The 141,530-nt window shown below is 41.5% G+C and overlaps 8 protein-coding genes and 2 long non-coding RNA genes across 14 annotated transcripts in view; 6 read left to right on the top strand and 4 right to left on the bottom strand.

Moving 5' to 3' along the window:
* Positions 1-9,222: 9,222 nt before the first annotated feature.
* LOC146440416 (cysteine-rich venom protein kaouthin-2-like) lies at positions 9,223-18,129 on the top strand. The gene is made up of 8 exons (XM_085057082.1): positions 9,223-9,322; positions 12,207-12,268; positions 13,614-13,733; positions 14,215-14,302; positions 15,363-15,508; positions 16,232-16,326; positions 16,885-16,973; positions 17,636-18,129. Exons 2-8 carry the CDS (start codon positions 12,209-12,211, stop codon positions 17,644-17,646), a joined length of 609 nt encoding a protein of 202 aa, XP_084913208.1. The 5' UTR covers positions 9,223-9,322; positions 12,207-12,208; the 3' UTR covers positions 17,647-18,129.
* A 26,160-nt stretch (positions 18,130-44,289) lies between these two features.
* LOC146440415 (cysteine-rich venom protein-like) lies at positions 44,290-49,200 on the top strand. The gene is made up of 7 exons (XM_085057080.1): positions 44,290-44,375; positions 45,186-45,317; positions 46,219-46,309; positions 46,760-46,905; positions 47,484-47,578; positions 48,343-48,431; positions 48,618-49,200. Exons 1-7 carry the CDS (start codon positions 44,316-44,318, stop codon positions 48,743-48,745), a joined length of 741 nt encoding a protein of 246 aa, XP_084913206.1. The 5' UTR covers positions 44,290-44,315; the 3' UTR covers positions 48,746-49,200.
* An 11,192-nt stretch (positions 49,201-60,392) lies between these two features.
* RHAG (Rh associated glycoprotein) lies at positions 60,393-74,862 on the top strand. The gene is made up of 10 exons (XM_085057079.1): positions 60,393-60,635; positions 65,066-65,249; positions 67,976-68,126; positions 68,322-68,469; positions 69,189-69,361; positions 70,467-70,604; positions 70,824-70,945; positions 71,638-71,723; positions 72,566-72,639; positions 73,309-74,862. Exons 1-10 carry the CDS (start codon positions 60,500-60,502, stop codon positions 73,384-73,386), a joined length of 1,290 nt encoding a protein of 429 aa, XP_084913205.1. The 5' UTR covers positions 60,393-60,499; the 3' UTR covers positions 73,387-74,862.
* Positions 64,693-66,488, bottom strand: LOC146440414 (uncharacterized). The gene is made up of 3 exons (XR_014851143.1): positions 66,369-66,488; positions 65,339-65,416; positions 64,693-65,233 (listed from the first exon to the last, which is right to left on the bottom strand). It is a non-coding gene; the product is annotated as an uncharacterized LOC146440414 (long non-coding RNA).
* A 4,185-nt stretch (positions 74,863-79,047) lies between the features above and the next one.
* Positions 79,048-87,744, top strand: LOC146440412 (cytochrome P450 2K1-like). Of its 2 annotated transcripts, XM_085057075.1 has the most exons (9): positions 79,053-79,774; positions 81,300-81,462; positions 82,632-82,781; positions 83,262-83,422; positions 84,081-84,254; positions 84,847-84,988; positions 85,671-85,855; positions 85,941-86,082; positions 87,431-87,744. In XM_085057075.1, the coding sequence occupies exons 1-9, from the start codon at positions 79,520-79,522 to the stop codon at positions 87,616-87,618; spliced, it is 1,560 nt and encodes a 519-aa protein (XP_084913201.1). In that variant the 5' UTR covers positions 79,053-79,519; the 3' UTR covers positions 87,619-87,744. The 2 variants fall into 2 exon arrangements, with proteins under 2 accessions (XP_084913202.1, XP_084913201.1); XM_085057076.1 differs by lacking the exon at positions 85,941-86,082 and having other exon boundaries at positions 79,048-79,774.
* Positions 87,745-89,697: 1,953 nt separating this feature from the next.
* CENPQ (centromere protein Q) lies at positions 89,698-94,100 on the bottom strand. Of its 2 annotated transcripts, none has more exons than XM_085057077.1 (9): positions 94,009-94,100; positions 92,869-93,024; positions 92,506-92,563; positions 92,257-92,371; positions 92,033-92,101; positions 91,359-91,488; positions 91,029-91,148; positions 90,689-90,766; positions 89,698-90,116 (listed from the first exon to the last, which is right to left on the bottom strand). In XM_085057077.1, exons 2-9 carry the CDS (start codon positions 93,019-93,021, stop codon positions 89,988-89,990), a joined length of 852 nt encoding a protein of 283 aa, XP_084913203.1. In that variant the 5' UTR covers positions 93,022-93,024; positions 94,009-94,100; the 3' UTR covers positions 89,698-89,987. The 2 variants fall into 2 exon arrangements, with proteins under 2 accessions (XP_084913203.1, XP_084913204.1); XM_085057078.1 differs by having other exon boundaries at positions 92,506-92,560.
* On the top strand, positions 94,057-110,811 carry MMUT (methylmalonyl-CoA mutase). 3 transcript variants are annotated; one of them, XM_085057074.1, is made up of 13 exons: positions 94,057-94,171; positions 95,915-96,294; positions 97,216-97,583; positions 98,299-98,456; positions 98,676-98,847; positions 100,225-100,473; positions 100,813-100,924; positions 102,156-102,271; positions 102,812-102,927; positions 105,727-105,858; positions 107,935-108,082; positions 108,193-108,360; positions 109,634-110,811. In XM_085057074.1, exons 2-13 carry the CDS (start codon positions 95,940-95,942, stop codon positions 109,760-109,762), a joined length of 2,223 nt encoding a protein of 740 aa, XP_084913200.1. In that variant the 5' UTR covers positions 94,057-94,171; positions 95,915-95,939; the 3' UTR covers positions 109,763-110,811. The 3 variants fall into 3 exon arrangements, with proteins under 3 accessions (XP_084913200.1, XP_084913197.1, XP_084913198.1); XM_085057071.1 differs by lacking the exon at positions 94,057-94,171 and adding an exon at positions 94,286-94,418; XM_085057072.1 differs by lacking the exon at positions 94,057-94,171 and adding an exon at positions 95,329-95,566.
* Positions 110,812-113,201: 2,390 nt separating this feature from the next.
* LOC146440409 (opsin-5-like) lies at positions 113,202-119,394 on the bottom strand. Its single transcript, XM_085057444.1, has 4 exons — positions 119,144-119,394; positions 115,488-115,781; positions 114,563-114,894; positions 113,202-113,712 (listed from the first exon to the last, which is right to left on the bottom strand). Exons 1-4 carry the CDS (start codon positions 119,214-119,216, stop codon positions 113,365-113,367), a joined length of 1,047 nt encoding a protein of 348 aa, XP_084913570.1. The 5' UTR covers positions 119,217-119,394; the 3' UTR covers positions 113,202-113,364.
* A 12,668-nt stretch (positions 119,395-132,062) lies between these two features.
* On the bottom strand, positions 132,063-138,655 carry LOC146440408 (uncharacterized). Its single transcript, XR_014851142.1, has 3 exons — positions 138,552-138,655; positions 136,687-136,840; positions 132,063-135,073 (listed from the first exon to the last, which is right to left on the bottom strand). It is a non-coding gene; the product is annotated as an uncharacterized LOC146440408 (long non-coding RNA).
* The window catches only part of LOC146440407 (uncharacterized), a 6,212-nt gene continuing 2,876 nt past the window's right edge, over positions 138,195-141,530 (top strand). The window contains exons 1-3 of the mRNA XM_085057069.1: positions 138,195-138,352; positions 138,557-139,168; positions 139,824-141,530. The exon at positions 139,824-141,530 is cut by the window's right edge and continues 2,876 nt beyond it. Of these exons, the coding sequence (XP_084913195.1) occupies positions 138,262-138,352; positions 138,557-139,168; positions 139,824-141,530 (2,410 nt within the window). The 5' untranslated portion in view covers positions 138,195-138,261. The remainder of the gene's footprint in view (positions 138,353-138,556; positions 139,169-139,823) is intronic.

Raw genomic sequence — 141,530 nt, 5'->3', positions numbered from 1 at the left:
TTTGGTGCAACTGTAACTTATTTCGAGTAAAGTAATTTTGGGCTGCCTGTGCAGATCTGGTGAGTACAAAGAACCTATTGAATGGTGAAACAATGGCAAGTGCTTGGGATTACTAATAGCAAAACAGCACACCTTTGTCTGTAATTTAATTCCCAAATATACTGCTATGTAGCAACATTAGGGCATAATGAATGTGCTCTGTTATTTGCTTCACGGTGGGCTTTGAGCCAGGGAGTCATTCTGCCCGAGAGACAAAAGACACTCTGTCTGCGCAGAGATCCTGCATCTTCCCGACACGTTTCCTCATGCATTTTGTGAACTGTCTTTCCCCTCCCCTCTCCCTCTGTTCTGTGAGCTGTGAACTGCAGTGAAAATCTGTCTGTGACAGACACTTTCAGTACTTGGTCAGCTGTCAGACAAGCATGAGGTGAAAGACTTCAAATATGGCATTGGGCTCACAAACACACACACACACAGGGAGAGAGAGAAACAGCCATCATTGGCTACTGCTCATGTCCAAGCTTAAAAAAACAACAAAACACACCAAAAAAAACCCCAAAAAAACCCAAGGGAGAGAGTGCTTCTATATAAGTCTGAGATCTTGCAAACAAAGAAAGCATATTTTATGTTTTCACAGAATCACAGACAAAATGTGTCAGGTTGGGAAGGATGACAGTGGGTCACCTGCTCCAACCTCCCAGGGTCATCCCATATCATATTTTATTTTGTGCTCCAAGTGAAACATCCTCCCTGGGCCCTGTACCATAACAAAAGAATGTTGTCTTCTCCTACAGCACCAGCTGAATCCTGCCACACACCATGCAGTGCTCAGGGAAAGGAAACATCCCAGCTGCATCCAGACTGAGATCAGGTCCTGAAAAGCTTTCTTTGTTCAAGGTCTCACCAAATAGAGCATCTGGGCTGGAGTACACAAATGGCATAAACTCCTTGATTTCTTTTTGACTTTGAAAGAGATCTTTTAAATCCACTGGGCTGCAGGACTCTTTCAGTGCAATCTATAAATCTAAACAAAAAACACTGGCCATGTGAGTATATCTAATATTCAAAGGTATTCCTAATGTCTCTGGATGTCCATAGAGAACTGAATTTTACTGCCAGGCATTGCAAGAGTCAGGACATGTTCCTCAGGTGTAGACATCTGCAATTAGGGGTGTGAATTTGAATCCTGCCATAGGCTCACTCCGTGTCACTGGAGAGATAGAGGCACCTGTAGTGGGTGGTTTGCTCTCTTCTAAAACTGAGAAAAGATATGTCTAATGTAAATTTGATAGAAGTTTCTGAATTTTATCTTCATTGAGGCCTAAGGTGGACTAAACAGCTACCATTTAGACAGCTGAGTGTCCATTCTTCTCCCTGAGAGCTGTTCTTGCCTGTCTAAGATGCCCTGACACATCTGAGACAACCAACCAGGGCTGTCAGATATTCAAAAACATCAAAGGGAAGCTCAGACTTTCTGAACCAGTAGCTAATGTTGAGGCAGAATATTTTACAGCATCTCAAGACAGTGCCAAGCACTGAAGTTGAGACAAATGAAATCAGATTTGAAGGAAAATGACTGAATCAGACAGTGGACTATATTCAGCTGCACAAACTTTGGTGTTTAGTATCATATACCCCCAAAAAAGAGGAAGGCAGGCAAAAACACCAGAACAACTCAAACAGAAAAAGGAAGCAATTGACAGACAAAGTCTGGTAAATCCCCAGAGCTGGAAGCATAGCTGAGGCCAGGCGATATGACTTATTATGCATGAAATAATGGGGATGTGATTCGTTTGCCTTCATGTAGACATTTAGGGTTATTTTAAGTACTGCAGGATGTCCTACCTTGCCTCCATCTGACACTCCAGAAGGGGAGTCTCCCATAAGGGCTGTGTGATACCTGTTAGTACCATGCATATGTCTCAAATATGCTACAGCAAAATTGGCAACAGACGTCCATGTTTCAGCAACAAAATCCTCTCTTAGGCGCCTGCACTTCCAACTTCCCTGAGCATTTGGAGATCCCACCTTGCAAGTTGTCACCCAAATAGCACAGAGCAGCAAGTGTCAGCCAGTGATGGCACAGAGCAGTGCAGTCTGGTGTGTAATCCAAGATATCCCTCATTCCCAGGCACTGGGAGCATGTGGCTCTGTGAATGGAGACATTTGTTCCTTCCTTTCCAGTCGTGGGGGGGTTGGTTTCTTCTCCCAAGTAACCAGCAACAGGACAAGAGCAAAAGGCTTCAAGTTGTGCCAGGAGAGGTAAAGACTGGATATTAGGGAAAACTTCTTCATTGAAAGGGTGGTGAGGCATTGGAAGAGGCTGCCCAGGGAAGCTGGGGAGTCTCCATCCCTGGAGGTATTTAAAAGATGTGATGGGGTGGCACTGAGGGACATGGTTTAGAGGTAGCCTTGCCAGTGGTGGTTGATGATCTGAGAGGTGTTTTCCAACTTAAATCACATCAGTTCTCTTGATTCTATGATTCCTGAAAATAATCCAAGCTTGTCCAACTTCCTCTACACTTAATGTTGGGGAAATATCCAGAGAGGATGCTCAGACCCTTCTGGCAGATGTACAGCAAGTGAGTTGAAGTCTGCATCATGCAGATCCCCATAATGAAATTGTTTTTAAGAGAAGGTGAAAGGAAATCCTGGTTTTGTGTGTAGAAGTTGAGTTCCATCTGTGACTGAGCCACAACCTTCCTGCATTTGACAGGGAACACTTTTCCTCATCCTGTAATTAACAATATTTCCCCTTTTCTGAAATTACTTGAGTGGACAAATTTATTGGCACTTGTCAAATATGTCCAGAAATATCTTTAATGCTGAAATTTTTAGAATCCTTGAGGGTTCTTGACAAAGAGATAATAATCAGCGTTTACTCCTGACAGTGCTGAGCTTTTTCACTTCTCTTCCATCCCTCTATTCCTTCTTATTTTTCTTTCTGATGAACAACAAAAAGCCTCTGTTCATCCCCACAAATTCAGCCTTCATCTAATGACAGTTTGCTTTCTCTACCACAACTTAGCACTTGGCATTGTCTTCTGCTTTCTCTGATTCTGACTGACTTCTACCTTTTCTCAGTCTGTCTTTAGGAGTGTGTCTTTCCCCAGCATGAGAAACCACACAAAGCAGAGAGGAGCTACAGAATTTCTCTGTGAAGAGAAGAACAAAAAATATTAATTCTCCAGGGATGTTCATGAGATAGTCCCTTTCTTCACCAAAATTTCCTCAGCTTATGCTACACATTTAGCCCAACAGGGTGAGCTTTTGGAATCTTTTTCATTAATAACTTAAATACAAATGATTAAAATAAAAATTTAGAACTAAAAATAGATGAAACTTTGATATGGTCATTCAGTAATCGTAAGATTATGACCACAGGTACTTCTAGGACAACATATAATTTTGTTTAGATGTAACTTTGGGATCAAATCTAATGTGTCCCAAGGACACCTGTTAATTTCCAAAGTCTGTGAAAGGAGTCTTCATCAAATGTAGAATGCCTGTGGTTATTTAAATTAATTCCATTTCAGGTACATAAATGACTTGTAGAAAGTGGTCTGAATGGCCTTTGCAATATTCTTTTCTTCAGAATGTTCTCTCTTCTTTCCTGGTCAAACTTGCTTTTCAGTGGATTCAAAGGGGATGTGACTATATAAGCTATTAATGCAGGAGATGGTCACAGATATAATGTGTACACTGCAAATACTTACCTTTTAAAAAAAATCAAAATGCACAATTTGGTAGAATTATCTATATTTCTTCCTTACACTGTAATCACAACTTAATTTTGGTACAGAAGTCCTTTAGATGTGCAGGTTGATAGACAAAATTTCTTGTATTTTGTGTGCCTATTAACAAAGAATACCTGACAGGAAAAGGTTTATCTTTTATTAGCTTTATATGCATAGGATTTAGAGTGATGATGGAGACAATATTACTTCAGAAGCCGTTTGGAATTATGCCTAGGCACTTGATAGCAGGATATGACTTTATTCTGCTATCAAGTCACAGATAGAAGGAAGAAGAAGAAATGGAAATTACTCCTAAATATTTTGGGGCTTCTCAACAAAACTGGAAGCATATTATTTATAGAAATAATTGTTAAGCATACTGACCATAGAAAATTTGTTACTGAACACTTCCTGTGCATGGTGTTAAGGCCTTTTTGTGGGAGGCAGTTCAAAAAGATTTTGGGGGTTTCTCTTCCTGTGACAGGTCACAAGGTGTAATTCTGCACTGCCATTAAGGAGGACCAAAACATGTTCAGTGCTTGGGGAACTACAAGTACTGGGCAAAACAGATTTGCACTGTGAACAAAACTCTCCTTGCCCAGTGCATTTTGTTCTCTAAGTCATGGGGATTTAAATAAACACATGCAGGGATACAGAAAAACAGAAATACAGCTTGGCAACAAAATTTTCCATCACTTAGATTCCTTAATAGAGTACATTTTTGAAATCTGTTTTCTTTATAAAGTACATTACTAGTCAGACACAAGACACTGCTGTTTCTGTAATGGACTCTTGCTTTAGAACACCTGAGGGTTTGGTCTGGCTAAAGACAGGACTGGACATGAAAAATCACATTAGGAAGAAGAGAAATGAGTGCTCCACTATTCCAGTGCAGCAGTCAATGTTGAAACTAAATTTTGGAACTTCACCATGGACATACTTCTTCCTTCAGTGATCCATGTTCAAAAAAGGGTATGAAATATACATCAGACATTTATAAAAATCCACAGAATGCTTCTGTTCAATCTCTTTTTTTTTCCCAGGCACAAAATGCTTGTCATGACCTTGCCTTCCATGACATCTAACATTTTCTTCTTGACATTTTAAAATCAGAATTGATAACAGCAGGCATGTTGGGAATTCACTGTACCAAAGACCTAAACAAGACATTATGGAAAAGCGTGGTATGGTATAAGGATATTGTTACACAGCCTTGCTATACTGCTAAGATAGTGGCAAACAACATCTCACCCTAAACACAGAGACACTTCTTTCAGATAAATTATGCAAATTTAATTTCATTTTTAGCTGCATTTCCCTTGTGATTGCCTGGTCAAGTAGATCCTTGAAACAGAATCCTTCTAAATAAATGCACTGTTGCTAAATGCATTTGCTATGGCAGAAGTCTGAAATTACTAAAAAATTAATCTTCTTCAGAGTCCTGCTGGCTTATAGTTACTGGCTCTGGGAAGAGCTGCAGAAAAGCCTGAGGTTTGAGCCCTCAATTGAAGTTTGGGATAATGAAGAGTGAAGAAATGGCCATTGACTCTTGAGAGAAGCAGAATCATTTTTAGGATGGAAGTACCAAACATCAGGGATTGACTTTGACATCTGTCTATTCCTAGATATGCATGCTGGAGCCTTCAGGCTGCTGTTTTCCAAAGGTTGTGCTGATGTCACAATGTTTCCATGAGTTTCCTTGTAGAATCAAAGCCCTGGGAAACACAAAACTGAAGTAGAAATAAAAGCCGAGGCATTAAGTTTCTCTAAGGATTATTAATGTAGTTTGAAATCTCCGTAATGGAATCAAAATATTTATCAAGTCATGTAATCTGAGCCTGCACTGTTCACAAAGGGATTACCTCCCTGAGATAAATGCAGATGATACGCAGAAAAGAGAACATTTTTGTTCAGGCTAATAAAAAAATTATACCCCTAAATAATGGAGAAATTTTTTATCATGTGGAACATGAGAAAAGAATGCAACCAATTGCATCTCAAATCCCAGTATGAAAACTGCCAAGAAGGTCTTTAAGAACAATACATTTATTGACCATTCCATTTGTGTAACAGGAATGAAACTCCAGACAAGCATCTGGGCTTTCAGTTTGTGGCAGACAGAAAATGAGACAACTCCACCCATTTCTAATGCAGGACTGAGAAACAGAAAGGGATTGTGGGGTTGTGAAGGTGAAATACCTCAAATGTTTTCACATTTCTAATTCAGCTCTCTGCTTTATCAGTGAACAGGGATGTCACTCAGGGTTGGTCTCTAAGTAAGATGAACCTGTAGATTACCCACCACTTTAAAGACTTAAAACTAATTTTAGATTGATAAATTTAGTTTAGCTTAATTCTAATCTATGATAACAATTGGTTTTTCTTTCACTGGAAAAAAGCTAATTTTTTTACCTCTAATTCTCTCTCTTCAACCATGAGCTAGAAAAAAATCAGGAGCATGTAGATATCTGGGGACTGCCTCCAACATACAAAAATAATTTGGCAGAGTGGAGCTTTGGAAGCTTTTGTGACATTTATTCTGAGTCAGAATCACTGTGTGGCCAACAAGAACAGAACACTTTCAGAAGGTAATATACTAAGATGGAGATCTAAGAGGAAAACAGAAAGTTGTCTCTTTCTCACTGTTGACTACTGAGATTCTAGACACCTATATTGTGTAAGATATGTATCATCTGGACATCTAAAGATAGCTGAGAGGAACCTAAATTCTTTACACAGTTTATTAATGTCTTCTGTTCTTGCTGTGATAGGCTCTTACCCTGCTCTGTGCTAAGAAACCATTTAAAAAGGTGCTGTAGGAATAAGAACAAGCAGATGCTTTTCCTCCTAGATATTATATACCTAGATAGAAAATAAAAAGGGAAAATAAATAGGGATAGTGAATGGAGAAAATAAGGACAAAATACAAGATGTTTTCCTATTGATAAGATAATATCCACAGACTAGATGTAGCTGACTGCACTGGAATATTTTGTAGGCATAAAAACTAAGAAGATCCAGAAATATCTCTGCAAATGTTCACTGACCACTTTTCCATCACAATACTAAAGATGTTGAAATGTTTCAATTAATAGGTGAAAGTCATCACCACGTGCTGAGGGAGGCATGGTCAGAATCTGAAGAGTGGGTGAAAGATGAATGTCAGGAGACAAAAAGGAGTTCTGCACACCTGAAAAATGGAAACTATTAGCTTGTGACTGAGGAGATGGCAGGAAAATTTTAAGAAAGACAAGGAATTGTATTCATATTATCAATACCATAAAGAGTCATTATAAATGCCTGAGATTTAATGGGATTTTCTGGAGAAGTGGGGTTTACATAATCAGCCAGTTTGCAGCTGATAAAAAACTGAAAGGAAGAACTCATACCAGGTGGTTGTGCTACTGCTCAGAGGGACCTCAACAGGGTGGAGAAATGATCTTTCCAGGTCCCTTCCAACCTGAGACATTCTGTGTTCCATGAAAATAAGATACAGGAACAATTTATGGAGTGTCATGACAGAATATTCACAGAAATGCTGTTGGGGGATAGGCTGTTGTTCTGAATCATTCTCTCGGGTTTATTTACACTTGAGTGGGGAGGTGACTCATGAGGTCTGAGTGTATTTTAGGCAGAGAGATGACTGACAAACATTATAGGGTATAATCTTTACCTTATGATCCATTGCTCACTGATGGCCTGCACACAACCTTTTCATTAGTAATGGTTATAATAATTAAGCTAATAACACTTGTTTTCTCATACAGCAATTAGAGGTTGCCACTGTAATTTGTTAAACTGTCATATCTGTCAACAAGTAAAATAAGACAAGTCTCACTCTGTCCCTCTCCAGTGTAAACAATGTAAAAATCATGCAACCTTAGGACAGTTTTGGTTGCTCAGGATCTCTGAAGTTCATCTGGTCCAACACCATGTTCAACATCCAGTCTGTTGTGAAAGAGTCAATCTCTGCCTTCTCCTTCAAACACAGTAGCTCTTTGCTGGGCTTACTCCACTTTGTTAATGTTTTTCTTGTACTGGGGACTCTAAACCTGGAAACAGCAGTTCCAACACTGTTTCAGAATTGTTGAAAAGTGAGTTTAATCACTATTTGCATTACCTGTACTATGCAGTGGTTAATGCAGTGCATTTCATGGTCAGCCCTGACTCTTGCAAGGGAGCACTGATGACTCGCATGCAACTTCCCATAGAATCATTTACATTGGAAAATACTTCTCAGATCATCTCTGCCCATGGTGGGAGGTTTGGATGTAAATGATCTCTAAGGTCCCTTCCAACCCAAACCATTCTATGATCATCCATGATCATCATGTCCAACCCCTAATGTATTTCTGAGGTATGAGCTGCTCAGCTCTTCCTAGAAAATTGGTGAGCTGCTTTATGAGCTGCTTCCTAGACAATTGGTGTCTCCCAATTGTTGGCTTTCAGGTCTTTTCTGTCAAGTCACATCTTGAGCTTTTTGAGATTAATCTGAACCATCCAGCATATAGATTTTCTCTGCAGTTTGGTGTCAACCCCAAACTTGCTGACAGTGTGTTCCTCCCCACAAAATTACAAACCATCAAACCATCCCACTGTCATTTCATCTGGCAGAGCCAACATTCTGCTTTCCCAGGTGTTGGAAAGCAAAGACCACTTCTGAAGGCACAACATGGGGACTCAGGAAGGAGCTGAGTGGCTATGAGGAGGGAGATTTGAATTTAAGTAGAAAAGCAGCAACATTTGATACAAAAGCAGAAAATGGCAGCTGCTCTGGTCAGCAGTTACTGGAGATTGAATGTGGAGAGAAGCAGTCAGTGTGCTCACAAATGACCTTCTGATCTGGCAGTGCTTCCATCCACTCCGTCTCATCCCATGTACTCAGAAATGCCAAAACAAATATGTGTTTTAATGTTAGTGCACGCAGTAATCTTTTAATCTTTATCCAATATTCACAAAAAATATAAATTACAGAAAGATCCTTGTCTCCTTCTTCGGCTTTTACACTATAGGACTGAAGTAAAGAAGCCACAGCACAAACAGGAATTTGGCCCAAGACTTTTTAAAGCCCCGTGGAAAAATCAATGGGCAAGATCCCATCTTGATTACAACAATGTCAATCTGGAGGCATCGTTAAATAACAACGATAATAAACTCAGTAGCCAGCTGAGTTTATTTGCATTGCTGGAGATTAGGATCAAATGTTAACTACAACTGGATGTGTCAATCATTAGCAGAGAGATTTGTACCTGGTGTTCCCAATGACTGCAAATTTCACATATAAAGTGTAATACATCCAAAAATCATTTCAGAGCATTCCATCTCTTACATTACAAAAGGGAAGAGGAAATTAAAATGGAACACAAGCAAACAACCTCCTTTTTGGATGAGTTTGCATTTGAAAAATGTGCATATGGAACATATCTGATCACTACCTGAATTTTGTAATACCTGTGATGCTGAATCACCTTATCCTATCAGGAAACAGAAGAGCTATAAATCACCCTCCAGTGAAGAATTCCAGCCATTTCCACAACTACCTGAAGAAGGACAGAAGAAACTTCTGATCTTCCTGGAAACAGAAGGTAGGATTTGCCTTGATTCGTTTTCTTAAAATATTATGATTTTGTTTCATGTATTAAAATATACTCTATCATCAGAAGACTTCTTTAAAAAATTAGGATTGTCACAGAAGAAGATTTTATTGAGTGAAAAATAAGGATTATGCAGCCGAAGATGCAAAACAAGCTGAAACAATAAGGGAGAGAAAATTGACAAACAATCAAAAATAGATGAAAAGCCACCTGTATCAAGAAAGCAGCACCTTGGTAAATTATATGTACAGAGAAAAAAGGACAGAGAGACAGAAGAAGTTATTGAATAGGATATCTATTCAGCTCAGTAAATTCTATTGGTACATGCTACTATCCCCACCTATTTTCAGTGGGGAAATTACTTGTTTAATTGACTCCTCTTGTGCAAAGTGGCTAAGTAGGACTTTGTGCAATAATGCTGTACAAATGCAATGACAGGCATTATTCTCTATCAGGTATTTTTCAAAGATATTAAAAAATAATGGAGATGTTCTTTTGTAATGGATATTCAATTAAATGAATAATATAGGCTACACCTTTTTATTTTTTGTTTTTCTTTAAGAAGGAGAGATGGGAAAAACATATTCACATGAGTTTGCCAAACTCATACAAACTAGGGATGCTAAAGCACCATCTTTCAGTGGCAGATCCTGGTATACAGATGGATTTGCAGGAAAGTCAGTAAGACTTGGCACATGTCCTGATTTATGTTTGATTGAGGGGGAACAGGGGAGGGAGAGAGAGAGACTGATTTTAGGACCAGTGCCTAGAAATTAATGCAGAGCAATTAAATTTACATCTCATAAACTGTAAGCATTTGGTTGAAATCAGTGGGATTGCCAAAAGTATGTTAATATGTTGGAGCAGGAAACCCACTGGGTCTTAAAAAGCATTCCAATGGCATTTTGAAACTTGTATCATGCATGAAATTACCAATTATATTTAATTGTAAGTTAATTCATAGAAAATATAACAGTGAATGAATACTTTACCCATATCTCTAAGTTAGATTCTTCAGCTTGGTTTGCAAAATAGAAAGCTTCACAATTTCATTGAAGAGGTATTTTTCCTTTAAAATGTGTTTTACATGCAAAATGGTTTGTTTTCTATTTGCATCTTATCATATTTTGCACTCAAAAGACATATTTTTTCTCATAACTTGAGTACAGCTAAAAATAACCCCCTCTTATATTTACTTTCTAGTTATAAATTAAGTGAAAAACATAATTTTTTCATTATATGGGGAGTATAACATTTTGTTGCTAAACACCTAGGTCAGATAAAGTGCAAAGTTTTGGAATGGCTCTGAGAAATAAGCATTAGAAAATTTAATAAGACAAAAAATTCTGTGATCCCAAAGCACTTCAAGGAGGCACAGGTGACGTCAAAATTAAAAGCAAGGGACCTAAAGCAATAAATAATGGGACATCAGTGACTTATTCTGTTAAGTATCAGTATAGTTTCCCCCAGATCAACCAGATCTTCCTTCAACTACAAATGCTTGGAATAAGCCACCCTGCTTTGAAAGCTGTGAGAGTTTAATTGGACAGATGTGACCAGTCCTTCCAGTTTTTTGGCCTCTGAGCAACAGCTGCCCATAGCCACAGTCCATGGGCTTTGTTGTTCAGCAGATCTGGAGCAGCATCCCTGCCCCAGGCTGGGCACTGTGGGTCACCTCCAGTGCAAGGTGAGAAAGCTGGTGAAGGACTGGAGCCTTGCTGTACCACCTGGAAAAGGGGAGTTTTTCCTACCCACATGTTCTCCATGAGTATCAGTGCTCTCCAGAGCACTCTGTGTTTTATATAAACTGGTTGCCTCGAGGTAAAGGGGCTTTGCTGGATATGAAAGGATCAGCAAGCCCTATTGGCCTCTCCCCAAGAATAATTTAAAACTGAAACCAGCAGCCTCTCAAAACCAAACAACTTAAGCTAATAATATACATCTGCAGTAACATGCCCATAAATTCCCTCAGAGTGGGAGGCTGGGAAAATTGCCAAAAGAAGTAATTCCACTCTAGTCACCTGCTGGCCTGCCCAAGGTAGCTGAGCAGGAAAAAAGCTGAGTGTAACTTGTGTGGCTGATCTCAGGTACCTGAACTTTGCAGTGACCTCCAGGGTCACTGGAGTGGTGCTTTGAGCTTCCCAGGCAAGTGCAGTCTTGGATCTGGTGGAAGTTTCTTCAATTAGAATCAGATATGTGTAGAATAACCTGAGTTGGATGGGACCCACAAGGACCATCAAAGTCATACTCCTGGCCCCACATAGGAAACACCAAAAATCACAGTGCTAGAGAAGACTCTAATTTCTGTTGTCATTCCTCATGACCTGTAATATAATCAAGAGTTGTCTTAAAACAGATTAAAAAAAAAAAGCTTCCTGAAACAGATCTTTTCCAGTTCTGCCCCAGCTCATATTCAAGGTTTCTCAGTGCTGTCATCAAATTTTGAATGGGTTTTGAATCCTGACTCCTACACTTGAGGGTAGAGGTCACATGGACTTGATGTCTTTTGACCAAAGCAGGCAGAGGGGAGCAGGAGAATTTTCAGACCAACCTAGACACAGAAACAAGCTAAGAGCACCATCCCATCCCATCATGATAAGCAGTCAGCTTCTTAAAAGAAGGGCAGAACAAATGCCTGAAAATTCAGGCGGAAAAAAGTTGATTCACAGAAATCTGGAAATGAAGAGGGGGAATAAATTTTATTTTAGTTCTGAAAATGGAGAGATGGAGGGAGGAAGGAGGGAGGGAGGGAAGGAGGGGAGGAGGGAAGGACAACTTGAGCAAAAGCCAGCAAACACACAGGAGATGTATTATGTATTCAGAGAAATGAAAGCTCTGTAAGAAATAAATTAATTCCTCCTTCTCACCTTTTTAGAGATGATTCTGCCAGTGGTGTTCCTGTGTCTCACAGCTGTGCTGCCTCTATCCACTGCACAGGTAGGACCCACAATCTGTAGTCAGAAAATTTGGGTGGGCCCTGGGGCACTTGTGTACTGACTGAATATGGCTTTTCTTATGCACACCAAACATATGCAGAAAGATTCTGATGAGGTATTTAGGATCTGGAAAGCATTTATCCTTGAAGTATCAGATATCCAGGGTCTGGAAAGCATTAATCCTTGAAATCTGCTTCATTTCAAAGCAGTTGACTGGTTCCACACTTGCACAAAAAAACCCATCTAAAGATTCAGCATTACTTATGATTTGGGTCAGAGATAACTGGATTTTCCAGAAGTTTCCATACACAAATCCAGTAATCTGGACCTCCCAAAGATCCAGAACTCTTCCTGTTGATTCCACACAGGTATACTGAAATCATTTACCTACCTCTCTCCCTGCTTCATCCCACAGGTCCTGAGCCTGTGCCTCTCCCTTTCCTCACAGTCCCATCCACTCAGTCTGTATCCCTGATTTCTGTCAAACAGCTAGATTAACATCCTGAATGTACACACTGAGTGGTTCCTCCCAACCCATACTTAGTCTGAAATTTGTAGTTTGCTACTTCTGTTTAAGAAACACTGGATGTGACCAAAGGCTTGAATGTACTTCCCCCTAATTCTTCAATTTCTGCTCTCCATGCTGCAGTCTAGACTAGTTGAGAATGGATATAAAGAGGAGGTTGAGTTCTCCACATTTCTGTTTTTTAATTAGACAACCCATGAAAAGCATGAGAAATTTTATCAGTTATGACAGAAATGGAAGAAAATCTATGGCATGCAAGGTATAGACATTTTGTGTTCAGTGGGATGCCCTGATGAAATATCACAAGAGTCCTGTGATGATCCTGTGATTAAACAACAGATTTCTTCAATAGAAAAACATTGATAGGGATGTTTAAAACATGGCAGAAGAGAAACACATCATAAACACATTTATGCATTTTGCTGATTTTTAGATCCTCTTTCCTCAAAACCTCGGGTAAGAAATTATAGCATTAGTAACTAAGTCTGATTCTGTTGCCTCAGTTTAGGAGTCTACAGGCACATAAGGCATTCCAGAACATCTCAGTCCTCCACAGAGGGTTGGAAGATACAATACAGAAACCAGTGTTATTATTGCTAAGCTCTACACTGTGGAATCATTGAAATGCTGCTCCACATGGAAGCATCCCTAGAGACACTTGGGAGACAAAGCAGATCACAGTCCTTCCTCCCCCACAGGGATTATCTCCTTGGTTGATATCAGAATTTTGATATTTTAATTTTTTAATATTTCCTACACAGAATTCAGGATTTAATTGCATTCAAACAAAACAGAAATGCAACATTTTCTTTTGATTTAGGAATCTGAAGCTCTTGATGCTCTGTCAAGTAGCAGAGCAGAGCAGCAGAAGCTGATTGTTGACAGACATAATGCCCTCAGGAGAGGAGTAAAACCAACTGCCAGCAACATGATGAAGATGGTAAGTTTGTGCTGTAAATCAATTTTTAATGAGTAGTGGACTCTGAGAGACACAGGATTGGATACAGTATGAAGGGTCACATTATTTTGTTTAGCCACAAATTCCTTCTCTAGACCTTTCCTAAGGCTTGAGCACAGCCAGCACACAGAGAAACATAAGGCTGGGCAGGTGGAAGAAAAAATCTGATTTTTTTTGTGTATGAACAGTAATGTCTCTTTCTTTTGAACAAAAATTAAAATGAGAAAGATCCATAGCATTATTAATTTCTTTCAGATACATTCTTCATCAGCCTTCACAGTTTCTATTCCCTGGATGCACAGGAACTTTGGTCCTACCCACCTCTCCCCTCAAAAAATGGGATGAAAAGGATTTTGCATTTGACTTTTTTCTTATTTTAAATGTAATTTCGAAATGTTGTTCCTTTATGAGAGGTTATTCACTGGTATGTTCCTGAATGACAGATATTTCCTTTTTTCATTAGGAATGGAGTCCTCCAGCTGCAGAGAATGCCCAAAATTGGGCCAATCAATGCACTTTAAGACACAGTCCTCCTAATCTGAGGAGAACCAGTAAGTGAAACATGAGTGGAACTGAATAATGTCACACATGTTATTGATGTGACTAGTTTGGGGTTTTGCTTGCTGGGGGAAAATGAGATGCAATTTATATTCCATTTTGATTTTGTTGGTCACAGGACAAAGGGAAATTTCTAGGCAGAGATCTGTCCAGTGAGTTAGAAAAGTTCAAACCCATTCTCATCCAAATTCCATCAGTTTTACATAGATATGTCCCATTTTCCACTGCAGGTGAAAACATAAATCATAGTGATAAAGCATATCCTCCTGAAATAACCATCAGAAAGAAGAGAATTTAGGTGCAGTTTATGGCAAAGACCATTTTGCATGTGCTGGATCAGAATGTCTGGGAAGGGGCAAAGGGCAAAGGTCTAAAACTGGATGGTGGTGCTAAGCACAGTTTCTCAGACCAGGCTTAGAATTTTTGAATCCCCTTGAAATTAGCAACCTAGAACTGTCTTTGAGGTTCAGATTAACACTTCAGTCAGTCAATGGACATTGAATTACAGCTGTACAATATTAACAGCCCAGTGCTGGCTGACTTCTGCCCTTACCATACTGAAGATGCAGACAGCCCTGTCCATACTTTTTGCCTAAATCCCAAATCCTTTTTTTTTGTCAGGGTGAATCCCAGTTGAGAACTTATGCATACACAGTAAGATTACACCTTCATACAAACAGTAGGTGAAGGCAGTGTAGACACCTCCTTGTGTAGCAGGAGTAGAACTTGGATTATTGGAATTTTCCCAAGGTTACTGGTCTGTGACCTGAGTAATGACTATGTTGGCAACTTCCACAGACCAGAATTACAGTCCTGAGCCCGTGGTGCACCTGTGCAGGTGTTCCTGCAGTCACGCAGAAGGTCTGCCAACAACCACCCGCCAGCCAAATTTGCAAAGGGTGATGTCACTCACCTGGAAAAAAAACAAAACATATTGCTGCCCCATTGGGATGAGAATTTCTATGGAAATCATCCCACTTTTTCTGGTTTGTTTGTTTTTTTCTTCTCACATGTGTATTCTTTATGTATTTCTCAGCACAGTTCTCTTTTCAGATGTATATTGTGGTGAAAATATCTTCATGTCCTCTGCCCCATTCTCATGGTCACATGTTCTTCAGGCCTGGTACAATGAGGAGAAAAATTTCAAATATGGAACTGGAGCAAAAACAAAAGGTGCTGTGTTTGGCCATTACACTCAGGTACATGTATTTTATTTGTATATTTTTTTTTTCCAGGCTGAAAAAATAGAGTTAGCTAAGCAGGTTTTACTCTCTCATCTTTAAAGGAAATAAGTACAATGGAGACATGAGAGTTATTCTAACAAAACAAGATGAAAACTTTCAAAGTAACAGAATTAGAATGAAAACAATAGACAAAGTAATAAAATTAAAATGAAAATAATAGGCTAAGTGGCTTTATGGTGTAAAGATACTGGTATTATAAGACTTCAGGAAGAAACAACTTATTTATTTGTTTAACATATGAAAATTGCCCAGATGCTGGAAAAACATGGTGATTAAAGTATTAGCAAGGAAATATAAATAGGTTTGTTACAGTCTACAAAGTTCCTTTGACTCAGAGGAGTTGGACAACAGCTTATCCTGAACTTCCATGTTACCTGCAGAAAACACAGGATACACAATTTTACATCATGATTCCTACATCAACAGTTTTCATTGAATGAAGACATAAATAACAAATCCAAGGGTTTATATACATGTGTCTTAAATTATTATTTTATATCCCCAGTATTCTTTGGTTGAATAGGGGTGAAAGCAGGTGTTCAGTAAAATGTGATTCATATATTACTATAAAGGATAAATAAAGTGATTTGACATAATTTCTGTAATGAATGTTGTATTTAAAGGATTTTCAAATGTATATTTTACATACTTCCATGATTTTTATTTTTATACCAACAGATGGTTTGGCACAATTCTTATAAAATTGGATGTGGTTTGGCTTTCTGCAGCAACACTACATACAGTTACTTTTATGTCTGCCAGTACTGCCCTGCGTACGTATTGATTCTGATTTTGGTACTTCTTATTGCATTATCAGAATTAGCCAGGATATGGTGAGGTTTGTAGCAGGGCACATCACCAATAGCCAAGGAACAGGTTTCAAGAGTGCATTAGGAATTTGCAAAGACAAACACACTCATCAAAAGTGTTGTCAAACAAGCAAAGCATAAAATACATAAAAGCAACACTGATTTTTCAGATGAAATGTCATTTGCCTACAAATCCTAATTTTCATAATAGTTAATCAGAAATAAATATCTTCTGCCTGGAGCTGGCCAGCACTGGCCCTGTCTGGAATAGAGGCAGCCTCTAGTGTCTTCTCACAAAGGCTACCCCTGCCAGCTCCTCCCACTCTCTGCCCACTGCCAAAACATTTTCCAAATAAACCCAAAACATATGTAAAAATTGTCTGACGTATAACCAAAGACCAAGTGTTAATATAAGTTGCATAAGTAACTGAGTGTAAATGTAAACATCTTTATCATTAAGTTTTAACTCTCAGATATGGTGCAGTGACTCCATAGCTGATGTTGGGGACATTGATGTTTCAGGGGAAACCTAATAAGTTCAATGAAGACACCCTACAAGGAAGGAGAGCCCTGTGGGGATTGCCCTAATGCTTGTGAAGATGGATTATGCAGTAAGTTGTGCATTTCAACTGTGACTTGGGTAAAGCTGATGCTTAAAGAAACCCTAAACAACAATTAATTTTTGCAAATTTATTAAAAAAAATTTTTTGCTGAAATACTAGACTCAAAGCACTATCGGAGAATCACATTTCACCATGCTGGGTGCTTTACCTAGGTGAGATGATGCTTTTCCTAGCCTAGGAGAGATTAATTATCATCTTTGAATCTAGGAAGTTCAGGGGAAGGAGGGGACCTTACCTTTTTTTTCTTCATCCTTTGAACAACAGTGGCATATCAAGTAGCAGTAGCAACACACTTGATAAGAGCAAGTGGCAAACCTGAGTTTTTAGAATTCTAATAGGAAATAAAAACATATGGGCTGAGTCTCATAATGGAAGATTTATTTTCAATCTTCTGTTATGGAATTAACCCAATTCTTACCACAAGCTCTAGCATAAAGAAAGTTTAAAACACCTTTATGGGTAAGTGAGAAATGTCCTTGAGAGACCCACTATGTGTGGTCACAATATTTGGATACTGCTGGGGAGTAAATGGCAACAGAGAGGAAAAAAATAGAGAGAAAATAATGTTGATGAAAAATTATTCTGAAACGACACACTGTAGGTGTTCACTTCCCACTCATAATTAATTTTGTGTTTCAAATAAATTTCAGCCAACCCTTGAAAGTTTGAAGAGGCTTTTTTCCAACACTCTTGGCAAAGTGTCCAGGATGTATTCAGAGCTTCATTGAGTCCACTGCCCTGCTCCTGCCAATGCAAAACTGAAATAAAATAATAAACTCAGCTTTTGCCTCCCTGGACATCCATCCACTTAATGACTTCTTTGACAAAAACTGATTCCATCCTGCCTCTCCCATGTATGCAGAAGTACTAACTTCAGTCCAGTGACTCACCCAAGAAAAAGCTGCAGTGGGACATACATATTCTATTTATATAATGGTATAGAATATGGTAGAGACCTTCATTTAAATTTGTCATTTGGTTGACAGATATATTTAATTATTAGCTTTTCTCATCTTCATTTTTTCCCCAAAATGTTATCTTATAAATATTTTTTTGAGTTCTGTGGTTCCATATGTTTATTATGTTCTTGGCATAGATGGATAATGCTTGGTCATGTAACTTGATTAAACTACTTTTAACTTGATTGAAATTTTAAATTATTTTACTGTTAGCGGGACCAGAAGATAAACAGGATGGTTTGAAATATGTAATTCTTAAAAGAAATTAGGAGAGCAGAACAGTTTCCTCTAGAACTATTCTGGTTTAGAATCTGTTGCTGACATATGCTCTACTTTAAAATGTTCAGTCGTGAAAAAAACACCAAAAAATACCCCAAAACCAAACCCAATATAGTTCGTTTAAACTAACAATGCTGTTTATAGTGTAAGATTGCACTTAAATACAGGAAACCAAACCTGCCTTGTAATGAAAAAGGACTGTCTGAGAAAAGAGCTTAATTCACAATAACAAATAATCAAAAGGGGGAAGGTCCCTGCTTTTGGGAACTTTGTTTTAAATAACAAGTAAAGATTTCTTCTTATTTTTTTTTTTTTAATATCTTTTTTTGCTGCATCAGTCATTAAATTACTCATTCTTCACTGACCAATTCATCACAATTTTCATTCTTTCTTACCTTGAAATAAAATTCACCAAGTCACTTTGTGACTTTATTGGCTCTGGGTTTTGCAGGGAGCCTAAATCTTTAGCAGCATAAGCAGACAGAGTTCATGTGAGAAGATTTCCTAGGCAAAAACAGAAGTCAGGCAAGCAACCTTTCGTCAGACTCCCTTTCAGAAAGAAGTAATAATAACATAAATAACCTGCAATCCCCACTCTGTGGCCTTTGGGAAGCAGGTGTTCTTCTGTGCAGTCAACAACAGGGCTAAATATTGTTTCAGTCTCACCTTACAAAGGTTTCACATTCCAGTCCTCTTTTAGTAAGGAAGTTGCTGTCATAATTAAGTTTTGAAGTCCCAGAGTCCTTGGCACAGAAAAATTTCATCACACAATGCTGACTCATTCATTTCAATGGCATTTCTGCTTGTGTGGAAGATGAGTGTTAAGTTAAAAGTTCAATTTCACAACTCAAAGTGCTCATTTTTCAGGTTGGTAATTTTCCTCATTCATCTCCGATACTTTTCCTCTCCATGGCACACTGCCCTCTCTGCTGGAGAAAAGTCTAAAAGTAAGTTAAGTAGTGCCAGGGCATAGCTGTGAGTGCTGGAACATGACTTACTGCACTCTGAAATAATTAGCAATGGTCCAAGTAAGATTATATTGCAATAGGTAATCCAGTGTTGTTACCAACAAGGAAGTGGACAGAACCATTACCCTCACTCCTCAAAGAGTGCTTTACCATGAATAATAGGTTAAGAAATCACAGAATCATTAAGGCTGGAAAAGAACTCCAAGACTGAGTCCAAAAATGTACATATCACTGCCAGGTTCACCATTGACCATGTCCCTAAGCACCAGAGCTGCATATTTCTTGAACACTTCCAGGGATGGTGATTCCACCACTTCCCTAGGCAGCCTGTTGCAATGCTTGACAACCCCTTCTGTCAGGAAATTTTTTGCCAATATCCAATCTAAACCTCCCCTGGCACAACTTGAAGCCATTTCCTCTGGTCCAATTGTTTGTTACCTGGGAGAAGAGACTGAGCCCCACCTGGCTACAACCTCTTTATAGGTTGTTGTAAAGAGTGAGAAGATCCATCCTGAGCCTCCTTTTCTCCAGGCTGAGCCTCACAGCTCCCCCAGCTGCTCCTCATCAGACCTGTGCTCCAGACCCTTCCCCAGCTCCATTGTCCTTCTCTGGATATGCCCCAGACCCTCAATGTTTTTCTTGTCATGATTTCTCTTCCTTCCCACTGCAACCCAAACCACAAGAATTCATTTCTCAGTCACTTATAAAAGGAAAGAAGTAGTACAGTGAGATAAAAATCAATCCTCATACATTTCACCTGTGAGGACACAGGAACTAAGGGTCAATGAGCCTAATTTAGATCTCCAGGAAGATAATGGAACAAATTTTTTACCTGACATTTTATAAACAGTAGAGTATTAAATATCAGCATGGATCTTTCATGAACTGATATTACCAAAACAAACTCTCTTCAGTGAGTCACTCAGATAAGAGGATGTTGTGATGGCTCAAATAAAAAACTCAGGAGATGTGGTTCGAATAAAAGTAGTAAGACACAGCACATCCATGCTGTTGAACACACATATCCATGGTGCTCCTGTGCTAAGGGCAGAGACAGAGACCTCTGGCACCTCAGGGTCCTGGTGGATGATGAGATGTCCATGAGCCAAGAGTGTGCCCTGGCGGCCAAGAAGACCTGATGAGGCACATTTGGAGTGCTGTGTGCAGTTCTGGGCTCCTCAGGATGAGAGAGACGTGGAGCTCCTGGAGCAGGTCCAGCGGAGGGTGACAAAGATGATGAAGGGCCTGGAGCATCTCTCTGGTGAGGAAAGGCTGAGGGAGCTGGGGCTGTTCAGCCTCAAGAGGAGACAACTGAGAGGAGATCTCATCCCTGTCTGTCCCTGTCTGCAGGGCGGGCTCAGAGCAGGGCCCAGACTCTGCTCTGTGAGGCCCAGCAATGGCACCAGAGGAACAGGCAGGAACTGATGCCCAGGAAGTTCCATGTGAACATGAGGAAAAACTTCTTTCCTGTGCAGTGACCAAGCACTGAACAGATTGTCCAGAGAGGGTGTGGAGTCTCCCTCACTGGACATATTCCAGAACTGTCTGGAAACACAATCCTGTGCCATGTGCTCTGAAACCACTTCTTTATGTGAGGCCCAGTATCAATGTTTCTAGGGCCTAAGGAATGTTTCTGACTGACCATGACACCAAAGGGCTATACTGCTGTCCTAGGTTGCAATATTGATGTAGTTAAGTATTCTATTACCACCAGCTGTGGGCCATTAGCTGCTATCACCCACTCCGGATGACAGGCAATGGGCCATCCGTTAGCTATTATCACTTGCTAATGACCCACCCCGCATGACAGGCAATGGGCCATCAGGGACCCACCGTGTGACTCATGGACTTATCCCATTGTGAGATGCTCTGCCCAGGAGGGAGGAACCAGGTGTTCCCACGTGGATATAACCTGGCCTTGGAACTGCCTGAGTTAGCCCTGTCTACTGGGTTCCCAGAGGACCAGAGCTACCACTGGATCTTCAGCTGGAGACTAGACCTTCACAGGATCACCACTTCAACTAGACTACTTCAGTTGGACTGCCACTACCACCCTAACAGGGTGTTAGGTTGTATCTGATTTTGTCAGTGCTTTTCCTTATATTATTTCACTTATTTTTAATTTCAATCTTGACTTGTAATCTCCTACTGGTTTGTTTTCAAACCAATACATATTTTGGCGCCCAACGTGGGGCACGACCTGGGGAAACTCAGAAATCCTATCACCACGATGCTCAGCTTATCTATATAGGTGCTTTATCTCGCTCTCTATATCTTTCCTCAAATGGGAAACTATCTGCCCGTCGTATTGCTCTTGTTACGATCAGGGCATGGAATGAAAATTGCTCTATTAGTTTATTATGCCTATTGCATAGTTACCTGTGAGGCGATGAACACCATTCGTTATATATACTCGACTTTGTCTGCCTGGCCTAACCTGAGCTGCTCCATCTGGGACCTCCTCAGCAATCGCACCCACCCTCTGGGGCTAGGAGGAGAGAGCGGTTTCTTCCAGCATTTCAGGCCAGGCACAGCCATCTTTGACAATATTGAGCTCTCTCTGGATGCTAAGGATTGCATAATCTTCCTGTTAGTTCTGTTTTCTTTCTTCTCTGCGACCAGCACAGTGTACCTCATGCTGAGAAACAGAACAATACTTGGTGTTGTACAGCGTCTTCTCGAAGAGGAGGAGAAAAAAAACAAGTCAGCAGGCAAGAGGAAAAGAACCAAAGGAGCAGTCAATGTCTCAACACAGACCATTGCCAAATCAGCACAGTTGAAGCCGGTAGCAGTTGCCCCCGTCCAGAAAAAGAAATCCAAGAGCAAGTCAGTCCGCACAGCGACTGATGAAGATGCGGCAAGACCATCTCACCAAGCAAAAGAGACGGAGCCGGAGATCATCACTCGCTCTCTATCCCTGGGGGAGCTGCGGGACCTACGGAGAGAATTCACCCGGCAAGCAAACGAGTCCATCCTGACCTGGCTGCTCCGTATCTAAGACGCCGCAGCTAATGACACGATTCTAGATGGAAGTGAGGCCAAACAACTAGGATCCCTGTCTCAGGATGTGGTCATTGACCAAGGGATTGGGAAAACCCAGGAAACTCTCAGCCTCTGGCGGCGATTGCTGCTGAGTGTACGGGACAGATACCTGTGCAAAGAAGACCTCCAGATGCACCAAAAAAAATGAAACACCATAAAACAAGGTATCCAATGCCTAAAGAAATTGGCCGTGCTAGAGATCATTTTCTCAGACAACGAGAGATTCCCCAAGAGCCCAGATAATGTCCGGTGCACTTCACAAATGTGGCTAAGATTCGCGCGGCTCAGACCAGAGATATACTCTCGTTACCTGGCAACATTGCAGTGGAGGGAAGGCGAAGACCAGGTGGGCGTGTTAACAAACAAACTGAGAATTTATGAGGACACTGTCACCGCTCCACTACGCACTCAAGTCTCATCAGTAGAAACAAACCTAGCCGAGCAAGTCCGGAGATTGATTGAAGAGAGCCATCAGAAACTAAGGAAAGAGCTCACAGAAAGATTTTTCCATGCCACACCAAAACCAACCCGAGTCTCTGCCATCAGGAGCAGACGTACTCCAGTCAAGAAAAGAAAACAAACTCCACGACGTGACCTCTGGTTTTTCCTTCAAGAGCATGGGGAAGACATGAGGAAGTGAGATAGGAAACCCACCTCCACCTTAGCAGCCCGGGTACGTGAATTGAAAACAGAAACATCCACTTCAGGAGGCTCATCTAGGTACAACACTGCCCCAGTCTCTTGTGGACAGAACCCCCGACAGAATGGAAAGGATAATATGACTGATCCTCTTGAAGAAACCTCAGGAACACATTTACGGGAGAAGAACATCGTGCACCAAAAACAGGATTAGAGGAGCCCTGCCTCTAGCCAGGTAGAGGAAAGGGATAATCAGATCTATTAGACTGTGTAGATCCGATGGCCTGGCACGTCTGACCCACAAAGATACACGGCTTTGGTTGACACCGGCGCTCAGTACACCCTGATGCCATCCAGGTATGTGGGGACCGAATCCATTTCTATTTCTGGGGTGACGGGAGGATCCCAGCAGCTGACTGTACTGGAAGCTGAAGTGAGTTTAACTGGGAATGAGTGGCAGAAACACCCCATTGTGACTGGTCCAGACGCCCCATGCATCCTCGGCATAGATTATCTCAGGAGTAGATATTTCAAAGACCCGAAAAAACATCGCTAGACTTTTAAAATAGCAGCCGTAGAGGCGGAAGACATAAGACAACTAATTACCCTGCCTGGTCTCTCAGACAACCCATCTGCTGTAGGACTACTGAAAATTGAAGAACAGCGGGTACCAATTACTACAGCAACAGTGCACCGCCGGCAATACCGCACTGACAGAGACTCTGTGGCCCCCATCCATAAGATGATTCGGAAACTGAAGAGCCAAGGGGTGGTCAGCAAGGCTCACTCACCCTTTAACAGCCCCATATGGCCGGTGCGTAAGTCCAGTGAAAAATAGAAACTGACGGTAGATTACCGTGGCCTGAATGAAGTCACACCACCACTGAGTGCTGCTGTACCGGACATGTTAGAACTTCAGTATGAGCTGGAATCCAAGGCAGCAAAGTAGTATGCGACCATTGATATTGCCAATGCCTTTTTCTCCATTCCTCTGGCAGCAGAGTGCAGGCCTCAGTTTGCTTTCACCTGGAGAGGTGTGCAGTACACGTGGAACCGACTGCCCCAGGGGTGGAAGCACAGTCCCACCATCTGCCATGGACTGATCCAGGCTGCACTGGAAAAGGGTGAGGCTCCAGAACATCTGCAGTACATTGATGACATCATTGTGTGGGGAGACACAGCCACAGAAGTATTTGAGAAAGGAGAGAAAATCATCAAAATTCTCCTGGAAGCCGGTTTCGCCATCAAAAAGAATAAAGTCAAGAGACCTGCCCGAGAGATCCAGTTCCTGGGAGTAAAGTGGCAAGATGAACGGCGTCAGATTCCTTCTAAGGTCATCAATAAGATCATCGCGATGTCCCCACCAACCAACAAGAAGGAGACACAAGCCTTCCTAGGCGCCATAGGTTTCTGAAAGATGCACATCCCCGAGTACAGCCAAATTGTGAGTCCTCTCTACCTAGTAACACGCAAAAAGAACGATTTCCACTGGGGCCCTAAACAGCAGCAAGCCTTCACCCAGATCAAACAGGAGATTGCTCATGCAGTAGCCCTTGACCCAGTCAGGACAAGACCAGAAATGAAGAATGTGCTCTACTCTGCAGCCAGGGGAAATGGTCTGTCCTGGAGCCTGTGGCAAAAAGTGCCTGGTGAGACTCGAGGACGACCACTAAGATTCTGGAGCCGAAGTTACAGAGAGTCTGAAGGCAACTACACTCCCACCGAGAAGGAAATCCTAGCAGCCTATGAAGGAGTCCAAGCCGCCTCAGAGGTGATTGGCACGGAAGCCCAACTTCTCCTTGCACCCTGACTGCCAGTGCTGGGGTGGATGTTCAAGAGAAAGGTTCCCTCTACCCACCATGCCACTGATGCCACGTAGAGCAAATAGATTGCCCTCATCACACAGCGCGCCTGTATTGGAAACCCGAATCGCCCTGAGATTCTAGAAATCATAACAAACTGGCCTGAAGGTGCAGATCGGAAATGGAAAGCTGCAGTATGGAGCCCCACACGACAAGCTGTACAGGCTACCGAAAGACAAGGTAGATCGAGTCAAGTCGCAAAGCTTAAAGCCATCCAACTAGCTTTAAATATTACCGAACGAGAGAAATAGCCAAAGCTCTATCTCTACACTGACTCCTGGATGGTAGCCAACGCGCTATGAGGATGGTTAGATCGCTAGAAAAAAGCTAACTGGCAGCGCAGAAGAAAACCCATCTGAGCCGCTGAAATTTGGCAAGACATCGCCGCCCGGGCAGAAAAGCTGACTGTAAAAGTTCGACACGTGAATGCACATGTACCTAAGAGTCGGGCTAATGAAAAGCATCATAACAACGAGCAGGTGGACCAAGCTGCCAAAGTAGAAGTGTCACAGGTAGATCTAGACTAGCAGCACAAAAGAAAATTATTTCTAGCTCGTTAAGCCCATGATGCCTCTGGTCATCAAGGGAGAGATGCGACATACAAGTGGGCTCGTGACCGAGAAGTAGACTTAACCATAGACAACATCTCACAGGTCATCCACAGCTGTGAGACTTGCGCTGCAATCAAACAGGCCAAGCGAATGAAGCCTCTGTGGTATGGTGGACGATGGTCAAAGTACAGGTATGGAGAAGTATGGCAAGTTGACTACATCACACTTCCCCAAACCCGCCAAGGAAAGCACTACGTGTTGACCATGGTAAAAGCAACCACGAGATGGTTAGAGACCTACCCTGTGCCTCATGCTACTGCCCGAAACACCATCTTGAGTCTAGAAAAACAAGTCCTGTAGAGACATAGTACCCCTGAGAAAATCGAGTCTGACAATGAAACCCATTTCAAGAACGGCCTCATAAGCACCTGGGCTAGAGAACACGAAATTAAATAGATATACCACATCCCCTATCATGCACCAGCTGCCGGGAAAGTTAAACGGTGCAACAAACTACTGAAGACAACTTTAAAAGCACTTGGCGGGAAAACCTTCAAAAATTAAAAACTAAACTTAACAAAAGCCACCTGGATGGTTAACACAAAGAGTTCTATCAATCAAACCAGTCCTGCCGAGTCCGAACCTTTGCACACAGTAAATGAAAATAAAGTCCCTGTAGTACACGTAAAAAGTTTTTTAAAAAAGACTGTTTGAATTAGTCCCACCTCAGGGAAAGGCAAACCCATCCGTAGAGTAGTTTTTGCCCAAGGACCTAGTTATACTTGGTGGGTGATGCAGGCAAATAAAGAAACCCGTTGTGTCCCACAAAGAGACCTTATCTTAAGTGAAAACTGTGTAGATGGTAATAGAATAAAGAGTGGATAATATCCTAAGTTGCAATATTGATATAGTTAAGTATTCTATTACCACCAGCTGTGGGCCATTAGCTGCTATCACCCACTCCGGATGACAGGCAATGGGCCATCCGTTAGCTATTATCACTTGCTAATGACCCACCCCGCATGACAGGCAATGGGCCATCAGAGACCCACCGTGTGACTCATGGACTTATCTCATCCCATTGTAAGATGCTCTGCCCAAGAAGGAGGAACCAGGTGTTCCCACGTAGATATAACCTGGCCTTAGAACTGCCTGAGTTAGCCCTGTCTACTGGGTTCCCAGAGGACCAGAGCTACCACTGGATCTTCAGCTGGAGACTAGACCTTCACAGGATCACCACTTCAACTAGACTACTTCAGTTGGACTGCCACTACCACCCTAACAGGGTGTTAGGTTGTATCTGATTTTGTCAGTGCTTTTCCTTATATTATTTCACTTATTTTTAATTTCAATCTTGACTTGTAATCTCCTACTGGTTTGTTTTCAAACCAATACAACTGCAATCAGGCAGTGCTGGTAAAATACTTAAAAGCCATTATAATATACATTACAATATACACTTCCTAACAAATTGCAAGGCAGTTTGCCTTGTTCCTGATAGCTCCTGTGGTCACTGGGATCCCCACAGCAGAGCAGGCTTTCCTCCTAGCACATCCTGTTCCTGCTTCCTTTCACCTTTCAAAGGGAGACAACTGATGCCCTGCCTGCCTTTACAGGGATCCAGAGCAAACCAGGAGATGCCATGGGAGAGACTGTGGAAAGGGATTATTTTCCATTTCTCCTTCTCAGCTACTCCTGATGGAGCTCCTTTCTCCTTGGCTGCTGTAGGATGGGGCCTGAACTCTGTCCCATATGATGAACCCCTGGTTCATTGTGGAAAAGTACACAATTTAGGACAGGACAGAACAGGACAGGACAGGATAGGATACAATAGGATAAATTCAGTTATGAAGCTTGGTTATGAAGCTTGTGGATATTCCTATTCCAGTTGCAGCCCTCTGAGAGCTGTAAAATGGGTGGATGGATTTGACACATCTCCCATATTGTAACCCTTGATTAACTTATTTTTCAGAGTTTAAAGAAATGTTATTGAAACCTGGGAAAAAAACCCAAACATGCTGTACACTCTTAACATGTGCCTAGAGCCTGGATCAATTTGGTGCTTTAAAGTGCCACAATGATGTTTCAACAGAAAGGTTGGAAACGTTTTGAAGAATCCCTCCTGAAACCATGGATTGCCTCTCACTTAAACTCTCCTGGCTGCATGAGGCAACAGAACTTTCCAAAATTAAAAAAAAAAAAAGAAAGAAAAAGATATTGTGCATGCTTTAAAGTCATATTTGTTCTCTGGGAAAGGAAGTTGAAAGGAGCAAAGTGTGTGTTCTGCTGAATAAAATAAGCAAATTTTAAGTAAATGACAATGCATTCCAAAGATGGCAAAACCTATATTAACTTCCTAACCGTTTATGATGGGTTTTTTTATTATCTACTACCTGTTATGTTGTATGTGGCTCCAGACTGTCCATAGGCTGCATCAGCCAGGTTTTGATGCTTTTCTGCAAAAGTAAAGACATTGTAAAAATACAATGTACTTCATAATGACCTTAAAAAAAATTGGGACTGCTGTGCTGGAAATATTAATCATCTCAGGAGAAAGGTGTTGCCTTTACTACTTGTATGGAGATAATCCTGATTGATTTTCTCTGCAACAGTTAGCCACAGATAAGCTTTTTAGATAGTGTTATAGAACAAAGAAATGAACATTGCTCTGTTTCTAGGCCATGTTCAGATGGATTTCCTGACTTTATGTCCGTGTCCACCTTCTGTGCTGCATCAGATTGCTGAACAGGTAAAAAAGACAAAATATAAAGAAAACAGAAATAATCTTCAGATACTTTTACATATTTGTATATTATCATTTTACCATTTTGAATCCAGAAAAGGAAACAGCAGGTCTATACTCAGGAGATGCATGTTGAGATCATTTAGGGGCCAGAGAACATCTGTGCCTCAGCTGATCCAAGAAAAGCTCCAGATCATTACGTTTTGCACCCTGAGATTCAGCTGTGGAACCCACAATCCTCTGTTTGGCACTCAGGCTCCCCACACAGTGGCTTCCACAAGAGAGAAGTTTCTCCAAATTAGATGTTAATTGCAACAAACAACTGAGCAAGAAGTGATCTATTTCAATTTAATAGGAATCAAGATTTTAATCCTCCCACTCCCTCCATGCTGGGGTATACACAAGAGTTAAAGATTTCCCTTGGCATGGCAGAGTTCTATCAGAGGCAGTTAGGACCACACATTTGGATTTAAGCAGCTGCCTTTCTCCCTGAGCTGTCTACAGGATCCTTTAATCTCAGTCTCAGCCTGTCCACAAACCAGAACTTGCTGTAATATGTTAATAAACCCCTCTTACTTTCTTAGCTTAAAGTGTCAGGGACTGCCCATTTATTACTCTGCCTATGATACATTTGCCCATAATTTGCTGGGATTATCAATTAGTAGCAGTGTTGTGTCAAAAAATTGCTGTTAATGCTATTCTGGCCTCATTGTAGAAGTGAAGTTACCTGAGGTTGGTTACACAGGTTGGAGGAAGATCGTCCCCAGTGCCACCACTACATTTCCTCCATACTGAATTGATTTAATTTCCCAATCTGACAGAACACCATCCACAGCCTGGCTGGTACTGACACAGTCACAGTAAGGAATAATTCAGGACAATTCAAGATAGGAGGAAGTGTTGTCAAGTTCTGCCAGGGTAGGTTTAGATTTGATATTGGGAAAAAATTATTTACTGAAAGGGTGGCCAGGCATTGGAACGCACTGCCCAGGGAAATTTTGGAATCACCAAAAAATGTGAAGATTTGGTGCTTAGGGCCATGGTTTGGTGGTGAGCATGGTGATCCCAGGTTCAGGCACAGCCTTGGGGTGAGGGACAGACCCACCACTGGGTCACACAAGACTCACACCACAACCACCAGTACTAACAAATACGAACAAGATGCTACATTTCCCTAACTCACCCCTTCTTCTCCCTCCTCCACAAATCCACATCTGGTTGTGATAAGAAGTAACCAAGGCAGTTTTAGGTCTCTTCAACAAAAGTGTCCTTGTGCCTGATTAACTCTTGCTGATATAAACCAGGACACTAACCCAGCAGAAAAATATTCCTCTGGTTAGTTTTCTCTTAGAAGGTGTAACTCCTCTCCTCTAATCACAGCATCAAAGTTAAAACCTTAAGCAACTGGATGTGCTTGAGTTGCCTGTACGCTGTACCTGCTGGAATTAAACACCCACATTCACACAAAGACACAACATTTCCTGAGGTATGGGGAGCAGCTAAACAAGATTGTGTTTCTTGTTTAAACGTGCCTTAAGATCTGCAGCTGCAACATTCGAGCAAAATAGGAAACAGGTCAAAAGAAGCACTCGTTAGATGAAACTCCTCTACAGAGTGACTGCTAAGACTTCAGTGCCGGGGGAATACATTGCAGAGCCTGTCATGTATTTATCTCTCAGCTTATCAGAGGAGGGTGTCAAAGTAAATGATAAGTAAAAGATAAGCTAGTTTGAGGCTGACAGGACCATGTTGTCTAGGTTGCCTGAAGAGCGACACAGCAACGTGTTAACCAGCATCGTTAGCAAAATCAGGGATGGGAATTGCACTTGTGAGGAGCAGCCACCATCTAATGAGTGCCACGGGTCTGTGGTTAGTGCCTTGCACTGCCGACTACATCTGTGAAACAAGGTGGAGATAAAAGATAAGGAATAATAAAGTGGGATGTCATTAATCAGCTTCCACAGGAGGAGCATATCAGTAGATAGCATTTAATAATGCATCGCCCCAAGCAGCTCGGTGTCTGAGCCTGATCTCATCCTCTGCACAAAGCATCTCCCCTGAGCCCCTGTTGTCTTTGTTCCCTTCATGAGCTGCAGCATTGGACCTGCTTTGCTGGCAGTGGGTGGGAGCAAGAGGCTCATCCTGCCAGGTGGTGATGTACAATGCATAGGTTGCCTTTCTGCTTCTTTATGGAACTAACTACAAATGTCAAGGCTATTTTGGCAAAATCATAACTACCAGCCAGTCCACCCATTACCAGTTAATATGAAATGAGATTGCACAGGTTGAGGACTGAAGACACTGGCCAGTCAAGGTGGACCATACAGCTGCTGTGTGCAACCAAAGCAAATGGGTTTGCCCATGAAAACCCCAGGAATATCAATATGAATGAGTGCATCAGCTCAGTTCTGGGGAAGCAGCAGGCAAGCTTCAAAGGCAAGATAGCAATTGTGCAGCATGGCTGGATATTCCACGTGTAAGGAATGCAAATGGTGTGTGAAGTGCTGTCCCTCCTCATGACCAGAAAACACATCAACAACTACAGTGCACTCTAAAAACAGCCCTGAGATCCAGTGCAGAAATGGGAGATGTGTGCACACACATCTGCAGGTGTGTATGAAGGAGTTGTGAGTAGTTCAGCAGCTGAAGGGATTGAGGGGTGTGATTATGCATTGCTTCTCACAGATGAAATGCAGCACATTTCAATCATTCCTACAGACCCTGGGGAGACACCATCCAACAGGCTCCAAAGGAAACACACTGATGAGAAACAAGATTGATCACATGTGTCCACTGCAGCCCAACACATTCCCTGTATATTTCAGAGGATACCTACACACTGTTGGTCCATCACTGATGGCTTTCTACAGTAGGAAGAGTAAATGCTTTCTCCATGGCATCACCTGAATCTATTCTTAACTTCAGGCCATTTTTACAGATCTTCCTCTGAAACCTTCCCATCCATTCGTTTTTTCATGTTTGTCTATACTGCCTGGTTACACAGAGCCAGAACACAGGACTGAGCACCAACATGGTTTTCTGTGCCTTTATAATCTTAGTCCTTGACACCATTTTGGCTTAGACCAAATAGCATTACATTCCAGAAAAGCCTTGGCATCTTTGACAGGTTAGTAATGCCAAGAGCCCTTCAGCATCTTGGAAGATAAGGGAGAGTCCAGTTATACTGATCAGAGCCAAACCAGCGGCCTTAAGACCCAAAAAATGTTATCCTAGATACAGTAGTACAGAGATAACCTTCATACCCTTACAGCTCTTCCCAAAATCATTATTTTCCTCAGTATTACCCTGAAAGACATATAGAATAGTGAATAGCCTGATTCATATGATGCTTTTACAAAAATTCTTGGTAATGCCAAGGTAGTCATTTACCTTATCTGCTCATCCAGCCTTTGTCAGACATCTGCTGTAAGAAAAGGAGGTAAAATGAAGAGTTAAAGTGCTCCATTACCTCCAAAGGCAGCATAAGGAGCATGGCTTGGGTTGGAAGAGACCCTAAAAACCTCATTACAAATGTATTTGTAACTAGAAGCTACCTGGATTTTCTCTATTATTTTCTTTTTTTCTGACCAGACCAGCAGATCAGAGTTACAGGACATCTGTAGGGCCAGTGAAGAGCAGTGATTCTGTAAGCACCTCTTACAGCTATAACCAACTGGTGGGAAGGAAAAAAAAAAACCACAGGAAAAAAAACATGCCAAAGGTGTTCACAGGAAAAATATCACTGAGAAGAAAGGAGTGAAAAAACACACCTGCTTACACCTGTGTTAACTCAGCCTGGCTCTCCTTGGAGGAGGTTAACAGAGATGTTTCCTTGGAGCAGAGCTGAGTGTGACAGTTTGATTTCAGGCTGTTTCTTCTCTCTGACTTTAGAGGAAGGGCAAAGTATTTACCTGATCAGTTTGTGAGTAGCTGTGAGAATCTGTCACTTTTGACATGGTGCCAGAACATGTAAACTGTTCAGTGCATCATAATTCCAATCTCTGCTGACTCTGTTCACATATATTTTTGTCAAATTACTAGAAAATCTTATTTCCTCCTTAATCTGCCTTTTCCAACTATTGCAATAACTAAAGAATGAACCTGACTTTAACAAATCCTTAGGATGTAATTCAGATTTGAGTGAACCTGTTAAGAAATGTGGTTTACCCTTATATGCATAAATAAAGCAAACTTCTAATTTTCTGAAGCATTTTTCTTCAGAGCCTTGGCATTTTTAAATTTTTTTTTCTCCCCAAAATCATGCTCTCTCTTCTGTCATCAATTAACAAAGTGCCTGGATTTTCTTCATTCAAGTATATGACCTCAATTACTAAAAATTATACTAAAACCAAATTTAAAAAAGCTTTTAAAAGAATCAAAAAGCCCTGTAATATCTGATAGAGGTATATACTCACACATTTAGTGATATACATATATGTCCTTGACAGGGACACAGTCCAGCTAAACTAGCAGATTCTTCAGTTTTTACAGATTTGACTGCAGATAGTTGATTTTTATTGCATACTGATATAAATTATTGAGTAACAAAACTACAAAATCAACGCAATCTGTTGAAGTGATTTAATTTTTATAACAATGCCTATTTTCATGAACCAAGATAAAATCACAGGACTGTGCAGGTCATGGAATATTCCATGGAAAATGCTGAAGTCTAGTACCAGCTCTGGTGACACAGGTGACCTTGTTCCTTCTCAGGAGGAAGACACAGATCCCTTAATTAAACTGGGCCACATCAGACACTCTCTGTATGAAGTGATTATTTATTTCACATGCATAGCCTGACCCACACGGGGTTCTGAAGCCTGGCTGTGTCTCCTCAGGTGGCAGCAGAGGGTGCCAGATGATGGACAGTGCTGGCAGATGTGCAACAAGGTCATTCTGCCCCGGCATTTTTCCCCTTGCTCTGTCACAGCTGGAATTACACTGCACACACAAAACTGCTCAGTCTTGCTCAGAAACTTGCCTTCATTGAAAATATAGGAGTGCCCTCTGCTGGAAAACTGAACAGTTGAAGCTCCAGTGTCACTAAAAATAACCATTTTTCCTCAACTGCAGATACTAATTTGTTGCTGGTAAACCAAAAGGTCAGGTCAGGTTTTAGTTACATCACTGTGTATTTCAAAGCCAGGTTGTTCTGTTTGTGCCTCGTCATTCTGCAAGAACTCTTCAGAGCCCTGAGGCTCCAGGCTGTAAAACCAGGGACAGAGGTTTGGTGCAAATATCAGAGAATCATAGAATGGTTTGGGTTGGAAGGACCTTAAAGATCATCTGGCTCCAACTCCCTTCCATGGCAGGGACGCCTTCCCCTATCCCAGGTTGCTCCAAGTCCTGTCCAACCTGGCCTTGGACACTTCCAGGGATCCAGGGGCAGCCACAGCTTCTCTGGGCAACCTGTGCCAGCTTTGCATTTTCCTCCAAGAATGAGTGGAATCCCATTGCTCTGCAATCTGGAGCTCTGTCCAGGTGTATGCCAGCATTTGGCTGCCTCTTTTCCTGGTATCCATGGCTCAACTGCTTACCTTTGACTCCTGCTACTGGGAAAGACTTGAGGGAAAGTTTGTAGAGGGTCAGCAAAGTACAAACAGAGAAATTAACTACTGCTGAGATATGTGCATTAGTAGCTGAATGATTTAAAAAGGAAAAGATCAACATTGAAATGTAAAAAGGAAAAAAAATTATGAAAAATAGCCAGGGAATTGGGTTAGGAGCTAATTGGGAACCACCAGGAGGTTTTTGGGTGAGCCATCTGTGTCCACAGAGCTGCTGGGAATTAGTATCTCAGCAGCACTGAAAGGGAGAAAAAGAGAAAGAGAGAAGAGAGAAAGAGAGAAAGAGAGAAAAAGAGAGAAAGAGATAAAGAGAGAAAGAGAGAAAGAGATAAAGAGAGAAAGAGAGAAAGAGAGAGAGAGACAGAGAGGAAGGAAGGAAGGAAGGAAGGAAGGAAGGAAGGAAGGAAGGAAGGAAGGAAGGAAGGAAGGAAGGAAGGAAGGAAGGAAGGAAGGAAGGAAGAAAGAAAGAAAGAAAGCAAGAAAGAAAGAGAAAAGGAAATCAATGAAAGGACTAGTAATTTGCCAATAAACTCAGGCTCTCAGATGATGATGTTCTTTTAAGGTAAATATAGATTAACTTGATTATTTGATAACCTGAACAGAACTTGTGATTTGTTGCTTGGCAGTAAAAGTATGCTTGGAGCAGATGAAGAAATGCCCTGCTTGTACAATATGGAATATTAAAGAAAAATTACTTTGGCAAACAGCAAGTTTCCTGGTAAACACTCTCTGGCTCTGTGGGAGTGGTACTTCACTGACCCAAGGTGTTTGCTTTCCACAGAGCAAAGGACAATCAAGAAAAAGGTCTGTGAGACTGAAATCTGCAGGTCTGTTATATGAGAATGTCACAATGTAAAAACTTTTTAAATTTCTCTCCTAAAGTGGCACAGACATGGAGATAATCCAGGCAGAGAAATTTAAACCCCTTCTCATACACAGGGAAATGTATAATATGTCCATTTAAATGGCTTTAACTACAACAGAACAATGAGACATCAGAGTCAAGGCTGATGAAATTTGCCACCATTATTTAAAGCACTAATTGAATAAATCTTTGAACCATGATCAAGGTTCAAGGCAAGGGTGGATGAGGCTCTGACCAATCTATTCTACTGTCACCCCTCTGCCTATTGGAACTAGATGATCCTTAAGGTCCCTTGCAATTCTGTGATTCTGTGATTTTAGCCAATTTCATTAGGACAATCAACACACAAAAATAACTTAAGAATTGGGAGGACAACTATGGAACTTCTGCCCAAAAAGGGAAATAAAGGAGCATTTGAATCACTGATCTCATCTGATCCAGGGAAAAACTGTGAATCAAATTATTGAAAAGCAATGTATAAATCCATGGAAGCTATGCTGATTGCAAAACACATCTAATATTTTAAATTTCCATCAAGCAAACCTGTGAGATGAAAATGCCTCATGGTAGCAAAGTCCTTAAAAGGGAACTTTTACATTTCCCTTTACGTACTCAAAGCAAAAGTGTGACACAAGTTACTCTGCTGCTCTGGTATGCAAACTGCTGGCACAACAAGATAAGAACCTGCCTGTGTTCAGCTGGAGGAATCAAGGCTAAAATAGAAAAATTATGTCAAGTGGCTGGGTATGGTGAGATGAACACAATCAGTATGACCTGGAAAATGGCAGGGCCGGTTTGGGTTGCAATGGTTGTCCCAATTACTGTGTCAATAATTCCATATACAGACAGGATTGCCATGGGACTGCTCAGAAATATCATGCTTTGGATACACTAGAAACAAAACTGGGTTCAAATGGGGAAATGGAATTAGGAAAAGACTGCTTATTTGAGAAGAGTTGAGAGGAGATAATGGGGTGCAAGGGAAGGGAAAAGATGGGCTCAAACCCAAAAAAACGGGAAATGAAGAATAGAAACAAAGAACAATAGGAAGTGAAGGACATCTACAGACATCAGTGAGAGCTGAGGGCTTCCCACTGGACATCCCAATGTACTTTCCATCAGGTCAATGTCTGGGTGGGGGAACAGCACTGGGTCACAGTATTTATATAATTGCAATTTGATAGGGGATCTAGATCTCCATTTACATTTCAGAGATGTAATTAAAAGCTTCATGGTTGCACATAAATGCCTGCATAGCAGAAAATTAACATTCATAGAATAGAATCACTGAATGGTTTGGGTTGAGAGGGACCTGAAAGATCATCTTGTTCATCCCCCTGCCATGGGCAGGGACACCTTCCATTACTCCAGGTTGCTCCAAGCCCTGTCCAGCCTGGCCTTGGACACTTCCAGGGATCCAGGGGCAGCCACAGCTTCTCTGGGCAACCTGTGCCAGGCCTCTCCACTCTCACAGGGAAGAATTTCTTCCTAATATCCCATACAACCCTGCTCTCTGTCAGTTTGAAGTCATTATCCATTTTCCCATCACTCCATGCCCTTGCCAAAAGTCCCTCTCCAGCTCTCTTGGAGCCCTTTTAGGTGCTGGAAGGTGGTACAAGGTCTCCCTGGAGCCTTGTCTTCTCCAGGCTGCACAATCCCAGTTCTCTCAGCCTTTCATATTTCTCCAAACATTTAGTTCAGTTGTGAGTCCACAACTTCCTGACATTCCCCAGGGTATCCTGCCAGGGCTCCAGCTAAACTCTGGAATGACACAAATCTTCCACAGTCACTTTGCAACACCTTTAGCACTGCAAGGGTGTCTTGGACATCTTGTTTTATATGAGATGGTGCCAAGTGCCTCCTTACAGGCTGCATTTAGACTTGGGTCTCCACTAGCCTAGAAGATCTCCCTCCTTCTGATGGGATAACTAACTCAGATGTAGAAAACCTACATTTCAGATACCCTCTTTAATTAGACACAACTGTATTTTATGGCTTCCCTCAAAAGAGTCTATTCATTGATTTATGAAGAACTGCACATATTTGCTTGTCCCTGCCTTGAGCATAGAAAAGCACTAATGTAAGCACATGTACTGAGATATCATTGATACTCATGGGAATAACTGGAAATATTCCAACAGCAGGAAGCTGTAAAAGTTGTATATCAATTTCAATCAGGAAATTTTTTTCTCCTTAGCAATTATTTGTCTGCAGTTCATTACAGAACAGTGTGTTCTAGGTTCTTCTTTCTGGACTGTGTGTACATTTTCTATCAGATCACATCTCTCTAAAGGGAAAAATATTGCTGGATGCAGAAACCAGAAATCTGTGCCTCCCTTTACAGCACTTTTTCTCAGGGCCTTTCCAGCAAATAAATGTTCCCTCTTGCCTTTTTCCCAGCCAGCCCTATGGCTCCTGCATGTCAGGCTGTGGAATGGCCAAATGCAATTTGTTCAGGAAATATCATTAGTCAAACTGCATTTAATCAGCAATATCATTTCCAAATGATTCTTCAAGCTTATATTCTGGGATTTTAAGTGGAGATTCTGTGAGTTCTTCTTTTCACAGCTCCAATTATTTCTCATTTGATTACTGCAGCCAATCCAATAAAATGCTCCATATGAGACTCGTGGACTTGGAAATCAGATTTTCCTGTTTTCTAATACATTTTAACATAACTTTTTATTTCAACAAGTTCAAGGTATTTTTTACCAACTGGACACCATTTCAAGAAGACCAACATTCTGGTTTACTTTTGTCAAATGCATGAGAAGGCTAAAATGCTCATATATTAGCATTTAGGGAATATAAGCATTTTAAGGAATTAATCTCAGGGCTACACTTATTTAAAAATTTCACAGTAAAAGATCCCACATTTTTTGTCACTGATTTTTCAAATCTTTTCCAGCAAATACGTGTAGCAAACAAAGGGGTATTCATGAAAAACTTCAATTTGTGTAGCTGTTTTTCTCAGACAAATATGTCTAAAGTCATCAACCATGTAACTTGAAATCAACCCCATAAAACCTGTTTTATCCATGAGTAAAAAAAAAATGCCTGCAGATGACCATTACATTTGAGATATCTGTGATAGTTTGAGTTTTCATTTCTTTGTGTCTTTCACTATTAGTTAGAGGGAAAGGTGTGTATTTCTCACTTCCTTTAAAAAAAAAAAAACCTAATAAATCACCTATATGAAAAGTCAGTTTGGATTCTAAGAAATGTCATTATGATTTGCTCTGTTTCCTGTTGGCCAGACTTATTTTAAATAAGGGATTTGTTCTAAAGGATCAGCTGGGCTTTTGTTTGGTTACATGTGACTCACACAGAGGAAGACATATCTGAAAAAAAATTGTGTTGTTCTTGTGGTTTCCGTGCAGAATTCTTCTCTGTTCACTTTCTGTGTATCCTTCCACACTGTTGTTATAATTCACCTACAACAGTCATTGGTTTATTTAGTTTATGGGAGAAATGTGATTGAAGGGATATTGCTTATCTCTCTCATGGACCTGTATCTGATATTTTCTCTTATTCTAAAATAACATTTTAAATATATTAGATTTGTTGTTTCCTAAAGGTGACTTCAGAAGTGAGTTTTATCTATTTAAAATAAAAAGTAGAGCTCAGGTGCAAATGCTTTCACTACTGAATTGTCCCAGGACGTGAAATGAGTTTTAGCCCAGATTTCTTTTCTGGAGTCAGATTTTTGATGTTCCACAGCACAGATTTAGAAAATATTTTGAATGACTTACTAGAGCTAAAGTGTAGCTAAAGTGACAATCTGCATATGCTTTAAAAAGGACAATTATGTATTTTTACACTGCTCAGTTTTGCCACATTTCAGCAAAGACTGAAAAGAGCATGAACACACACACAGGTATTGCACTTTGATATGAGAAGTGTGTGATTGTAGTGATTGAATCACTTGATTGTAGTGATTGAATCATTTGCTAATCCATTTCAGGCTTCACGAAAATGACTTTCAAATGGACACACAAAAATTCTTTCAGCAATTGTGTATGTTAGACTTTAAAAGCTGTTTTAGAATGGAAAGACTAATAAAGAATGAAGTGTGTGTTATTCAAGGAAACCATGAAATTTTCTTGCTTTAAAGTTTTTAGAAACATATAAAAGAACATCTGTAATGATCAGCTTATTTTTCACAGATCACTTTCCAGGGCAGAAGGGAAGGACTAGGCCTCTAAAAGATTCTGCATAACAATTTTTTTTTAATTCTTCCATTATGTGTGTTTATGTGCAGTTACTGTTGGTTCATTTAGGTATTTTGTTTATTTTCCTTGGTGATGAATGGTCACTTGGGCAATGGTTTCAAATTTCAAAGTATCATGAAAGGAGACTCACTGCAATCATAGAATCAAAAAATAGTTTGGACTGGAAGGGACCTTAAATAACATCCATTTCTAACCTCCTGCCATGGGCAGGGACACCTTCCACTATCCCAGGTTTCTCCAAGCCCCATCCAACCTGGCCTTGAACACTTCCAGGGATGGAGCAACCACAGCCTCTCCTCACACTGCCAGCCTGCAGGAGTGTTGGAGGTCACCTGTAGGCAATGGTCCCCAAAATGTCTCCTTTGAAAGCCAATTTCAGCCCTTAAAGACTGCAGCTGTGCCACAGAAGGCAGAGAGCTGCTCAGTACTTCTCCTTGGACTGAAAGGTGATGGAGAGGAGCTGTGGTGAGGAGCTTGGCTTGCTGAAGACAAAAGGCACACATGGAATGCTGTCTGTTCCTGACAAGCATGGATTCTCTCTACCTGCTTTTCAACCTTACTGAACAGACACCTCCAGTTCAAAACCAGTGACTTGGGGTTATGATAGTGTTATGCCAGAATAATTTTTTATTTGCAAGCCCAACATCTCAACCCTGGTAGTCCAAAAGCCTTCAAAGGAACTCCTAACTTCTGCATTTCCATGCCCAGCCTTTGCCTGGGATGGCTGTTTTGGAGGTGCATCTACACCCCTCTGCCAGCAACTTTTTGATTGATTGGCTCTGTTGCTTCTCTCCCTAATCATAATAATCTGGAATGGAAGGTGAGTTGGGTCATGTGGAAGAAATAAATAATGTTCCTTTTTGCCAAAGTTAGGTCTGCAAGGTCTTTCATACAGCCAAGAAAAAGATTTGTGCAAAGTTCTGAACCTCACAGAACTGTATGGAATCTAAAGCACTACTTTAGCTGTCATTGACTTCAGTGGAAATAAAGAATTGAAGAAACTGGATTCTTGTCTTCATTGCTTGAGATTGAATCAGATTCCTGTAGTTCAGGTTTACACAAGGACTGGAGGAGAACTTCCACAGTCAAATCCTTCAAACTGATCTTTTTTTAAGCACTTTCGATAGATTTATCTTTAAAAATATACACATATTTGTAGAACCCCATGGAATTAATTCTTAATTTATTTTTTAAATTAGATTACCCCACCCTTTCAGGTAATCCATACTAGGAAGTAACAATTGCTATGCTAAATTGTTCTTTGTACCATGGTTCCGGATTTATTAATCTTCTATTTCTTCCCAATTATTTCACCCACTGACCATGAATTGTAGCCTATCTGACAGTCATCCTTTATAGAACAAATGGTTTTTACTGTTCAAACAGGTGTGGCACGCTTTAAAGAAATACTTGTAGTAGCATAATTTCATTTTAACAGTACAAACAAAACTCAGGTGACTGTAGTGAATTAATGAAAACTGCTGAGTACTGTGAATGGGGTTAAGAATGGAAATATCTCCCAGGACACTGGGAATCTGGAGGTGCCAGACTCCCTCCCCTCACAGTCAATAGGAATGCAGTCTTAAAAACTATGGTAGGTGGCTTATGAAGCTTTCTGATGGTGATAACCTTGGTCTCATCAAAATTGTCACAAGCACTTCAGATTAAAAAAAGTACCTTTGCCCTTATCTCAGAACATGGAAGGATATGGGAGACCTTATCACAGGCGACTTCCCGTAAGTGCTGCCCGCTATACAAATAAAGAACAAAGGCAGCTGTGTTTCCCAACACAGGGATTATAATGCAGCTTTAATTTGCTGGCAACAGCTGCAGAAATTCTGCAGAAATTCTACAGAAATCTGGAAACGGTGAGACAATATTGACTTGCAGTGTGGGCAGCAAACTCGAGCCAGCATGGTGAAAAAGGTGCTCAGTGTGCAACAGAAACACAACAGAAAAGGCATGGCTGAGGAAGGGAAAAAAGAGAGGAACAAGGAGGTGTGAAGATGCTTTGTGCCCTCTGATAGCCAGCAGAGTGCATGGAAGGAAGCTAGAAAGGTTGTGTTTGAGCAGTGAGGATTTGTGAAAGCTGCTTTTGTGATATTGTACCCTGAAAGAAAGTGGAAGCAAAGATTCTGCAAGAAGAAAAGGTGAGAGATGCCAGGGTGGACAGGGCTTGGAGCAACCTGGGCTAAGTGTAAGGTGTCCCTACCCTTGGCAAGGGGGTTGGAATGAGACGATTTTTGAGGTCTATTCCAACCCAACCTTTCTATGCTGCACCAGAGCAGAACACATGACTCACATGTCTCCAGACTAAAGAGGGAAGATGTGGGATATCTGCAGCTCTTCTGCAATTGGTTAATCTTGAGCAACACATGGGGTGAGATACATGTACAATAATCACAGAATCACAGAATGCTTTGGGTTGGAAAGGACCTTAAAGCTCTTTTCATTCCATCCCCTGCCATGGGCAGGGACACCTTCCACTATCCCAGGTTGCTCCAAGCCCAGTCCAACCCAGCCTGGGACATTTCCAAGAATTGGACATCCACAGCTTGTCTGGACAACCTGTGCCAGCATCTTACCACTCTCACAGTTAATTATTTCTTCCTTCTATCCAATCTAAACCTGCCCTTTTTCAGTTTAAATCTGTTCCCTTTCGTCCTGTCACTACCTGTTCTTGTAAAAAGTGATGCCCAGAGCCACAGCCTCACTGAGCAAATGGAATGCAAGTTTAATTCAGCAAATTGAAGTTCAGGAACCACTTGGAAGAAAATATCACTGTGTTGCCCACAGTGCAGGTCATTTTGTGTATGGCTAAGATGTTGCTCAGTTATGTCTCTGCCTCAAAATATTTATCCCACCTTTTTGCCAGAGTCAGGAAAGCCCTAAATAATAAGGGCTAAATATCCAGCCCTAAACTCAAGCCTCTATTTTATGAACACATCAGCACTGTAGCTCACTGATCATACTAGAAGTTGAAGTTCTGCAAAAGGACAGGTCTTCTGTCTTCTCTTTTTCCTTGCCCTGGAGACAAGAACAAAAAACCCAGAATGATGCAGCTTGATTGGTTCCTTTTCAGTCATCTGTTCCTTAAGAAAAGTTCTTTCTTCCACAATGGGCAGCTCCAAAGCTGATGTCATTTGTCATCAGCAAATATTGACAAGGAAAAGAAAGGGAAAATGTATGTATATATACAACCTTGGACTGGGAAGAGCCTCTTACTCTCCTGCCACCTCCTCAGGTACAGAAGGATTCTGGCGGATGAAGGTAATGTACACCAAATTGAATTTCAGCCTTAGAGATTTTATCCATAGAGCCACTTGGTCAGTACTGATTGTGCTATGAAGGTTGATGGAGTTAATAGCTAAGTTGTACCAAATGTGATATTTAAAACAATAGGTCTATTTATAATATCTCAGTGGAAGAATGTAAAATGAATTTTATCTTCTCCTCTTAAACCCCACATTCCACCAGTAGGGGTGAAAAAGGGCTTCAGTGGAGTCTAGTTCCCATATTTCTTTAGATCAAAATGTAACTCTTGGACCCACTTGCTTCATTCTTCAAATGGGAACATTAATTAATTAATACATTTTGCAGAGGGTGGCCAGTCACAGGCAATGCTTTTCTAATGTCTTTTGAATTATTTTGATGTTGAATTTATTTAACTTGAGTATTGGGGCATACAAGTATAGCTGAACTCAGAATTTTTTCATCTCTAAATGTTAATTATCTGTCCAAGCCTTCATGCATATATGCTGCTAAAATGTCTGATTTATATTACAGTATGCAATAAGCAGATTGCCTTTTCTTAATGCAGAGTGAGTTTATTTTTTAAATGAAATTCAAAGATGTAAACTCAGAGCAGGTAGATGAAAAATATATCAAAGGAACTGAAAAGACAAATGTTTCCACTCTTCCAAACTTTCAAACCTGCCATGCCCTGAAAACTGTATCAGATGGCAGGAGAGAGGTTCTGCTGAGGAATGAAATATCAGGATTAAACATGAAGAGTCCAGGTTCAAATGTTCAAATAGAACATTTTTTCTAGCTTTGTAAGTATCAATGTTTATTTTCTCTGTTTTTACACTCAATCAAATTCTCATGGAACCTCAGGTTTTCAAGTAGAGCTACCTAAAAGTGCATTGCTGGCATTTGTTTTTCAGAAGCATGGAAGTGATTTAGTGGATTGAATACTACTGACAGGGAAGAATAATTGTATCTGGGAACCATCATCTTTTGACTTTGAAAGTAAAGCCCAACACTTTTAGTCAAAGGGACAGATTTGATTGTAGACTCTGGCAAAGATGTGCAGTAGTGTTTAATCACGTTTAACTCTGGATCTAGAAGTATTTTATGTTTCCTGTTGCAGCACTTAATCTGGGAAGTCCCAAAAAGATTTTTGTTTCTGTGTGTAAGGGCAAGACAACTAACTCCTCCATGGCCAAAGATATCCCTTCAGTTTAAGAATTTATTCTTCATTAATATCAGTGAGATTCCTGCTTCTACCTCATGCAAATTATTTCCTTATGAAATCACAGGAAAACAAAGACAGAAAATCTGATTGGCATGCTAGACAAGGGGCAGCAGTTCTAAACTAAATAAGGGTCAATTTAGAGTAGAAATGAGAAAGAAATTTCTTTTTACAATGATAGTTTCCCTATGAAGCAGGATCTCCTAGATCTCTATTGACCTGTACTGCTCACACCAAGGATTTTTCCTACAGGCCAACTCTGAGGTTTATTGCATTTAATTTTTATTATCTCTATTTCCTTTTGCCTCAGTCTGGTTTAAGGTAACCTGCTGAGCTCAAAGCTAGCTTTCCTTGGGATTTTGCCACATGTTTTTAACAACCAGAAAGACATTTTCCCTCATATATCCCCATCAATACAAAGCTATATAACTTTTGTTTTTTCTGACCTGCAGAAAAAGCATCCTGGGTATATGAGTGGGTTCAGAGTTTCTGTGTACACCTGTATAAGGTGTATTAGGAGCAAGAAGGCTATAGCCACCATTATTTATTAATAACACCATATATGAAGGTTTTCTTTATGTCTGGGTGTCAGATGTAACATGAGGGTGATCCCATTATGCTTGAGCCATTATGATGCTGATTTAATGAGAAAACAGAGAAGTGGGAAAGAAGTTGAGATAACTGTCCATGTTCTATGTTCCAGCAGTGCTCCATTCTAAAACACCAGATCTCACTACAGGTGATGCTTGAGAAGAACTCTGATGTGACAGTATTGAACTCACTAATGGGCTTTTTTATATACAAGCTGGCAAAGATGAAGGAAATGCTGCAAATTCAAGATATCTTGAATAAAAAAGTCAAAAGGGGGCTGAACTCCCTGCAAGTAGAACATAAGTTTATGATATTTGCAGTCCCTGCTTCAATGCAAGGTGGAGTCCTCTCTGTAGGAGACAGTGGTGCCCATGCACAGTTTCAGCACATCCAACTAAATTCAGGATCAACTACAATAAACTTCTCTGCGCACACATAACTTTGCAGCAGGTTTTTATCTCGCTAACATACCGCATTATGCCATAAAATGTATGCAACAAAGACTAATGGATTTTGAGTTTCTGGTTTTGGTTGATTTTTTTTCTCCCTTTAGAAATGGATCTACTAACTGCAATTATTTTCCTGGCTGCTTTGCTGCACCAATCTGATGGACAGGTAGGAATATTGATCTGTGCACAACAACCATATCCAACTCTTTTCTATAGATATCTAACCTGGTGCAGTCAGACTAAGTGATCTCTAGAGATTTAGAATTCAGGGATGAAATTATTGTTAACATGTTAACGTAACACATCGAAGATGAACTCTCATTTTTCACAGATTTTTGTATAATAATAATAAAAATTATTATTATTATTATTACTATTATTATATGTGTATTGGTTGAGCAACCTGTTCTAGTGGAAGGTGTCCCTGTACATGACAAGGGGTTTGGAGACACTGGATTTTTAAGCTTCCAACCCGAATCATTCTGTGATTCTGCCCATTAAAATATTCTTCCCTTCACGAAACTAATTTTAAAAATACATTTTCCACAAATAAATAAATAATTTAGCTAAGATTAAGAAATCTGATTTACAAATCTCTTAAAGAGGATTAATCTTGTAAGATGTAGATACCTACTATGTAGGCACTTGAACATGAGCTATTTCTCTCTTTATTTCATTCTTATGAGTGGATGAAAAGAAACAAGTACTTTAAGAAAGAAAATTATCATTTTCTTCAATAAATCTCAGGTGAACCATGCTGTAAGTTGATACTTTCCTTTACCTGAGTATAGCTGCAGCCTAAAACAACTGGCTGAGATGTTATTTCTACCACCCTGAATGTCTTAAGTTAAACACAATTTATGAAACCAGTTATTAGGGTAGGTTCAGTTGAACAAACAAAAGTGACCAGAAGCTCATAATTTATCTTGTTTATTATACTTCTGTTAACTGGGACCTTCACTGTCATTTTTTCCAGGGTTTTCCATATAAAAAAGTGAACGTGTTCTCCTTTCCTCATTCTAAGTCTCAAAATGAAAAAGAGATCCTTGAGCAACACAATGAAATACGGAGATCTGTAATTCCCACAGCCAGGAACATGCTGAAGATGGTGAGCTATGAATTGCAGCCAGCCTCCTTTTCCCTTAAAGGAAATGATAGGATAAACCCAGTGTCAAAGGAAGCTGTGGGGTGAAGGGATTAAGAGCAGCCTGATGAGAAGGACTTGGAGGTGTTCATGGATGAGAAACTCAACTTGAGCCAGCAAGATGCTCCAAGGGCTGGAGCCCCTCTGCTCTGGAGACAGACTAGGAGGGGTTAGAGTAGATGACCCTTCAAGGCCCATTTCAACCCAAACTATCAATGATTCTCTGATTCTATAAAGAGAAACACAAGGCCTGGTTGAAGGGAAGATCATGCAAAGCAAAGGGGGAGCAAAAGCCCAAGCAACAGGTTCTGAATCTCACACTGTCAGGAGGGCAAAAGAGACCTAGATCTGCATAACTTCTCCCATCCCTGTCACCCCTGATATTCCTTGCCATTCTTATTCCATGAGCAGATGAGCTGGTCAGTGTTTTGTGGTTGAGCCTGCACAGAGAGACCTGCAAACATTCCCCGGGTTCAAAGCCCAGCTGGCATCTGTCACCACAACTCAGCTGGGCTGAAAACCAGTTTGCACTATTTAGTGCAGTGCACCCTGCAGTGTTCACTCAGACACAAAGCTGAAAGAAAGCAGCAGTATGTTATAAAAATCCTTTTAATTTGCATCATCTGGAGATCAGGACTGTGTGATAGACCTGTGCAGAATAACCTTCTCTGAATTCTTGAAGAGTTGAAGAAATGTGGTTCCTGTGCCACAGGAGTGTAAACCAGCACAACTCCTTCTCTGTCCATTGAGGGCCATGGGAGCATTCAGTGCACAACACCCAAGCTATTCTCCTTTTTTATTTTTCTCTTCATGGGCTGCACTAACCTATCTATGACCTGGATACTTCTTCCTTTGTGTCTTTCAGGTGTGGAGTGACAAAGCTGCCAAAAATGCTCAGAAATGGGCAAATCAGTGTGGGATGAAAATCAGTCCAAGAGAAAAGAGAGTTATTAATGGTATGACAAGGATGGAGCCTCAGCTGATGGGTTAATAACAGTTTGCAGATGATCCCTGTGAATGTGAAATAGAACTAAGGATTACTTTTAATCTGTTGTAGAATAGCTTTTTAGGATTATTTGAATACCTATTGTTACTAGAATACCTTTTTAGGTCCTGGTCTAGTGGAAGGTGTTGTTACCCATGGGAGGAGGGATGGAACAAGATTATCTTTAGGTCCCTTCCAACCCAAAGCATTCTGTGATTCTGTGATTATTGAACACAAAAACATCACTTCTGTCAGATGAATACTTTGAAAGACAACTTGTCAGAACTCCTTAAAATCACAGGCCAAAGTGAGTGGCATCATAGACATTTTTTATTTAGGATATAACTACAGCCACCCTGTCCCTCCTCCCCATTCTACAGATTGCTTCTCTCTCAATAAAATAGATTTACTTCTACTCCAGGTGTCACCTGTGGTGAGAATGTGTTACTGTCATACTACCCAAGGACATGGGCTGAAGCAATTCAGGTGTGGCACAGTCAGTCTGCTAATTTCAAGTATGGATATGGACCAACCTCAAAAAATGTCAATGTTGAGAGCTACACTCAGGTATGGAGACTTGAAACAAACTGTAAGGATACACCAGAATTACTGGAGTACATTTAAGGCAGCTTGGAGTTATTTATAATCAGGAAAAAATCATCAGTGTCATCAAAGTATTATCTATGATTCACAGTCTCATCCAAAGGTGAAGGATAAATTTTAATTCTTTTCCATCTAATTAGCAGGCAATGGAACTAGTATTTTGGAATTGCTGTCCATAAAGAAAATATTAGTCTGTAGAAAAATTGTTAATTTAGAAATACCTTTAATCTAGAAAGAAATGTTTTCTCTACAGGGATTGAAATATCCAAATAAGAAGTGTCAAAGCAAAATACCTATGATGAAAATATTTGAATTTCAACTTCAGTCTCCTGCCAGAACTTGTGTTCAAAAACATTTGGAAACTGGAGGAAACTTATTTTTCTATGTATTCTTTCTGACAGCTAAACTTTAAACTTAAAAGCTGATGAGAAAAAAATTAGAGAAATAATTGTTTTCTGGTTCTGTTATTTTGTGAGGTTTTTTAATGAGAATTCAAGAGGGATGACTCTGAAATAATGTACTTTTTTATTATTATTTTTCAGCTAATCTGGTACAACAGTTACAAGGTTGGATGTGCAGTTTCCTACTGTCCTGCAGGCTCATACAAGTACTTTTATGTTTGCCAATACTGCCCTGCGTATGTATTGTCTTCTTACTCTGTGGTGATGATTAGGGATATGTTTCCAAAACATCCTTGTCTGTAGGATGATTGCAATCTACTTTAACCATTTACACTTTTGAAAATACCAATGTGAATTGTGGGTTTAACAGTGTGTTGAATAGCAATATTTATTTTATTTCGCATTGGAAGAGATATTAGGGAAACTTTAGCAGATGAACAAAGGTCTGTCTTTGTCAGAATCAGACATCAGGCACAAATCAAGCTGTAATTTTGACCACAAAGAAGAAAATTAGTGGAAACCAACAACAAATGAATATTTGCAGAGGTAAAGAACTGCATTTCATAAAGGTTTTGCTGAGGTTTGGAGCAGCCTGGTTAGTGGGAGATGTTTCTGCCCATGGCAGGGGTTGGAACTAAGTGATCTCTAAGTTCCATTCCAACCCAAAGCACTCTGTGATTCTGTGATTGTATGACAACCTCAATCAGTTAAAATCTACTAGAAAAGTAGAGCTAGGAAGCACATAATTATTTTAACAGATAATGCTATTCAAATACAATAAATTAATTTTGTTTCTCTAAACTTATTGTCCCTCTTATTTAAAATCTTTTTTTTAATTCTATTAAAATCTGAAACTAAAATATGACTGCTTATGAAAATACTTTTATCCAAAAACTTTTGGATGCCTTTCATTGCATCCAAATGAATAACATAAACTCCTGTTAATGCCCCAGAGCTTCATGTTAATCTTATTTTGTCTTGTAATTCTTTCAAATTTCAGAGGAAATAACCCGATGCAAATAGCTATGCCTTACAAAAGTGGACCAAAATGTGCTGACTGTCCTGGCCACTGTGACAGAGGGCTTTGCAGTAAGTGACTCCATTCTCCTTAAAACAATTATTCTATAATATTCAGGCCATTTTAACAGCAGAGCAAAAGCACAAAGTTTATATAGACATGAAAAAATGGAATTTCTGGAAAATGCAGAAGTATCAAACCAGGGCTTGGTTTCCAAATGATATTTCATGTATTTGTTTCTCTCTCTTTTATTTTAGCCAACCCTTGCAAGTATCAAGACCTCCTTGGAAACTGCAAAAATCTGAAAATGTTGTTTGGCTGTAGCCACTCACTGGTGAAGAAGAAGTGTCTTGCAAGCTGCAAATGCACCACTCAAATCATCTAAAGTCCTGGTGAATGTCATTACAGCTGCTGTGAGACCATAAGGGAAGAGCAGAACTCACTGTAAAGTGTATTCACTAAAGTGCATCTGCTCAGATTGACCTATAGGTAAACTTTTTATCTGAAATCTGACCATTACTTCAGTCCTAAATTAGACTGGTAGCTCAAAATAACCTCTGATGTTATTTTAGGTTTTGTAGAAATCATGCTTAAGCTACTAATGTGTTAGTTGGTGTGTTTCCTTGCAGTGGATCTGCCACTGATTTATCTTTTTAAGGGGAAACCCACTTTTGACACACTTCAGGGTTTTTTGCATAATTCGTTAAATGCCATTAAACTTTCTTCTGTTAAATTTTTGTTTGATTGTCAATGGAATATCTTCCTGCTAAATAAACACATGATTTACCATTACCATCAGTTCACAAACAGACCTTTTAATTAAAGTTATTTATAAATCAAGGGGTGTCTTTTTAATTTGGAAAATTCCTTATGGATATTTTGAGCATCTTTTATAATTCACGTGAATGTGGATGAGAAAGGAAAAGAAATACAAAGCAAAAAGGAATGTAATTTTTTTACAGGCAAAATAAGAGGTAGATGTTGAACCTGCAACTTTTACTCTGACCTAACCACAAAGAGTCTGCTACATCTGTGCATGCAGGTGATAAATAATGACGTTATTCATCTGGCTCTCTCCCACTAACCTTGCACCATACTGGGGTGTCCCACCAGACCTCCAGCTGCTCCCCAAAGGGTCCTGGATTCCCACATCCCTTGAATCACATAAACCAGCCTTGAGCAAGGCAGAACCATTTACCACCTTCTCTTCCTATTTCAGGCCAGTAAAAATAATTTTCTCCACAGGGCTGCAGTTCTAGATAAAGACACAAGAGGGTGAGCCATACCCAGACATGAGTCTTTCATTGCTTTTTCTTTTTTCTACCTGTAGAAAGGATTTATCCTTTTATTAAAATTCTGGTGTATCCCAGCCCAATTTTAACTCTTTATTGCAAAGAATTTCTTAGCTAATATTGGCTCAGTAAATAATCACTACATATAGAAACAGTTTGGCAGTGGTTTCCTCCCCTCTATTGTTTCATCCTATTGCCATCATATTAAAGCAATGAGAGCTTCAAATTAGGGAAATTTATGGTTTCCAGGATATCAATTACTAGTTCTAGTAGCCTTGATTTTCCACTTGTCTGAAGCTCAGTTTCACCTTCTTGACCATGGCCCAGTGTGCAAGGCTCCAAGAAAGCTGGAGAGGGACTTTTTCCCATGGCATGGAGTAATAGGACAAGGGGGAATGGCTTCAGACTGAGAGAGGGCACAGTTAGATTGCATAGGTGTTTTTTGGGTTATTTTCCAAGTTTTTTCTCTTTCCTCCTTCTTTATCCAGGCCAATGAATATTTAACAAGGAATTATTTTATTATCAGAGACTTCTGAGAGCTCCCTCCCCAGAGAGCCAACTTTCATGCTCTGGATATCCAGCTATGCTGTTTGAGCACAGCAGCAGCAGGAGCTGGAAGGGATCTCCTACAACTTGAATTGCCACCCTGGAGCACCAGACACCCTGCTGGGTTCCTGCAGGGTATGCAGGCACAACCTTCGTGCTTTTGTAGGAGATTTCAAAAGATTCTGCTTCCCTACTGATGTGGAACAGAACAAATAGGAGGTGAGATGAAAAGCTGCCTGGGTGTTCCTTTTTCCCAGAGCTGACATCAAGGAGTGCTTGGGATACTCCACTTTGGTTTTGATTTCCTTGGAAAAGCTGAGACACTGCTGAATACGGGTTTATCACACAGATGAGGTAAAAGCAATATGACATTTGCTGAGATCCAGCATGTCAAACAACATTTCTCTCCATTCTTCGCCTGTATTTTCACAAATTTATTTTTCATACTGATGTCTTGTGTTTTCCTTCTTGATATTAGGATATGCTTTTTAGTTTGTGCTGAATTGTGCTACCTTTCAGGTATTAGTCCAGGCAAGAAGCAAATAACACCAGGAATTTCTTACAGTTTCTATTCTGCTTCACAAGAAGCACATATGCTGAGAGATGATAACAGCAATTGCTACAGTACAAGTCTAAGCCTTATCTGTGGAGGGGTGTAAGAGCTCTTCAGCTGTTAACTCACATGACAAGAGCCTTAAACACAGTTTTGAGCAAAGGTTATGAAGTAATTTAACGTCCAAATTTAGCGTCCAAAGAAAGAGTATATTTGATATTTGAAATGCACCACCTGCAGCAGTTTCATTACCAAATTTAGCCTCTGGGCTAAACCAAAGGGAAGGTCATCACTTTCAGTATCCCAATGTCTTGCTGAGAGTCATGGGCCTCTATCTCCCCTGTTTTTCTCTATCTATTGCTATCTTAGAACAAATCTTCCACAAAACTTGCCTCACTCTTGTTCTTGACACATCTCACCTACAATAACAACCTGTTAACACAAAATTATAGAATCATTTAGGTCGGGAAAAACTTCACCACTAAACCATGACTTCAAGTGCCACTTCCACATGCCTTTTAAGCACCTCCTGGATTGGTGACTTCACCGCTTCCCAGGGCAGCCTGTTCCAATGTTTGGCAACCCCTTCCATGGAGAAATTTTCCCTAATACCCAATCTAAATCTTCCCTGGCACAACTTGAGGCTTCCTCCTCAAGTCCCCATACTAAATAGAAAGCAAGAATTGGAAATTTTCACACTCCATTAGAAATTTATGTTGTCAGAATATCCAATTTATTCCCATAAAATAAAATCATGGCAAATGGTTGAGGAAGCCCAAGCAGCAAAGGGTCATCAGAGCAGGGACAGGACGAGGATGTTCCCCACCCCTGGGCTGCTCCCATCTTCTAGGCCAGGCTGCCAAAAATGAGATTCCTCTAAATGTAAAGGCCATGGTTAAACTGTGAAAAACAGGAGATGGACTCCCTGATTAAGAACTTTCTTGACAGCTGCTGTCTCCACTCTGGGCTGTGACCAAGACATTTAACCCCCAAGCAAGACATTTGACCTGCGAGCTTCAGCCTCACCGAGTGCAAGGCAGAGATAAACCAACACAGCCAGGGCAAGGAAGATTAATTGGTGAACTCTGAGAAAGAGCCCACAAAGCACCAGGTCCTGTAAATTATAATATCACATTTAATAGCCACACCCCCAGCATAATTCTATCTCCGTTTAACCACAAGTCAAGGGGACAGGGAGCACGGGGAGATACAAGAGAGGAGGTGACACTCCCTGCCGACCCACCGGTGACGCCCGAGGGTTCAAGGGCTGTCACTGGGCTCAGCTCTGGGCTCTGTGAAATGCCACCCTCACACTGCTGCCTAGGACTGACAGACACTCTGACACCAGCAACAATAACAACTCGGGAAGAAAGCCAATTTTTAGGAAACGTTGAAGTAGCAAATTGGCACAGAAAATACCTGTGTTAGCTATTTGTTTGGCCACTGATAGAGAGCCCAGGGCTCAACACATGTGTAAATGGAAATTATTCTTTAAAATCATTATCATTGGATTCTTGGGGTTTTTCTCCACAGAAATGACGATTTCAAAGCAAATTCTATTTTTTGCTTGCTGATTTGCATCATTACCACCCCTCTGCTTTCTTTTCCCCTCCCACTGCTCCCTGAAGTGCTGGGTAAAAGTAAAGGAGGAAAGCCCAGGCTGCCACACTAAAATCAAATTATGGCTTTTATTCATTTTGTTGAATGAACAACAAGGTTTTCTTATTTCATGCATTGCCTTTAAAGAAACAGAGTTTTTAGGGCATGCAAAACCATTCACCTATCTTCTTTAAAAAGTCTATTCCCAATGTAAACAAATTCCAGAAACCTACACTGAAGATAACAAAGGAAGTATATGTTAAAGCATGTTATTTTTATTTAGTAATATATAGCAATCTTTGTGCAGGCACATATGGTAAGTTTCCCACAAAGTGATTGCTGAAGGGTCAAAAGATATTTATTTTGGCAAAAATTGAACTGTAGCCCTTGTGATATTTGCACAGGAGTGAAATGCTGAAGTCAGGGACAGTTTCTGCTTCTGAAGCACCAAAATTACACAATTTCTGAAAATTCAAAGCAAGGATGGATTCACCTCTTATGTAAATGTGGATGTGCAGCTCTGGTCATACAATGGAGGTGATTTTCCACACTCACCCAACAATGTACCAGAAAATGTCTCCTTATTTTTTGAAAGAGATTCTTAAATTGATGCTTTTTTTTTAGGAGTGACTCCTGTGCAGGAGCCACTATCTCTTATGCCAGGAGATATTTCTCAACGTCTTGCATTATATTCTTTATTTTCAGCACAAAACCAAGACATATGTACTGTTTTAAGAAATTTAGTGAAAAGAAATCAATTTCTAAGCATGAAAACTGGAAAGGCCAGCAGCAGCCTTTCAACTGAATGAAGAATGACATAAAAATTTTACAGTGGACAAAATATTTATTGAAAATATTATGTGATAACCTACCTACAATTGCAGGAAAAGTCCTCAATGACCTAAAAATTCCATGTTCCTGAAGAGACAAATTCTGGGTGATTGAAGAGGTAAAAAGTGTTAGTAAAACAATAAATTAGGTGTTGGAAGTAGTGATCAAGCTTCTTCCACAGATTGCAGTGGCTCAGTGCTCATGAGGAAATCAGGTTATAAATGGGAAAGAAGAAAAAAGTCCATGGAAAAGAAATGTGTAAATAACATGGAGGGGAAAGGTGAAATGACACAAAAAACAAGTTGAAGAGTGTGAAGGCAGAGAGATAAATCTTGTGATAAGGGAGAAGCCACCCAAAAATATGGAAAGCTTGCTGCACAGGCAAAAATAGCCAGAAATATCAACAATCTTCCAAGCCTAGTTTTTAATAATGAGCAGTGAGGAGGTTTTAGCCTCCCTTGAAGCTTCTCCAACCACCTGCCCATGGCCCAGGAGCTCTGTTTTGGCTCAGTCTGTCTCTAGTTTTGCTTTTTGCCCTTCTTCCTGGGAGAGCCTTGGATCATCCTTTCTGTAATCAATTAACATAAGGATGAGCGCATTGGAAACACAAAAACAATCCAGACTATTTGGACATAATATCGACCATAATATGTCAGAAACCAGGCTTTGGATCTCGGATTATTGCAGTTGCCTGGCACTAAGAGTCAATGCAGATCTAGGCATATCAGTTGAGCAAAGCAGTATAAAGATTTTTATACAGCCCTAAATGAGTCATTTAATGCTGCTCTGCATGTTTTAGAGGTAATTAGTAAGCATCTAAGGAGAATGTAGCATCTCATGCACTATGACACAAAAACTTGTACCTTTCACAGCTTGCTATGAACACTTCAGAGACTGGATTTTTCCACTGAGGCAATTTTTCCTTCTATATTTATATTTATTTGCTCCCTGTTGATTGTAGTACCTCCAGTGTTGGCTTGTCCCGGAAGGGGTGCTGTGTTTTAGATAGTTAGTTGGGTTGCAGTTGTTCATTGAATTTGTCCTTGGCCCACTGGGAGGAAATAATAAATTCATCTTGTCAGTTCAATAGCACAGGACTACTTTGGTATATTCAGTGATTTAGCACCTACTTCCTGACATCTAAAAAACATTCATGTAAATTAATTATGAAGGTCACAAATCATGTCTTCCATCAGGTCAGCATTCAAGCTGCAAACAAAGAAGTCCCCACTTTTCTAATATTCAGCCAGCTGGAGGAGATGTTAGTTGTACACAGGAAAAACAAACAATATGGGAGTTTCTTGCAGGAATTTGTTATGTACTAATTGTTCTACCCACGTTTGCAATTTGTGCCGAGGTCAAAATGATTAGAACTTGTGGGTCAGTGTGAACACTCGTACAAAACGCACTGTTTGTGCTAGGGTTTAACCTGTGGTGTGGCTCAGTGTACAGCACTCACTGTATCATAGAAATTTAATATTTACTTGTGGGTCAGACCAACTATTTCACGTGTTACCACTAAGCAGCACCTTCATGCTGTGTCACTGAGAACATCACAGCTCAGCCTCCAGAGGCTGATTTACATAAATGATTTACATAAATGATGGGAGAGGCACACATAGCAGGAGATTTTCTGGGGTTGCTCAGTTTGATTTGAGCTTGTATTTGCTGATCCATGTAAGGAATAAATGAAAGATCATGAGGAACATGAAAGAATCATGAAAAATCGGTGAGGAACAAAAGACTTATGGAATCATAGAATCACAGAATTATGTGGATTGGGAGGGACCTTAAATAACATCCAATCCCAACCCCTGCCATGATCAGGGACACCTTCCACAATCCCAGGTTGCTCCAAGCCCTGTCCAACCTGGCCTTGGACACTTCCAGGGATCCAGGGGCAGCCACAGCTTCTCTGGACAACCTGTGCCAGGGCCTCACCACCCTCACAGGGAAGAATTTCTTCCTAATATCCAAGACTCAAAGCAATTCTCTTCAACTTCCTTTACAAGTGCCCTTTGCCAGTGCTCTTCTGGCATGATGCAAAGAGTGAACACAAATCCAGGCATACTTGCAGCTACAGAATGTATTTTGAAACCTAGAGGCAGCCAGTCCTCTGTAAGGAAAGACAACTGAGATGATTCACTGCCGTGTCCAAAGTCATCTCTTCGTGCTTTTTCAGAAGCTTAAGACCTGCTTGCCTTTAGAAAAAAGACTCTGTGAGAGATTTCACACGGGCAGGAACAGCCATGTCAAGAGCCAAGTCACAAATAAACACAGGGAACTGATGGGGAGCAAGAGAAACACCTACATTAACATCAAAAATTCAATAAATATATATTTCATCACTCACACCATCTGAGGCTTAAACCTATATATCTAATTGTTAGTATTTTTTACTGATTTCACAGAATAACAGGTAGAGCTTTTAGGTGCATGCAAAGCATCCATCTTAGCTGAGGTAGAGCCTTTTTATCACAAGAGCAGCTCAGAGAGGCCCACTGGCTCTTGTGGAAGGGAGAAGAACCCTGTTATCTCTAGTAAACAGCTTGCCTGCAACTTTGGCCAACATCTCAACCAAAAGTTTCTGTTTAGCATTTAAACCCTGCTTTGCAACACTCATGCAATGAAAGCAGAAATGAGAGAGTGAAGTTTTTAAGTGAAACATGCTCCTCTTCAACAAGCCATGCTTTAGTTGAACACTGCTTAACTGGTTGTAATTATTTGACCTCTTCTATTTAGAGGAAAGACCAATAGGCTAATTCCTTCTAGTGTTACCTTCTATCAGTTATTTGTGTACTGGAAAGACTAAAAATACTTTCTAGGAATCAAGTAAGGTCTTAGTTAGAGAACAAAGTCTGTGAGATTTCAAATGGAAAAATAAAACACATTTATTTCAGCAAGAGACACTGTAAGCTCAACCTAAACTAAACCATCACCTACCTGTAATCTGTGATTGCTATTCGTCCATCATTCCTTCCTTTTCTGATGGACATCTCAGTGTTCCCTGAAATAGATTTTTTTTAGTGGAGCATTAGCAACACTATGTTTCCCTCTTTTGTAAGAAATCAGGTAAGAAGCTGGTGGGGGAGATTTGGATCCAGTCAAGACAGAGAGGCAACAGGCAGAAATTGATGTCCAGGAAGTTCCATGTGAACATGAGGAAGAATTTCTTTCCTGTGCAGTGACCAAGCCCTGAACAGATTGTCCAGAGAAGGTGTGAAGTCTCTGTGGTCCCTTTCTGCCTAACCCACTCTGTGATTCTGTGATCTTATTGCTGCTATCTAAGGAATCACAAAACCGACTGAATTTTACTTCCCTCTGAATTTTAAAGTGAAGGAGACTTTTTAAGGACTGCACGGACAAACTGCATCTGCTTGGTTGAGCTTTCAGCTTGAGGAGAGGTAGGGGTGTGCTGACTCCAAGAATTAAAGTAAATGTTTAATGAAAAAAACACTACTACTGCAACACCATAGATATGGGATAAATGTCAATGATCTCAAAAAAGTTTAGCTCAAAGTTCAAGAGATCTAAGAAATATTTCTCTACTGTGTGGAGGCAAGATGCACCTTACTCCACCTCTCTGGTCTCTGTAGCTGTATCCACAAGAAGAGTAAACACACCAAGAAGTAAATTGAAGATTTCTGTGCACTCAAGTCATGATCTGTAAATCCACATCATAGACTGAGGGATTCTCATAGCTCAGACTTCAGTGAATTGAGCTCAGAGCCTTAAATAACAGCAGGCTCTTCTAGGAGACACACTGATCCTGATTTGAGCCTGTGTCAGCCAACAAACATGACCAAAAAAGAGCACTTCCATTCACGTGGCCTATTTAGCCAGGTATTTAGGTAACTTCCTTTAACATGAAAACAAGTGCTCTTGGAAGTTTCTATTTCTTCTGGAAAAGAAATTTTAAAAAACCATGTAGATGTGGTGTTGAAGGACATGATTTAGTGGTGAACCTGGCAGGGTTAATGGTTGGACTTCGTGTTCTTGGAGGTCTTTTCCAACCCTAATGATTCCATGGGTCTGTGGTTTAAAAGGAAAACACTGCAGGTTAGATTGGGTACAGAAATGTACAGAGTGTGTCTAGTCAGGTGAATGCCACTCTTAATGATGCTGTAAGAAGATTATTAAATGCAGATTCTTTCTCATTCTTTAGGTTAGATACTGCTCAAGCAACCCCTGTATTTCTTATTTTTATCCTTCTGTAATATTGAAACTCTGCCATAACTATTCACATTTTTATACATAAAGCTTTTGATGTGTCAAGACCATCCTGTTTAGATGGAAAGCTGGATAAAAAATCCAATAGCTGTTTAAATGACAAATACATAAAGTTTAGTAATTCCAGGTGTGCAACAGTATTTGTCAAAGAACACCCTTGCTCCTTCCATTGCATTTATATCCGCCAGGATTGGGATGAAGCTAATAAGGAGATATAAGTGAATTTCCCAAAGAGCAGCAGTTCAAGATGAGTGTGTTTTGGTTGTCCCAGGCAGCAGCTGGATGGACACAAAAAGGCTGCTGGCCTCTGAAATGAGATTTGGAAGTGGCTGCTTCCCCATCACCTGGAAAGCCTGTGCCAGAAATGAGGCAATCAGGGAAAAAAATGGGAATGACAGGCAGCCATTGACAGGGCAGTTGCTTCTGCTGGGAAATACATCAGCCCAAAATGTAGAACCTGCTATGTACAAGGTTTCCATGGGGATGTAGGGCTGAAAGATCCAGACCTTGTTTTCATTATTTAACAGGATAAACATTCCACACTCTCCACAGATGGTATGGCTGGGTATGTATGAACCCAGGGCATGGCTATCCACCCTTCTTCCCTTGGAGAGGCTGGAGGAGAGGATCCAAAGCACCTGGAATTTCCTGAAGCAGTGCCCAGACCCAAATATGACAAAGCCAAAGCCTATCTCAACAACCAAACACCCAGTCAGTAAGTCAGGCCAAACTGGGTTTTCCCAAAAAAGTCCAGTGAGCAAAATAGTCCAGCTCCACCCCTTGGATAAAGCATCTTCTTCCTGGCAGCTTGTGGTGTCAGTACTTTTAGCTTAAATTTGGCAATATATGAAGTTAGTTTGTGACAGATTCAACCTTGTTAGTGGTGAGAGAAAAATGTTTCATTTATTTAGAAGAACGAATATTAGAGTGCATAAATATTGGGATATAGATTCTTCAGCATCCCTATTTGTGCATAAATCACCTGTACCTGTCTAGGAACCATTCATTCACCTCACTGGGAAAATAGCTAAGTTATTGTTCCTGGCCAAAAATAAAGGAAAAATACATGTATGAATACTCTTCCAATACAGTTTGTATGTCTCTGTGTGAGTATGTACCTGCATGAGATTTAAGATATAAAATAATAATCTCAGAGAAAGTCCTGATTGAATGGACTTGGCCCACTTTTAATTTTGAACACTATTAAAAGGCACTTTTCCTGATCACATTTCAGCAAGGAATTTTTGCTGCACCCCTGAAAGATCTTAACATAAGGATTGCACATTTTTCATGTGAGGTCTTCACTAGGAAAGATTTTATGCAACGAATGCACAAGATATCCCATGGCTGAGCTGTGGGTAAGAAAAGCAGTGAACTTTGCTCGTGAGTTTGTCCTTTTTTAATCACCTCCTGAGCAAATGTAGGAGCTCACAGATCCTCACAGTCAAACCTGGATGTGTCCTATGCTGTGGTGCAACAAGAATGAGTGATAGCTTTTTAGCAAAGCTCTGTTTCCTCTCTTTGATCTGCTCAAATGAAATATCACTGCTATGAAGGAAGAAACACATATGTGCTCATTTTAGCTTTGCCACTTGCCAGCTTGATTGTGTGATAGATTAGTGCTTTCTTGCTAAATACTTTGGTTTCCCTTGCAAATTCACAGACTCATTTTTAAACAGAAAAAGCTGTGATAATTTTAAACTTAGTTTGGATAATGGTCTAATTCTACCTTTATATTAGAGAATTTTAAATTTGCCTTAGGAGCAGAGAAAAAGTCATGGCACTGCCCTGTACACCAGAATAGAGGTACCTTAAAAATAGCTGAGTTCTTTAAATCTCATCACATGTGAGCAGTTCTCCAGCAGTATCTCACCAGGACAGCACCCCAATTTAGCATCATCTCCCAACATCTCTATATTAAGCTCATTTTTATACCCAAGGATTGATACAACATTTTATTGCTGTACCCTGGCACTACTTCTTCATGACCAATTAGTCACTACTGCAATATCATCCCTCTATTTAATAGGTGCATGACATAAAGGCTTGTACCATACCATTTTGCCCTATTTTCTGACTACTGGATTAACAGAGGTGAATTTACTCTCTATCACATCAATTCAATATTTTATCCACAAAACTTTGAGGACTCAGGACAAATTTTGACAAGCAATGCTACTCAAGAGCAAAAGATCATCCAACAGTAAACTAAGTGAAATTTAATTTCCGCCTCCATTTATGAGAAAATTTAAAAACTAAGCGAAATTTAATTTCCGCCTCCATTTATGAGAAAATTTACAAACTAAGCTTTTAAAACCACGTAATAGATTTGGTCTCTGACCTATTTTCATTGTCTGAGCTAAGGGGAATGTAAAGAAAAAAAGTAATAATTCAAAATGAAAAATAGAGCTGTTTTCTTCAAGTTCCTCTTTTTAGTAATTACAGCTTTCTTTTTTAGCAACTATGAATATCCTTCTTACATATAAAGAAGTACAATCATTTTCTTTTTAAACAGGAGTTTACAATGAGAATTTATGCTCTGAGAATGAGAACCTCACTGTGAAATAAAGAAGAGCTATGTCTCCAGGCTGTTGAAAGAGATTCTCCTTACCTATCACATCCTATATGATGAGAGAGGTGATTTTCCATGTTTTATTTGCAATGCAAAATTATTTCCTTTTTGAATGAACAGCTACAACTCAAAAATATTAGTGACTACAGGAAACACAATTGAGAGTCACTGTTCCTTACTACGTGCAGCAAACAAGGCTCTGTGAGATTTTCTTGAAGGTTATTTCCTTTAAAAATACACATAAGGCAGCAAGAAGTACAACTGGCTGAATGAGCTGGTTTGTATAACAAACTGGGGGAAAAGAAGCACATGCAAGCCAGCATTTCACACACAGAAGTACACTGGGAAATGGAAATCACTATATTGACCCACACTTTTTCCCTCCCATAGTGGGTGTGACGGCATGTTCACGTCTCAGTTTCTTTTTTGCTATATCACCCAGATCCACAGAGTTAGTCAGCTCCTCTGAAGGCAAACGCCCATTATCGAGCTCTCACAGCCACCTGCTCTCCAGCAATGCCTCCAGACTTTGACACCAACATGAAGTTCAAGTTCTCCATCCTGGCACTTCTTCTGGAAGTGATCATCATTGTTTTGTATGGGATATTTGTGGATTATGATACAAGTGATTTTGCTACACACTTATACCCATGTAAGTATTGCTGTCTAAGATTTATAGACGTTAGAATTTCTTTAACCTGATCGTAAGCAAGATTTCTGAATAACTTATGAGACCTACTGTTAAAGCTGGAAAAGAAAGTTGCTTTGGGGCAAACAAATTTTTCTGAGGTGTGAAAGTAGCAGGCTTCAAAGTCAAATCCAAGTTCAGCACATATAAATTTCTGCAAGTACCTCACTGCTGAGAAGTTTGTTGTTCTGTGAGAGAAGAGCCTGGGAAATAGTTCTGGTGGTTGCACAGCAGGTTAAGACTTGGAGAACTATGTATTGCTTTGAAAAATTCCAGCATTTTTCTTCAGAGACAGATGGGGGTGTTTCTTGCCAGACCTTCTATCTTGATTACTGTAGAAAATAATTAAAATTAATAGAAAGTTTCATTACTATCATCCAGGTTTGGAAAGGTTGTCTAATGAGAACATGGAAATTGAGCTGCATATGCATCATTGTTAAAAATGTTTGTAGAAGCTTCATGAAGAGCCATAGTTTTTGTGACAAGGTGGATAAACCCCTGCTGTCTCCCTCTGTTAGGCAGTAATGGTTAAGCCTGAAAATGTTTCTGTTGATTTGTTACTCTTCAAATACTTGGTGAAGATCAGAAAAAGCTTTTGGCCTGAAAAGTAGTTGCTCACTTCTCTCACCCCCTCCTCCTAAGAGAAAGATGAGGGTTTTGTGAATAAAGAGAAAACGGAGTTTACCTTGCTCCAAACTGTGTTTTCCTGGCAGTATTGAAGGTTTGTTGGTCGTTCTCTCTGCTCTGAGGCTTCAATGACTTGTTGCCCTGACTGCAGTGCACTTGATGAGGATCACAGAGTACAGAATTCCCTGCCTGCAGGTAGCACCTGTGTCATTTTGAATGCATCCCTCTTTTCCTCTCATTCTAACTGTCCTTTCCATGACTGTTACAGGGCAACGTGATCTCAGGGTGGAGTATCTTATGTTGTGTATTCTCACAGAGAGCACTGTCTGGGTCACAGAACAGCAAATGAAGGACATTATTCAGCTCCAGATGCAAGTCAGCTGATAAACATTGGGGGCTAATTACTCACATTTGGGTTAACTCCGCTGAGATGTGGAGATGTGTTAACTCCCTGAGATGTAATTTAGGCTGTGCCAGAACTCCTTCTCTGTGACTCAGCTTGGCCATGTCACTGATGTTCATAGAGCCAAAGGAAAGTTTGGGTTGGAAAGGACCTTAAAGGTCACCTCTTTCCAACACCCTGCCATGGACAGGAATGCCTTTCAATAGACCAGGATGCTCCAAGCCCCATCCAGCCTGGCCTTGAACACTTCCAGGGATGGGGCAGCCACAGCTTCTCTGGGAAACCTCAGCAGGTTGCCAGGGCGTCAGCATCCTCACAGCAAGGAATTTCTTCTTAATATCCAATCTAAATCTCTTTTAATTTTAAACTGTTCTCTCTTGTCCTATCATTATCTGCCCATTTAAGAAGCCATTATCCCACTTTTTTATAACCCCCCTTTAAGTACTAGAAGATGCTTTAAGGTCTCCCCAGAGCCTTTTCTTCTCAAGGCTGAAAAATAGGTGGCCTTATCTAGACAGAGAATTGGGAATGACTCTTGTACCACTGTCACCCTGGAGATGCTTGTTGGCCTAAGTAAAAGTTATGCCAAAACCCACATGAATAATTTGACAGCTCAGATAATTGTACTAACACTACCATTTAGGTCTTCAAATGTAACCTAGCCAGTTAGAGATCACCAATGGTTATTTCTTTCCTAATATCAGTGTCTGAGGGAGGAATTTCCTGCTGTCTCCCATGCCTGCCTGCACAGGCAGTGTATGACTGTGTTATTCCTGCACACTTCTCCCTCAGCTGCCCTCACTACTGACCTGTGAGCTGCCCTCTGGAATGGTTTGAGTTCATGCAAACTGACCCCTTGACCTCCTCCCAGGAATGGCTTTACGCATAGCATGGATAAGGGACTACTCTGAAGGTGAGAACAGTGTTTTAGGAGAGAAGAACTTGAATTTCTTTTGGCCAGGCTGCTCAGATTACCAGTAGAGACAAAAACGAAGCAAACACCACCAATGTCATGTTGAACTTTTAGACGATGACCCGACAGAGGTCATTCCCAATAAGTAATGGGAATGAAAGCAGGATTTTGTAATACTTGTATTTTCACTTTTAAGACCCCTTCCTCTCAAATTTACCTGTACAAAGTGCAAACAAAAGCAGAGTTTGCCTGAGGACTTGGCAGAAATTTAATGCCGTGATTGTATAGGTGTATTAGAATATATCTTGAGTGAGGACTTCCCCTGATTCCACAAAATGATGGGTTCAACCTGCTTCCAATGCTATCCCTTAGGATGTTAACTCATCTCTACCTCAGAGATTCAGTTGTTTCATCCAGGAGTCAATTTGTATTCTCAGAAGTGCGGTGCAGGGCCTGATTTTATATGCCTTAGGCACCTCAGCACCATGAATTCAAGCTGTTTCAGTCATTTTGGACAGAAGAAAAGTAAAAATAATTGTAGGGGATCAGCATAGCTTTGCACTCAGTTAAGGAAGGCTGTGCTGAGATCAATCCCAAAGCACAGCTTTGCATTATATCTGTTTCTGCTGGATGCAAGTAAAGCGTGGCAGATTGGATGGACAACTTCAGGTGTGCTGTGCCACTGGAATGGGAGAACAAGGGGATATGATGGTTCTTGGAGCACTCCAAGAAGATTTCTTTAGTATTAGCATCCTGCATACATTGTCCTGTAAGCATCCATGACTCATGGCTTAGGAAAACTTATGCATCACTCCTGTTCAGAGTTCTATGGTGTACAGCTTTAGGCCAAGAAAAATCAGCTTTAGTGTATTCCACAAGCATCTTTGCGTAGAGATTGACAACCTTGCAGTGGGGTTAATGTGTTGGTCTTGGCCAGCCTTGCAGAATTCTGTGTAGTGGCTTTGCTCAGGATCTGCTGGAGCAGTTTTTCCCAATCTTTATTTTCCTGTCTCACAGAATAGAAGTGCTATGCTTTGTCAAACACAACTAGTTATTGAAACAGTTCAGTTAAAATCATGTTTTTTTCTTCATTTCAAGTAATGTTTTCTTTCAAATAATGCATAAAAGGTAGTTGAAGTTCAAGGTGCACGCTAAACTAGCAGGAATTTGTCCTCAAGACCCATGAATTAACCCAATTTTAGCCAGGATATTTAATCATTGGTGTAAATAAGTCCAGAGAGCATTAAAACGTCCAGCCTGGAGAAGAAGCAAAAGATGTTTGTGAACCACCTGCATTCTATAGAATCACAGAACAGTCTGGGTTGGAGGACACCTTAAAGTTTATCATCTAATTCCAAGCCAACCAACGATGTTGTTTCTTAAATGCAAAGTAAAGGCTCTTTCTGCATATATCAGTGCTAGGGCAGGGCTGGAAGATGACACTGCAAATATAAAACAGTTTATTAGGAATCCCCGAAACTTATTATACTTCTGGGCCCTCTTTTGGCTAAACCTGGTAATGCAAAATTGAGGAATGCTTCAAGTAAAGGGAATTTTAACTTCAAGCCAAATATATTAACCAGCTCAAGTTTTTCACACTTATTGGCATGCAAGAGCAATGAAATAAAAAAAAATTAAATAATCTCTCTGTACTGGAGGTTCTAACTGACAGTAGAATTAGACACAAAGTTGCAGCTACAGGACTCAAACCTGTCTGGTTTAGAGTTAATTAAATTACATAAAGCTGAAAAGTAAAAAAATATTTTAAAATATAAATATTGTGGTGATAGACTCTGTTTGTATTAAAAGCACAAAAAAGAAAATTAAATAACTTTAAAAAGTAGAAAAAGAACTAGCCGTATTTTAACAAAATTCATATTTAAAAAAACAACCAAATATTTGAATGAAGACTAAGTGTATGCTGATTAACTATATTAATTTTTAAATTTAAACTTTATCTTAAAATTACTGTTTCTTTTATCCATGTAAAAAGATCAATGTCTAGCACAATGAGTTTTAGATATCCCAAGCATTTTTTTGCACTGGGACACCTAGCACACATCCAAACAAATCCCATGTACAATTTTGGAGCTAGCCAGAACACACTGACCACCTTTATTTGAATAGGAACATAACTTTTCTGTAAGGACATGAAGCTGTGATGATGTTCCAGGTAGCTTCACAAAGAGAGGACAGTGCCAGACACATTAAATTTGTGAGTACAGAGATCTAGTGACTTTCCATAATGATATAGGAAGGGATATAATCAATAATTAGGTGTTGCATTTTCCAGACACTCAGTCTTTAACTAGTAGACTGGTCATGAAGTGGGAAGAATGGATCACATCCATGACTGGAGTTTGGTACTCTATTCAATCCTCCTTTGTCCCAAGGTTTTCACCCTTTGTAGTCAGTCTTCACAGTCACTACACAGACGTGTTTTCCTTTCAGACTTTCAGGATGTCCACGTGATGATATTTGTTGGATTTGGTTTCCTGATGACCTTTCTGAAGAAATATGGATTCAGCAGTGTTGGTTTCAACATGCTCATTGCTGCCTTCGGTCTCCAGTGGGGAACTCTGATGCAAGGATTTTGGCACACGAAAGGAGGGAGAATTCCTGTTGATGTCAAAAGGTACACGAGAATTTACAAAAATTGGTATTTCTATCCCTAAAGGTATAAGGAGACGCCATAATCACAGCATCTATGGGGTCAGACTTTACCTAAATTTCATTAATTCTTACTGTCCACTTCTCCACATCCTTCTGCCCTTCATCTCTGAGGGTGTCACTCCTGGTGCACTGGGCCAAGGGAACAAAAAGTTGGGATGAAATCTGAGGTACTCCGTTATACATGGGAGGTGTGGGTCCTGTAGAGAGATTGCTTCAAATCTCTGAAGCTGTGGAAGGTGGAAGATTTCCAGCAGTAACACAGCATGTGGCAGGCATGGAAGGATCTGTCACTCCATGTCACCTGGGGTCTGTCGTGGTTTGACACTGGCCAAGCGCCAGGGTCTCACAACAGCTGCTCACTCACTCTCCCCTGCCACAGCTGGGCAGAGGAGAAAAAATTAAGGAAGGAATCATGAGTTGAGATAAGGACTGGGAGAAAACACTCCAAGGGCAAAACAGGCTGAACTTAGAATTACGAAGTGAATTTATTACTAACAGAATCAGAGGAGGATAATGAGAAGTAAAGTAAGCCCTTAAAACACTGTTCTTTCCCCCAACCTCTCCCTCCTTCCAAACAGCAGTGCAGGGAACAGGGCAGAGAGGGTTTGGTTAGTTGATCACTAAAGATCTTTTTCTGCTGCTCAGGGAGAGGAGTCCTTCCCCTGCTGTGCTGTGGGGTCCCTCCCATGGGACACAGTTCTCCATGAACCTCTCCAGTGTGGTTCCAATCTCATGAGCAGGAGTCCTCCCAAACTGCTGCAACCTGAGTGCCTCCCACGGGCAGATAGTCCTCCCAAAACTGCTGAGGTGTGGGTTACTTGTCCATGGGGTGCAGCCCTTCAAGGCCAGGCTGTTCCATCTCGGGAGCGAGGCCTTTCTCTCCATGGTCTCCCACTGGATCACAGCCTCTTCCAGGCATCCACCTGCTCCAGCCTGGGCACCTCCCCACGGGCTGTGGGTGATCTCTGCATCCCCCATGGACTGCAGGGGCACAGCTGCTCCACCATGTCCTCACCACAGCCTGCAGAGGAAGTTGGGCTCTGGCACCTGGAGCATCTCCTCCCCCACCTTCTCCACTGACCTTGGTGTCTCCATGTTGTTTTTCTCACATGTTCTCACCTCCTCTTCTCTGGCTAGAAAAAGCTGTCTCTCCTTTGGTTTTGGTTTCTTCTTAAATATGTTATCACAGAGGCGTAACCAACATCTCTAATTGGCCCAGCCTTGGCCAGCACCATGTCCATCATCTTCAGAGCCATCAGGGATTGGCTCTGCTGGACATGGTGGAAGCTTCCAGCAGCTTCTCACAAAAGCCACCTCTGTGGCCCCCTCACTACCAAAACCCAGGCCATGCAGAACCATCACAGAGTCACAGAAGAAAGGCTGGAGCAGCATGTCTATCCACTCAGGAGGTTTTCTTTTACTTCTCAAAGAATGATTTTCCTTAGCATCATACTCTAGCAAGGTCTGAACACTGATCACAGAACAAGAGACCTCATGAGCAATGTCTCTAAGCACATTTAATGCCCCTCCTGTTCACCTGTCCTGCCTCTACCAATCTTAGAGTGTTTTCCACATCTGCAGTTCTGTTTTCTGAGACAACTTGTCTACAATTTTGAAAGGAGCAGCATCCATTACTGAGGGACAAGCAGGAGGAGTATAAGCTGCTCCCTGATGGTTACAGGCAGGCATTTGTAGAGGGTTAGTGCCTCTCTGTGCTCTAGGTTTCTGATCAGTTTGTGGTTTTATTTACCTTTGCCATTCCCCAAAACGTATTAATATTGGTCCTGCCTGACAGCTCATGCAAAGGTGATGCACAGTGACAGAAAGACATGCTGGCCTTGCAGAATTGTATAAAGCACCTGACCAAAGACCTTCCTGTCATCATTGAAATCCAGGTGGCAGTCAGAGCTGGGAATTGAGGTGCTGAAGCATATCCAGAGAAGGACAAAGGAGTTGGGGAATGGTCTGGAACAAAAGTCTGATGAGAAGTATCTGAGGGAGCTGGGGGGCTCAGCCTGGAGGAGGCTCAGGGGGGACTTCACAACTGCCTCACAAGAGGGTGCAGCCAGGTGGGGGTCAGGCTCTACTCCCAAGGAACAAGCAATAAGACCAGAGGGAATGGCCTCAAGTTGTTCCAGGAGAGGTTTAGATTGGATATTAGGAAAAATTTCTTCACAGAAAGGGTGGTCAGGCATTGGAACAGGCTGCCCAGGGAGAATGTGGAGTCACCATCCCTGGAAGTGCTTAAAAAATATGCAGATGTGGCATTTGGGGACATGGTTTAGTGGTGGATTTAGCAGTGTTGGGTTAGTGGTTGGACTCAATGGTTTTAGAGGTCTTTTCAACCTAAATGATTCTATGATTCCATTACATCCTTGCCCATCCCAATATACTTCCCATCTGCTTTTTTACTATAATTTCAACAGCTAAGCACATATATGTTGTAAGTAGGAGGAAACCTTCTATACTTGCTCTTTGGTAGCTGGTAAGATCCCTACAAAATCCATCTGGAAAGGTTTGATTTTATTGTTATCCGCAAAGATGATATTGATAATTTTGATCTGAAGAGTTAAAGCTCTATCACTTTAATGATATCATTTTAATGGCACATTGGATATTACAGCCTGCAAACTAATTTTCCTTTTTTCATGTGTTTTTTGTTGGTTTTATACTTTTTCCTAACTTCAGCATGATAAATGCAGACTTCAGTACAGCAACTGCTTTGATTTCATTTGGAGCTCTCCTGGGGAAAACAAGTCCCATTCAGTTGCTCATCCTGACTCTTCTGGAGATCACCATCTTTGCATGCAATGAACATCTAGTTACTGAAGTATTCAAGGTACAACTATTTAGCAGTTATTGTTTTCCCTTTATAACAAATGCTTTCACTTTGTCAAAGTTCCAGTTTGCATGTTCTAGGCTCTAGTTTCCACCATAGAAATTAAACCATTAAATCCTTCAGACTTCTCGTCCATCAAACCCTCATCTTTATGCTGTATAAAATCTGTGGCATTATTTTGTGTCCCTGTTACAGGCCACAGATGTTGGAGCTTCGATGACTATCCATGCTTTTGGAGCTTATTTTGGTTTGGCTGCAGCTTTCATCCTGTACCGTCCTGGTCTGGCAAACAAACATGAAAATGATGAATCCACCTATCACTCAGACATGTTTGCCATGATTGGTAAGTGAAGTAATATCGAGTGCTGATCAGCTTTTCATCCCCCTTCCATCTCTATTTTTTACTGATTATCTATTTTTATGCTACATCCATTTTCCTAAGTACATTTCTGGAGGCAAATTCCTTTCAGTCTGATGCATGCACCATGTTTTCAGTGGCACACATATTTTTGCAGTTTTTCCTTGCTTAGAACGAAGGAAAGATCAAATTAAAGATGTGTTTTCCCTGTGCATCAGTGGTGACTTCCTTTTTGTTAAATCTTCTGCTTTTCAGCAGTATTTCCAAAGCAACGGGCCATAATTAAAAGGATTGAGCTGTGCCTGTCATGGCAATGAATGTTAAAAAGAATATATCTATCTGTCCATGAGATCTAGTCATACACCAATTTACCAGCTAAAACTTTCAGTTGGACTGATAGATGGTAAAGGTTTTGCATGTGAACTCCTATTCTGGCTGAGTTTTCACAGTGGTGGTGAGTTCTGGCGGTGAGTGGGGCATGAAAAAGGGTCATGAAATACTGACTTCCAGTAAGATTTGACAGTGACCACATGTCAAAATTCCAGCTGCCAGTGTCAAAAGCTTCTGCATATTCTGGTATTGCTTCCAGAATTTTGGCTATTTCATGTTTCTTATTATTTGCCCTCATTTCGTGTAGCTTGCTGTGTTGTGTTGGCCTTTGTGACTAAATGGCTTTTGCTTTGTTTTGACTTCTATTTATCCAGGTACCCTGTTCCTTTGGCTTTTTTGGCCCAGTTTCAACTCTGCCATAGCAAATGGAAATGGCAGTGAAGGCCAGGAAACAGCAATTATCAACACTTACTACTCCTTGGCTGCCTGTACCGTCGTCACATTCGCCCTCTCCAGCTTGGTGGATAAAAGAGGCAAATTCAGTATGGTAAGAATCACATCATAAGCCCTGTTATGGTTGACTCCACCCTCTGTAATAAGGATGAGTAGGCAGATTCCCAGTGTCCATCTATCTGTCCAGGCTATCAACAGCCTTTGCTCATACTGTGGCCAGAATTAGAGCTGTTATACTTGTAAAAGCTATAAAGTCTGATGAGAAGTGACTGAGGGAGCTGGGGAGGATTGGCCTGGAGAAAAGGAGGCTGAAGGAGGACTTTATTCCTCTCTGCAACTCCTACTGACAGGAGGGTGCATTCAGGTGGGAATCAGTCTCTTCTCTCAAAAAACAGGTGACAGATGAGAGAAAATTACCTCAAGGTGCACCAGGGCAGGTTTAGATTGGATATTAGGAAACATTTCTTCACAGAAGGGGTTGGAAAGCATTGTAGCAGACAGTTCAGGAAATATGGTGGTGGTGCTGGTTTGATGGTTGGACTTGATAATTGTTAATGATTCTGTTAATGATTCCAACCTTAATGATTCTGTGATGATTCTCTCTTGTCCACAGAACCTGCTGGACCATAGACATTAGTCCAATGATCAGGTGGACTTCTCGATCTTATTTCAAAGATGGTCCTGTTTGAGTTTCCTTATTACAAGAGCCAAAATAAGTCTCTCAAGGCAATGAGCACCAGGTCATTGGCAATCTCACGGTGCAGCTACACTACAGACAAAACCAAACCAGCTTGGGGCTGCCAGACTGACAACCTTCCATCTCCTTGCCCTAAAATCCAGCCCTGTTTTCACCCACTTCGTTCCAGCAGATGCAGTTATTTGTCTGAGCCCAGCATGAGCAGGCACAGCCACAGGATTTGCTGCTGTTTCAGGAGGCAGCTCTCCCTGACTCAGCCTGGATTTTCATGGGTACTTGTAGTGACTTTGCAAAGGCTGGACTATGTTAAACTGACTTAGAGCAGCTTTGAACCGACAGTCAAAACATGTAACATTTTAAAATCCTGTTCTTTCTTCATTGGAAAAATCCCTCCCAAAGAAAAGGAAAACTTCTGTGTGCAAGAAAACCTTCAGAGCCACTCAGCCCTAAATCAGTCCTCTGTTCCTCATATGTCACCTCTCCCTTCATGTCCCCTGTGCAGGTTCTCATTCAAAATGCCACCCTGGCAGGAGGAGTGGCAGTGGGTACCTGTGCTGACCTACGAATCCACCCTTTTTCTGCCATGTTCATTGGGGCCGTTGCTGGAATTTTCTCTGTCCTTGGATTCAAATTCCTGACTGTAAGTATTGGGGACCCAGCACTGCTCCCATTTCTTACTTCTCTTTGGCTTTCCTGGAACTCCCTTGGTTTGCTATAAAGGGAGGATAGATGCAGTAGGTAATGGTGACTTTTAATAATTATTTGATTCTTGTACTTCCGCTCTTTCTTTTGCATATCAAACTAGAGGTCCTGGAAGATTATAAACTCACTATAAACTTCCCATTTCCCCTCATTTCAGCCTGTGTTGGCATCCAAGCTGAAAATTCAAGACACTTGTGGAGTTCATAATTTACATGGTCTGCCTGGCATTCTGGGAGGCATTGCTGGCATCATAGTCACTGCGATGAAACAGGAACAGAGGTGAGTTAAAGAGAGAAAGAAGTTTTTAATTTGTGAAGGTCTATCCTAATTTGCTACCTTCTTAGGACCTAATTATGATTTTTTTTCAGAAGTGCATCTTTGTTTTGATGTCAGGCATTGTATCCTCGTTTAATTTGGGTTCTTCTTGATCTCCTGCCTTTAACACACTGTTTAAATGCCAAGCTTGTTGCAGGTTAAAAGCACAAATAAAAATAAATAAATTAAATGTCATAAAAAATAGCACACAGAACCATTCAAACATAGAAAAATCTTTATTATGACCCTGCAATTACACTGCTGGTAATTGTAAGATTTCCAAAAAAACCCAACAAAATGGCTTTTTCCCACTATCTTGTAAGACCCAAAAAAAAATTAAATGCTAGCCTTTTTGACAACAAGGAGTATTCTCTAAAGGCTTACAGGACATTACTAACCTTCTCAAAGAACTTGTTTCCATCTCTAGCCTAAAATAAAGCCAAATTAAAGCCATGAGTTCAGTCTTGTATACAGCAATGATAGGATTTGTTGTACTCGATGATCTTGGAGATCTTTTCCAACCTTAAAAATTCCAGGATATTCTCCTGAGTCACCTTGTTCAGCAGGCAGCAAGTACAATGTTGTAAGACTGATCATCAGTCTCAAAGTGTAGCAGTTTTTTGATAGTCAATGGTTTGGTTTTCTGCCCTTTTCAGGAATGGTCACCTGATTACTCCTGGCATGCAGGCTGCTGCCCTGGGCAGTACACTTGGAATTGCACTGGTGGGAGGAGCCCTGACAGGTCAGTGTGATGCATATAGTGACTAAAAACATGTGTGTATTTAGAGATTTCTCCATGGAGAACTTAAATGTAGCAACAATTTTGTGTGCATAACACAAAATTGAAATAATGGGCAATGCCACGCTGGCAGGAACTCAAACATGGAAAAGCAGTTTTCCAATATCTTTGTCTTCAAATGAAGTTCAAGTTCATCAGGAAGAATTCTTCACTGAAAGTGTTGTCAGACATTGGAAGGGGCTGTCCAGGGAGGTTTGGAATCCCCATCCCTGGAGGTGTCCAAGGAACAACTGGATGTGGCACTCAGTGCTCTGGTCTGGTTGACATGGTAGTGTTTGGTCAGGAATTGAACCTGGTGATCTTGGAGGTCTTTTCCAACTTAAATGTTTATATGATTCTGTGATTCTAGATGTCTTACTCAATACATGCTCCAAAGATACTGAGTTTTACAGCTGTAGGAATAGCAAAGTGTTGTTCTGGATGGAATTCTCTGTATTCAGACACTTGAAATAATGAACAGAAACTAGTTTAAGACATACTCAACACATTTCCATGTGTTTGTGAATATTTCCAAACAAACAAAAATATCAGTCTGAAAAAGAAAATTTTGATCTGAAATCTGGTTAATTAAAAACAAGCTCTTATTTATCCTGTAATTTGTGTTTATATGAAGAAATCTGCATCACCTCTCAGAATGAACAAACTTCTGCCCCAGGATGGTGGGACATTTCCATAGATGAGGAAATGAATCAGAAAACTTAGCTGGCTTCCCAGGGCACACCCGAGGGATATTTATTTAGTAATTTTCTTCATTTTTTAACCCTCTGATGCTGGTTTTCCTGCAGGTGCTATTCTAAAGCTGCCCTTCTTGGGACAAGTATCTGACCAGAACTGCTTTGATGACTCTGCTTATTGGGAGGTAAGACAGAATCTCCTTTTATTTTCATTCTGTTGGATGATGTACAGCCACTGCAGCCCCACTGCCCTGGGCTTTGTGGTTTGCACACGAGTCAGAAAAGCTGACTCTTCAAAATTCAAAAATGCTGCTCTACCTCAGGCTGTGAAATCACCAAGACCACCTTCAGGATCATTTTTGGACTTCTTAGCTAGTCATGCCCTTTTCATTGGATTCACCTTGAACAAAAAGCAAAAATAGAGATAACAAATTGATATCACAGCCTTTATCTCTCTTTTATGTGCTCACTGTATCAGGCATCCTCTTCCTTATTAGAGACTGGCATATTGTTAATTTAGGCAACCTGAATTTTATCCTTTATGCCAAGATAAACCCAAAAAGCCAAGGCAAGAAGCATTATATTGTACACATTCCTCTTAAATAAAATGTTGTGAAGCCAAAAGGAAATTTTATTAGTTTTTTTAAGTGAATTAAACTCCTTCTTGTATGGAGAAAACCTTGAGTTCATCCCTCAGTATCCAGAACTGACTGTTCATGTCAGGCTGTGTCAATGCTAATAAACAGACATATAAAATATACAAACAGAGTTCCATTCTCAGCACATTTTAGTCTTCTTTTAAGGCAAAAGCAAGTCTATATCTCCTTAACTGAACTCTTTGTTTTTCATGGCAGGTTCCAGAGGAGGAGACAGTAGCCGAAATTTACTCCAGCCACCGTGATGAGCACAGCAGATTTGAAGCTGCCATGTAGAAAAATAATTAATCTGCAATATTTGTCCTAATGATGTTCTTTTGTGTTTCTAATGCAAAGAAACGATGAAACAACATCCAAGTATTGTCCTAACCGCACCAGGTTTTTAAGAAAAGCCTGTAGATAGCTATATTTTTGTAATAGAGATCAAGCTTGATTTTAGATTATTTAGTCATTATGCCAAGCTCAGGTGAATTAATTAGGTCCTTCTAATATATTTGTTCATTAGAAAAAGGCATCAAAAACTGGTCCTTGAAATTATCTATAGTTTATCTTTTGTTGTCACTGACAGCAATATAGCTGTTGTAATAAACTTTGTGTTTCAAGGTTATTATAGGATAATATATTAAACTGGAAGATTTCTGAGTTACATCCTTCAACTGTATAGGTGTAATCAAGAATAAATTAATTGATTTTTTTTTATTTGGATTTGAACAAACTTTTCACTAGAACATCCCAGATTAACTTTTTAAGAAAGTGTTTTGTCCTATTTTCAGATGGGGGAGAAAATGTGCTGTATTTTGAAAGTCGATTATGACAGGAAACAAAATGTTGAAATAATTCTCATGGAAAAGCACAGAATATAGTGATTGATGAGGCAATGACAGTATCAATATTCATTGTTAATGTGTTTACTGAAAAGAGAAAAAAGCTAAATTGTAAAAAAATTTATTATCGTCATAGATTTATTTATTATCATAGATTTAGTTAGTTTCAAGGATACAATAAGGGAACTGAGTAGGACCTATGAAAACCAGGTGATTGCATAATAGGTCTTACTCTGTTCGACAGTAGTCAATGGATTGTAGAAGTATCAATGTCCATAAATATAACCTGAACTAATGCCAGCTCCAGAAAAACATGAATTGTTTGGAACTGATTGGAAAGAAACTATGTTCAACCTACAGAAGACTCAGCAGAGAACTTCCATGGGGTGAATCACTGACTCTGAAGTCATTGACTGCTAAAAGAAGTGAAAGCAGAAAGAAGAAAATCAAAGCTAAATTAAGGAAAATTAGCTCCACCCGAGAAGGGATGACAGTGACTGCTCATTTCAGAGAGACAAAAATTGAGGCAGCTGAAGGAATTCCACGATGTGCCTACATGCATGGGATAATCCACTAAGAGGGAATGGATGGGAAGTGGAAATCTAACATAAGGAACACAGTGCCTCAATCCATCATTCAGACACAGAAAACTACTGCTGATGTCTCTGAAGAACAAGGCAAAGTGGGTGAACTTTCAAGATTTTTTTTTTTTAATATTAGAATCTTATTTCAAGTGTTACTTATCAGACTTAAGGGGAGAAATCCCTCTCATATAAAATAGGACTTTTTTCTAGTTTTGTTGATGTATTTTGTCTTTAAAAACTTTAGAAATATACTAGGCAGGGCTGTGCCACGTGTTGTACCTGCTGTACACTGCTACATGTGTCAGATTTCTGTCCATGAATAAAAACACATTTGTTGTATCACACTTCAGATAAGCTCTTTTGCAGGTGTGCAATGACTGACTCTCTTCTACCTTGTTGGCTGTAAGACACCCTTTATCCTCTCAAAACTTTCACACATTCATTTTTGTAAAAATTGAGGAGGTATTAATGTAAATATTAAAGCAATATTTACATTTGGAAAGGCTTTAGAAGTATTTTGTGCATAGTTTACAAAGTGTTGAAGTACTTGAAAAAAATTCCACCTGTGGACAGCCTGTAAAAGTTTTATCTTCAATATATTAATTTCATATTAACCCCTCAAATTCCTACCTGTGAATTCAGAGGGTCTTTCATTCACCTTAAAAGGATGAGGTAATTTCACTAGTTTTGAGTGCTGACCACACATGAATACCTGAGTGAGGAAGCACCACTCATTGGCTCAAATCTTTGAGAATTATAGGATCCTTAAAGTTGAAAAATACTTCCAAGATCATCAAGTCCAACCTTCAATGGATGATCATCATGGCCAGTAAACCACACTGAGAAGAGCCATGTCTACTCACTTCTTGAGCACTTCCAGGGATGGTAACTCCCCTGCTGTCCTGGGTAGGCTGTTCTGATGTTTAATCACTCTTCCAGTGAACAATTTTTTCCTAACATCCAAGCTGGACCTTCCATGGCAATTGTTGCCCTCAATAATTACATTTAGTTTTTTAAAATCTAAAAGGAGAAAAGTTAGCTATACAGTTTTGTTTTCCAGTTCTCCTTATAATCTTCCCATAGTAGTCCATACCCTCATCCTCTAAATACTCATTATTGTCCCCTAACTTCTTTTTCCAGAGATTCCTCCAGAGAATCTCCTCCAGAGAAATCAGTCCCTCAGGTTCTCTCAAAAACCAGAGTAGGGAGATGAATCTTTTTGTTTAATCAGAGCTTTAAATGGTTTTTTTTTTTTTTTTCACAAGTGACTGCGCCCTTGAAGTGAAAGGTTTGTTTCTCCAAAGATTCTTTACCCTAATGTCTCACCTCCACATTGCAGATGCCACTGGCATTTGGTTCTCTGGCTTAGGGTATTTTCTTTGGTTGGTTATATCCCAATTAATCAAAACTTTGAATACTTTGAGTCAGTAGAGCTTCATTAGTAATTAGTTACAACTTCTGTGTAATATGTGATTGGACACTTAAAAGACAGAAACTTAAAATATTTTATCAAGAACCACTCTGTTCTTCCATGAGGCATGGCAGGAAAGGTAGGAAAGGAAAGTAAGAAGTTAAACAAGACACAGAATGGAGGATGAGCTTAGAGGATGGGACTGAAAAGTAAACAAAAGTTAAAGTACAACTACTCTGAATTTGAGGCTCATGATCATCAGCATTTCTTTTCTTTCTCATAAAAGACTGGTAATGTTTTATCCCTCCCAATAACCACTCAACCCTTTTTGTGTCTTGCCTTTGTTCTCACTTTGACTTGTCTTTAAACTAAAAAGCTTAAATAAGGTGTTGTGGCTTGTTTTGGGTGGATTTTTTTGGGTTTTTTGGGTTTTTTATGAGTAAAAACTTTAGTGATACCTTCTTTAAACTAACCAAAAGTCAAGGTTATTGTCAGTTCTATTCAAATCACCAGTGGGTGACCATAACTTTGAAGACTGTCTCACAGCTCTTCAGTGCTACCTCTGTCAGAGAAGTATCTTTGTATTTCATTACTGAAAAGAAAGTTTATTTGAAAGCCATTGGCAGAATCCTTGCTTACAAAATTTCTTTTAACATTTGTGTTCAAATCTGTTTCTGAATAAATGCATGAATTAAATTATCAGATGACCAAGCGTATTTGTTTGATATTTCTTGGGGATATCTTGGGGATTTCTTGTCTTCTCTCTCACTGGGATCAACCTGTGTTATGATCTAATTATTAAGGTTCTTTAGAAATACCTCTGCCCGAATTAAGGTACAAACGAGACCATATGCTAGTCAATAGTATAGGTTTTATCTGATAGAAAATATGAGAGAGAGAGGGAAGAAAAGAGAGAAAAAGAGAAGTAGGAAAAGAGGTGGGGGGGACAGAAAGAGGGAAAGAGAAAATATCACCATCCGTGGATCCCAACGATGTTGTGTTGATCCTCTCCAGCCGGTCTTCTCGGTGGTGGTGGTCCCCCCAAAAGCACAGGATGCCATGGGTTAATATACACTCAGGCCAGGGGCAATGTCCAGGCATGTCCCCCCGGGGGAGGGGGCAGCCTCTAGCTGCAGACTCTGCTTGCATCACCTGCACTCCTGTGGTGCAAGGCCTAGCACTCTGGGGAGTCTGTGATGGATTGTGACTCCCCCTCAGCTGCCTCTCACGTGAAAGTCCCATGGATGTAGCCAGTGAGGCTGGGGGTTCCACAGCTGGGCCAGTCTGTGTAAACCTGGCTTCTGTGAGCTGTGCTCTGCCCCCACCCCAAACTCAGCCAGGGATGATTCTCAGCACAGCTGGTGGCTTTGGCCTTTGTGTATGCATACCTTTCCCTCAGCTTGAGATGATTGAACAATAGGTTTCCCTTTATCTAATCTCAGCAGTTTGACTCAGTCCAAAGTCCCAGTCAGGTATCTTCAGGGAGGTTTCTTTGATTGTAGCTTCTTTATACACTTTTTGTTATAATGAGCAAAACTTTATATCAATGTTTGAGGCATGAACTATTTCAGTCTCTGACAACCTGTCAACAACGTATGGCAAGGCTCTTGCCAAAGGAGAATTCTTCCTTCTCAAGCCTCCTGCAAAATGTTCACATTTCAACCTCCTCTCAGTTCCTAGTTTTTAGCTAAATTCCAGATATATGTGGAAAACCTGACATTTTCAGTGCCTTTTTACCCCCTCGGGGAAGGTGAAGAAGAATCAGGGCAGCTGGACACAGCTGGACACTGGTCCTGGTCTTTTCCCAGGACACCTTCCAGGCAGGTGAAATGTCCTGGTCCCTCCTTCAGAGCCACTGGGGACAGCAGCAGGCTCAGGGTGAGCCAGTCCAAGGGCAGGCTTGGAGCTCCTCTCCCAGATTCCCAGCCTTGTGCCAGGACTCTTTTTCTCTAGGTCTCTCCACCTCCATTCCCTGGGGAATTCCCCCATTCCCTCCTCTCCTTGCCTCTGATCCCGATTCCAGATCACTGGACACTTTTGGGAGAGAAGGACAAGGGGCTCAGCCTTGAGACACTTCACCTCACACAACCTTCACGTTCTGGCCTCAAGGCCATGCACAATTTAATGCTCAGATTCCCACTAGAAAACTGTGCCAAACACTTCTGAGGGCTGTGGCTCAACTTTTCTATCCACTCTTCCCCTTGGTTTCTTTCAACACCACTTCACTGCTGCTCACCCTTGGACTCTGAGACCCCCAAGTCAGGCTGTATCTCAGCCAACAGAGGACATCTTTTCTCAGGGCTGTGCCCAGTTCTAGGATCCCCAGTAAAAAAAGAGAGATGGACAGACTTGAGAGATTTCAGCAGAGAGCCTCAGAGACTCTGGAGTGACTGGAACATCTCTGATATGAGGAAACACAGAGAGGTGGGAGTTTAGCCTAGAGGAGAGAAGGCTCAGGGGGATTTAATCAGTATAAACCTCTGCAGGAAGGATTAAATAAGCCAGAGCCAGACTGTCCTCAGTGTGTTCCCAGTGCCAGGAGCAGGGGCCATGGGCACACACTGGAATACAGGATGTCCCCTCTGGACATCAGGAAACACTTTTTTACTGTGAGTGACTGAGCACCAGCACAGGTTGTCCAGGAGTTTGTGGAGTCTCCCTCCATAGGATCACAAAATTTTTTAGGTCCTTGGAAATATTCAAAACCTGTCTGGACATAGGCTAGGGCAACTGGCTTTTGGTGGCCTGGCTGGAGCACAGGGCTGGACCAGACTAATTCCAGAGTCCCCTCCAACCTCAGTCTTTCCTTGATTCTGTGATTTGAAATTCCCAATGAATTCAATGCAATCAAAGTTATGCCAACCCTAAACACTAAAAAAATTAAATCTCTGTGCATTACTCCCCTGGGCGTGGCAAGCACAGACTTTTCCCATGGGAATTTTCGCTTCTTTTTCCTGTGTTTTATAAACAAAGATAAAGTTCGGATGTTATTGAAAAGGTCTCTGGAAACAGGCGGTTCAAGCCTGGCCAATCAGCCTAGGGGGAGGTTTTGAACTGGCCCAATCCGGATGATCTTTGAAAGTCTATATAAGTTTTAGAAATTAATTAATAAATCAGAAATTCGTCATATTCGACTCGGCTCGGTTCCTTCACTCTGCTAGTGGTTCAACAGCAACACCTGGGCAGTGGAATTTTGATTTCTCAAGGGTATCAAGGGTATATCTGAGCTAATGACAAAATCGTGATTAATCAGTAACCTGGACAGTATGCAGCATTTATGGCTTTTGTAGCAAATGTCAGGTTGATGACCTGCAGTCATCCATGTTCTTGGACTTTCACACTTGCCCAGTGATCTATACCCAGTCACACACTGCTTAGCAAACATTTACCTGCCCCTGTACCCGTCTGGGGATTCATTAAGAAGCACGGGAGAAGTGAACAAGTTACTAATTGCAAGTCAAACATATCCTTCACTGGAAAAGAGCTTTATGGACTAACACAAGAGCCTCTCAAGCGAAATTCTTGCAGCAGGACAGAGATCCAGAGTCCACATTTTCTCTTTTCTGTGGCAAATACTTGGCTGAAGAGAGATGGACTGGAACAGCAGCACTTCCACTGGTTTTGTGTTCATCCTGGCTTTTGTATCCATATCGATAACAGCAGGTTTCTGGAGCAGCAGCACTTCCACTGTTTTAGTGCTGATCCTGGCTTTTCTATCAATCTTGAAAACAGCAGGTTTCTGGAACAACCATAGACAGAACTTTCCTCCAGGACCAAGACCATTACCTATAATTGGAAACCTTCTTTTGTTTGATTTGAAGAGACCCTACAGGACTTATCTACAGGTACCCTTTTTCTTTTCTCCTGGTCCTATAATTGCACATATCACTGAGGCACATAGTCCAAGATGTCAGACAGTTTCTCCTATTGAACCCAATGCATTGCATGCATGGATGAGCCTTCAGCAAGGGATAGGATATGAACAGAAACCTTTGAATGCAGCTTATTCTTTACTGTAATACTTTCTCCATGCATCCAGGTTTCAGCCTTCAACAACTCTCAAATTAATAACAAGTGCCCACCTTATTTTTGTGGTAATTTTGAGAAAAAGGCAACTGAATAAGGAATGATTTTGATATGTGGTCTAACTCCCTCTGCCTTCCACTGATTGATGCACCTGGAGCTGTGACTGCAAAGTTTTGCTTTCACTGACTTATCAACCTTTCTCATCTCCCAGTCCTCCTTTCTTCCCCAAAAGCTGAAGATATAACTATATACTCCTAATATTCAGGGTCAACAGTTGCCTGAATAATAAATCTTTCAGTTTTCTTCTAGTGCTTTTGTTACCTAATTTATTGCAGGGCTTTGCTGACTTTGAGTGAGAAGAATTCTATGAATCTGCTCCTTTCTTAGTGTTTTTTCTGCTTAGACATTAAAATTACACACCTTCCTTCCTGATGATTTTGAAAGGGATATTTGCACCTACAAATGTGTATGGGTGTTGCATCCAAAAAGCATATGTCTGCTTAGATGCAATATCTGGAATATCACTGTAGCTCTCCAACACAACCCAATTGTGTTGACAGTGGGGTTGACAGTGGCAAGTTCCATTTGTTTTCAGGCCAACAAGTGCTGTAATTCAGTGATTCTGTTCTAATGTTGCTTCTTTGACTTGAGCAAAATTCAGATATGGGTCACTGCTCCTGTTATTTCAGCTGGCTGTACTTGCTTACAACTTGACAAACATCTTGACTCTTGATGCTAAACCGTTGCCTTCTGTTCTCTCTGCAAACACACTAGAAAATAAGTGGAGTCAGGAAAACACCCTCCACTTGTCAGAAGAATCAGGAACACTGAGTTACATAAAAATAAAACCACTTGCATCAGCTAAAAAGGTACCACACTGTCTCTGAGACAGATTCATGGTGGATATAGTCATGTACAAAAAGTTTGAATATCCCTAATGCTAAATCATGGCCCAGAAACAACCTGGGTTTCTTTTATACATTAATGATAGCAAAAGTTTGAATAGGTTTAGCCTGTAAACAAAAGAAAAACAATAGCATAAAGATAAGTGTGAAAATATGAGTCAAAAATTGAATTTACAAGGGTTTCTGAGAGAAGACAGAGCTGTCAATGCCATCCTTTGCTGACTTGGGGTTTCAGCTGTTGCCACTTCTGCTCAGTTTATCACAAGAGAACTCCTCTCACAACTGTGCTATTTAGTCATTATCCATCACAATGTCTGGCACATTCCCATCATTTAAATCAAGTGTCTTTCCTTTCTGGAAAATAAGCAGCACTAGAAAGGGTGATGAATTTCTTTGTAAGCTGTAAAAGCTGTAAACCATTGTTCTCTTCTCCTGACAGCTGTCAAAAAAATATGGTCCAGTCTTCAGTGTTCAGATGGGGCACAGGAAAGTCGTGGTGATTTCTGGGTATGAGACAGTGAAGGAAGCTCTTGTAAACCAGGGAGATGCATTTGCAGAGAGACCTAAAATCCCAGTCTTTGAAGATTTGACCCAAGGAAATGGTGAGTTGGTCTTATTTTGCCTTATCAGCTTGACTTACTCCTTTTTTTTTCCCCCTATAGACAAATCAGGAGCTGGGACCACATTTTGGATCAGAGATCAAAAAAGACATTGGATATAGGGAGCAATTTCATTGACTTTAGCACATTTATTCAACTTTGAAACTACTGACAGTGGCAACGAAACAACCATAACTCTAAAAATAATCACAGCAAGAGATAATGAATAGTGACACACTTTCAGGATGAAAATGCCAGAGAAGCATTTCTAGCTCTCATGATATGGCTCTGGACTTGTGGTTTTTTTGGCTTATCACAGCATCACCTTTTCTGGAATTAGTATAATACCTCTGCTTGTCATTTCAAGTGGTGAATAGTGCTTTTAAATTAGGAATGTGACAATAGATAATGTAACACAGAGAACTGGGGATTTATTTTAAAAAGGGAAGCACTGTCTACTGAGCTGGGTTTCAAAAGAAGAATTTCACACCCAACTTTCATTCTAATTTAGGATAAGAGTTTCATATTTATATCTCCAAACATCCTTGGACAAATTCAGGAATAATTCTGTTACCATTTTAACAGCTGCATCTTTTGATCATATTATTGTATAGAAGCTAACTTTTCACTTTAATTAAAAAAAAAAATCAAACCAAGCTGAAGTCATCAGTCAAATGGTGTAACAATTTCAGTGAAAAAAGTGATGGTGGAGTTTTTAAGACTTCACCTAAATTTTAAAGACATTTTTGCCTAGTCAGGTTTCTCCTGCAGTCATCAGAGATCTCAGTTCAATTCCACTTCCAAACTATGATGACCAACAGTTCAAACTTGAATTTCCAATGTCCACTTTCTTTCAGTGACCAGTGTCTTTTAGGATCTATATTCTTCTTACGATTTGATTAAATAAACCTTAAATACTTATCCTTTGCTCATGTGGTAAACCTATTGCTGAGGACTGAACATACTTAAGGCACAGTTGTGTTTCTCCTCATCTGCAATTTAACAGATAAAGCATAACAAACAGATAAAGCAGAGCACACAGATAAAGTTTCTCCTCATAAGCAATTTAACTTGTTTTAAAAATGACTGCTATTAAACATCTCCATTCTATGCCTAAAAATAATTAGTTACTTCAAATCTTCTGCCACCTTGAAATGTTCTCTTGGTCTCAGGGGTTGTTTTCGCTCACGGTGAAAACTGGAAGGTGATGAGAAGGTTTACCCTCACAGCCCTACGAGACTTTGGGATGGGCAAGAAAGCCATTGAGGATCGCATCGTGGAGGAGTATGGACACCTGGCAGACACCATGGCCTCACAGGAAGGTGGGTGGGTGGCTCATTCTTCAAACCTACACAATCACAGAATCACAGAATGGTTTGGGTTGGAAGAGACCATAAACACCATCTTGTTCCAACCCCTGCCATGACAGGGACACCTTCCACTATCCCAGGTTGCTCCAAGCCCTATCCAGCCTGGCCTTGGACACTTCCAGGGATCCAGGGGCAGCCACAGCTTCTCTGGGCAGTCTCTCTCTGTGCCTCCCCACCTCTAAGGTTTTGTTCAAGTAGCTTTCTCAAATTCAGACCTTTACAAGAAATGTATTTCAGGCTGAAGCAATATGATGAATTTGGCTCCTCTGGCATTTTTGTGTCTTAGTATGGTATTCTGACGTTGGTAAATAATCAATCAATCAATCATAGCAGTCAATCACAACAAATAAATAGCAATATTTAATATTAGATTTACATTTACAAATTACATCTCTTCCCACAATGTAATATATTCTCTTGTTCCTTGTCTAGGTATGCCCTTCGATGCCAGCAAAATAATTAACGCAGCAGTTGCTAATATAATTGTGTCAATATTGCTCGGGAAAAGATTTGACTACAAAGACTCCAGATTTGTGAGACTTCTAAATCTGACCAACAAAAGCATGAGGCTTGCTGGGAAACCTTTGGTTACGGTAATGATTCACATTTTATATTGCTGTTCCACTGGATGCCACAGGAACATAGCAATACTGGTAGTCAGTTTCTTCTAATAAACAGGAAAATCTGAGACTTTGAGAGATAATAGGTTTACAAAGCACTTTTTTGGACAAAAAAAGCTGGAGAGACAGCCTGGGGTTCTTGAAGCCAACAATCAAGCCTCCAGTCTCTCAAAAACATAACTTAAAATGTAGTTTGAAGACTGTTAATGAGTAAAAAATACCTTTCGGATACTTGCATGAAATGCTGCCACACACTGGGTTGATTTATGTTCCTCTAGGCTTTGAAAAATTGAAAAAAATGCTATTGGAAGAGCTGGCTAAAACAATAAAAAAGTTGCTGGCCAACATTTCTATGTTCCTGGTGGCAACTTGCAGCTGTTTGAGCCTGACACCTACACTACTCCTGAAAAATAGTAATCTGGGGCAAGATTTTTACATCTATTCAAAGGTCCTTGATGAATTTTCTATCATTAATTCATCCAGTCACTTTTTCATGTTCTAAAGAAAAAAATATTAATCTTAAGGTTTTGTCTTTGTGTCTTCAAAATGTTCACAATATTATTAATTCATTTTTGCAGTGTTTTCAGATCTCTGGATGGTAAACTCTCTCTAACAACTTCTACTTTTGTAGATGTACAATATCTTCCCATACCTTGGATTCCTCCTAAGGGCTAACAAGACTCTCCTCCGAAACAGAGATGAATTCCACGCTTATGTAAGAGTTACTTTCTTAGAACATCTCAAAAACCTGGACAAAAACGACCAAAGAAGTTTTATTGATGCTTTCCTGGTTAAACAGCAGGAGGTAACTGAATCTTTTCTTGTTGATTCCAAATTTTATGATTCTATGAAGATATTCACAATTTCCTTTCAGTTCTTACAATTACAGATAATTTTTTTCTAGGGAAGCTGTCTTTGAGAAATCACACATAACTCTTTAAGTGGTAGAGTTGAACAGATACTTCACACTGTTGAAGTTCCAACCTCTTTAAATCAGCAAACATTTATCCTTACTTATTTTCTTCATACTGTATCAGTACGTTTACAAAGGCTGCATCTTTTTATCTGCTCTCTCTGCAGTCCCAGTCCTTCTGGCTCTTTTGAAAACACAATGCATTACAGAACAAAATCACTACCTGGGCTTTACTGGGACTCTTATTTGGGGTCTCTGATATATCTGGGTAACCTTTTCCATGGGGAAAGCAGCTCCCTTTGCCCCAGTAAATACTGAGACATGTCAGCATTCTTCTCCAGGCACAAGCCCAAAGCTCTTCCTTGTCTTTCACACTTTTTAAAAATATACCATTTCTTTCTTAGCAAATGTTTATCTACATAAATTGTATTTTCACATGGAAAGCTTTAAGTTTTCATCCTTTTATCTCATCCACTTTTTCCAGGAGAAATCCACTACCAATGGGTATTTCCATAATGGCAACTTGCTAAGCTTGGTGAGCAATTTGTTCACTGCTGGTGTTGAGACAATTTCCACCACACTAAACTGGGGATTTCTGCTGATGCTAAAGTACCCTGAAATCCAGAGTAAGTGGTTTTATGGTAGATATTGTTACACTCAGGGCATTAGGGACCAAACAGCAACCTGGAGGATCAACATATCTCTTAATAGGCCAAGTTACAAAAAGCTGAGATTTTCACCCAATTATTGTCACTTTGCCCTCTGGTTCAGATCCAGTGAGTGTCCCACTGATCTGCCAGGAGCAGAACACAGAGTTCATACAGGCCAGGCCCTTCAGTCTGGAAAATCTCATTAATTAATAAGAAAAGTGCTGTTAGTCAATTAAACTGTTCCAGTTTTCCCTCAGAAACTCTTGATAAACCAAAGGGCTGTGCAGATGTTAAATGGATTGTTCTGAGGATTTAGGGACCTGAGAAGATTCAGGGAATTGCCCTTTGTCTGACATCTCAATTCCAGCTGATGGTACAGGGTTGTTCGCAGTCAAACAGAGGTTTTGAGACAACCTTTGGGTAAAACAAAGACCCTTAGACAGAAGAGAGGGCAGAAAAAAAGTCTTTAGGTTCCCTGTTAGAAAATAATTAATCAAACATTGTAGTCCTGTTCACCTTCAAATATTTCCGAAAGGAAAAAAGATTTTTGGAGAATTTATAATTTGCACTCCAGATCTATTATAATTTACATTAATAAAGCACAGTGTGCCTCACGGGTGACTGAGTCCTTGTATCTTAGAGTTGATTCTTTCTTCAGAAAAGGTCCAAGAAGAGATAGAGCAAGTGATAGGATCCAACCCGCCTCGGATCGAGCACCGAGCTCAGATGCCATACACTGATGCTGTCATCCATGAAATTCAGAGGTTTGCCAATATCCTGCCACTGGATTTGCCTCATGAGACTGCTGCAGATGTCACCCTCAAAGGCTATTTCATTCCCAAGGTGAGATGCCTACAGGACTGATTCATTTAACATTTCCTCTTTCTGAATTTGTCCAGAGATTTATTCCTCTGTCCCATTTTCGCAGGGAACTTACATCATCCCTTTACTGACCTCAGTCCTGAAAGACGAGTCACAGTGGGAGAAACCAGACATGTTCTACCCTGAGCACTTCCTTGATGCCAATGGGAAATTTGTGAAGAAAGATGCTTTCATGCCTTTTTCAGCAGGTGCTTTCTCTTTTGCATTTATACAAAACACAGAAGTGCTTCTGTGTATTTCCCTCTTCATTTTTCCATGTCCCTTTTACAAAATCACGAATTATGTCAGCTGGGCCAAAAGTTCATATAGCATGACAGGGAGGAGGAGTTGCCATACAAAATCCCAAATCCTGTACAAAATCAAAGGACAGAAAGGAGTTGCCTTTTGAGGATTTCCCAGTGTGACTTTCCCAGAGTGTGACATTCACCTGAGTTTACACCATTTGCCAAAGCATGGAAGATCCCAACCCTGCTCCTTCTCTGGCATTTGACCTGCTTTGCAGGCTCTCTAATTGCTCTTTTGAATTCTCATACATCAATCTCTGCCTAACTTATCTATTACATCAACACTCCATTTTTATAGATCCTATTTGTATAACTCAATTCTGCATGATCTTTGAATAAGACTTTTCCTTGTCATACTCACCATCCAACATGAAGTAAATAATTTTTTCATAGAAGAACTTACGGTATTTCCAATTCTGAGGTCTTCTCTTTTAGATTTAAGTCTAGATGTCCTATCTGAAAGCACATCCAGGGAGTGTCAGGTATGGGAATTCCCTGGATGGCTTATTTCATACCACAGCCATGCAATAGCTCTTCATTTTCCACTTTCTGCTGTAGAGGGGAGTTAAAACCAAATTTTAGTTCAGTTTTTTGTTAGTTCTGGCCTTGAATCATCATGCTATGAATAAGGCAGCTGGATTTTTACAAGCTTCTGGATTTGACAGAACTGAGAAAAACTTATATTTACAGCACGTTTCAATATCCATAGAATATTTCCCTTACCTTCCTTTTCAATCCCACTCTAGCCTGCATTTGTGAATCTTCAAGGAATTTTCTTACAAATTTTAATCAAAAGTTGCCTATGACTAGACTAATAAAGCCAAAGTTTAGACTGAACCAGTTGGCCTGGGTTCCAAAACTTGAGCTAAGTAGAGGAAAAACGTGAAAATGCAGAAAAAAATAAAATTTTATTGAAAACTGGACTTAAGGAATTCAGCCTGCATTTCCATACATTTCTCCCCAAATGCAACCAACACAGGAAAAGAAAAAACCATCACCTTTGTGATGATACCTCTGAAGATCAAAATTCCTCTCCCTCTGGCAACTTGTAGCCAAGAGGATTTTAGAACCTAATGTGTTCTTTATTCATACCTGGGATGTGACATTTCAAGTGTTCTGGATTCCCACTAACCTTTTTCAGAATAAGAGCTGCTCAAAGGGGTTTTGTTTGTTTGTTTGTTTGTTTGTTTTTGCAGCTATTGAAAAAGCAGCTCTCACTGACTCTATTATGGTTTTCTGCATTTCATCCCAGGGCGGAGGATCTGTGCTGGAGAGACTCTTGCCAAAATGGAGCTCTTCCTCTTCTTCACCAGTCTCCTGCAGAGGTTCAACTTCCACCCTCCACCTGGAGTTTCCAACTCAGACCTGGACCTCAGCCCTGCTGTTTCATTTAATGTCATCCCCAAGCCCTATAAAATGTGTGCTGTAGCACGCTCCTAGAGCTCTTATCAGCATCCATTGTGTTTTAAAAATGTTTAATTTACTTTTCCATCACATCTGTCTTCTCAATCCTTTGACCAAAATAATCCATATTTCAATGAGGGTTTCCAGTATTTCTAAACCAAAGTTGTCTTTTATTTTTTATTCATTGGGGAAGGCCGAAATGGACCAGAAGAGTTAAATAATTGATGGTTCATGGATTAATCTCTTAGATCACCTAATCTTGGCTAAATAGTACAGACCCTCATCTCTCTTATTCTTGCTGCCATTTTCACTTGGTAATGAGTGTTTGTTGGAAGCATAGCCAAAAAATGCCCCCAAGTCCACGTTTTTCCAAAGGACATATGGACCATGAAGTTGTGCATAGCCTGTGCTAGGTGATAAATGTGGGATGTTCAGAGATTTGGGTTGTCAGAACAGAAGGGCTGTTTGACCTTGGCAGTCAGATGGGTTTGGAGCTGGGCTGGATGTCCTGATGTTCTCCAGTGCCTCATTGCAGCTTTTTCCCTTGGCTCTTCTCCCTGTTCCTTCCATTACCACACTCAAAGAATTCAGAGTTCTGCACTTCTTGTAGCAGATCAATTCTCAAAAAAAACCTTAAGCCAAGTTGACCTGAATACAGAGGGTCATTAAGATTTTCCCAAGTATTCTTTGAATGGATAAACTCGGCAAATAAAGCATCCACACATGGAAAATGTCTTACCTGCTTAAAGCCAATTTCAATTGTGAAATTGAAGTTTCAGATGCTCCATGGTCTAATAACACAAGGTCACAGCTCCACATACACAATGAACCTTCTGGAAGAGGCCTCAAATCTCATCAAAACCCACAATCTGATCATTCTGCAACTCTGTCCAACAGTAGTTGAGCTAAGACCACCTCCTAAACATCAGGATTTATGTTCCCTGGTTCATGTTGCCCTGTTTATGTGCGCATGACAACCCCAAAGGCATAACATCCACAGCCAGCCTCTCAAAAATCACAGAGTGTTGGGGAAAAAAAAAGTAAATTAAAGTACTTATGGCTTGCTTCTATAACTCTCCAGCCTTGTAATGCAGAAGCTCCTTCTTCAGTTAAAGCTACTTCAACTTCCTTGGGTGAAAGCTGTATCTGACTCCTACTCACTGCTCTTCTTCACACTTTCTTTTGAAAATAAACATTTAAGAAAAAAAAAAAAAGTATCTGTGTGGTTCAGGAAGTTCAAAACCCACACACTAAAATCACTCTTAATGAAAGCAAAGGAGTATATCTTTATTTAACATTTTCCTGGCAAGCAGGAAAAATTTTAGCCCATACTCTGGACTAAATTACTTCAGGGTAATGGTTGTCAGTAAATGCATCCCTTGCCAAGTGATCACAAATTTGAGAAATATTTCTAAATAATTACATTCCTTTTCATGTGATTCAGTATAAAGCAGATACTTAGTTTGGTTTTCCTGATTTTACATGTTTTAGGGAATCCTGTGAAGAGTTGAGAGTTGAACTCAGAGATCCTTACAGGTTCCTTCCAACTTGAGATATTCCATTATTCTAACTACAGACAGGCTTTCAAACCCCCATGAAAAAGAGATAATTAGCTCTTGCCTCATTAAGAGTACCAGCAGCTTGTAAACAGAATAAGTGCTTTTGGGGCAAGTTGGTGTAAAGAGCACTGGTGTCTTCCAGCAAGTAATTTGATCTGAGAAAGTACTTTATAATAACGGAATCTTTTAAGGAAGATTTATTTCTATTTTTCCATTATAAAAGTGGATAGGAAAATAGATTTGTTACTTAACTTTCATCCTCTGAAGATGAAGAGTATTTGATAAGTAAAGAAATAGAAGGTGAGTACGCAGCTCTGAGATTAGAGGTTTTCTCCACAATGTTTTTATATACTTCCCCCAAAAGCATCTGGATTAAATGTGTCTTGTTTTTTTTAATTAAAAAACAGTAAGAAAGTTGAACAGGGGATTTACAGCTGAGTATTAGATAAGCTTATTTTACTACCTGTTTCATATTTAATGAAGATTAAACTCACAAATAAAAGCTACTTTGGTAAGACATAGTGCAATCAGTGATTTACAGATAGAGATACAGAAGTGCAAATACAATGGTTTATTCTGTAAAAACACCCAAATAACTCAGGATCCATTTCCCTCCTTCTCCTAAGACAGGATATATCATCATAAGAAGTCATCACAGGTCAAAAAAAACCCTAGAAAACCTTGACAGATGACTTAAATCACTTGAGTCTCAGAGTGTATCCACAGATTTTTATACTAGTATTAACAGAAAATATTTTAATATAAATTCAGCAGTCACAACAGGAAGGTCATTAGAAAGAAAGCACTTTCCAAGCTCAGCATGGAGACTCCACATATTTTGGCTTCTCAAAGCAAATCCACCTTCTCATAGGTCTTTTCAATTAGGGTTAACAAGTTCTTCAAGTCAGCAGACTGCTGAATAGCATTCATATCCTTTAAAAGGCCCTTCTGATTCTTTACTTTCAAAATTTCCTCCTGAAGAAGGAAAGAATAAGAGATAACAAAAAGGCAGCTTTTGTCAAGTATGACAGGAATTTCACTTTCATGCAGCCCAGCCCAGCTACAGCTAAAACAAAAAAGATTCAAAGTCACAGAATGAGTCTGCTCATTCTTCAGCAGTTATATTTCAGAAATCACAAGTTCCCTAGGGCCATAGGGTTTCTAGGAAAAGACATGTGATGCCTTAAATTGTAAAAATCACAGAATGGCTTGAGTTGGAAGGGACCTTAAAAATTAGCTTGTTCCAACCCCTTGCCATGGGCATGAACACCTTCCACTTGACCAGGTTGCTCGGAGACCCATCCAACCTGACCTTGAACACTTCCAGGGACAGGGACAGTTTCTAGGGTTTTGTTCTGGTTTTAAAACATAAGCAGACAGTTCTTAATGAAAACAAAACAAAAAAAAAAAACGGAAGACTATTCAGATTTTACGCATCTACAATATTGCCACCTCTGGTGGAGATTAAGTGATAAAAGCAGGTTCTGTTGCCATCATCCTCATAACCAAAGTGTCTCTGAAAATATAAATATACGTTCCATACTCACCTGCAAAGTGGGTGCCTGCAAACTGCGCTTGGGGAGTTTTGGGAGGTGAAGTGCTCCACTGCCATTTTCCTGGAATACCTAGAAAGAAGAAAAAACAATTCAAAAATCAAAATATCAGGCACACAAGTAGGAAATTTTCATTTCCTGTCACTATCCCACTTCTGAAACCAAATTTCTTAATTCTTCAACTGAAGTTGGAAAGATTAGGAAGATTCATTCCCAAAGGGAAATGAGGCCTTCCCTAAATGACACTCCCTGAGAAACAGTTTGTTTGGGACAGCTCTGGAAGTTAGCCCATTCCTCTAGTTTATAGGAACACAGATGTATTTATAAGAAATACCTTCCTGGCTTCTTTTTCATCTTCTTCTAGCTGGTTCTTGAGCTGCTGGATTTTGTACTGCAGCTGCTGTACACTTTCCTCAATGCGTTCCGCTGATCGCTCTGCATCAGTTATTTCTTCCTAAGACAAAACAGAGACAAAACAAGAACAAAATTTACTTTAGAGATGGTGATTCTTTCCCACAGAACACACTGAGTCACTGAAAAAACATCCAAAAAGAGACACAGCTTTGCAGCAAAGGTGGGTGATAACAATGAACATTGGACACTCCACAACAGCACAGGCCCAGCCAGCAGTCTGGTAATTTCTTCCCTTCCTTGCTTTTCATACCTGCAGTTGTACCAAAGACTCCTCATTTGACTCAAGCATTTGTTTCTCTGCCATTTGAAGGCTCAGGATATTCTTCACGTTGCCAAGCTTTCCTGGAGGCACCTTTAAAGTCTTGAAACTTCTCAGCACCCTTAATTATAGGAAAAGGAAAGCATGACTTGTTTGGGGTTCTTTGCAAAGCAAGAAGAAAATTATGGGGAAAAAAAACTAATCTCAGTTTAGTTTTAAATTTAATTGCTGCCAGTGAAGTAAAAAGCTGCAGAGAGAAAGAAAAACTGTCTTGAATTGTTTTCCAAAATTATGTGGAGTAGGTGTTGAAGGAAGGAACCAGGAACAAGAAATCCCAATATTCTCATGTTTGCTATTGCATTGACTTTGTATGGTTTATGTTCCATTGGCCTCTACGCTCCCTGACTATAAACTGACATTAATTTTTTCGTAATTTTTTACTAGTTCTGATCCTTCTTCTTTTCAAATTAAGTTCTAAAATCAGCATTTTAACTGCTTCCAAACAATGATCATTGTAGTAAAACCTGGAAATGCTTTTACAAAACACAATATATAGCTTTATGTCAGAGGAAGAGTCTTAGCTTGCCCTCAAAGTGTGGTACAAAACAACTGGGTAAAAGAAATCTCTTCTCTCCCTCTTTTTTTTAAAATTTATATTTTTTTACCTTTCTTTCAGTACATTGAGGTGCTTCTGAACATCATCTTTTCTCTCCCTCTGTTGGGACAAAACAGATCTGGAAAGAAAATAAAGGCAGAATTCCATCACAAAGCCTGCAAGCACACAGAACAGATCAAAAACCACATTGACTTTCCAGTTCCAGTAATACTATGATTTTTACTTTATTCCTTGTGGAAACAAAGAAGAACCACCAGGATATTTGGCACTTACAGTACTACTGAATCCACTACATTTTCCAGGAACAGCCTACTGTTCTCTGAGAGAGGCTGCCAAGATCCTACTGTAGCACTGGACAGCTTCACCTTTTTTGAAGACCCATTTTCTCCTGTTACCACAAAGAAAAAAAGGGAAAGGTATGACTCGTCAAACCTGGATAGACAGCTTTGAGATTCAGCCCAGTCAAATTGGAGTCAAAGGTGTAAAACAGTTCAGATTTAACAGAAAAGAACAGGACCCTACCTGCAGGGCAATAGTCCTTCAGTTCCTTAGCTTCCCTTCTGACTGTCTGAGGGACCTGCTGAAGAGCAAAATATACAGCAAATGTGGCAATTTTGAAACATCCTCTGCTGTGCAACCATTCATCTACTGCTATGAACCCACTATGTCAGTGCCTGATAGAAGTCTTTGACCACAAAATAAAAAGCTTTATTGAAAGCTGCTCAGAAGAGCTCTTCACATTGGGCATTTCCTCAAGAGATCTATGTTTAGTTAAAGAATTATTTTCTAAAAATTCCAATTTAAAGAAAGGGAAATAATACCTCTTCCCCCCATCTCCTGCCTTTGGTTACTTTTCTACTTTTCTTGAGCCAAAATAAAGAATACCTGTCTTTTTTGACCTCGTTTTCTTCCTTGTTCATCTGCTTTCTTTTTTTTGCTGGAAGGCCCTTGTTGATTTTGCGATTTAAAAGGACTTTTTGTTGATCTCCCACCAGTCTGTTTCCCCATTTTACTGGAAGATGCCTGGCGAGGTTTCATTATCTGTAAACCAACGGGAACAGGAGGAAACAAAGACAAAATTAAAATCCAGCAATTAGAACCCACTCAGTACAAACCATATTCTAAAAAGCAAAATTATGGAAATTAGGCTCAACCCAATAAGCCCCAAATGAGCCTAAATTAGACTAAACGTTTGTATGTTTGCTAACTTAGAGCCTAAATCCTGTAAGTTCAGCAAAATGCAGGACCACTAAAAAAGCATTCCCATTTGAAAGATATCCGTGCCCATGGCAGGGGGTTGGAAAGAGATTATTTTAAGGTCCCTTCCAACCCAAACCATTCTATGATTTATCTTTCTAACGTTCAGTGCAATTATCCAATTAGCAGAACTCTTTACCTTACCACCTAAGCACAGTGCTCCCTGCCGCAGCTAAAACCCACAGCTTCTTTTCTTACTGGCTATAGAGACAAAAGGAAAAGCAGTCACAGAGAAGGGAGTAGCCACAAACCCCACCACTCTTCTAGTCCCTAAAGCACCACATTCAGATATATTCAGCTTTTCCCTCATCCCCTCAGGACACTTTTTCCCTCACTCGGGTCCTGGCACTTCTCTCCAGGCGACTCTCGCAATTGACACCAGACAAAAAGCCCCGGCCGGGTAAGGCCTATAATAGGTAAATAAATCAAATGCCAGCTAAACAAGCTCCACACCAGCTAAATAAGCCCCAAACCAGGTAAATACGCCCTGGCTTTCCCCTCTTCCAAAACTACCGATGTTTCAAGACAGCTTTCGAAGAGGAGAGCAAATGAAGCATGGACTACAACTCCCGGCATGCATCGCTCCCCACCGCCGCCTAAAGCACTCACCCCCTCCCTCGCAGTGCACGCTGGGAGCTGTAGTCCTTCCCACCCACACCACTACACATCCCTAAACGCCCACTCCCCCGCCGCTGCCGAACAGCATCGCGGATAACACCTCCATAAAACCCTTCCTCTCCCTCTGGCTCATCCTGCCCCACGCCTCACCTTCCCGGCGCTGCCTCCCCTCCCTCAGCGCTGCCGCCAGCCCGGCCTCAGCCCGCCGGGACGTTACCAAACAAACCCGCGCTTCCCGCGGCGCACGCGCAACGCCGCTACCGCCCACCGCGCGTGCGTGAGGACCGCGCGCTGACCGAGGGGCTGGCGGCAGGTAACTGGGGATCGATCCCTGACCTGATCCTGATCCCTGTCCCGATCCCTCCCCATGCCCCTGGCCACGGCCGGAGCCCCCAGCCCTGTCCCTGTCGTTGTCCCGATCCCCCAGCCCAGCCGCCGGCCCGGCCCCCCAGCCCCATTGGCCGCCGGAGGGGCGTGTTGGGGGCGGGCGCTGGCGGGGCGCTGTCCCGGCGCGGGGAGCGGAGCGGTCGTGTCCGGCTGAGGGTGCTGAGCAGGGAGAGGTGCGGACAGGGGTGACAGGGTGACAGGGCGGCCCTGGGGTTCGCTCGGGGTGCGGGGCTGGGGAATCGCGTGGGGACGGAGAGATGGGCAGGGAAGAACTGCCTGAAACTGAACAAGGGTAATGCAGCGTCCAGCGCCGGGGCAGGAATTATCCCTGCGTGTGGTAGGAATAGCATTGTCAGCAGGAAGGTGATCCTGCCGCTCTGCTCAGCCCTGCTGAGGCACATCTGGAGTGCTGTGTGCAGTTCTGGGCTCCTCCGGACAAGAGAGACGTGGAGCTCCTGGAGCAGGTCCAGCGGAGGGTGACAAAGATGATGAAGGGACTGGAGCAACACCCTGATGAGGAAAGGCTGAGGGAGCTGGGGCTGTTCAGCCTCGAGAGGAGACAAATAGTGATACAGGTGCTGTCCGGTTTTATGCAGGATTTCCCATAAAGGTGTCAGGGAAATGCATGTTTCTTGGGAATTGTGAAAGAGATGAGGCAGTGAGGAGATGACTGACCCTTGGAGCCAAGCAGTAAAGGTTTTGTTTTTGTAAGGAAGTGCAAGGATAGCATATGGAGAGCAGAAGCAAAGGAGCTTACAGCTTTTAGGAGTTACTGGGCTCACAGACTGGCTTGGATTGGAATGGACCTTAAAGATCATCTTGTTCCATCCCCTGTCATGGGCAGGGACACCTTCCACTATCCCAGGTTGCTCCAAGCCCTGTCCAACCTGGCCTTGAACACTTCCAGGGATCCAGGGGCAGCCACAGCTTCTCTGGGCAACCTGTGCCAGGGCCTCACCACCCTCACAGGGAAGGTTCAAGTTATCTCCCCCATCAGTCTCATGTATGGTGGGGCAAGCTCTGCAGACTGTATTCCTGTGTTCTCACATACCACATTATTTTTCTCCTTTCTCTTTCAGCCTATCTCTGGTTTCCATCCTGCCCAAGCCACCTTTTCCAAAGTGTATGATTATATCAGCAATTCTCTGACAGCCCATTTCCTGCAGAGTGCCTCCTTGATGTTGGATACTGGGAAGAAATCCTTCCTTGTGAGGGTGATGAGGCACTGGCACAGATTGCCCAGAGAAGCTGCAGCTGCCCCATCCCTGGAAAAGCATCCCTCTCAGACATTAAGGAATTTGTAGATGAGAGAGATGTGAAGGTGAGAGGGTAGCTGCACATGCCATCTTCATGCCTCACTTTGGCTTTTCAGTGACTGATTAATGATGGTGATGCTGAGGGACTGCAATAAGTTACACATCTCAGATATGGATGTAGATAAGTTGGGGGAATGTTTTCCTTGGTTAGAGGAAAATGTTTTCCTGAGCCCTGTTTTTGGTTGAAAGACAAGAGGAAGGACTGTCTGTCAAATCAGTAAGTGAATAAACGCACTTAGCTTTTCTCCTGAGTGATTGTTTCGGTTTTAGCAAACTGCTTGACCTTTCCATCCTCACTTCTCCTATGTCAGATGTCTATGATAATGCAAAATACATGTTTTTATTCTGTCCAGCTCGCCCCACACTGAGAGCAGAGCCATGCTGAGGGCCGGGGATGCTGTCCTGCGGCTGCGGCCGTGCCGCTGCACACTGCTGGCCTGGCGCTCCCTGCACAGGCAGCCGCTGCACCCCGAGTGGGCTGCCCTGGCTCAGAAGCAGCTGAAAGGGAAGAATCCAAAGGATTTAATCTGGCGCACCCCGGAGGGGATCGACATCAAGCCTTTGTACTCCAAAAGGGACACAGAGGACTTCCCTGAGGAGCTGCCAGGGGTGAAGCCTTTCACTCGAGGGCCCTACCCCACCATGTACACCTACAGGCCATGGACCATCCGCCAGTATGCTGGGTTCAGTACAGTGGAGGAGAGCAACAAGTTCTACAAGGACAACATCAAAGGTAGGGCAGCTGGGCTGGGAGACAACGCTGCCTTGTGAAGCAATGGGGAACGTGGATTCAGTCAGTTACATGGCAAATGTGGTTATTCTGCCTTGTGAGTTTGGGTTTCTGATAAGATCTTCCCACTAGCATAGTCTTTATTACTGGGAAATTGGATCACTTCTGGAACCAAGAAGTGGTTTTCCATTTCCCTTTGCTTCACTTTGCTAGGGAAAATGAATGTGTTAAATGCTGGTTTTAGTTATTGCACCTTAATATATATATATAATTTGGCTCCATTCCAGGGTCCAAGCAGATGACATCATGAAGCTGAAGGAGAAGTGGTAACTGGGATTAGCTGGTAGCACAGCCCAGTCACTGGTCAGAGGGTGAATGCCTGGGGACAGCAGAGTCTTGGGTTCTGCTTTCAGGTTGCAGCAACAAGAGCGCTGGCTGTTCTGTTCCCTGCTTTATATGAATAATTTTCTCTTACTGCAGATTTACAAATAACAACGTGTCAGTAGAGCCAGGGAACAGTCTATGTGTGTTTAATTTTTGATAAAGGGGAGGTAACATGACAGTTTATGGCACTTCTGTTCCCAACTAAGCTAAGCTGAGTTTCTGAGTATAACCTCTTACACTGTCTGTCTATGCACATTTATAACTTGTGGATGACCTCTTATTCAGCAATTTTTTAAGCACAGTAAAGACTACTCTTTTGGGTTTTTTTTCCCTCAGTTAAAAGCTTTTTCATTTAAAGTTTAAGATTACTAGACCTTGGACAGGTCTGGGGAGGGAACCGAATTTAACATCAAAAATTAGTTTGCCTTCCAAAACTCAATCATGTAAAATAAAGTTAATAAATTTGGATCCCATCCTAATGCAAGTCTGTTCAACATTTCTGACTATGTTTTTTGGGGTTTTTCTTTCTTTTTCATGCAGCTGGCCAGCAGGGGTTGTCTGTTGCTTTTGATTTAGCCACCCACCGTGGTTATGATTCAGACAATCCCCGAGTTCGAGGAGATGTTGGAATGGCTGGAGTTGCCATTGACACAGTAGAAGACACCAAAATCCTTTTTGATGGAATTCCTTTGGAGAAAATGTCTGTTTCCATGACAATGAACGGGGCAGTCATTCCTGTGCTGGCTGCATTCATTGTAACTGGAGAAGAGCAGGGAGTGCCTCAGGCCAAACTGACAGGGACAATCCAAAATGACATCCTGAAGGAGTTCATGGTCAGAAATACCTACATTTTCCCCCCAGAACCATCCATGCGAGTCATTGCTGACATCTTCGAGTACACCTCAAAGGTATTCCTGTTTAAATGTTTTACTTCTGTTATTAGGTTGAGTTAACTGTTTATGAGGCACTTTGGAGAACAAAGAAAAGATGTGAAGACTTGTCATGGAGTAATGTGGTTGTGGAAAGGCCCAGCAGGAGAAGTTAAAATCCAACATCACTTACAATATAAATTTGAAGTCAGACCAGATCTGCAAACATCACTTTGTGGAGATGGGTTGTATTTGCAGTCTGAAAGGAACTCAAAGAACGGGCTGGAGCACCTCTTCTCTGGAGACAGGCTGAGAGAGCTGGGGGTGTTCAGCCTGGAGAAGAAAAGGCTCCAGGGACACCTCATTGTAGCCTTTCAGTACTTAAGGGGGATTTATAAAAGAGATTGAGAGCAACTTTTTACACTGGCAGATAGTGACAACGGGGGATAGTTTCAAACTAAAAGAGGTGAGATTTAGATTAAATGTTAAGTGTAAATTTTTCCCTATGAAGGTGGTGAGGCCCTGACACAGGTTTCCCAGAGAAACTGTGGCTGCTCCATCCCTGGAAGTGTTCAAGGCCAGGCTGGATGGCACTTTGAGCAACTTGGGCTAGTGGAAGATGTCCCTGCCCACGGCAGGGAGTTGAAACTAGATAACCTTTAACTCCTTTCCAACCCAAACAGTTCTGTTATTCTATGAATTACTCAATCTCCCCTTCTGCTGTTATACCCTGTTTTCTTTTCTTTTTTTTCAGCATATGCCAAAATTTAATTCCATTTCCATCAGCGGGTATCACATGCAAGAGGCAGGAGCTGACACCATCCTGGAATTAGCTTATACCATAGCTGATGGCTTGGAGTACTGTAGAACTGGGCTTAAAGCTGGCCTCACTATTGATGAATTTGCACCAAGGTGAGCTCAAGAAATTTGCAAATATAAAACTCACTTTTGGTAAAACCTCTATGGAGTTTAAGATCAAATTCAGTATTTTACACACACAAGTAATAGGAACATACCCATCATCTGTTAAATGACTTTTATCAGAGACCTTCCTGTAGGGCTTCTCCATTACTGATCCAGAGCTATTGGAAAGGTTTAATGTTATATTCTGTTCATGTGCTCTTATTACAGACTCTCCTTCTTCTGGGGAATTGGCATGAACTTCTATATGGAAATAGCAAAGATGAGAGCTGGGAGGCGGCTGTGGGCTCACTTGATTGAGAAAATGTTTAAGCCCAAGGATCCCAAATCTCTTCTGCTGAGAGCTCATTGTCAAACTTCAGGATGGTCACTCACTGAGCAGGTTAAAAATTGGTCTCTTACCAACTTCCTCACTTAAAGGTGTTCTCATGGTCTTAAAGAGGACTGCTGGTGATATTCACAAAGGTGCAGCAGCTGTCCCATCAGTCTGACAAATGCACATACAACACAGGATACACCTTTATGTTAATTCAGTACTCAGAGGATGAAGCTCACTCTTGGATTTGTGCTGTGAGTTATCCTTTCAGAATGCAGCTGAGTCAACAAGCAGAGGCACTTTTTCTCAGGATCACTGGCTTGAGAATTCATTTGAGCAGCCAAGGGAGTCATTCATGCCCTTGATGCTCACTGCTAAAGAGAGAAGTAATGCTTACAGCTCATCTGCTCCTTTGAAACTGGGTGCAGTCTCTGCTCTGCCTGTTCAGTTACATTACAGCAAGAAAATAAATCCTTGGAGTGCATAGAGTTTCCAACAGAAGGTCAGAGCTGGTTCCAGAGCTCTGATAGCAAGGCCTGCTTCTCAATTAAAGTCAGGCAGTAGGAGTTATTTTTAGGTTGTGATTGCAATCACTGTTATTCGAGTTCTGTGCCTTGGTTTTATTCTTTTTATTTTCCCCGAAGTAAATGTAATGTTTACTTACATTACAACAACACAGTAAAACAATGGAATTTTCTGAACAGTGACCCTTGTGGGTCCTCTAGTTAAAAGTATTGTGAGTGCAAAAATATTACTATTACCAAAACTATATTCAACTGTTTTCCAGTGTCCAGTGCAAATATATTTCTGGCTAATTCCTACCTCTTTTTCTGTGTTTAAACATTTTTGTTTATCTTAATATAGCTCCTCAGTGTCCAGTATTTTCTCCTTAAATGCTTCAGAGAACAAATATATTTTCCCTTAGCATGCCTTTAGATAGGTATCTGCCCATAAATTATGATTTGGTTCTTACCTATCCAAATCACAATTTTCTGTAATTACTTTATCTGATGCTGTCATTAATGAAAATTTTTAAGCACACTTAGCTCCAAAACACATCTTGAGCAGTAATTTTACTGACACGTGTGCTGTTCATTGCTCCAGGAGTTCTGGATTCTGAGGATGGAGGGCATCAAGCCTACCTGTTCATCCTCTCTGATTTGGAGTCACTAAGTTCTTTGAAACACCACTAAATATAAATGAGGCTGTGATTTATTATTGTGACCAGTTCACTCACACACTGATAATGTTGTCTTTCTTTATGGATTAATCTCTTTGTTAAGATACCAACAAATGATAAATCAGTTTAATGTGGGGTTTTTTTCTGATTACAGTGTTTCAGTGGGGAATCTTGCATTTCTCTCCTTGCAGTAGTGTGTGTGACTAACCTGCCTCACCCCATGGCAGAACCACTGAGCTTCAGAGCTCCCATTTTCCTTCCAGGATCCCTTCAACAACGTCATCCGCACCACCATCGAAGCCATGGCTGCAGTGTTTGGAGGGACACAATCTCTGCACACAAATTCCTACGATGAAGCCTTGGGGCTGCCCACAGTGAAGAGTGCTCGCATTGCCCGCAACACACAGATCATAATCCAGGAGGAATCAGGAATTCCCAAAGTGGCAGATCCCTGGGGGGGATCTTACCTCATGGAGTGCCTCACCAACGATGTCTATGAAGCTGCTTTAAAGGTCAGTTTGCAAAACCTTCTCTGAGGAAATTTTTGAGAGGGGAGTTTTGAGAAATGTCTTCTAAGGGACTTTTTGATAATTTGGTAACTTCTAAACAAGGAATTATTTTACACTTATGCATCAGTGATTTCTTTTTAAAAAAATAAACTTTTTTAAAAAACAGATTAGAGCACAGGATTGGATAAAAAGGTTTAACTATAAATAAACTTTACAAAAAACAGTTTAGAGCACAAGATTGCATAAAAAAGGTTCAATAAAAATTTGGGTGGTAGCACAAGTGCAAAGCTCATTTTTTAAACCTTGCTACTACTCACCTTCTCAATCCTCTTCATTTCTCAGCTTATTGAGGAGATAGAAGAAATGGGTGGAATGGCCAAAGCTGTTGCTGAGGGGATCCCCAAACTTCGGATTGAAGAGTGTGCAGCCCGGAGACAAGCCAGGATTGATTCTGGTAGGGGCAGGGAGATGAAAGAAGGGAAAATTGCCAATAAAATACTTCAGTATAAAGGTTTTTTACACACATGTTCATTGTGGTTTTTTATGGTGATAGTTTTATGTCAGTGAAGGCTCCTGGAAAGAGGCAGCATGTACGAAATACAGAACTAGTGTGAAAAGTCTTCCTTGACATGTACAAGATTAGATTAGGCAAAGCAGTAGAAACACCATTTTAAAGGTGTGTTTGGAGCCTTCAATAGTGAATCGCTTGATTCTGATAGGAGCTTTAAACTGAGATTCCTGAGTTTAGAAGCAGAAATGCCACCAGAGGGCGATACTCACCACATCTGGCCAAATTCCTGTGTTTTTTGGAGAACTGCCCGTTTTTCCTGAATGGTCAGATCATATCAGGGATGATACAGCTCCTTGTTTGCTATATATATGTATATGTACTCATAGAGTAAGTATTTGTGGAAGTATTTATACATGTCTGCTTAAAACTCTATTCCACCTTTTGTAGTCTGCATTCCAGTAGTAATGCACGAACAGAAACTAGGGATAACTCAAACATGAAAGAAGTTATATCCATTTCTTTGTATGGAGGACAAATTTGAAGCAGGTCTTAATTATAAACAATAAAAGTTCTGTGTTTACTCTCCCAAGGTAAATTACTTCATGTTGCTTCAAAGAGTATATTAAGGTTATCAGGCACTGCACATAAAAGTAGTTGATAAGTCCATACTGACTGAAAGCTAAAATGCAGTTTTCCAACATGATAAATTAATTTTTATTCACATGGAGTAGTTTTAGGTAGGAACTTTACTTTCTTATTTATGTGTTAAATTAGCTATGTAAATGCAGAGCACTGCAGGTGACCAGCGCTTCTGCTTAATTTTGTAAGATACATTTATGTAAGTTTAAAAAGAGAAAAATAGCCAGTGTTTATTAGGGACTCACTACTAAATCAGTTTGTAAGATACATATTGTTCTATTTCAATTTTTTTTTGCTGGTGCAATATTCACTGAGTTGAAGGTTCATGCATCCAATCATCTCTCATCATAAAATCTGGAAAATACAGATTTACATCCTTTCTATAAGAGCAGTTTTTATGTATTTGAAATGTATATGGTTATAAAGCAAAGCACTGCATAATAATGCTCAAAATCTTCTTGTCCTGTTAACGTTGTGTCTTTTCACAGTAGTTTGCAAATGTGTTCTGAGTTTGTGGTGTTTCCACTGGAAATAGGGGCTGAAGTAATTGTTGGAGTGAACAAGCACCAGCTAGAGAAGGAGGAGGCAGTGGAAGTTCTGGCCATTGATAACTCTGCAGTCCGTGCCAAGCAGATCGAGAAGATCAACAAGGTGGGAACAAACTTCTTAAAAATGAAGCTTCTTGTAATTGCAGACAGAGCTTGAGTAAAGGCAGCTTGCCATAGGTTTGACTTTCAAATTTCTGAGAGTCCACTCTGGTCATTAGTGGAGAAGCTAGAATATATATCTGTATGTCCAGCCCTTGAAAACTGGGAGCTTTACATGTTCTGAAATAAGATATAAACCAGCTATGCAATGTTCTGCTCCAAAAGCCTCTAACATTGCTTAATCACTCAAACTGTTGGTTTGGTGACTCTTGTCAAGTGCTGCCGAGGGTTACAGAACCAGAAACCAACATCCACTTTCATAATCAGTAAAAATGTAGATAAAATTGGTTTAGAGTTATGTTATGGACTTCTATATGTTTAAGGTCCAAGATGCCTTTTGACTCCTATCTTATTAAAATATGGAATGTGTACTGACAATCCCACACCTCCAGAATGAGTATTTGAAATTAGACAGTCTCCCACACTCGATTTTCCATTTCACTTTGTGGTTGGTTTGAAGTCAGTGTCTCTCTCTGCACTTTAGGTGAAGGCCACTAGAGACCAAGCAGCAGCCCAGCAGTGCCTGGATGCTCTCACACAGTGTGCTGCCACCGGGGAAGGCAACTTACTTGGTCTGGCAGTGGAAGCAGCACGTGCCAGGTACTGGTGGTGGGGGTGAACAGCCAATTCTTGCTTAAAAATTCATGGTTCATTTTCCCCTTTTAACTGTTCTTGGGTGTGGTGTCAGCGAGGTTGGAGTTTTGGGGATTTTCTTTAGAGGTGGAAGTCAATGATGGCTGCAGTTTCACATTGGAAGATACACTGTTATTACATTTTACAGCTTAAGGCTTTGATTTCTCACGAGGAACACAACAGATATAAAAAAAATCTCATATGAAATGAAGCTGTTCATACACATTCTGCTCTTTACAACTCATATTCTTACCAGTTTCAGGGTGTAACTGGGTTTCTCTGTCACCTAGCTGTTCCCTGGGTCAAAAAGCTTGTCTGAGATGTGAAAATGGATATTCACAGTCTTATCATGCTCTGTTGCTTCATCTTTCCTTGCACCACAGATTGGTGTGAAAACATTTTTTGGCTGAAGGAGAAATCAGTTTGCTTAGTCAGGCAAAGATGTAAAAGATGTTCTTGAACAGTGTGAGACATCCTTAGAGTCCAGAGAAACAGTTTCTTTTTTCACCCAAGGTGCTTTTGAGGCTGTTTTCCTTCCTGTTTCAAGGTCAGCATCAGTCTCTAGAATAGATCTTGTCTGTCTGTTCCTTAATTACCTAAATACCCCAAATATGAGCAAACCAATGGGGTCCTGCCCTGTTTTTACTGTCATGTCTCAAATTCCTTTATTCCCATTCTTAGAACATTTAATAAGTGTATTGTAAATACATTTTTTCCCTCAGAAATCCTATCAGGAATCTTCAGCAGTATGTCTACATTTGTCTTTGAACTGGGAAGGTCACAGGAGGGTAGTGTTAGATTTACAAGGGGTTTATATCTTCTCTACCAAAATTGATCAGTTAACTCCTAATTTCTCTCCTTGGTGACCTTGCTTTCATTAATTGTAAAAGTGGCGACACTTTGTAAGTTCCAAATAGAAAACCTAATTCTGCTCCAAAATTATACATGGGATATGACCACAGAAAGGAACTTTTGTGGCATCTGATACAGAGTGTTTGAAGGAGGACTGTGAGCTCTGGGAACTTGTAAGGGAGCCTTCCTGTTTGGGGCAACATGGGAAAAGATTTTAAAATTAACACATTCACTCTTCACAAGTACTTAATGAGAGGGCCAGTATCACCAGCATGGGAGGGACACATGCCTCTTTCCTCCTAAATGGAAAATGATGAATTTTGATCATGATGTAACAGAATTCACTTGAAATAAAATGAGTAGCACAGAATTTTTAGTGCTAAACTGTGGATAAGACTCCATGGACAAATACAGAGGTGTCAGTGCTGATAAAGACAAGTAGAAAAGTTAATTTTGTTATTCTAACCCAAGCAATAAGGCAGATCTAAACAGGGAATAAGAGCAGTACTGCCTCCCTCCTGTCTCATTTCCCATGAGAAGCCTCATTACTGGAAAATGGGACAGGCTATGCCAAGTTCCTTCTCTTCTCCCTCATCTGCAGTGCTGTTTTTGTGTCCCTCTCCAGACCTGCAGTTCAGTGATGGAAAAGGAAGGCAGAAGTGCAGTGTAGCTTCTTGTGCTGCTGTTTTGTCTGCCCAGTCTGTGTCCCCAAGGTACTTCCTCACCTGATTTCACACTGCTGCCTCTCCTTATAGGGGAAATGCAGAGAGGATCAGCAGCAGCTGAGGCTGAGCAGACACAGGGTGACAGCTCTAACAGGCACATCATGGTCATTGACTTCCTTCAAACTGGTATTTAGGCTCTGCAGCTGCTCTCACTGGGAGACAGTCACACACAATATAGACTGATAAGTCATGCTGTTAAGAACAGAGGCTGTATTGCTGGCTCCAGAGACATCTACTCCACTGAGGATACATATGTGGCAGAGATTTAAAAAAAAAAAAAATGTTTCTTGGTAAGCAGCAGGAAAGCACTCATGAGTAGTTTAAAAGCAAAACTCCTATAAGTAATTAGGAACTTCAGATTTAAAGGGTTGCAGAGATTTGGGACACAATTTTCAAAACATGGAAATTTCAGAAGCAGTATCTATAGAAGAAAGAAGTGTACTTGTGTATTTCATTTTCGTTCAGTACACAAAAACAACTTCATCCCAGCCACCAGAGTATACCTCATTTATTTTTCATTTGTAACACGAAAATTTCATTCACACTTTTACATAGAAAGAACAGAGAAGCACACCACAACTCTTCTCTACACACGCTGGGCTTTATTTAATACTAAAGTATACTCAGATGCTGCTGCTGCAAAAGAGGAGGAGAAAGATTTATCTAAATTTAGTTTTCTCTAGAAGAAAAGATGTGTTTTGTGCTGCTGTAGGCCTTCACCACACTGCCAGTAGTAAGCCCTCAGTGCTTGTGCATGGGATATATTTGTTTTGGGCTGCAATCTGTGATGTCTGACACTCTGAAAGGGAGTCAGTATTTAAAGACATTGTTTATAAGGCTGCTGAAAACTTGCTTTTTAACTTTGGGGAGGTCACCTTATCTAATGCACTTGTGCAGTTTACTTTTCATGCTTTGTTAGTAATTACAGAGAGCAATAATATTAATAAGATTATTTAAGTGTCCTGAAAATCAAAACCTCATGATACCAGTGAGTAACAGTGAGTAACAGTGAGTAAAATAGAATTCCAGAAAGGCAGGGGAGGGGAAATGACAAAAATGGCCAATTCATCATCAATAACATGAATTAAAAATGGATGTCCCAGAGTGATGCTGCCATTGCCAGTAATGTTTGTGTTCTGTTTTCCTTTCAGCCTCCTGACAATGTGAATGTTTTTTGTCTGTGCCTCAGGTGCACTGTGGGGGAGATAACAGATGCCATGAAGAAGGTGTTTGGGGAGCACAAAGCCAGCGACCGCATGGTGAGCGGAGCCTATCGCCAGGAGTTCGGCGAGAGTGATGAAATCCTTCATGCCATCAACAGGTGAGAACTCTTCCCAGGTAGCCAAACGTGTAACAGCCTCACATTTAATCCAGGAGGTTCGTGTGCTACTGATTGTGCCCTAAAAAAGCATTTCCCAAACCTGGGTGACATCCCTGGAGCAACAATGACCTGCAAAAGCACTCTTGTGCTTCTAAGCAGGGAAGTAGAATGACAAGGATTTAGTGCAGTAAGACAACAGTTAAAACTTAATTGAAGTTGTATTTGCTAGCAAACAAAATTCACTGAGGTGAAGTAATGACTTGAGGGTTTTGTTCAAATAGCCTAAGCAGCTACAGGATTAAGAAGCTGAGAAACATCTCCTGAAATTGATTCGCCCCAAGCGGGCCCAGAGACTTCAGAGACAAAGTCAGAGAAGTGGATATTTGCTTTATTTGGTGCACAGGGTGTGGGGGAATTCACTCCTCCAAACGCACACACCCTGGGCACTTCCAACAACACAATATTATGGGTAAAATCATGAATATTCATCACATTCCCGGGATAGGAGTGGTTATACAAATAATTTCTCCAAAGTCATTAATATCATTAGCATGTGTGCCATGCATGTGCTGTGTGTCCTTTAGGGGACTCCAAAGACCAACTCAAAGATGAATATCCCAGTAGTCTTCATCACAATGCACTTTTCATCTTTCTCTTTGGAGCATGCACAGTCCTTTATGGGATGATTCAGCAGTTTCTGTGCTAGCTTCAAAGGATTCTTGTCCCTCTTATCTAGATAAGATAAAGGGAATCCTGTTTTTCTAGGTTTTAGAATTCACATATTCTGTTTCTCAATAGTTTAGTTGAGTTACCTAGTGATTACCCCATTTCTCAAAATCCCTGTACATTGGGTTGCTTCTTTTAAAGGCTGTGTAGTAGTCATCTCTAAAATATTTCCAGCAGTTCATATTACAGAACCTCACTTTGATCTACCCATAAACTGTTCCTGCAATTTCACTCTTACTGTTGCTAAAACTGTTGCTAAAATCTGTCTGGATATCCACATACAACTTCCAGTCCTTGGGTGTTACTCATATCCCGATAGAGAAAGCATCCAAAGATGCTGGTATGTGTGAAAACAGTTGCTTATTTGTGCCTTTTCTCAGCTTATGCCCTCAGGGGTAAAGAGGCTGAATTGCTGCAGTGGGAGGTGATGTAACACAAATCGATGCTCATCAGTCCCTGCTGTGTGGGGGTTTACCCGTGAAAGGGTTCAGCCTCTGTTGAAAGGGAATTACTGATGGCTTCGAAGTGGTGATGGTTAGATTGACTTGAAAGTAATTGTGCTGGGGAATATCACCACTGTTCCTTTATTTTAAATATTTAAATTTAAGTATTTTTAATTATGCTTTTAGTGAAAGTGAACTGAACTAATCGCTTGAAAATCAAGATGTCTTGATTTTCTTACACATAGAGTCACAGAATCATTTAGGTTGGAAAGACCTCTAAGATCATCCAGTCCATAAAGATCCTTGTGGTACATGAATAATGAGCAGTAGAATGACAGATCTAGTGTCTGAGGCTGTGGTTACACAGTTACATCAAAACACAGAAATATGAACTGCCACTACCCAAAAAAAGGGAAGCAGTGGAATAGGAGATTGTGCACCGAATAGGAGATGCAGTAATCCTTCCATAGACAACTTTGTGCCCCATGGAATGCTGATGTGCAGTGTGATGTCCAGGACCCATCTGTGTGTGAATACTTTTGAAAAAATCAGTCATAATTATTATTATAAACTAAAAATTGTGTTTTAGTGAGTTGTAATTCAGCTCATTAAACCCTCAGAGAAGTCAGTATTTTATCAGTTTAAAAAGCAGAATAATAGTGGAATTTTTTCTAAAAAAATGAATAGTTTATTGTTGAGGCTGATAAATACAGGAAGTGAGTTAGTACTAACATAACATGAATATTAACATAGTGTGCAGAGTGCACAGCCAAGCCATAACTTAGAACGTGCTTTTATTTGATGTACAGAAACTATGCCACACTTGCAGCAAGTGCTTTTCTGTGTGTGAAAATACTTCTAGTGATTCTCAGTGACTTACACTGCCAGAATGTGTGTTTTCAACCAGAGTTAACAAGTTCATGGACCGTGAGGGTCGCAGGCCTCGTATCCTGGTGGCCAAGATGGGTCAGGATGGCCACGACAGAGGAGCCAAAGTCATCGCTACCGGATTCGCAGACATCGGCTTTGACGTGGACATCGGTCCCCTCTTCCAGGTAGGACTGAGCAGCACCCCGAGCGTTCCAGATTCATCCCTTGTCCCTGGAATGTGTGCTCAGCCCCGGGGCTGGGGCTGTGCCCGGTCCCACTGCCTGTTTGCACGCAGACCCCGAAGGAGGTGGCGCAGCAGGCGGTGGATGCAGACGTGCACTGTGTCGGGGTGAGCACGCTCGCCGCGGGGCACAAAACCCTGGTGCCTGAACTCATCAAAGAGCTCAACGCCCTGGGCCGGCCCGACATCCTGGTCATGTGTGGAGGAGTCATCCCCCCTCAGGTACGGGGCAGCATCATTTGTATCGAGCTAAGAGACTGATTTATCTCTGTCTGTGCTGTTGTAGCTGTTTCCTCTATTCTATAATGTCACAGCTCTGAAGGCTCCTGTGCAGTCACCAGGGCCAGCACAGGTTTGCAGGGTGGGGACCGCAGATCTGATTGTCTCTACACCATGCCCTGGTTTAACTTAGAGTGTTTCTGGGATGGAATTTACAACTGGGTTGTGAAAAGATGAGGCTGAGGGAGATGTTTTTTGTGCTCTTTGTCTCCCATCACCAGTCCTTGCATATCACTGGTACAGGCTGGCTCCTATCTTAAGAGACTTTATGACTTCCAGCAATAGTTGGGAAGAGCCACAGCCAGTGACTAAGGCCCCTGGTAGGTCCCATCACCTGTAGACTTACTCACTGTTCAGCCTCTCCTCACGCTGGCGTTCCCCATCATCAGGCCAGCATTGCCTCTCACTCCCTCTGCTTTATCCTAAACTGTCGAACAGTTTGCTGAATTTTCTTGCAGTCAGATCTGTGCTTTTATCTTTAAATTTTCCTTAGCTCATCCACAATTTGCCCATCTGTATCACTTTTAGGGTCATACTCTGTCTCAAATGATTCAAATTGATTTTGCACATAAATCTATTGTTACTCCCTTTTTCCACGCCTCTCCCTCTTCTAGGCAGTTAAGTAAGTATTCAGGAATTACATAGTTCCAAACTGAACAAACAAAACTCATAGTATTTTTGTAGGAGACAATTTGTGTTCTGTCCAGTATCTCTCAATGGGATGCTACTATCCTGTGGTTGGAAAAGGTGTAATATACCTAGAAGAAAGAGAGAATACAGAACTGCTTTCCAAGTCTTTTAGAAATTCCAGGACAGGCATAAAATTAGATTAACTCTAGACTACAAGAGACCACTGGTGGTCATCTGCTCCAAGCCCTTGTTTAAAGTTGTTTCAAAATTAGAAGTTAGGTCAAATTTAGATTAGGTTATCCAGAGTCACATCCAGTTGACTTTTGAATACTTTCCAAGGATTGGCATTAGTCTGACTCTGAAGAAATAAAACCTTTCCCATGGATATTTTTTAGCATTTCTTTTTACCTCCTAACTTCCACACTTTTCCCATTTCCTTGAAGCTTTTTCCATTTCCTCTACTTCTCTCTGGGACTTGTTGTTTCCTCAGGCCCAGCATACAGGACAGAGCAAACACCAGTTATAAATCACTTATCAATTGTCTGTTGCACTGTTAACTATAGATCTTTAATCTCTTTTCCAACAGGATTATGATTTCCTGTATGAAGCTGGCGTTGCCAATGTGTTTGGTCCAGGGACTCGTATTCCAAAAGCAGCTGTGCAAGTGTTGGAGGATATTGAGAAGTGCCTGGAGAAGAGGCAGCAATCCATGTGACTCTGAAATGTCAGACACAGCAGCCTTACACTGACCACTTGATTGTCAGCAAGGGATGGCCAACCACAAACCTCTGCTCCCACTGCCCCTGGCCTCATGTTTTGTGCTTTCTAAGAAAGTTCTAAACTCTCCGCTTGTTCTATTTGAGGATTATTTATATAGGTACCCACAAGAAAATTTTGTCTCTAGAACTGTGACTTCAGCAAGTGAAGGGAATTCAAATAAGTGTGTTTGGGTTTTTTTTCCAGATATACTGAAAAATAAAATAACGGTGCAGCTCTTTGGTTGGTCTCTTTTGCATGCAGAGAACTTGTTTTGAATTTTTTTGGCAGTCATAGTAGACCTAGAAGTCTTCAGGCAAGATTCAGTCAAGTTATTCTTATCCCTTAATAGGCAGAGACTGCCTTGAAGCTTTTGCAAAGGCATTGAATTCCAATTTATTTTAGTACAAATCAGAGTTTTAGTTGTGTTAACCTAACTTTGTATGTCATCATCCAGGTAGGGAGCTCCATTTATCCTTGATGGAAAGAAGGAAGCTAAAGGTGGCTTGCTCAGGTTGGGTGTCTGCATTGTAAACTTCCTCAGTTTGGTAAGAAAACAACTAATACATGAGTGGGTCTGATCTGTTGGAGTTTTTAGATTAAATATTTGTATTGGGGTGATTGCTCTGGTGTTTGCAAACACGGGGTGCCCAGACTCAGTCCTGAGGTGAGTGCTTGCATCCTGATTCCATCTCTGAAAAGATCAACAGTTGACAACACAGTCCTGGGCTGGGTAGGGAATTCCATGGATTTAGAGTTATAATTTGACCCTAAATTACCTTCTCAAAACTTGAAAAAAAAGAACAAAAAACAAGGCAACTAGTTCGCTGACAATAATTCTGTACTTGCTTTTCTGGTTCTTTGGTCAAGGGCAACCCTGTCTTTTGAATTTACCATAAATAAGATAACACCATCTAAAATGTAGAGTTTCTACTGGGAAAGTTTGGATTTGTTTCTTACTGAGTGTGAAAAATGAAAAATAAATTTCAGACATATTTGATACACAAACACCTGGACTGATTTTTAAAAATTAAGTACTATAAACAGTTAATAATAAATCAGGCCATTAAAGTGTTGTACTTAAACATGAACAGTAAACATCTTTGGGGTCTACAGAGATTTTTCTGTTGTAGAATGGCAGAGTTTTCATGTCACATACACTTTAAAAGGATTTACAAATGGATGTGGACCTGTTCTGCTCTCAAATTTTTCACAGCGGAAGCTCCCATTGCATTACATTTTTTATGTGGATGTCACTGTTCCAGTCATTGATCTGCTATCAGCAGATGGGAATATTTTTTTTACTTTTTATTTTAAACACCAGGCAAATAAGCAAGTTAAAGCAAGCACTCTGAGGAGATAATTGAAATACACCTTCATTTTCCTATCAGGCTAGTTTTTAAAGCTGAAAAACTGGTGATAGTTGGCATTTATGGTAAAAAGTCCCTTTCCACACTCGCATAAAGCTCTCCTGCATCTTCTCTACTTCCCACATATTTACTTTCAGTTTTTCTCACATGCTTCCCTCTCAGTTACTGTTTCCTCCTGCTCCCCCTTTTTCTCTTCCTGTTTTCTCATTTTCCAGTCCATGGGCTGTTGCAGGTGACTTTCCCAGAAGATGCTTCACCCTATCATCCTTGGGAGAGAAGGCTGAGCTCATTCCATATGGACCATCCATGAGTGACAACCCAGGACAAGATAATGTCCTGAAGGCCAACTTAATGTAGGAATTTTTCATAAATTTTTACGAATCAAGCTAGTTTAATCTAGTGGAATATTTATGAGAGTTGGCAACACTTCCAGGGCAGGATTTCAGGGGATTTCCTTATTGTTTCCAAACTCCAGTTTATGAATTAATTTGTGCCTTAACCTATGCTGCAGCTTCTGCCTCATTTTTTGTTCTATTATAATCTAGACACTGCTGTAACAGGAATTCTCAGAGCCACAGAAATCTTTAAGCCTATTTGTAATCCTTCACTTGACTTTAGCTGTAATTTATAAAATTAAAATAATTATTAGAGTTCAAGTGTGACAAAAGTTTTCAAGAGCTCAGAGTCCATTTGCTGTTGATTTAGGTTGTTTAAAATCAGGGGAAATCTGCCTGTGCCTTAACTTGTCTTCAGCAAGCCCAATGCAAAGTGTTGGTGAAGATTCCACTGGAAGGTGTCCCTTCCTGGAAGGGTGGGACTGGATGAGCTTTAAGTACCTTCCAACCCAGACCATTCTGTGATTCTGTGTGGTCAAGAGAAAGCAGAACTGCTGCAGCTACCAAGCCATCTTTTGTACAACATTTCAAATCCTAGATATAGGTGTTTATGTCCTTTAAAATCAAAATCACTATGAGAGAGAGAGAGATTTAAGCTGTAGGAGCTCATCATTACCTCCTCAGACTGTCTTTGGTTAAACCTGGTGTTATGGTTGTACTGAATCTACAAACTGATCTTAGTTGCAGTCATGTCAGTGCCACAGCCAGCAGGGAATTTGTGATCTCAGGAGTTCCCATGGAAGCCATGAGAGCCAGGATGCATCTGCAGCATGACTTACTGCTAGGAAGGTTACCTAGGGAATGCCCTGTGTCATCCTACGCAGAGCACAGGTCCAGAGAAAGGCTGGTAAAGCACCAGAACAGGCTGCCCAGGGAAGTGATGGAGTTACCATCCCTGGAAGAGTACAAAAAAATGTGTGGATGTGGCACTTGAGGATGTGGTTTAGTGGTGAACATGGTGGTGGTGCTGGGATGGTGGTTGGACTTGATTTTAAAGGTCTTTTCCAACCTTAACAATTACAATTCTAAACCAGACACCCTGACAGCTTCTGTAGCAAAAAGAGCTGCTGTACCTCAGCCAGCAAGAGCCCAAGGGCACAGGTCCTCCTGCTGAGAGCTTCCTTCACTTCCCCTGTGCCACGTGGGATACACGGAAAGCATCCTTCACTGACTGCCACATTCCCATCAACCCTGTCTGACCAAGGCTGCTCAACTCCTTGGACTTGTGTTTGGAGGAGTTGGAGCTGCACCTCTGACAGAGCAAGCAACCAGAGATCTCTACGTCATTTCAAGAGCAGCCACATTCTCACGTTTTCCTGGCAGTGAACATTTCTTGCTCCCCATATGGTTTTCAATCTGCATTGCTGGAAAACTACACACTCAGCTGTGTTTATTTGGTAACACTGTGTGCAACCTATGGTTTTCTCTGATGGCTGTTTCACTGGTAGAGCCAAGACTTGGCAGATAGGCTGCATTAAAAAATAAAAAGTATAGGAAAACCCCCCCCACAAAAATAATAAATCTCCGTTGACCTGAAAATAAGTTTAATTTACATCATTTTATGCTTGGTACATAAATCTATTTCCTCTAAAGTGGAATTCCTTGGGGAAAAATAGATTTAATTTTTTTGTGCTGTGAGGCTTAAAGACAATATTTGAGAGTTGCTTAAAAATATATACTTAAACCTCTGTATTGACGTAAGATATGGAGTGACAACCTCATTTGCTGCATCCCTGCTCCTTTGGAGCTGGGAGTGAGGCCAGGTTTGACCTGTGCTGTGAACCCATGGCTGCATTTCAGGGAGCTGCAGCTCCCAGGTTCTCCACCTTCACCCCTGCAGAGAGACGGATGTTGTCCCTCCCGCTCCACATCGTGGACAAAGGATGCTCCGTGGAGTTGTCAGAGCTGAAGTAGTGAACCCTCCAGCCACAGCAGCACTGCAGCTTCTTAATCTCGCACCGGAAAGTCTTGCTGAAGATGTAGTAAATGAAAGGGTTGTAGGCTGTGGAGGACTTGGCAAACAGGCAGGGCAGCAGTGTCACCACAGGCTGCAGGGAGTCGCTGGAGTTGAAGATGGACCAGAAGCTGGCAGCTGCATAGGGAGTCCAGGAGCTCAGGAAGCCCACCGAGATGAGCACAGCCATCTGAAAGGGAGCACAGGGCTGCTGTTTGCAGCTGGCACGGACAGGGTTGGATATTGTGGCACACAATGTGTGGGTGGGAGCACACCTGAACTGCAACACCTGAAGCTGTGCTTGCTGGGCCTCTCATGACAGAAGAGACATTGAGGGGCTGGAGTGTGTCCAGAGAAAGGAACAGAGCTGGGGAAGGGTCTGGAGCTCAGCTCTGGTGAGGAGCAGCTGAGGGAGCAGGGGGGCTCAGCCTGGAGAAAAGGAGGCTCAGGGGAAACCTTTAGAAAGCTTGCTTTCTAAAACTCCCTGACAGGAGGGTGCAGCCAGGTGGGGGTCGAGCTCTGCTCCCTGTTAAATCAAAGGACAAGAGAAAATGGCCTCAAGTTGCACAAGAAGATATTTAGTTTGGATATTAGGAAGCATTTCTTGACTGGAAGGGTTGTCAGTCATTGGAACAGGCTGCCCAGGGAATTGGTGGAGTCACCATCCCTGGAAGTGTTGCAAAAAATGTGTAGCTGTGGTGCTTTGGGGCATGGTTTAGTGGTGGACCTGTCAGTGCTGAATTAATGGTTGGACTTGATGATCTTAGAGATCTTTTCCAACCTTAATGATCCAGTGATTCTACGACTGGCCTCTAGAAAGCTTGGATCAATTCTGCTTTTCCACAAAAAATGCACAACAGTGCATATTTGAAGAAAAAATATATTAATATTTAATATTAATATACTAAAACCCTGTTTCCATATAGAATTTTTGTGTAGCTCTCTGTAATTCCATGATTCTGTGAGCTGTGCATGAGCAGAGCCAGCTCTCTGCCAGCCCCTGATTACTGCACACTCTTCCCATCACGGGGATAACTCACCAGGGTCAGCTTCTTCTCCAGTTTGGCTGCATTAGGGATCCTGTCAATATTCTGGATCTCTTGGTATGCTTTATGAACCTTCCAGGCAATTCCCAGGTAACAAGCGACGATGGTCAGCGCAGGCAGGACTGTGCACAGGAGGAACATGCTCAGGATGAATGAAAAACCATTAGAGGAGTTGTGGAACTTGCTCCAGGCTATTGTACAAGAGATGCCAAAGGGCTCAGGGCCATAGTAGCCCCAACCCACCAAAGGCAGGATGGCCCAGAGCAAGGAGTAGAGCCAGATGAAAGCAATCAGGATGCAGACAGTGCTCTTGGTGATTTTGTTACCTGCAAGGAAGAGCAAGCATATTTGGATCTCGTCCCAGCCACATGGGTTTTGCCATAACTTCTCCTCAAACAGGAGGATGTTGGCTATAGATACACCTGGGCTGCTCCTGAAGTTCCCTAATCTTTAGTCTTCTTGAGAAACAGAGTGTGTGTGGGTTGGGTGAGACCTGAGCACAGCCCTCAGTCCTCATTTAGAGCTTAGTAACTCAGGGAGCTTTACAAGATCAAGTTGACCCTGAATGTACTATGGTCCCAGCCCAGGAACGCCAGAAGAATATTCCTGCCTTTCAAATTCCAGTGTATCTGCTTGGATACAAATAGGAACGAAGGACAGTCTGGTCCAGGGAAACATTTGTACTCTCCATTCTCAGGTAGTTTCACCTAGTCTAGCCGAGAAGTGAAAAACCTCACTGTTTCATAAAGAATTTAATCAGATCCTTCTGGGAACATCAGGATTTGATATTGCACTAAAAGTTGACGCTAATTCTGCTGTTACTGACCTGATACTCCATGCCACATTCCACAAAGCACCTCCCTGAGCAGCCCAGCCCAAACCCACCACAACAAGGTGACAAGAGAGCCGATTTACTCACTGTTGGATTTGGATGAGTTGGTGACGAGGAATCGGATCACAGCCATGGCACACAGGGTCATCATGCTGCAGACCCCAAACAGGAAACCCATCAGGGCATAGTAAACACAGGAGGCATCTCCCCCCAGCCAGGCGTGGTTCCAGGCAGATGCAATGGCCAGTGGGTACATGCTGAGGGCCATCCCAATGTCTGCCACTGCCAGGTTCACTGTCAGCAGCTCCGGTGACTTCAGCAGGGAAGAACGTTTCACAGCCGTGGCAAGGACAGCTGAATTCCCAAGGATTGTCAGGATGGCTGGAAGGGAAGGATCAGCACAGACAAGAATATCACACCTGTGAATAACAAACCTGTGAAATCCACAGAAAGTATGTGAAGTACCTAGAGGGGCTACCAGAGGGCTGAGGAGGGATTTCTTACAAGATTATGTAGTGATAGGACAAGGGGGAATGGCTTTAAACTGAAGAGAGCAGGCTTAGATTGGGAATCAGCAAGGAATTCTTTCCTGTGAGGGTGGTGAAGCAATGTTCCAGGTTTCCCAGAGAAGCTGTGGTTGCTCCATGCCTGGAAGTGTCCAAAGCCAGGCTGGATGGGGCTCAGAGCAACCTGGGATAGAGGAAGGTGTCCCTGCCCATGGCAGGGATTGAAATATTCCCCTTGTCCTGTCACTGTCTGCCCATGTAAAAAGACACTTTCTGTCTATTTTGCAAGCTCCCTCCAAGTACTAAAGGCCACAATGAGGTCTTCCTGGAACCTTTTCTTCTCCAGGCTGAACCCTCCAGCTCTCCCAGCCTGTCTCCAGAGCAAAGGGGCTCCAGCCCTCCGAGCGCCTTTTTGACCTTCTCTGGACCCACTCTAGCAGGTCCACATATTTCTTGTGCTGGGAAAGACTATCCTCACTTCTCCTTCCTGCTGAAGTACTCCAGCCATCCTGCCTGCCTGTCCCCTCCTCTCATCCAGTGCCCTCCACTACCCAAAGCCTTCCCTCTCTGTGACTTCCCTCATTTTGCACTGGAGCACCAGCACTGGCTCTGAGCTGCCTCAGTGTTGGGCATGTGCTGGCACAGGGTCCTTGTGGTCCCTGAAAATTAACAGATGACTGTTCTAGTGGTCTCTGAGTGCAGTGGGACCATGGGAATTGTTTAGCCATGGGTGTGCAACAAGACCCAGAGCTTTCTTTGCAAAAGGACCTGTCAGACATACATTATTCAGGTGTGCCACAGGGCTTCAAAGTGTTGGTGACAGCTGTGTCAGAAGTACAAGCACCAAACAGCTCATTTTCTCTCTTCTTTCAAGTGAACATGGTGCTTGAGCAACATTTTGATCAAAGGTTTTCCTGAGAAGGTGTCCTCTAAAGTCAGATGTGAAAGAGGGAGACAGAAAAAGATTCTGTCATGTTCCCCTGTGGCTGTGAATGCAGGAAGGCTGCATTTGCTCACAGGTACCACTTAAAGTGCCCACGGAGGAGTTCATAGAGGCACATGCAGCAAAACAGAATAAATAAGTGCAGAAACTTTAGAGATGTCAAAGAAAACATGTAAAGGAAATGGAGATACAAATCTGAGACCCCACGTCCCAAATTCATTCCCTTTCTGACCACACACATTCACTTGCCACCTCTGGATGCACTTGAAGAGTTCCCTGAGCTCTCAAGAGCTCTGTATCTGCACAAGGAATGATGCCCATGTGCTGACAGAGCACCTGCAGCTCGGTGGGAAGAGCACTCTCCACAGGCTGGGACTCAGTATCATGGAATCATAGAATCCTTCAGGTTGGAAAAGACCTCTAAGGCCATCAAGTCCAACCATTAACCCAGCACTGCCAAAGCCACCTCTAAATCATGTCCCCAAGTGTCACAGCTACAGCTGTGGGATGGGGACTCCACCACTGCCCTGGGCAGTCTGTTCCAGTGCTTCACAATCCTCTCCATGAAGAAATGTTTCCTAAAATCCAATCTAAATGTGCCCAGGCCATTTCCTCTTGACCTGTTGCTTGTTATTTGGGAGCAGAGCCTGACCATCACCTGCCTGCCCCCTCCTGTCAGGAGTTGTGCAGAGCCTGAAGGTTCCCCCTGAGCCTCCTTTTCTCCAGGCTGAGCCCCACCAGCTCCCTCAGCCACTCCTGGTGCTCCACACCATTTTCCAAATCCATTGGCCTTTCTGGACTCTCTCCAGCCCCTCGTCCTGTTTCTTGCAGTGAGGGTCCCAAAACAGAACACTCTCAGGCTTCAGGAGGAAAAAAAACCAGTTCACTTTCTTCTGTAAGAGCTCAGCTCCGACATAAGATGAAGGAAGCAGCTCTGTCATCAGAGGTGACATTCAGGCCCAGCCTCTCTTTTACCTTGACAGAAGCTCTTCCCCTCCACCCCTCAGTCTGTGGGCTGCTGGCTGGCACAGGACAGAACTGTAACTGGGCTAGTGATCAAACAGCTGCTGCAGAGTGCTGCAGCCCATGCCCTGGCCTTGTTCCTAATAAAAACATCATTTCAGGGCACAAACGTGCAGCCCCACTGAGGTGGCAAAGGGATGGCTAAATACAACACCCATTTCCAGCTCAGCTCACTGTTTTATTTCTGAGAGTCCCTGCACAATGCAGTGAACATAGTTGCCCCACAGGGCTCTGGATCCAATGCTGGAAGCTGTGCCTGAAGTTTCAGCACCTAAAAGTATTCTAGGAGAGGTGTGAGACTGTAGCAGGGTGGCACATGAGCAAGGTCAGCAAGGGGAGCTGCAGCCTCCAGCCCTTTTTTGCTGCCCCTTCCCATTGTCTTAACTGCATCTATATATTTACATTTTTGAGAGAAGGGTCCTGGCGTCCTGACTTGAAAAAGCCCTTGGTTGTTTTGTAAACAGGGATTTTCTCACCCTGAGTTGTGCTCTGCTGTGCAGAACAAGGTATGAAGAGCTAAAGCCCAGCACTGCTGTCCAAAACCTCAGTATTAAAGCACTTCAAAATATAGGCTTGTCTTTCTTACATCAACCAGAGTCTTCAAAGGAGCTGAAAGAAAGAATCTTAGCAAAAATTCAGGTGGAAAGCAACTTGGCTAAATAAGTTCCACTCCTTTACAAATCCACAAGGGCAGAAAACAAATGCCTGAAGCAGAAGCAGACACAGAAGAAAACTCTTAACCGGAGCCATGCTGGAGCAGGCTGGTCACTATCTCCCCACTTGTATTTAATTTTAAATCTGCCTGCAGCAGGGCAAACAGGCTGCTATAAAACCCAGAACTGCTATTTGGAAACACTTTGCTGTTCTGCAGCAGTTCATCCCACCAAGACATAGCAGGATGACACTTTCCCCACCAAGGGTCAGCCCACAACTGCTTTCCCCTGACCAATCCCATGGAATGAGCTGCCCTGGCTCAGCTCTCAGAGCTGAGATGCCATGAAAAGCGATAGACAACTTATTTCAAATACTTGTGATGCCATGGAGACAAATTTGTGCTAGCCATTCTTCAACATCAAAACAAAAGATGCCAAATCCAAGAGTGGATATTAATCCTGGCACCCAACCAGCTCCAAGGCACTAAGCAGTGGAACCTGTGTGGAAACATTTTCTGTCATTTCCCTTCAGGTTCCTCTGCCTGATCACGACACAAACAGGGAATCCCTGTATCCCTGTTCCCAGGCTCCAAGCAAATGAGCAGGCTGTGAACTCACCTATGATTAGGAGAAAGACCCCAGCTCCATAATCCACTAGTGGGTGGAGTTTGGAAATGTACTGCTCCTCCATGGTCCCTTGTGGAGGTGGGTGAAGGTTTCCAATCAAAGGTGAAGTGGCTGCAGGAGCAAAAAGCTCATCCTCATGGTTTGCCTGCTGCAGGTGTGAGCTGGGTGTTGGGGGCTGTCAGTGCAGGGACTCTTCTGCTGCCTCCTGCTCCTGCCTCTGGTGTGGCAGAGGAGAAGCCTGGAGTGAGAGGGAGGATTTCCCCCTGGGAGGCAGAGTGAAAGGCAGGCAGAGCTGCTGCCAGAGCGATCCGCCTGTCTGGCTGGCAGAGCATCTCTCCACCCACCCCTCCTCTCCCACCCTGCTGCTCCCCGGCTGGGCAGGAAGCTTCACAATGCAAATCCCCTCCGATGAGCAAAACCAATTGTTCTTCAACCATCAGCAGCCTGGGGAAATAAATCCAGGCTGAGAGGGTAGGCAAGGGAAGGAAGGTTGGGAGTTTTGTTCTCCAGCTTTATGGCTGAGCATGGGAGACACCAGGCTGGGGCAGGGGTCTCTGAGTTGAAGTGTTAGAGGAAAGCTGTTTGCTGCAGGGGCTCAGCAGGGCCCAAGTCACACCACTGAAGACAGAGCTGTCAGAGCTGCTTCAGTGCAGAACTAGAGGATGCTTGGTGCCATGTAGTGCACCAGAGAAGAACCAACCTCTGAGGTCACTCTGTGACACTCCAGAGTTCTGACTTGGCAAGCAGCCACAGCAGTGCCTCACCTCTGTGTTTTCCTTCTCCTCATAATATCTGAGCCTAAAATTATCATGATGAGCAACCTGGTTTGGTGGGTGCCATCCCTGCCCATGGCAGGGGGCTTGAACTAGATGGTCTTTGAGGTCCCTTCCAACCCTAACCATTCTGTGATTCTGTGATAAGGAATTCTGAAATTCACAAGAGCATGGAGGCATCTCAAGTGTGATCTAAATGGAATTTAGGTGCTCAAGTATAGCAGTAACAGCCTAAGCTGTGAAAAAACTTAGGAATCTGGGAGACTTTAAAAGCCTTTAGTTTCAGCAGGGCTTTGTATATCTCCAAGCATGGAGACTCCACAACAGCTGTTCCAGTGCCTTTTTGTGGTCTTGTCCAAAGTCTCACAATGTTTTTGAATAAAGATGCCACCTAACTCCTGAAATCCAGCTCCTGCTTGTTAGGTGTTCAGTGCAGGTGTCCTTCACTGAACATTCTCCAGCTGTGGAGATTCAGCTGAATGAACAGGAGAGGTTGTTGCAATGCTCTCAAGCCTTGGGTGTATAAGCAAGACTCAATTTAGCATAGGAAGGTAGGATTCATACAGTGTTAATTATAAAAGGAAGTTCTTCTATCAGAATAGAATAAAAAAGGTCAGAGGTGATGTCTCAAAAACATGCCCAGTACTGAGAGTTTCAAACAGCTTGGTCAATTCAGAGTCGTCTGTGCAAGAAAGAGATGCTACCACTCGATCCCATTTTGGGGGAGTGTCCTGGTTCTGGCCAGGCCAGGATTAATTTTTGTAGTAGCCAGGAGGGGCATGGCCAGGACCTGGAGGTCATTCTATTCCACCTGGGCAGAACAAGGACAGGGAGAAATGTCTGCTAGAGTAGCAAAAGACACAAATCCTGTGACAGAAAGTAGAAAATCGTCACATTCTGACACTTAATCCAGTCCAGTGCACACAAACACATTGTATTGGTAAATTAAACAATGCCAGATCACCACAAAGAGGGTGGAATCTGACTGCTCACCTTGATAAATTCCCAGGGCACTTGCTGGCACTGATTTGGGCTGGACCAGCTGGCATTATCCTGTCATTCCCAAGCACAGGCTGGCTAAAATGAGCCCAGGATTGTTCCCAGCAAGCAGTAATATCATCAGTTTTGAAATCAAAGTGACACTGTTTAGTTCCCTAGTACAGATGTTGCCCCTGGATTTTGCTCTCATGCTGAGTAAAAACACTTAGGTGAGAAATAGATTCTCAAGGTGCAGCCATTGTATGAGAATTGACTGTTTCAAAGCTCTCAGATAGAGCTTAGAATTCTGATAAAAACCTTTCTGATAAAATTCCTGGCCTGTGCCATGCAGTCATCTCACCTAATGTTTCTCTTTGGCCTTTCTGGGTGAAACCATGGCAGAGGGCTCAGATCAAGGAGCCTGATATTGCCCAATCCACTCCAGATCTCCTCCTTTCCCACTTGTTGCATGATCCATCTCTTCACTACTTAAATAAAACCCTGCATTTCTTCAGGCAAGCAAGGAGACCAAAGGCAAAATTAAAACATTTTGCTGACAATTTAACTGCTAATTATTATTTAATTACTGGAGACTCCATTGGCTACATCAGGAGTCCAGTCTTCTGCCAGCTCTGGTGGGCACCTTAGATTACAGTGTGGCTCTTTCATGCTGGTTTAGATGGCATTTCATTTATGGTGAAACCCTCAACTTAGCATTCACATGGGGTAGGATTACATCAACAGTCCAGTTACGAAATGGAAGAAAATGAATTATTAAAACCAGAAGTGTTGATGGATCCCAAATCCAGTGCATTTTTCATGTGTTGTTTAACAATAGCAAGTTGTGCTCATCATTATCTTCCTGCACATTAGGTCAATCCAGATGATCTGTTTACAACAGCCCAAGTTTATACATCTTTACAGACCCAGATCTGTGGGGGTTACATTTTAGAATTATGTGAAACTTATTTGCAGTTTAATAAAGTACTCTTGAAATGAGGTGGAAGGATGAAGTTGCTACCTACTGATTTCTGAAAGGTTATGTGAAACTTCAAGAAAAATATGAACTCACCATGAAATTATATAGTCATATTTGATGTAAATACAGACATGTATATAAAACAAGTTGCCATTGTTGATATAAAACAGGGTATGAGTTGAAGAATTACTTGATGCTACCACGTGAGAATGCCCTACAACTTTACTTTTATTTTCCACAGGGAAAAGAAGTAAAAAGATTATTCTGAATCTGTAGGAAGAAGGGAATTGCTCTGAATTATCAGTTTGCCACTATGTAGTGGTTCATTTTGCAGAGATCAAACGTTTGGAGCTGCTTGGGACAAGGATACAGGGTTGTGTTTAGAACCATATATCAAAATTACTGATACCTCCTGATATGTGGGGAGGGCTTTGAATCTGTGTCATTATCAAAAATGTCTACCAAAAATAGTCATGTCTCATTTAGAACAGGACATGACTTTGTTACTCCTTTTTATCTCTGGCTGCTCTGTCCAGATCTTCTCTTTGTGAAGACTCTGAGGTTTCGAGTGAGCAGTGAGTGTGAAAACAGTCTGTGGGGACAGATCCTTTGGGTGTCCTTTCCTTGCTGCAAAACACCTCTGCCATGATGTACAACTCAAGTTTTTTATTAAAAAATGCTACCTTTTCCAAACTCCTTGGAGGAGACGACTTCATCATATCCTCCAGGAATTCCTACAACTTTCTTCCTTTTAAATATTCATGTATTTCTGCAGTTTTACTTTTGGAAGCTCATCTTTGAGCTGAGACCTCTAGCTGAGCTTCTCTAGCTTTCACCTCCATTTATAAAAACCAGAACCAGCATTTAAGTGGAATTCTCAGGCTCTGCTCATGGAGTTGTATGTTTTCAACAACTAAGTCTTGTTTAAGCTGGTATTTGCAACCTCAAGCATGGTAATTTTTAAATTGTTTTCTTCTGGATGCCTGCACTGACTTGCATGTTATTGCCTGAGGGGTCATTTACAAAGTCTAAACTCATTCTAGAGACACTAAACTCCCTAACTTCCCTTGGCAGGAACTGAAGAATCCGGTTGGATCAATAGATTTTGCTCTTACTTGGCTGTTGGTTAACCCCGTCCAAGTGAGTAACTTGGGTCATAACAACCCCTGCAGTGCTGCAGGCTGGGAGAAGAGTGTCTGGAGAGCTGGAAGAGTCCCTGGGGGTGCTGGTGACAGAGGCTGAACATGAGCCAGGTGTGCCCAGGTGGGCAAGAAGGCCAATGGCAGCTGGGCTGTACCAGCCATGGTGTGGCAGCAGGAGCAGGGCAGTGACTGTCCCTGTGCTGGGCACTGGTGAGGCCACAGCTCAAATCCTGGGTTCAGTTTTGGGCCCCTCATGACAAGAGAGACATTGAGGAGCTGGAGTGTGTCCAGAGAAGGGAATGGAGCTGGGAAAAGGTTGTGGAACTGAAGCTGGAAGCTCACATTTATTACACAAAGTCATCATTTGTTGTAACCGTAATATTCATGCTGCACTGGTGGAAAAAAAACAGGTACAGCTGTGAGGAAAGATGTCCCTGACATGACAAGCCAGCTCTTTTCAATTGGGCAATAGGCTGCCCTCTCAGGGACAATTCTTAATTTTTTTTTCCAACGTTCCCAAATATGCAATGAAAGGCTCTAATTTGAGAAAACAGGCAAAGGAGAAACACAGCAGGAGGTGGAAAGGGAGAGACTGGAATGAGATATGAAAAGGTTAATTCAACATGCAAGTATGAAGCATATTACAGCTATGTCTTTCAGGGGTGTGAGAAGACAGACTCTAATACCCTAAGAGTGGAAAGGAAATGGCACCAAAAGTGCTAAAATAAAATGAATGCTACTATTGTGTCAAGAAAAGAGAAGAATAAAATTTATTGCCAGTGTTGTGGAATTTGACATTGCAAACCTGCTCATATTTAATATGGTGACAGTGTTCCCAGATCTGTTTAACAGTGGTATGAACAGCAAGAATTCTCTCATTTTCAAGGGCTCAAAGACATAACCATTCCCTGTTATGCTGGATATTGCACAAATAATCACACAGGGACACTTCTTTAAAATTTAAGTATTTTTTCAACCATTTATTGACATGTAGTTTTTGGTAGAAAACTCCACTGACTTTTCCTTAGCATTTTGGTCCTACATTTGGTTCTCAGATACATTCCATTTATCCTTTGTGAATAAATGACACATTATGAATTCTGTCAATCTGACCAGGGGAGTCACACGATTTGTAGAATGGAACACCCAGGATTCAATCACCAGGATTCAATCACCAGGATTCAATCACCACAGGAATATTGCTGGGCAGCAGTTCTGTCTCATCATCCTCGGCACACCTCTAGAGTGAGCACACCTCTGGGCATGCAGGAGTGTGGCTACAGAGGACAATCCAGCCACTCTGCTCTCCAAAAAGCCACATTCAACAGATTGAATCATTTAAGACTCTCCAGTTTTGTGTGTCTGTAGCATGATGGCAACAAGGATTTGATTATCTGTGTTCCTAAGCTCAGAAGTGTTCAAGAGCCAGCAAAATACCAAACAGGACAGGGAGACAAGGAAACACAGTGCATAGGGTTGGGAGCAAACCTGCCCAGGTTCTTCTGGTAGCACTGGGAGCAGGAAGGCCAGCTCTGCAGGACTCTGCCCAGCTTCAGGACTAGTCCCAGCTCTGCTCCCTTGTCCTTTTTTTCATTTGACCTAGTGCTTATTTGGACTCACCCCTTCCTCTTTTGAATAGCAAAACTCAGTCCTCTCCACTCTGCTGAGGAATCCAGAACCACACGGAAAGGGAGCATGGTGAAAGCAGCAGCACAGGTTAAACTGTCCTTCTCTTTATCCCTTTACTTTGATGGCAGGACTAGGATCTGGCACAACTGAGACAGGACCAAACAGGCTGTGGTGGTGGTGATGGCCATAAATGGGGATGTTTGGAATGCAGGGTAATACAGAATGGCAAACCCTGCAGGGCCCTTTTAGGCATTGACAGTGAAATGCAACCCAGTGTTGTCTGTAGGAGTTCACTGGTGGCAGCTGATGGTGATGTTGTTTGCTTCACTGCAGAGGGGAAAGGGGATTTGTTTTGGGGGAACATTGTTACATATATTTAAAGGTAGTCAGAGAAAAGGTTACTGGGGTGGAAGACATGAGATCAGGGTGTTTATACAACTTTTGGGGACAGAGCTGATTACATACTGATAATCTTTACCCAAATGGTGTCACCTAGTTGTGGTGACACCATGGGGCTCTGAACACTGTTTGGGTGCACCCACCTTTATTCCCTGTTCCAGTTTCTCTGCCAAGGCAGGAATAGAGCAGCCCAGGATGTGATCCCAGAGCAGGCATGATGTGTATCCCACACAGACAGCAGGGCAGGGCTCAGGGCTGCAATCCTATGGCACTACAGCTGAACTCAATGGCACTGCTCTGGCTCTGCTGCTGTCTACTGTGGAACACTCCTCAAGTCACTTCCTTCCTCTTGCTGCCTCTGACTGACCCACTGAGATTGTACATTTTTCAAAGTCTGACCCATCTCCAGCTATTTCTGCCCAGTGCCTGGTAACAAAGCAGCGCCGTTGTTGGCTTGTGCCTCTCAACACCATTGTGATACAACAATAGCTTGAAGAAAGAGGCCAATTTTCTTTCATATTAGAATTACTCTTACTAATTTCTAAATGGATCCATGCTGGGAATTCAAAAATGCCAGGATTACCACTTATTATTTAGAGAAAAGAAAAATAGCTGAGATTGAATCCTGTAAAAATATAGCAGCAGATAAGAGTGGGAATTCATGCAGATACTTCTCTTGGATGGAAAAAGCCAGGTTTCCTTGCTCAATCTGGAACACAAGGTTTAATGGAGAAAGGAGAAATATTGGGAAACAGGCACAATAGAGGTTGGATGATAACAAATCTCTTTTTACATAGAATGAGGAAGACAAAACTTCTGCTCTGCAATAAACTGTGGTGGCACCGCCAGCTCTTTGACAATGACCCTGTCAAGGACAGCACTGAGCAGAGCCTGCCCAACAGCACAGCAACTCACTGCTAAGGCAACTTCCCTGGATTTTAACTTCCAGTGAAAGACATTGCTAGGATTTTAAGCATCCCTGGCAGCAGGGCAAGAACCAGAAGCCTCATGTCAAGACCCTCTGTCACTTTTCTTCATCAAATTTGCAAAATCATGTTCAGGTGTCTTTTCCAGCCTTCAGCTTGTAATGATATGAATGAGAGAAGTCACAGCTATTCTGTTTTGACTTCCTTTCTGAGGTCTTTTGATCCTTTAAACCAAGTAGTGCTTAATTCTCTCTTTACAAAACTGCTGGTTCAAGATGGCTCTAAATATGGCACAGAGTAGGATTGCAGGGAAAGAAGAAAAACTACTTTCTCAAAACTATAATTTGTTAGTCACCAGCATTTTAATTGTTTGAGTTTTCAAGGTTAACTGAGCTGCAGCAACACATTGCTTTCAGAGAGCATTTTGCACACCTTGGGAAGTGCTTTAGGTTTTACTTCTTTGCACTTCACTCCTTTGCAGTGGTGTGAAATGTCCTTTGCAGGGATATAAGAGATCAGCAAACATGCAAAAAATTAATCCCACAAGTACAGCCAGGTCCTCTGCTTATTGCTCTTGATACCTGACAGGAAACAAAAGTGGGATCAGGAGGTAAATTAAATATTTATTGGACATTCCCTGTATTTGCAGAGAGAAACTTCGAGCTATATCCTCCACATTTACACAATGCTGAGTTTGTTTTGCTAATAGTGAGTTATCCCTCTGCTTGCCTTCCACATGCCACTCTACAGTGAAAAACTTGTAAGATGAGGAAAGGCTTCAGCAAAGCATCACTGCAGCCTCCTGCATGGCAGGTAGGGATGACATCAATTCCTCTGCTGCTCAGGTTATTTGCTGTACATTGGAAAAGTACTGTCTTCCCTCTAAGACTGGTTTGGATTATTCTCTAATAGACTGTGCTCAAAAACAGCAACAGTAACTGTGAATACTTTCTGCACTCAATTACACAAAAAAACCCAGAGATAAACCTACTCTCAGAAAAAAAATAAAGTCTTGTGGTGAGGGCCTTGGGGCATGCAGGGTTCAGATCTTTGCTTTGCCACAGTCTTCCTGTCACTGCTTTTTGGCCAGTGATGAAATCTTTTTGTGCCTTAATGCCCCAGAACTGAACTATGGATGCAAATAAAAGCTTTCTTGTTTACATCCTTTAAATGATTATCACACTTTCACAGAAGCAGAATGGTTTGGGTTGGAAGGGACCATAATGTTAATCTCATTTCAGCCCCTGCCATGGACAGGGTCAATTTCCACTACCCCAGGTTGCTATAAGCCCTGTCCAACCTGGCCTTGAACACTTCCAGGGATCCAGGGGCAGCTGCAGCTGCTCTGGGCAACCTGTGCCAGGACCTCACCACCCTCACAAGGAAGAATTACTTCCTCATATTTAACCTAAATATACCCACTGTCAGTTTGAAGCCCTGTCACTAAAAAAATCCCTTGTAAAAAATCCCTTTTTGGCTTTCTAGGAAGGGGCTCTAAGGTCCTCTAAAGCCTTCTCTTCTCCAGGTGAGCATCCCCAGCTCTCCCAGCCTGGCTCCACAGCAGAGGGGCTCCAGACCTTAGAGCATCTTTGTGGCCTCATGGACCTTCTCCAACATGTCCACGTCTTTCTTGTGTTGGTGTTCCCGGAGCTGGATGCAGCACTCCAGGTGGGATATGACAAGAACAAAGCAGAAAGAGAGACTCACCTCCCTTGACCCACTGCCCAGGCTGGTTTTGATGCAGCCCAAGATACAGTTGGCTTTTTGGGCTGCAAGTGCAAGAAATGACCAAGTCGTTGCCAAGTCAATCCCAGCTTTTCGTTCACCAGCACCCCCAACTCCTCCTCAGCAGGGCTGCTCTCAATTCATTTCCTGGGTTGATACCAAGGGTTGCTCTGACCCAGGTGAACCATCTTGCACTTGGCCTTGTTGAATTTCATGAGGTTCACACAGGTTTGGTGCTGGGGCCTGCTGAACTCGGATCAGGACATGAGAACAAAGGTCCCCACAGCTCACTTGGGCTTATCTGGAAGTGGAGATGCATTTTCTGTTCATTCTGCATTGCAAACATTTTTTGCTTGTTTGTTTGTTTGTTTGCTTGTAGACTCCATGTCTTCATCAGGAGAGAATTTCTGTATTCATTCAGAAGGGGAAATTCTAGGCCATCTCTATCCACTATGGTTATTTAGAAAAACTATGACAGCATGAATACAACAGGCACAACAACCATGAGATAAATAAAAAACCATAATTATGACTCTTTTTTCACTCATAACTGCTGTCATGCTGACTTGTGATCATTTTAATGCGTGGAGTTGACAGGGTAATATCAATTTATTTTTGTCTGTAACTGAAAATATTAAATATTTTCCTGTCATATGTGTTTAAGTGGTTTTTATAACTCAAACATCCAAAGCAAACTTATTTATTGGCTTGTAACTGGATATATTAAAATCTATCACAGGTACTAAAATAGATTTTATAGCCCTAACTTCACCAAAAAATGTATTTCAGCTAAATAAAACCATTTAAAAGCTTCAGATCTGGTTGAAACTCGTCATCCAGACTTCTCCTGGAGTCCATGGTGAAAGATCATTGAAGGGAAAGGCACTCTTGGTGGAGAAATATGCACCTTATCTGGATGAAATCAGTTGCTATTTGGAAGTGCCTATTGACATTAAATTTAATAATAGCGATATCAGCAATAACAACAACAACAACAATAATAATACCATTATTATTATTACTATTCACTGTGAGGGGGGCGAGGCACTGGAATAGTTGTCCAGAGGAGCTGTGGCTGCCCCTGGATCCCTGGTAGTGTCCAAGGCCAGGTTGGACAGGATTGCTCCCAGGTTGGAGTAACCTGGGATATTGGAAGGTGTCCTTGCCCATGGTTAGGGAGTTAAACCAGATGATCTTTAAGTTCTCATCCAACCCAAACCATTCTGTGATTATAGAGAGCCCAGAGAGGTGTCTTAAATAAGCCACTCAGTCTGAGGTGGCTAAATTTATTCAGTCCGAGTCCTGTCCTAACAGACATTCTAAGCAACACAAGAAACCTGTAAGAAAGGATGAGCTGGAACATACGGTCTCAAATCTTGAGTTAAGGCTTTCAGTTTTGTGTATATTTCCCTTGTTTCCATTACTACCAAAACTGAAATTCCTTAGAGCATGCAGTAGCCATGAAGCCTGTTTGCTATTTAAAACAAAACAAAGTATTTTAGCTGTCCAACTTTAATATTATTTTCCCAAAGGTTTTAAATTATCAGTTCCTTCCTGTAGAAACATGATCAGTACAATGATGTTATTAGCACTTGAATGATCCTGGTTTGACTGTGAAAGTCACATCACAGTGACTTGAACAATATAGGGAACATGAATTTTTTGATGCAGAACATTGTTCGTACCTGTAAGGTTCCTCTAGTAAGGCAACAGCATGTTCTCTGACGCATTCTGTAGGCTCTAAAATAATATTCATTCACAGGCAATGAAAAGGACATTTGGGGTAATGGGGTGAGTAAAAGCAGAAGCATTGCAAAAGCACCCACTGTGCCACAAAAATAAGACAAATCCTTAAACCATCCTATTTTGTCTCCCAAGTGTTCACTTGCCCCAAAGGCAATAATATCAAGTTATGTAATTGTTAATTAATGAAGTTTCAAGCTTCAGTTATACAGTTCAATACTGAATTTCCTCTTAAACAGTTTTCCCTCATACAAGCAACATCTCTGCCTGCCTGGCAGAAAGCAAGAACATCCAGTTTTATCCCCAGATTTTTGTTTACTTTGAATTCCTATCAAAGGTACTTTCAGCCCCCTCTTTATCAGTGGTGGTTTGTTTAATCCACCAGACTTGCTACTGAGATGCAGCTTCAAAGTGGTCAAAGGCTGAAAGGACAGAGATTGTACATCAGGGAGTGAGAATTGGATGGGGAGGTTAGTCTTTGTAAACTACAGACCACTGGGAGCCTTGGATCAGATGGACAAAGGGATTCAGTATGGATTTCTATGATGATGAAGTCTATGGACTAGATCAACCAAACAAGAGGAGACTCAGGTACCAGGGGAAGGAATATCCTGTTAGGACAGGAGAGCATACAGACAGCCTTTATGACCGAGTATTATATATATAAATATATATATAATTTATATTTTATTACATATATAAAACCCCTGTATTAGTCTGTGACTCACTTTGTCCTGCCAGCTCTGCTGTGAGAGTGCTGACCTTTGGCAAAACATTGATAATAAAACCCAGGAGAATGATGTTATCTTAAATTGTGGCACCCAGCTGCTAAATTAATGTATGCTGAAACCCTGGGGTTTGCAAAGCCCACTGAAGCCAGAGGAAAGATTCCCCTTGACTTTAGCGGGCTGTGAATCATTCCCACATGAAAACAGAGCTCCAGTTCCAGTGGTTGGTCTCATCTCCATGCAGACTAGTCCTGGGAGAGATTCCATATCAGCCTTGGAATTTGCTGGGTGATAAAGCAATTGCTGATAAGGCCAAACAGTGTACCCTGAAGTGGAGATGGAATGAGTTCATCCAATCCCACCAATCACCTGCATCTAAACGAATCCCCCTCTGCTCCTCTGGTACACAGAGGAGAGAAATCAGCATTTCATCTGCAACCCATCACTCCAAAATGAACATCTAAAGTAGGTCAGATGACTCACACTCTCAATTCCTGTTTCTTCCCATCAACAATAAAGGGAATAAAGCCTGAAGTAATTTTCTCAGATTCAAACATGTGGTCGGAAGAATATCACTCTGAGTATCTTCATTACACTGGCTTCCAAAATGTTGTCTTTTATAGCTGATTGCTAAATCAAGCACCAAAGTCAGCACAAGATCCTAATGGACACAGGTTTAGATAAACCTAGTAGGTTTTGAGTTGTCTTGCATGAACTACAGAGTTTTGCCTCAATAGGATTTTATATGAACAACTTTAAAATATTCCAGTGACAAAACAACCTTTGATGTACCTTGCTCTGGTTACATGTTCTGGATCATAGGGCCAAAATGGTCTCAGGCATATTATAAGATAATAATAATAATTATAAATGTACAAGAGGCTTCAAGTTATTGCCACTAATTAATTCTCAGAAAGCTCTCATTCCACTGGTATACAGAACAGGGGAAAATTCAGTACAAAATTCAAACCTAAATGGACATGTCTGCAAGAGACTAGACTCTGATTATGCTCAGTGGAGAATGACTCAACACAGGCAATAGACACAGCAAATCACTTGCCTAAATGTAGGTATCTAATTTAAGAGTGACTTGGACTACATTCTTTTGGCTGTAGAAAATCCCTCTCCAAATCAGGAATTTGGCCACCAGCTCAAATGTAGTCATGACAGAAAAAAGCCACCTAAAATTAGGTAACTGCTGTTGATTCTCCTCCACTAGAAACTGCCCATGTGGTTGCCCAGCAATAGCATCCTTACCTGGCTCTCATCCTGACTGGATACAGTGTGATGGGATGGGCCATGTCCTGAACAATTAGAGCTGTTGTGTCACAAGAGAATCATTGAATCACGGAATTGTTTAGGGTGAAAAAAACCCTCTAAGATTATTGAGTGAAATCATTAACCTCGCACTGCCAAGCCCACCACTAAACCATGTCCCCAAGTGCCACATCTACATGATTTTTAAATTCCTCCAGGGATGGTGACTCTACCACTGTCCTGGGCAGCCTGTTCTAATGACTGATAACCCATTTAATAAAGATTTTTTTTTCTAATATCCAGTATAAACCTCCGAAGCTGCAACTTGAGGCCATTTCCTCTTGTCACTCATTCCTTGGGAGCAGAGCCTGACCCCCACCTGGCTGCACCCTCTGTCTGGGAGTTGTGAAAAGCAAGAAAGTTCCCCTGAAACTCCTTTTCTCCAGGCTGAGCACCCCCAGCTCCCTCAGCAGCTCCTCCACAGACTTGTGCTCCAGACCCTTCCCCAGCTCCCTTGTCCTTCTTCAGACATGCACCAGCACCTCATATTAAGATTTAAACCAAACAAACTCCAAAATAAGCTTTGAACTAATAATTTAATTTCGAAGCTAAGTTTCTCTCTGTTTTTTTATTCTTTGTTTAAAGCAACCCTTTTCTAAATGAGCAGGAAAGGTTTTATACCTGTGGGTTTGTTCATACTGAGAATGAAAACATACTGTGAAACTTCGATATTTGCCATGAAATGGAAATGCTGAGTTTCAGACAGCTCTGAAGAAAATTCAGTAAAGTCCTGCAAAATGTTCAATATCTTCAGCACAACCAAACCCATAAACTGGCTCCACAAGGGGACATGTGAGTACGACTGCCAGTCTTTGTTGTGCCAGTCTGATCCCCTTCCACCAGATGTTTCTGGGATGATAGTCCAGACAAATTACCTCAGACATAATAGAGCCCTTGAGTATTTGAAAAGCTCTATTCAGAATCACAGCTTCTAACTTGGCATTTACCTCAAAATATTCCTGACTGTCAGCAGCTATTAAAAACAAGAATAACAACGGCTATTTCCATAATAGCTGTATTTTGAAATCTCAGAGCAGTTTGTGAACTTAACAGACTTATCTGAGATGTATGGATTCATATCATCCATCAGGGAATACAGGTCTGTTTGGGGTAAGAACTGAACTTCTGTTTTTAAATACTCTATAAGGAAATACAGATAAGGAATGAATACAGATAAGGAATGAATACAGATAAGGAATGAGATTCCTGAAGATAGGAACACCTTCCACTATCCCAGGTTTCTCCAAGCACTGCCCAGCCTGGCCTCAAATGCTTCCAAGGATGGGGCAGCCACAGCTTCTCTGGGAAACCTGTGCCAGGGCCTCGCCACACTCACAGGGGAAAATATAAATATAATGCCTTTAGACTGCTCAGTCACCGTAGCAATGATCCTATTCTAAAGAGAAATCCATACCACTTGGTGAACACCTCAGTCACTCACAATGTGCTGCATAACGGCCACTTATGCAAGGCAAAATTATGGAAAAAAACCCCAGTGTTTTGCACTTGCAAAAGTATAACCTAAAATATTTTAATATAGAACAATCTAAACTGGAAGGAAAATATAAAAATAGGCTAGGAGAGACCTGGTATGTTTAGCTGAGGACAAGGCTGCAAACACAAAAAGCTTTGGCTTCTCCTTTTCCATGATTTTTCATCATTTTCAATCTTGTCAGCATGAATAATATTGTTGATTTTTGCTGTGATTTAGAAGTAGCTGCAGAATACAAAACAGAGTTGAAAATCAGCTGAAAGACCATTCTTCTATTTTGCTTTTAGTTGAAACACTCCTCCCAGCTGCAGACAAGTAACCAGGCTGACTATAATTCCATAAACCACATCTGGTCACCATATAGTTCAGGTTTGGAGGGGATTTTTAAGAAATCTTTTGAAACACACAAACAAAAATTTACTTATATGTTATAGCAAACGTTGCTAGGTGGTGTCACAGGTGCCAGAGGTTCTCATGTGATTTTGTACTGATATTCATTTTCTCTGCTCATTCCTTTTGTTTACTTTGGTTCTGGGAAATTAGCTCTGGCCCATGCTAACTCCTAAACTGGAAATTGTGTAGGAAAGCTTTAGTGAAATGTCTGTTTATCATGTTTTCAGGTTGGTATCCAAACCTTGAGCCTGGGATGAGGCTTCTCCACAAAGTCATTCTGCTATTTTCTCTTATCTGGTGTGGATGTTTTAAGTCTGTTAGGGATATAGCCAAACTAATAAGGGAGTTTTTTATTGTTATTCACAATTATACAACTGAATTAAGCTTGCAGCCAATATTATCAATGGAGCCTAGAGACAGATTAGCTGGTTAAATGGAGCAGGTAGACTGCATTGTCTAAATAAAAGTCTTACATGCTCCACTGAAGAAAATTTCACCCAGATGGTGAATCATTAAATTCCTGCCACTAAGCAAATGCACTTCCCTTCACCTGTGGGTTACCCAGCAACTGGCAATTTGGCAAGCAATACATTTATTTTTATGATTAACCTTGTAAATCCACAGGCACTTGCTTTCCCAAAGAGCTGACCTTTTCCTACAATATTATCTTTGACAAGCAATGGCTCATTACCCTCTGTTACTGTCAGTATTTTAATGCTCAGTTTTCAAATTATTATAGAAGGTGGAGGCACCAACACCCTCTATTAAGATTGCCTTACACTTTCCACAATGAGGTCTTGCTATGCTAGAACTTTCAAGCTAAAATTTTCTTTGCCACATTTGTTTCTCTCTCGAACGGCAATGAACTCCATAATTCAGTTTTGTGCTAACTGTTCAGATCAGTGTGGCTTTATAAAAAGCAATCATTTTTGATTCAGGAGTTCTCTGTCCTTCCTGGCAGAGATTCTCTGTCTTTCACATCAGAAAGGCATGGCAGAGCTGCCCCATCCCTGGAAGTGTTCAAGGCCAGCTTGGACAGGTCTTGGAGCAACATGATCTAGTGGAAGGTGTCCCTGTCCATGGCAGTGGGGTTGGATTCAACGACCTTTAAAAGGTCCTTCCTTCTCAAATTATTCCATGATTTCTGAAGAGACAAAGAGCAAAATCAGTAGAATGGACCATGCTCAATTTGCCATTGAAAAGGCTCTGTATTTTCAGATTTTCCCAAGTTCTAGCTTGGATATATTTGTCTCCCAATTTAGGGAAATGCTGTGTATGGCAATAAATTAAACTGCTTCCAATGCTGAGAAGTACAAACACATAAGAGCACTGCTCTGTTCTCTTAAAGCAATGGAAAGAGCTTGAAACACTCTGCAAACAATAGGCATTTTCCCAAACCTGCATAAAACAGGAATGGAAATCAAACTTCCAGGCTCCTGTGCCCTAACCATAAGACTGAATTTCTTTCCTAGTCTTGCAGTTTCCACAAGTTCAAGGTGAACGGAGTGATAAGGAGATCTGCTTGGGGCAGAAGGTATTGGAAAGCAGAGTGTGCTGGGATTTTGTGTGACTCAGTCCTCAGCTGCATCTCTCCGTGGGTGGCTGGTGTGAGAAGGCTCTGTCCCTAAGTGCTGCTCAGCTCTTTGTCCTCATTGATGTGTTTTCTTCTCTTCCCTCTGGAATAGACTTCAGCAGAGCTGTTTGCAAAAAGGCACAAAAAAAAAAAAAAAAAGAGGTCAATGGCAGTGTGAGAAAGAGAAAAACAACAACCCAGCAGGTTTTACAGTAAAAGAAACCATTTAGTTACCAAGCCTTGATTTGGTACTGCAACATCTTGGCTCTTAACAAGCTCTCAGCTGCAGCAGCTCAGTCGTTTAAAATTATGCTAACCAACCTTTCTGGAGATATTTCCCCCTTTACATTAGCTGACATTGATTAAGAACTTCAATCTTAAGAATTTACAACTTCAATCTTAGGAATTTACAGCTTGTCCAGCCTCTTTGCTATGCTTTTCCAGCTGGATTTTTTTCAGCTACCACTTCTGCTCTTATTGCCGTACCATAACTGCACTTACCTTCCCAGGAACAATTCTCCAACTCTCCCTGGTCTAAAAGTGACATATTTTATTCCTTAACTTTCAGGCTTTTTGTTCAATATTTCCAGCTTGATTTTTTGTTATCTGCCCTGGCTGGTAAAGTGAAGGATACTAATGTGAGGCCTTACAAAGTTACTGTCACAGGCCCTTCCAACCTACAGGTTTAAATGCAAGATAAAAACCATTTGCTCTAGAAGCAGACTAAGGTGATTACACTCTCAAGTTACACATTTTAGGTCAGTATCTTATGTTAGTTGTGGTAAGTCTGTGCCACCATTCTGGCCACAAAGATGTCAAAATTCTTCAAATAATCACCATTCATTGGGGTTGCTTCAGTTTCTCATAGTATCCAGTATTTCACAGAATCACAGAATGGTTTGGGTTGGAAGGAACATAAAAAACTGTCTAGTTCTAAACCCCCTGCCGTGGATAGGGACACCTTCCACTATCCCAGGTTGCACAAAGTCCCACCCAATCTGGCCTTGAACACTTCCAGGGATCCAGGGACAGCCACAGCTGCTCTGGGCAACCTGTGCCAGGGCCTCACCACCCTCAAAGGGAAGAATTTCTTTCCAATATGCATTCTAAATCCACTCTCCTTCAGCTTAAAGCCGTTGCCCCAGTCCTATTCCTTACAAGTTACTTTCCAAAACTCTTTTTTTTCACACTGGAGTGTGGGCACTAGCACTGCTGCAAGCAAGTTCTGATCACTCCATTGCAAGCTGAATTTGCAGAAGGTAGTTTTGTGCAATGGGCTTGTAAAGGCAGATGCAGCCCAGACTGACCAGATTAATTCCTCAACCATTTCATGGTCACTTTATTCAATGGATGATGGTATCATGAAGTACTAGGTTGAGAGTCACAGTTTGTTCCTTTAAGAAGAAGAGTGGAAATAGCCACTTTCAAGGAAAAAAAGATTGACCTTTACATCTTTGCAAAGTCTGTGCAGAATTTTGCAGATTTTTGGAGAGGGGCATATTTTTTCAAAGAAGATTGTTTTAACGTTAATGCTTTAAAAAAAAAAAATAACCTGTATTTCCAGGTTCTTCTACTGTAGAGCCTGTGTCTGCAGAGCCATCTTGTGGGGGAGACTCAGATGGTTCAGCCAGAAAGAGACTTCTTTATTACTTCTAATTTTTCACATGTTGTGGCTTGCTCAGGCAGCAGTAAGTCTAGGGAAGACATCCTACTCCCCCCAGCATCTGCTTCACTCACTTTGGAGTATCAACAAGTCTTCTCACTCTGTGGAGATTCCAAAATTCCTTGAGAGCTGAAACACAGAAGCCAATATTCCTTTCATCTTTGCCTAATTTAATATTCCCAGTTAAGAGGATTTTGACAATGTTCTTGCCTTGAGGTCTCATCAGTTCTATATGAAAATAAAAAGATGCCATCTGAATTTCACAAACTGAACAAATGGTCCTACAAATGGGTGCAGCTCCATGTACATCAAGTGCAAGGCTCTGAAATTAAGGCACATAATTGGTTCCTTACATAATTTTTATTGGGGGAAGAAGACATGGAATAGAGAGAATTCTCACTGGAGTGGCTAAACGTTTCACCCTCTTCTGGAGGCACCACCACAGAGTGCTGAGCCTTGAAAATGAGAACTGGAAATCATCTAGCAGAGCAGGATGTGGGACCACAGCCAGGGATGGGGATAAAATACTGTCAGGAACAGGGTGCTGGGAGCCAGGGGGATCCCTGGGGTGGCAGGACAAGGAGCTATCAGAGAGGGTCCAGTGGAGGCCATGAAGATGATGAGGGGTCTGGAGCATCTCCCTTATGAGGAGAGACTGTGGGAGCTGGGCCTGGTTAGTCTGGAGAAGACTGAGAGGGGATCTCATCAATCCATATAAATGTCTCAGAGGTGTGTGCCAAAAGGATGGGACCAGGTTCTTTTCCATGGTGCCCAGTGACAGGATGAGGAACAATGGCCATAGACTGAAACACAAGCAGTTCCACCTCAACATGAGGAAGAACTTCTTTACACTGAGGGTGGCAGAGCTCTGGGACAGGGTGGCCAAGGAGGTCATGGATTGTCCCTCTCTGGAAACATTCCAAACCCACCTGAACACAATCTTGTGTCACCTCCTCCAGGTGACACTGCCTTGGCAGGGGGGTTGGGCTGGGTGATCTCCAGAGGTCCTTTCCAGCCCCAATCACAGAATCAAAGAATGGTTTTTGATGAAAGGGACTTTAGAGACCATCTTGCTCCAACCGCCTTGCAATGGGCAGGGACACCATGCACATATATACAGTTATATATGTTTATAAAGTCCTACATCTCTACACATGAGATGTAGGACTTGAAACTCATGCAGGAGAACAGGATGAAACCAAAGGTGCTGTTTTGTGTTTCCATGAATTTTACGACTTCTGCCTGCAATTACTCTGTGATTCTGTCTGTCCCCAGCAAGGGAGTGCCTCATTGTTGGCACAATTCCGATTTTACGAGTCTGATCGGTATTAGCTCAGATCTAATTTTACAGAAAGAGAAATAACAATCAGTCAAAACTGCTTAAATCGGGGCTGTGTTTCGCAGAGCATTCGAACAATTCTGCCCAGGGCTGGAGACTCTGACCCAGGTGGGCGATTGAACTGACTTTTCAAACCACTTCGAAGCACCTTTTAAACCGAGTTTTAACCCAGATTGGCAATCCCCAGAGCGCCAGCCCCGCCCCACGCTCCCCTCAAACTGGGAGGCGCCAGCAGCTCCTCCCTCACGCCGCTGCGCAGGCGCGCGGGGCGGGCGGTTCGAGTTCCGTGCGCGGCCGGACAGGGCGGGCGATGCCGACGGATCCGAAAATGCTGCAGCTGGCTGCGGAGGGAGTGCTGCAGCCGGCCGGGGAGGGGATCCCGCAGCCGGCCGGAGACAGCGGTAAGTGCGCGCTGTCCTCGCAGGGAGCCAGCGTGGCTGCCGCGGCAGCGGAGGTGTCCCAGTGACCGCGGAAAGCCGCGATGTCGGGAAGGCGGCAAAGGTGCGCGCGGGCGCATGCGCACTGGGGATGTCGGGATTATGGTGGACGCGGTGCTTTCGGGTATTTTTGGAAATTGCGTTAATTATGTCTCCTCCTTACCGCAGAGCCGGAGGTGTTTGAGATTGTGCTGCCGATCACTGTCCTTGTGCTGAGCGATGAAGATTTTCTCCAGGGCGATGCTGAGGGCCAGGAAGTGTCCGTTCCTGAGGTGGAGCAGGAGTTTAAATTAAGCGACACCCTTTGCCTAAAAAATGAAGGGGAGCCTTCAAACGACAGTAGCGGTGTAAGCAATTGGGACGCAAACAAGACTGTTTCAAATGAAGATAATTGTATTAAATACTCTGAAGAGAAATTGTTTGCTGAGAGCGTGTGTAATACATCAAAATTATCTGTAAGTGATGGCTGTGATGCAGACATGGACAAACACGGTCAAATTTGCATGTTACCTACATCATCTTGCAAAACAGAGCCTCCAGAGATAATCAAATGCATTGTTGAAGATTGTGATGGTTATGATGGCTTTCAGAAGATTCCTCCTCTCCTCTCCTGTGCTGACAGTGACAAACCTGACGCTGTCGAGACAAGCAAACCAGGGACGTTGGCAGTGGAACCCAAACATGAAGAAGAACCTGTCAGTGTTGCCAGTGGTGTTTTTGATGGCAGCCCACAGGCACAACCAGAAATCCAGGAGGAATTTAAAATTGTTAAAATTGAAGGTAATATATTAATAAGATTGGTGCAGGAGTTTAAGAAATATTGTAAAGCTCGAGTTTTTAAAATAAGAACTTTTATAGAAATACTATGAAACCAATTTCTTTTAGAGTAAGCTTTTCAAATTAGATTTTTAAATGCAGCAGAAGAAAAATATTGCCTGGAGTATGCTCAGTTCTTTCACAGACTCCTGTGAAAGGTCACGAAACTACAAGAAATTGGTACTTTTTCATTCTGCAGTGGGCAGAAGGGTGGGCTTTCATCAGGGAAATGTTCTCAAAATAAAAATGCAGAAAAAACATCGTATTTGTGAGAACGGAGCATTAGCAAAGTTTGGTGTCAGTACTGTCATAGGAATTCTGGCATAAAGCTGTTCTGTTAAACACTGGGTGGAGTGTTCTCCTGTGAAATTCAGAGTATTGAGTGAAAATGGAAAGTGGAAAAGAAGGAGGCTTGTAACTAGTAACAGCATTTAAATGTTGGGGGCAGAGTGGAGCACAAAGAGATGCATTAGGGAAAAAAAGTAGAAATAGGGAAATAGTAAGTATGCAGAAGTAGTGGAAGATCAAGCAAGTCATTAGGCAGTTTGGGATTGTTACTACCAATTAATCATGAATATCTGTGATTGTATGAAATGTGACTTTTTATATCTCCTTGTAGATCCCGATTCCTCAAAGAATGGAGATAATGAAAGTGATAACAGGAAAATAAACAAATTAAAAATTGAAGACGAGACACTTTTGGAACATGGCTTGAAAGAAGAGAAATTTACCTATAATTGTTCTGATCCATCTATTAATGGATGTACTCCTACTTTTAAAGAACTTGTAGAAGATGTAGGGAAATCTGAGATGAATGCTTCCACTTCTGCTGAATCAAACACTACTGGAGAGCATATTTTCAAGATGTTAACACCATTCCCTAAGAAAAAATACCAGCAACAAGAAGTTGTTTCATCCCATTCAAGCCCAAAAGAGTTCCAGAGCCAGCAAGAAGGTTTAACGTGGCTGAATAATACTGTGACCATCACACCTCTTCCTAAAACATCTTGTTCTACAAAGGAGAATGAAAGATGGAGTTTCAAGTGCAGGTTTTGTAGTTCTGTGTATAAATGTAATGCACAACTGAAGAAACACACTTACTCAGCTCATAAAGATAAGAAAATACATAAATGCTGCTTTTGTAAAAGAACTTTTTTCTTTTCTTTCAACCTTAAGAATCACATTAAAATTCATAAGAAGATTGCTAGGTTGCAAAAGGCAAGAAAAAATAGAATAAATGCAAGAAAAGCGAGGCAGAAAGGATCTGAAGAAGAAGACTCTGAGACCAAGAAAAAAGAAAGTAAATACAAGAAATTTTTCATTAAAATTGAAAGGGACTTTACACCTCTGGATGTGCCAGTTAGCTTTTCCTGCAGAATTTGTTTCTTTGCTTCACCAAGTCCTAGGAATTTTATTCATCACATGAAGGGCCATAAGGAGAGACCACCTTACCAATGCCCTCAGTGTGATTACTCCTGCAGCAGCTTATCCTTCCTGTTAAATCACATGTACTGGCATGCTGGCTATAAGGTCTACCAGTGCAGGTTCTGCACCTTTTTTTCATTGTATTTTGCAAGCATGGTGAGGCACAGCCACGTCCACACAGCAGATAAACCATATTCCTGTGAGCTCTGCCAGGCAGCATTCACCAGCACCTCAGGGTTGGAGAGACACAGGAGGATACATGCAGAGACAGAAACGTGCCAAGGGCAGCAACCTGACTGCCTGAGTGGGAGAAAGAGACCTGAAAGGCATCTGAAGAATTATCCATGTGATGAATGTAGCCTGGTGTTCTACACTAAAGGACATCTCAGATTCCACAAGAAATTTCATGCTAATAGTTACATGAGTCAGAGCAATAAACACTGTAAAAGCAAAATATGCAAAGCTGATGGTAATTCTCAGGGCCATCTTTCTCACTCTCTTTTTGATCAAGAAAATGATTGTCTCAGTGGGGGAATCCTGGCTTCAGAAGTAGAGTTGGAGCAAGCAGGTGATGTATGGGACAATAAGAAAATATGCCCTGGGAAGAAATTCCCTGAAAACAGCCGTGGAAGCAACAATCTGGCTGTTACTAGGAATAGATCAGAAGCTCCTCGGACTTCATACCAAATGGACTCTGTCACTTACAATGAGGAATCTTTCTTCAAATTGGAGGCCTCTCACTCGCAAGTGCAAGATGATGCTTCATATCATAACTTTGTGGAAAACTTAGAGGATACAAGTCCTTCTAATTTAAATACATTCCAAACATACAGGTGCCAGCACTGCAATTATGTTACTGCTGTTCCTAAAAACTTCAGGCTGCACTTAAAGATACATACAG

This window comes from Lichenostomus cassidix, chromosome 3, assembly GCF_008360975.1.
Source record: "Lichenostomus cassidix isolate B80296 chromosome 3, HeHo_3.0, whole genome shotgun sequence".
NCBI lineage: Eukaryota > Metazoa > Chordata > Aves > Passeriformes > Meliphagidae > Lichenostomus > Lichenostomus cassidix.
Note: the sequence above shows the minus strand (reverse complement) of the source record. Positions and strands in the feature narration are given on the sequence as shown.

Excerpts from the sequence above, each read along its gene's own strand:
- LOC146440415 (XM_085057080.1), top strand. The coding sequence starts at position 44,316 with ATGGATCTACTAACTGCAATTATTTTCCTGGCTGCTTTGCTGCACCAA. Across the intron at positions 44,376-45,185 it reads TGCACCAATCTGATGGACAG|GGTTTTCCATATAAAAAAGT; the intron begins GTAGGAATATTG and ends CATTTTTTCCAG. Across the intron at positions 46,310-46,759 it reads AGAAAAGAGAGTTATTAATG|GTGTCACCTGTGGTGAGAAT; the intron begins GTATGACAAGGA and ends CTTCTACTCCAG.
- LOC146440412 (XM_085057075.1), top strand. The coding sequence starts at position 79,520 with ATGGACTGGAACAGCAGCACTTCCACTGGTTTTGTGTTCATCCTGGCT. Across the intron at positions 81,463-82,631 it reads AGATTTGACCCAAGGAAATG|GGGTTGTTTTCGCTCACGGT; the intron begins GTGAGTTGGTCT and ends TCTTGGTCTCAG. Across the intron at positions 83,423-84,080 it reads CTGGGAAACCTTTGGTTACG|ATGTACAATATCTTCCCATA; the intron begins GTAATGATTCAC and ends CTACTTTTGTAG.
- LOC146440416 (XM_085057082.1), top strand. The coding sequence starts at position 12,209 with ATGATTCTGCCAGTGGTGTTCCTGTGTCTCACAGCTGTGCTGCCTCTA. Across the intron at positions 13,734-14,214 it reads CCAGCAACATGATGAAGATG|GAATGGAGTCCTCCAGCTGC; the intron begins GTAAGTTTGTGC and ends TTTTTTCATTAG. Across the intron at positions 16,327-16,884 it reads GTCTGCCAGTACTGCCCTGC|GGGAAACCTAATAAGTTCAA; the intron begins GTACGTATTGAT and ends TTGATGTTTCAG.
- LOC146440409 (XM_085057444.1), bottom strand. The coding sequence starts at position 119,216 with ATGGAGGAGCAGTACATTTCCAAACTCCACCCACTAGTGGATTATGGA. Across the intron at positions 114,895-115,487 it reads CAACTCATCCAAATCCAACA|GTAACAAAATCACCAAGAGC; the intron begins GTGAGTAAATCG and ends TCTTCCTTGCAG. Across the intron at positions 113,713-114,562 it reads TGGAGAAGAAGCTGACCCTG|ATGGCTGTGCTCATCTCGGT; the intron begins GTGAGTTATCCC and ends GCTCCCTTTCAG.
- RHAG (XM_085057079.1), top strand. The coding sequence starts at position 60,500 with ATGCCTCCAGACTTTGACACCAACATGAAGTTCAAGTTCTCCATCCTG. Across the intron at positions 65,250-67,975 it reads ATTCCTGTTGATGTCAAAAG|CATGATAAATGCAGACTTCA; the intron begins GTACACGAGAAT and ends TCCTAACTTCAG. Across the intron at positions 72,640-73,308 it reads ATGACTCTGCTTATTGGGAG|GTTCCAGAGGAGGAGACAGT; the intron begins GTAAGACAGAAT and ends TTTTCATGGCAG.
- CENPQ (XM_085057077.1), bottom strand. The coding sequence starts at position 93,021 with ATGAAACCTCGCCAGGCATCTTCCAGTAAAATGGGGAAACAGACTGGT. Across the intron at positions 92,372-92,505 it reads GAAGGACTATTGCCCTGCAG|GAGAAAATGGGTCTTCAAAA; the intron begins GTAGGGTCCTGT and ends TTGTGGTAACAG. Across the intron at positions 90,767-91,028 it reads ATGAAAAAGAAGCCAGGAAG|GTATTCCAGGAAAATGGCAG; the intron begins GTATTTCTTATA and ends TCTTCTTTCTAG.
- MMUT (XM_085057074.1), top strand. The coding sequence starts at position 95,940 with ATGCTGAGGGCCGGGGATGCTGTCCTGCGGCTGCGGCCGTGCCGCTGC. Across the intron at positions 97,584-98,298 it reads TCTTCGAGTACACCTCAAAG|CATATGCCAAAATTTAATTC; the intron begins GTATTCCTGTTT and ends CTTTTTTTTCAG. Across the intron at positions 102,928-105,726 it reads GTGGAAGCAGCACGTGCCAG|GTGCACTGTGGGGGAGATAA; the intron begins GTACTGGTGGTG and ends TCTGTGCCTCAG.